Below are 127,200 nucleotides of genomic sequence, written 5' to 3'. Positions count from 1 at the left end.
AGTCTATAGCCTCCTTGCATGTGCGCATTTTATTGTTGTGTTTTCAAATTGAGAAATAATCCCAATTGAATATGACATGACACAAATGAATGTATTAATGAAACATAAATGCAAACAGAGGCAGACTGTAAAATGGGATTATCAATGTTAATTAATGTCAGTTAAGATACTACAACCTAAAAATATCTGCTATCTATCTATCTATCTATCTATCTATCTATCTATCTATCTATCTATCTATCTATCAATCAATCAATCTATCTATCTATCTATCTATCTAGATAAAAGAAGGCATGATGGCCAGTAACTACACTGATCAGTAAGTCTGTTCGTTATAGAAATTAACACGTAAGACTTATACCCTAGAGATGAGCAGAACCATCTGCCTGGTGCTGTACCACTGACCTCTACCAAAAGGACATCAATTATCCAGCTGTGCAAATGGGTAACATGTGATGCGCCGTGCTGCAGGATATGTAGGTCGGCAGAGACGTGTACCCCTAACGGTGTAATCCGTGTGTGTGCTTGGGCGCAAGAAGCCGGGGACTGGCCCCCTTTTCCACATCTCTCACCTTCTCACCCCGGCGAGCTTTCCTCTCATCGTTTCCATGGCATCGGAGGGTTTTCCCCCGGATTTTAGAGAGATAGAGAAGCAAGATGGAGTATGAGAAACATGTGCTCCAGATGAGCGCTGGCTATAAATAATCGTGAAAGGTTGGAATTACTAGCTGGACTTTCAACCTGAAAGATTAGCAGGTTGACTTATCGAAGCATTATAAACGTGTAGGTGTGGCTCCACCCGTTCTACAATGTACAGATGTTTCTGCCTATGAGTGACAGTAAGAGTATTTGGGGAACAGTTGAGCCTGACATACAGCTAAGATTAATTAGCCGTTAGCCTAACGTATACTCAATGGTCTCAGGGTCATGCCGATAGGGCACAGTGAAGCCTGCTGGCTGTATGGTTATGGAAGTCAAAGACAAACTGATGACATATAGAACTTCTCAGGCAGGCTATCGAGAATGTTTCTTCTGAAAGTCAAGGATTGTTCGTTTGATTTGTAAAATATGTACAGGGCAGTAATTACTGTGATATAGTAACCAAAAATCCGTCGGGTGTATAGGATTGGACGCAACTAAACAATCGATCAATCAAATAAATAAATAGGATGAATAAATGTATAGCCACGCCACAACAAGAGCGCGAGACCAAATACATGTGAGACACAAAGACAAGAAAGTGACCGAGAACCTTCTGCTATTGATGTACTTATTTAACCTTGGTAAACAATGACCATGTCCTGCAGCTGAGTGATTCCGCATTATTTTTTCATTATTTTACTTAAATGCTTCACTGATTTTCAGTACTAGAGGGGTAATGCGGTGGTGCAGTTGTTACTGTGTCGTCGCAACTTTGGGGCCAGAGTTTGAGTTTGTGTGGAGTTTGCATGTTCTCTCCATGTTCTCTCCATGTTATCGCAGGGTTTCCTCCTGGTTCTCCAGTTTCCCCCCACAGTACTAGAACATGATTAGATGAATTGGAGTCACCACATTGCCCATAGGTGTGAGTGAATGTAGCATGTCCTGCGATGGGTTGCCGTCCCACAGAGGTCATCAGAAATAGCATTAATGCATCATTTTGAGTTTTCAATTGTGTGTTAATACATCCATCCATCTTTCAGGGTTATGCTGAACCTAGAGCCTCAAAGTAAAGAGTTCAAGGGGCCACTTTTCATGATATGCGAGTCCATCGGTGGATACACGCTCACAGCAGGCAACTAAGAGAAATCACTGTGTCTTTCTGCATCGCAGCCGGAAGCTGGTGCACCCAGAGGAATCCTATGCAAACAAAAAAATGCATAAAGCAAAACACACAGAGAAGAATGGGCTGAGAATCAAACCCACAACCTGCCTTTTGGGCCTTTAAGTAGCGAGTATCTCACAAGTACCTAACAAGGGGCAGGATCCAGAAGGCCAGGACCAGTGAGCAGACTGGCTTTGAATCATCCTTATCGCCTTTGCAACGCCAGTTGGATCTTTATGGATGATTCAGACATCCTCCTTCCCATCCCAGAATCCCCTTTCCTTCTTACCATAATGAGATGACATAATGTAAGAATTCTGGCTTCTTACTGACCCCATATCCTGGGCATGTGCTTCATGCTGAGTGGAGCCCACCAATATGGACCCATCTCCTAAGAAGCAAGAGCTTCTCTGGGGCTTCTGGAAAACAGCAGCGGCCAGCTGCTTAATAGGAGCAAAAGTCGGCCTGGCCTTCTCTCATTCCAGAGAACTAATCATCTGCTGCTTTCCCTCCAGATCAAGGGCCTCATCTGGTTAACAAGGGTTTGTCAGATTTTAAGGGCGGCGAGCAAGTGTGTGAGATCTGACGGCAAAACCAACACCACGGAAAAAGAAAAAAAACATGAGTTGTCATCCCCCCCCCCCTTTTCGTATTGTAATCTTGCATTGTTTCAGGCCCAGAGAGAAGACAAAGAAGTGACAGATCAAAACAAATGACTATCATGCTATCAGACCACCGCCGCCCCTCTCTGATTGTCCATGCTGGCTTCGGGAAGGGGGAGCAGGGAGCGAGCAGCAGTCAGGGCCTGCCAGTTGCACATTGTTTCCAGGCCTTTTGATGGGGAAACTCAAAACCGCACATTATCAAAATGACTCTCATGGAAAGAAGGGAGGGAAGATGGAGGAAAGGCAGAAGAATAACGTGAGCAGAGGCGGATGGGAACACAGATGTGTACAGATATGCCCAAACACACGCAAAACACGCACAGATATGCACAAACACACGCAAAACACGCACAGATGTGCCCAAACACACGCGAAACACGCACAGATATGTGCAAACACACACAAAACGCACACAGATATGCGCAAACACGCACAAAACGCACACAGATATGCCCAAACACACGCAAAACGCGCACAGATATGCCCAAACACACGCAAAACGCGCACATATATGCGCAAACACACGCAAAACACGCACAGATATGCCCAAACACACGCAAAACGCACACAGATATGCGCAAACACACGCAAAACACGCACAGATATGCCCAAACACACGCAAAACGCACACAGATGTGCCCAAACACACGCAAAACGCGCACAGAAATGCACAAACACACGCAAAACACAGACAGATATGCCCAAACACACGCGAAACATGCACAGATATGCGCAAACACACACAAAACGCACACAGATATGCGCAAACACACACGAAACACGCACAGATATGCGCAAACACACACAAAACGCACACAGATATGCGCAAACACACGCAAAACGCGCACAGATATGCGCAAACACACGCAAAACGCGCACAGATATGCGCAAACACACACAAAACGCACACAGATATGCCCAAACACACGCAAAACGCGCACAGATATGCGCAAACACACGCAAAACGCACACAGATATGCCCAAACACACGCAAAACGTACACAGATATGCCCAAACACACGCAAAACGCGCACAGATATGCACAAACACACGCAAAACACGGACAGATATGCGCAAACACACGCGCCATTTTTTTTTTATCAGCGTGTAACAGATAACCTTTATTAAACCTGATCTGGAATTACACCCGTGGACTGCGAGGGCTTTGATGCAGCGACTGTTTCCCTTCCTGTTTATGCTGTGAATGCAGGTTGTGGTGCAGAGATAAAGTACTTCTGAAGGATATTAAGACTTGAAAGTCCCTTGGCTATTCACTGGCACATATTTGATGTTGTTCTTGCTCCTTTGGTAAATTAGCATATCTCTTTCAAAGGCGTCCTCTGATGAACGTAATCCGTCGCCATCGAGCCTTTGCTGAAAGTCATAAATGATAGAAGCACATTGTGCGTAAGAAGTGACACATGAAAGTGTGATAAACCAGATTAGCGATAATGAACGGAGTTTGTTTTCTTTCTCTCTGTCTTCCTCCTCTTCTTCATCATCATCTTCTTCTTCTATTGCTTCTTCTCTCTCTCTCTCTCTCTCTCTCTCTATATATATATATATATATATATATATATATATATATATATATATATATATATATATATATATATTTTTTTTTTTTTTTTTGCCCATGGTCATTAATGAGCTGCATCCTTTGGAGATAGAAGGGGCGGGGCCATGTTTGCTTGGAGGGGAGTGGTGGTGGGGGGGCATTTGCATTAACATCTTCTTCATCTTCCCTTTGAACGCAGTAAGTGTGACCGTTTCATGTTTCTATCAGATGTTTTTCTTTTTTTCTCTGGCTTCGTGCTTTTCCATCCAACCCCGGCAATCGCGGAGGTAGCCACAGGGGGGTGGGGGGGCTGGTGGCAGTGTGGGGAAGGGGAGGGGGGGTGAGCACATGCCAGCCCTACTGCCGACAAATAGCAGACGGTATTTAAGCTGTGAGGCACATCCCCTCGTACTCATCACATCAAAACAATGTCAGTAGCAGCATGATACTAATCTATTATTTAGCCTCCATATTTGATTGTTTTTGTGTCTTGCCAATGATGGCGCTGATTAACCGCACGCGCGTGCAGGGAAAACCCACTGACACAGCAGCAGCATCTCCTTTGTTTTCCACGCCGCATTCTTATTGGTTGCCGCTCCTCAGACAAGATTTTCCCCACAGGGACTCGAAAGACAAATGAAGATTGTAGTAAATGCTCAGCTGATGTCTGATGTAGGTTTGTAACTGTTTCTGAAGATCATCTGTAATTATCCAACTGATAGATCATGTTTCCCCCCCATTTGTTTTTGGCAAGATCGTTCTCCCATTACCTCGCGCACAGGAAGCAGCCTGAATGGATTCTGGTGGAGATAAATGTTCAATTCGGAGCCTCTGGAACACAGCTGAAGGCTGGCAGGAGATAGAAGACCCGTGGTCTTTGTTCCGAGAGGAGCTTGCAGGCTTTGAACCAAACCTTCAGCTGCTTTCAGACTCCAGGCCTAATTTTTGAGCCCATCTCTCCCATTATTCCGACTCGGATATGGGGGGTTAGCAGTGTTGCCTCTGGAATGTGCCACAGAGGATGCAGGGATTCTGCAACAATGGCCTGTCAAAGCATTAGCGTGCTTAAAGAATGCGAGGCCCGTTCAGGCTACAGCATGGGGAAGAAAATCATATTGAAATATATGTATTTAAGAAGTTCATGGACGCTGTTGAGAGTAGAACCTCTCATCAACTAGGGAAAGCAATAAGCGGGCATCTTATGGCAAACAAATGAGAGCGCTGGCATCATTATAAGCAGGAACGCATATTCTATGGTGCTTTGAAAAGAATCCGGCCATATGGCTGTAATTATCAAACATCCCGGCTTAAAAAAAGTCAGCATCTGATTCTCTTTATATCCAGCTTGTGTTTGTGTCGGCTCCAGGGCATCTTCCAGGAATCTTCCTTCGCTTTATGATGCGGTCCCTGGGACTGTGAGCAGAGCAATGGGTAGGTACCCCCCACCTCCCAGAGACAGCATGGGTAAAGGTCAGCTGGGGTCCAAAACAGGCGACGTCGTAAAATCTGTCATTTTGCTCTTTTTTGGAGCCGGAATCTTGTGGTGAAGCAGCTCAGGCTGTGACTGCAGTTTGAATAATCAGCAGAAGGAGACGTACTCTGAAAAAGGGGTGGGGGGGGGGGGGGGGTGTTGAGCACTTCCTCGTAATTCGGCCCTGACGCGGTTCGGTGTGCAGATGCAGGATGAGGTCGCACTCGACACTCTTTAAGCGGCTCCCCGCGTAACGGTGAAGGTCAGCATTTCAGGCTGCTGCAGATTTTTTTGAAAAGAACCCCGTCTATTAGGTGAAGAAAAATCCTTCATCTTGAAGCCGACGCGCAGAAGGCTGTAGTGTCTATCTGTTAACCCCCCCTCCCCGCACAAACAAGGTCATGCCTCCCCTTATTCAGAAACTGCCCTCCATTCCTAACCCGCCCGCCGCCCCCAGGAGATGTTCATCACGCCATCCCTTCACAGACAAACGGCTGGGGATGATAGCCTCGGGTTAGGAGCTATGAGACGAGGTGTGTGTATGGCGGAGGGGGGGGGGGGGGGGCTGCTTCTGGCCCTCTGGGATGAAAGGGACACACAGACGGCAGTGGGCAGCACTCGCCTGGGCGGGACGCGGAGAGGCTAGCCGGACGGCAGCGGGGGGGGCTTCAGAGACGCCCGCCTCCTGGCCGCCACCTGCACCCACACCCGCCGAACCTGTCGCGGGGCCCCTTCATGCATTCCAAAGTCCCCCGTCGTGGCCAGATCAAAGGTGGGGAGGGAGTCGCTCTGGCCAGAGGCTGCACAAAGGGGCTGCAGCCTCTCTGAGACCTGGCTGCCACTGAGGACCATCCACTGCTTCAGCACCCCCAGCTGGGAGACAAAGCCTGAGTTCTGATGTCGTCTGAACCGCCATCACAGCCAATGGGTGTCCGTCACACAGCTCGAGACCATCTTCATTTTTAAATATTTATTGTTTATATGTTCATTGAGAGAGGTGTGAATGTTCTGGTTATATATATTCACTTTGCTTCTTCCCAAATTGGGTGGCAGTTCCAGAAAAGCGACATTTTGTGGGAGCCAGGTACAGCACAGTACACAATTTATCCTCAAATGGTGAGATGGCAATAAAGAATCATGGCATCTTGATTTTCACTTCCCAGCCCCTCTCTGCGCCTCCGCAAGGCCCCAACGCGCTGAGGGCCAGAGGTGCGTGCAGCCACCCCGTCACATGACGTCACCCCCGTCACATGACGTCACCCCTGTCACATGACAGCACATCTGTCACATAATGGCCTGCCTCAGGTGTCCACACCCTGGCTGTATAGCCGCGTGATGCCAGACTGTGTTCTCACCACAGCGTGAGACAGCGCCGCCTAAGTGGCGTCAGGACGTCTTTGCCCCTCCCACTTTGAGTAACATGGCTCCTATTTGGCTATCTGGAGGAGGAGGTGTGGGGCTGAGATACACAGCGGCCTCCTCCCCTCCTTGTCAATCAGCAGCTAGGGGAGGTGCAGAGGAGTAAAATGCAAAGACCTGTGGAGTAGGGGGGCTGCTTAATTTCCACCACAGAGTCACTTTGCAACCTATTTATATATTTATAAACATCAGGCTATAGCAGTAGCTAAACATATATAAATATAGTGCCTCTCTTCCTTTGTCTTCTGGCGTTCTGTCCTTGCAGCTTCCCCTTTCCGTGATTTATGCACCATTTTGTATGACATAGTAATGGATTGCCACACACTGCTGTCAAGTGCCTTGGAGTGACTGTTGTGAAAGGCACTAAATAAAAACAAATTGAAGTGAATGTTATAGTGCATCATATCTCGTACCTCAGAGGTTCAGATCCCATCCCAGTGTTTGCGAAGTTCGTACCTTTAGTCTATGTCACACAGGTCAAGTGACTTGGGCTTTCTAAGTTGCCCATACATCGTGTGCCCTGCTGTGGATTGGAAACCCCTTCAGGGTGTACATTGGCACTAAACTGCTTGGGAGAAACTCCAAGCCCCCTTCCCGCTGAAACCAAGTGACAGATGGATGGATGGATGGATGGATGGATGGATGGATATATTTTTACTAGTATGTGCCATGAAAAGGTGGCAGAGTTGGGGTGGGGTGCTTACTTGTCAGGGGGTCTGTGCAGATGAAAGAAATGAGGCACCCTCCCCTCATGCCCACGCATGGCCAGACTGCTAATTAAGTATGCTAATATGCCCCCTGTGCTTTGATGCCTGCCAAACAATGGCGGGAAGGTTACCGCGAGACGGCGTAGTCCTTTATCTGCTGCGGCACGGTGACACCCAGCTGAATACCGTGACAGTGCGAATCAATCATGCCGGGGTGCACAGAGGGTTTGCGGGGCCCCCTAGTGGGTGTCCGCAACTTTAATTAGCTTGTCCCGACATTAGCCAGGCACACAAATGGCACTGGGGTACAATGGCAAGGGAAAGGAGAGAGCTGGACTGGGCTGGACAGCGATGGGGACAAGGACACACATGGGTATGCACTGCAATGTACGTGTGTGTGTGTATTTATATACATATATATACACACACACACAGAAATGAATGGACATACATATATATACTCCGGTTTCCCTCCACAGTCCAAAAACATGCTGAGGCTAATTGGAGTTACTAAATTGCCCGTAGGAGTGCATGTGTGAGTGAATGGTGTGTGAGTGTGCCCTGCGATGGGCTGCCCCCCCATCCTGGGTTTTTCCCTGCCTGGTGCCCATTGCTTCCGGGATAGGCTCCGGACCCCTCGCGACCTGACCTAGTAGGATAAGCGGTTTGGAAAATGGATATATATATATATATATATATATATATATATATATATATATATATATCAAACCATCATCAAACAGATATACAGATACTCATATACTGACAGAGATACAGGGAACACACAGATATACAGATACGCATATACAGACAGAGATACAGGAACACAAAGATATACAGATACACATATACTGACAGACCTACAGGGAACACACAGATATACAGATACACATATACTGACAGAGATACAAGGAACACACAGATATACAGATACACATATACTGACAGACCTACAGGGAACACACAGATATACAGATACACATATACTGACAGAGATACAGGAACACAAAGATATACAGATACACATATACTGACAGAGATACAAGGAACACACAGATATACAGATACACATATACTGACAGAGATACAGGGAACACACAGATATACAGTTACACATATACTGACAGACCTACAGGGAACACACAGATATACAGATACACATACACTGACAGAGATACAGGAACACAAAGACATACAGATACACATATACTGACAGAGATACAGGAACACAAAGACATACAGATACACATATACTGACAGAGATACAAGGAACACACAGATACACAGATACACATATACAGACAGAGATACAGGAACACAAAGATATACAGATACACATATACTGACAGACCTACAGGGAACACACAGATATACAGATACACATATACTGACAGAGATACAGGGAACACACAGATATACAGATACGCATATACAGACAGAGATACAGGAACACAAAGATATACAGATACACATATACTGACAGACCTACAGGGAACACACAGATATACAGATACACATATACTGACAGAGATACAAGGAACACACAGATATACAGATACACATATACTGACAGACCTACAGGGAACACACAGATATACAGATACACATATACTGACAGAGATACAGGAACACAAAGATATACAGATACACATATACTGACAGAGATACAAGGAACACACAGATATACAGATACACATATACTGACAGAGATACAGGGAACACACAGATATACAGTTACACATATACTGACAGACCTACAGGGAACACACAGATATACAGATACACATACACTGACAGAGATACAGGAACACAAAGACATACAGATACACATATACTGACAGAGATACAGGAACACAAAGACATACAGATACACATATACTGACAGAGATACAAGGAACACACAGATACACAGATACACATATACAGACAGAGATACAGGAACACAAAGATATACAGATACACATATACTGACAGACCTACAGGGAACACACAGATATACAGATACACATATACTGACAGAGATACAAGGAACACACAGATATACAGATACACATATACTGACAGACCTACAGGGAACACACAGATATACAGATACACATATACTGACAGAGATACAGGAACACAAAGATATACAGATACACATATACTGACAGAGATACAAGGAACACACAGATATACAGATACACATATACTGACAGACCTACAGGGAACACACAGATATACAGATACACATATACTGACAGAGATACAAGGAACACACAGATATACAGATACACATATACTGACAGACCTACAGGGAACACACAGATATACAGATACACATATACTGACAGAGATACAGGAACACAAAGATATACAGATACACATATACTGACAGAGATACAAGGAACACACAGATATACAGATACACATATACTGACAGAGATACAGGGAACACACAGATATACAGTTACACATATACTGACAGACCTACAGGGAACACACAGATATACAGATACACATACACTGACAGAGATACAGGAACACAAAGACATACAGATACACATATACTGACAGAGATACAGGAACACAAAGACATACAGATACACATATACTGACAGAGATACAAGGAACACACAGATACACAGATACACATATACAGACAGAGATACAGGAACACAAAGATATACAGATACACATATACTGACAGACCTACAGGGAACACACAGATATACAGATACACATATACTGACAGAGATACAAGGAACACACAGATATACAGATACACATATACTGACAGACCTACAGGGAACACACAGATATACAGATACACATATACTGACAGAGATACAGGAACACAAAGATATACAGATACACATATACTGACAGAGATACAAGGAACACACAGATATACAGATACACATATACTGACAGAGATACAGGGAACACGCAGATATACAGATACACATATACTGACAGAGATACAGGAACACACAGATATACAGATACACATATACTGACAGAGATACAGGGAACACACAGATATACAGATACACATACACTGACAGAGATACAGGAACACAAAGACATACAGATACACATATACTGACAGAGATACAGGAACACAAAGACATACAGATACACATATACTGACAGAGATACAAGGAACACACAGATATACAGATACACATATATTGACAGACCTACAGGGAACACAAAGATATACAGATACACATATATTGACAGACCTACAGGGAACACAAAGATACACATATACTGACAGAGATATAGGGAACACAGGTATATACAGATACGCATATACTGACAGAGATACAGGGAACACACAGATATACAGATACGCATATACTGACAGAGATATAGGGAACACAAGTATATACAGATACACATATACTGACAGAGATACAGGGAACACATAGATATACAGATATACACATATACTGACAGAGAGATATCGAGAACACACAGATATACAGATATACATATACTGACAGAGATACAGGGAACACACAGATATACACATATATTGACAGAGAGATATCGAGAACACACAGATATACGGATATACATATACTGACAGAGCTACAGGGAAAACAGAGCTACAGATATACAGACAGCAATACAGGGAACACATACATATACAGATATGCATAATTATACTGACAGAGATATACAGGAACACACAGATATACAGATACAGATATACTGACAGAGCTACAGGGAACACACAGATACACAGATACGCATATACTGACAGAGATACAGGGAACACATACATATACAGATATACATAATTATACTGACAGAGATACAGGAACACACAGATATACAGATACAGATATACTGACAGAGCTACAGGGAACACACAGAGCTACAGATATACTGACAGAGATACATGGAACACATATACAGATACAAATATACTGACTGAGGCATACAGAAACACAAAGATATACAGATATAGAGAATCAAATATACTGACACATATATTCAGAAATGACAGAGAGGCAGAGATTTTCAGACATGCTGATATGACATAACTAGACTTTCTTTTTTAATGCAGCTGATGGCCAAAAATGTTTTAAAATTATCCACAAAAAAAAAAACTGCAAACATAAAACTGGAGAAAGATGAAAACAGGCTTTCAGTTATTGCCTCGCTTGTCTGTTTTGCCGGCACCATCACCTGCACGTACCCATCAAAACAAACCCAGTGAACGGCCTGTCAGCGTCACTTCACTCCGTGCTGACATTCTCCTCTCTCGCCACGACATTGATGGGAATTTGTTTTTAAGGTGCGCCGAGACCCTCTGAAGTGGGCTGACGTTGCACTCACAAAGACCAGCTAATCCCCAAATGGCTGTTTCGTAGAACCATTATTATTTGTTTGGCACATTAGGGCTTTCTGGGAAAACAGGGACAAAACAACACAGCGCTCATAGCGCAACTGTGAAACACGACTCGCCAGCCAGTCCCATTCATCTTGACATTTTTGTTTATCTTCGAGATTAAAAGAAACAAAATTACAGACTGAAAACATTTCGCGGCGCAGAAAAAAATGCACCCTGTAGCCTTATAAAGCGAATTAGCTCCACGGTGATTAAAAGCGACAGGATTTAATTGTTTAGAGTTGAGCTGGTAATGACATTGTATCCATTCTTTTTCTTTGCGGTCGCAGTGAGTCAAATCTACCTTAGTTATCTTCATGCTTGCCACGGAGCTGAAAAAACAATGCTTGTTAGCAGCCTCTCATGTATTACCGTTGTATTACCTCATAATTGCCTCTGTAATTAATATGGAGCAAAATCACAGCTTCTGGCAGTGCTGGACAGTGAACCATCAGGGAATGGACGACCCGCACGATTTTCTAGCACAGCAGAATTCCTTGTCACAAGCAACGAGTGACACATCTGGGCATATGTGTATCCCTGCTGACACTTTTAAGTGTTTTATATGTACTGAAGCAAATCAGGTCAGCTCTCTTGCTCATGGTTACAGCGCAAAACGAAATCTGCGATGCACTTTGCATGCGCCTTTTAGGCCATCTTACAAGAAATATCGCACATCTTTGATGATCCTTAACCAGCAGAGTTCGAGCGAGTCCGGTTGCTCTCGGCTGATTCACACGGCGCTCGCGGCTTTGCCACGTTTACGCTCCGGCTCCGCGGCGGACGGATGGTGACGCCCGGCGCACTTAAGCGTACCCTCGCTCACGCTCGAAAGTGACTGATTTATTTATACTGCGTGACAGCTAATGTTTCAGCCATGTTGGGTCTTCATCGGATCATGTTCTCCCCACTTTCCCGCGCGAGGACAGGGTGACGTCTTTGATCCCAGAACGCGGGCTCATCTTCGAGACCGGTGTCACACCTCTGCACTTCAGTGCCGCTCTGCACACAGTTGGGATTTTCATTTAAATAAATAAATAAACCGGGCAGGAGGGAGGATAAATAAATAAATATCTATGGAAGAGAAAGAGAGAGAGAGAGTGAGAGAGAGAGAGAGAGAAAGAAAAGGAGAAGAAACTTGATAGAGCAGAACAAAACAGTGGGAAGGCTTTCAACAATCTCCGAGCTGGGGCCTTTGAGTGACTTCCCCTCAGAAATGCCGCATTCCTGCATTGTTCTATTTCGAGCCGTCATCCCCGTCACATATACGGAATTATAAAAGCCCCCCCCGCCCACTGTATGCTGGTGGGGAGCATAACCCACTTAAATTATTGTGAAAAACGGGCGCCTCCTCTGAGTAAGGCAGGTATGCATTAAAAATATATTCACAATTAGCATTGAGTGTGCTGTGCACCTGGGGGGCCTGTGGGGGGGGGGGGGGTCGTGATAAGGCACTCCTGTCTTTCTCTCCCCTCTGCCGGTGAAGACGGGGGAGATCCTAGGTGGTCCATGGGGCTCAGGGAGACTCGGGGAGACTTGTGGCCCCTTTCAATCAGAGCCCAGGACGTGAGTGGGCCTGACACCAGGAGGTGGTGGGGGGGCCCTGCCACTTGCGCTGCGCTAGATTGAGGGACCAAGCTCACAGTGGCCCTGTGCTGGCCCCCCTACAGTGCCGTTAATAGAGACGTGACAGGGATGGCACCCCCCCCTCCCCAGACGGACACGCCCAGGCTAAGCCACTCCCAGAAAAGTCTCCGAACTTGACACTGCAGTCAGATGCTTCCAGGTCACGGGGCCGGGGGCTCCTGCCGTGTCACCTAGCCAACTTTCACGTGGCACTGCTGGCATGCCATCTCCTTCCTCTGCACAGCCTCCAAACGGTGTACCCTGGGGGTGGGGGGGGGGGGTCGTTTCCGCCAGGTGTCCATGATTAGAGAGAGCTGTGGCCCTCACCCACCGCCTCAGTACCCTTTGCCACGGACACGTTGCACCAGCAGCACGTCACGAACGTCGCGCCAGAAAAAAATAATCCACATAACTCTCAGCGTATTGCACACACTTTGCTTCAGAATGAGAAGTGAACCCCCCCCACACCAAGCCCCCTCGGGGCCACCTCCACGATGGCAGCGAAGCTCAGCACAGCCCAGTCAGTCACGCGAGGAGCGCGGCGTGTTTGCCACAGCGTGGCAGAGCGTGGCGTGTAAACAGTGCGGCGAAGCCAGGGAGTGACACCCGCTGCTTTAATTGCACGCCGCCGTCTGCAGGCCTGTTTATCCGGGTGACGGCCGTGTCAGCCACAGCTCGCCGACGCTCCCCAATCCCGCCCCTGTGAGGGCAGCTTTACTGGGTTTCAGTGACGGCCCGGAACACACACCCCCCCCACCCCCGGAAACACAAGCAGTAAAGGGACATTCGGATGGCATCATTTGCATTACCTTCACGTGTGGGCTGGGGGGTTGCAGGGGGTGTGGTCCTCTGGAAAATTTGAGGGATTATGCTCGTAAATTCCGAGTTCCTAGTCACAAATGGAATGACCCCCGCAGTTGGAATTCTGACTCGCGAACTAGGAGACACAACCAGAAACCAGAAGTTCAGAATCCAAGATGGCTGCGCCCTTCATCAACAAAAGTGTAGTTTTACACTGATCATTAGCAGCCTTATTTGTGGCTCATTAAATCAGTCGTACACGTAGTACTGTTCAACAGCTATCTGTGCACGTGCTGCTGCGAGTTTTATGCGCAAAACACCACATAATGTGTTGTTATCAACTGATATTGCTAATAATGACTAACAACTGATTGGGCTAGAAGTGGATTTCTTGCTAATTTGTCGGATTTAAGGTAGTCCAGGCTAAATGTAAGTGAACAAAGATAATGGCCATTTAAACTGTGGTACCTTAAATCCAAGAAGTTATCCAGCTAAGCAAGAAATCTTGCTTTGAAACAGGTCCCTGGTTTTTTTTTTTGCTAAATGGCTTTCTGACTTGTGCTGGAATGTACTTGACTCGTGTTTAACTCAAGTTACGACCTCTGAGGAAAATAGAACAGATTAGAGTGGTGGCAAGGAAAGGTGACAGTCTGGGGACATTGTGCCAGGTGAGAGTCTGGGGACATTCTGCCAGGTGACAGTCTGGGGACATTGTGCCAGGTGACAATCTGGGGACATTCTGCCAGGTGACAGTCTGGGGACATTGTGCCAGGTGACAGTCTGGGGACATTCTGCCAGGTGACAGTCTGGGGACATTGTGCCAGGTGACAGTCTGGGGACATTCTGCCAGGTGACAATCTGGGGACATTCTGCCAGGTGACAGTCTGGGGACATTGTGCCAGGTGACAGTCTGGGGACATTGTACCAGGTGACAATCTGGAGACATTCTGCCAGGTGACAGTCTGGGGACATTCTGCCAGGTGACAGTCTGGGGACATTGTGCCAGGTGACAGTCTGGGGACATTCTGCCAGGTGACAATCTGGGGACATTCTGCCAGGTGACAGTCTGGGGACATTGTGCCAGGTGACAGTCTGGGGACATTGTACCAGGTGACAGTCTGGGGACATTGTGCCAGGTGACAGTCTGGGGACATTGTACCAGGTGACAATCTGGAGACATTCTGCCAGGTGACAGTCTGGGGACATTGTGCCAGGTGACAATCTGGGGACATTCTGCCAGGTGACAGTCTGGGGACATTGTGCCAGGTGACAGTCTGGGGACATTCTGCCAGGTGACAGTCTGGGGACATTCTGCCAGGTGACAATCTGGGGACATTCTGCCAGGTGACAGTCTGGGGACATTCTGCCATGTGACAGTCTGGGGACATTCTGCCAGGTGACAGTCTGGGGACATTCTGTGCTCCGTGCGATGCGTCTTATGCTGCCAGGAAACAAGAGCGATCTCCCACACAGACACACATGTGTGCACATACACACACACACCCACATGCCACACGTGCATGTGTACACACACACACACATGCGTTCACACACGCTAACACACACACACATGCGTGCACACACGCTAACACACACACACATGCGTGCACACACGTTAACACACACACACACATGCGTGCACACATGCTAACACACACACACACACACACACACACTTGCAATTACGCAGGCGCACACTTTTAAGGGAGTGACAAAAGCGTGAAACTTTACCCAAAGGGAGAAGGTCACATGATCGCATGAAGCCGGCCATTTCCCCGCTTCCCATTCCTTCATACCCCCCCCCCCCCCGCCCCCCCAGCCTGTTTCACAGAGGCCTTAACTTTTGTAATCTCATCCGCACCAGTGTCTCTCACCTCCATGTGCTGACTCAGGTGTCTCCTTACAGGAACTCATTGTTCCTGCATCCAGTACTGAGGGCAACTGGCACAAGAAACACACCTGCACTTGACAAAGGGGCCCTTATTCCCGACTGGGACCTTGATAATCCACTGCTAACTCACACTAAACAGGGAAACCTTCAAATCGCCCTTTTATCTTCATTGAGAAAAAACAGAAAAGTGGGTGGGGGATGAGTAGAAAAAAAAAATTATGTAAATAAAAGGCCCGGGTTGCTGCCTGTACAAGCTAGTGGCATATTTGATTACTGATGAACAGGAAATCAGGTATTTTACATCAGGGCATGGTATCCTGGCCGAATTCAGGGGGCCCAGCACCTTACAGGGTGCTTGAGTATGGAAAATTATTAATTTTATTTGGTTGTGTCCACAAGGTGACATTTTGTTTGGGACCCAGAATTGCTTGCTACGCTCCTGCAAGGACATGAAAAGCAAACAAAGGGCACTCTTTGTCTGCACTTTGCTCTTCTGATGTGTCCTCTCTGAGACTTTCTCCATATCACCTGGCCCCTTGTGCAAATTCACATCCTTTAACCGCTGGCAAGAAATTCCGGTTGTGGCAGGAAAACATTAGTAGACTGTACATCTAGGGGCATCTGCCGCATAAGACGAGACAAAATGTCCCCCGACACAGACATCGGGACAGTCCATAGGAAATCCTTCCTTAGGTCATTAGCAAAGTTGGTTGAAATGAACACAATCAAAGACTAATAATCTCCCATGTAGGAGGACCATCAAAAGGAAGCATTTCAGGACAAGGTCTCATGGTGATGACATCACAGGCACAATTGCCTCCATGTCTTCAAAGCTGCCCCAGAACATGGTTCTACTTAAGGCACCGAATCCACAAAGACCGTCTGAAAAACAAAAATTGCGGCTCCGCTCTCGAAAGTGACCATCCCACACAACCGCTCCCTCCGACCGACTGGCTTGTGAAGTCCTCACGGGAAGGCGACAGTCTTGCCGAGCCTCTTCGTGTCTGCAAGGGAGATGAAGGAGGATGCTGGTAACATAAGCATGGACGAGAGGAGGGATGGGGGAATTTATAGCATCCTGACGGATCGTCCAGGCACCAGCCATGGCTGCACATCACCCGTGTAAACATGCGGCGGACGAATGCGATCAGCTCATGAACGACGTTTACAAATAACATAGCTGTAGCTTTACCGAGGCCTATAGAAACAGGATCACGTGAATTTATCATCAGATTCCTGTATCATGGCACACTACGGAAAGAAAGAGGAATATTATCAATGAGCGTTTATCCAATGGCATGCGATGATGGATTTGGGGTTTAGGGCGGTGTGAGGTAGGGTGCACCCTGGGCAGGGGCCTGTCCATCACAGAGCGCGCACTCGCAAACTGAGGGCGAGCTGCAGACACAGATTGAAGAGCATCTCTTTGGACTGCAGCGGGAACCTGGAGCACAGAGAGGAAGCCCACGCAAACTCTATGCACACCCAGGGCTCGAGCTGTCATGGGATCCACCTGGATGCCCACCCCCTGTGGGAAAAAATGACAAAAACCATCCCCTTTGAAAACATACCACCCTCCCTCACTATCCCCCTAAATTTGGTATAATATCACTCACGCAAGGTATATCTACAGACTCTCAGGGGTACTCAACTTGCATCCTCCAGTCTGTTTCTGCACCAAAACACAATTAAATCTGAAGAAGGTGATCGCTCCGCCCCCTAAGCTCTTTCGACAAATTTACCATCGGCAACCATCAAATTTTCTTCTCAGAAATCCACCCCCACCTCCTGCTTGGCAATTTTTACCATCCTAGCCTCTATCTACCTCCCTGCCATGCCCCTTGAAACATTGTTAAAACTCAACCACTGAAGACAGCCGACCCTAATTCCGACTGAAACCGCAAACCCGGAGGTGTGAGGCTAGAGCAACTCTGAAAGCTCGCAATTCATCCGGACCGTACATATCTTAATATTTCAGCCCCTTTCTTGTTCATTTATCAGGAAAAAAAGATTAAGCCTGAGTGAGATCAGGGAGAAACCCCCAGCATGGCTGGGATGTGGACGAACCGCAGGCTTACCGCAGAGGCATTATGAAGCGTGAATGGGAAAGGGTGTCTTTCCCCTCCCCACACAATACCCCCCGAGCCCATAAATGCCAAGCTTCCACATAGCCTTTACCAGGGAGCGTCAGCAAAGTGCTTTCAAAGGGGTCAGCGCCTCTGACTGTCCATGGCTGAGCAGGTAGGTATTCAGCCATATCAATGGGCTGAAAAAAGGACCTGAGAAATGAAGCTGGGCTCAGGGGTGCACTGACTCAGAGCTTCTGCAAAATTCAGGGTGGGGGGAAATGCTCTCTTACACAAGCAGCTTGTGGAATACCCGCTGATAATCTCTGCCAATTTATGTCCAAATACAGTGCTGTGCAAAAGGGTTAGAGTGTCAAAGAAAACGATGTTTAAATGATCTTCATGTTGGTGTTAAACTGATATTATGTCTGTCAAAGTGTGTCAGCTCGGCCATTTCAAAACCTCTCATAAAATCACAACAGAATTTACGACGACCGTCCAACACACCCACGTGTTTTTGTTTGACTGGATCACCACTCCACCTCATTTAGCTAATCAGTACCTCATCGAGTTAATTACTTAATTAAGTTGATAAATTCATTGAGGTGGCGGTGAAATTTAACAAACGCGTGGAATGGCTGGGGTGCCCCTGAGGAGAGATCTGGGAACTGAAGCGGCGTTCATCTAGCCACCCAACTGGATATCAGTAACTTTTTGGAGAACAGAAGATATTTTTGTTTATTTTTTATTGTTACTGTTAATTTGCATATAGGTGAAATTGTGTTATTTTCTGAGCAATTATACATTTTCTAGCCTTATAAAAAGCCGTAAACATTTACTCTGGCTGCCTACGGCCTATGCTAAGTGCTTTATTTTCCCGTATATGATTTCCATGTATCTTATCTTGGTGTCACAGTGGTTCCAGGGCAGTGCTTGTATTCTGAAAAAAAAAATCATAAATTCATTATAACAATGTTTATAAATCTGATGAAAAAAGGAATTGGTCTTCTTTCCCTCTATGCAGTGGCGTGCACTTTGGGACAGGCCTGAGATGATCAGACGGCCTGGTGACAATACTGCATTCAGAAAATTGCATCAGGCAAAGCGAAACAAATACCAACCCCATCTCTTTTTTATTTTTTAATCTTTCCTTTTTTTCTCTCTCCTTGATCTTTCTATGGTTCATGGAGCCAAATCAGCTCCCTTTCATATGCAAAAGCCGCAGTTTCTGTCTTAACTCTTTGTACATAAAAGATACATGCAAATATCTCCTTTCATTCTGGTTAATATCTCCAGCATGCAAGGTAAATCTGAAAAATGTATTTTTTTTTTTTGCACACAAAATATTGCACAGACCCGTTATGGGGCAGTAGATACCCGCTGTGAAGATAATACGGTGAGATTGTTCCTGCTCAAGATTAAATGAAAGACAGGAATCTTTTACATGTTGTCTCCCTTTGGGTAATTTGTGTTTACCAAGCTGAAGTATTTAGCACTAATTGACAGAAATGCCACAACAGTTTTGGTCACCTATAAGACTTCAGAGATGTTTGAGGTAGGAAGAGAAACCAGGTAGGGCACACAAAGAGATTGTAATGTTAACGTTTTTCCAGATGTGGGAAAGATACAGGGGAGAGATGTACACGGGAGTGGAAATTGCATTTACCTGCGAGGAGAGGAGAGCAGAGAAGAGGAGAGCAGAGAATAGAGGGTATTTCAGTTTGAGTCATGGTAGGCCGAGGTCCTTTGAAGTCATGAATTCAAACACAAAAAAGGGTCTTATCTGATAATCGATATCACAGAACAAATATAGTCATCCGCACTGCAGTTTGTTTAATTTTATAAACATGAACCCACATCCTGAACTGAAAGCACTGTGTGTGTGTGAAAGTGTTGTGTGTGTGGGTGTGGACTGGAAGGTGCAGTTACTCTCTGCTAAGCTAACATATTAAGCATGACTTACCTCAGTCAACACTAATGCATATCAGGTTGCAATTCCACTGCCATTATGCGGCCATTATTGTTTTATATATATGTAGGTATATATATGCACACACACACATATTTGGTAAGGTTTTACATTAACTGCACCTTCATAATGCCTTTATAATGCATTCATAGAACATTCATAACCTGCATTAAGTATACTTGTTAATGTGTTTTAAGGCTGTTAAGGCATGTAAGGAATGTTAAAGCTGCTCTATGAATGCATTATGAAGGTGCAGTTCATGTAAAACATTACTATATATATATATATATATATATATATATATATATATATATATGTGTGTGTGTGTGTGCGTGTGTAGTAGTAGTAGTAGTAGTAGCAGTAGTGGTAGTAATAATAGCATTACTGAAGATTTCTATAGAAGGATTTGTTTATTTGTGGTGCGTAACTGCTGTAATGCAGACATCAAAGGTCTACGACTCCATCCACAGCTTAAGAAAAGCTGTCAAGTGGAGATTAACCACAAGTCAATGGGCCCAATGATATCAGGCACCAGCACCCAGCACCCGCAACCTAACGCAGTGTGTCCCAGTCCAGTTCTCAGGGCCCCCAGTTAGACCAAAAGCAAGCACTGGGCTGGGAAACATCGAGTTAAAAGACAATGCAAACATGTCATGAGCAGCACTGGGCCAGACAGAGACAGGCGGCTGCTATAAATAAATCGTATCTGATGTATTAGGGGCTCCCTTATCAAAGCCGCACGGCCGTCCTTGATCTTAACGACTTTTCAGCATGAACTATTTAGGGCTCTGAAACAGGAACCTCCTGCCATTTAGTACTGCGCTGGATCCTCAATATTTTTTTTCTCCTCCTTCTCAAACCACTGCACCACATATCCGGGCTCGAAGCAGATCTCAGCATCGCCCCGAAACTCCCGAAAGTCCGATGGACGGGCGCAAGGCTCACCAACCCCCCCCCACTATCCCCCCACCCCCAACGCACGTGACAGGCCTCTGTGCCACCGACATCTCCTGCCCACGAACGACTGACAGGGAAGCCCGGATCGTTCCCGGGTCTGACAACAGCACGAGCATGGATATCGTGGGGCACGGTGCACGTGGGGGCCTCGGGACCAAGCTGTTCGCAGCGGGGAGGGCTGAAGGGGGAGGGGCAAGAGGATGCCGGTGCTGTTCTGGTAACTTTGTGGGGGGTGGGGAGGGGGGGGGCAATAATAAATAAGAAGTAGCGCGGGACAGCCTCTCGGGGACGCTCTGCTGGAGGTTGCAGCTTCTTCCCAGTAACGTGAGTGGCAGGCGGGGATGCCACAAAAATAACTTCGGCACGCACAATCGGGTCCCGGTGCAGATTTTTTCACGTTTGCCGGAGATTGAGTTTCGCCCGAGCTGAAGGTGGACGGGCAGACTAGGAAAAGAAAGGTCAGGGTCAAAGGGCAGGTGCAGGGGATGCCACCGCTCTGGGTTTTGTGCCTTTGCCGGGCACATAATGTCTTAAACAAAGACATGTGTTGTTTTGTTGACCAAAGCATCAGTTGACGTAGTGTCAGTTCTGTGACTTTCCGTGCCGCTCAGCTACCACTTGGCATTTAGTGCTGGGGAGGCATAGCAGCGAGAGCATCACCGCGGCACGGCGCGGCTGCAGAAACGCCCCCGTTCGCTGCGTGACTGCACCGGTCTCGCTCCCACATGCCCACAGAAGATCATGGAGACGGCAGGGGCCACAGCGGGACGGCTGGCACAGTGACCCGAGTGACAGAGATGCTGATAGTGACGGCGGCGATGACCGGCAGGTCTCGCGGGGGTGATGGCTTCAGAACAGGCCCTGTACGCCGCACGTCATTCTGCCATTGGCTGTCCAGAGCTCACGCACCCATAGAAATCATGAAAAAAAATCACCTTTTCTGCACAGCCGCATAAATAAAAGGAAGGTGCCTCCGCTCCCTGTGTTGCCATCTCTCCCCTCCCACGGCGACTCTCTGCCTGATGATTTGTGTGATGAGGTGCTACTTGTAGCCGGTTTCTGAGACTATGGCAGCTTCCAGCAACCGTGACACCATGCGGCTGCCAGCATAGCCAATCAGGGCTAATCAACATCTCTACAGCCAATCAGTGCTCACGATACACATGGTACACTCCCGGCCACTGAAATATGTCGCTTTTCTATGGGGCTTTCTCTGCCTTTGTCGTCCACACGGAAGCCTAGGTTCAGCAATTAGGACAATGCCTTTTTACACCCATGAGTTCATACTAAGGGTCCTGACCGGGGCTCAACACTATGGCAAATTCAGATGGATTATTCTAATCTAAATGCATTCGTTTTACCATGGATATAATATTTTAAAATTGCATGCATAACTTTTTTTTTCTCAATCAAAACATTTTGCCACGGACACTTTTGTCCATGTATGGACAGATCGACGATGCCGGGTCCTGACATACAGGAGCCCTTAAATATGCCTGTTCATTTTTTTTATTTTTGACCAAGAGGCCAGGTATTAACATTAACTGCAGTCAACTTGTCAAATACCCCACCCCTTCCCCCCCCCCCCCCCCCCCCCCGTGCTGCCAGCCCAATTGACTCGGGCTATTAAAGCGTGTCCACGCTTCACCCCAGCAGACACCACACCGTCGGATGAGGTGAGTTTCTCCTTCACCAAGGAGGACTTTGAAACCCGCCGGATGAAAGGAGCTACAAAGATGCGAGTCATTAGCACCTTTTCCTCAACCTTATCGCAACAAAAAGAGAACAGGCACGGAACACAAGGCCAAGCTGTGGGATTGGAGTCAGAGTAAATTATTGCCTCCAAAAATATTCTCCCTCAGCAAAGGGAAAATAACTGAACCCACCTTTTTTCCCTCCCCTTACTGTGAGGAAAACAGGTATCTCTCACAAAAAAGGACAGAATTCAAAATTCTGATTTTTTTTTTTAACAAATTACATAAATCGCAGAGAGACGATTCTCAAAGCCGCCTCCTTGACAGACACCCAGCGAACAGACAGGGGAGGATAGCTAAAGATCTTCCTCTTTGATGAGACATAACAATATCCAAATCCCAAACCTCTTCTTATTTAAGTTACCGAGGGGGTCTAAAAAGGGAAGTTCTCCAAAGTCGCTCAGAAGCCTGCGCTTTAGGTGAAGAAAAATTGAAGATAATGTTTATGCATTAGATTTCAAAGCCGTTTTTTTTTTCTGCAAGGAAATTCGGATTCAAAGGTGTACTTCTTGCAGAAAGATCTGAGGGATTTTTCTCTGTTATTGCTTGAGTGACAAAGTCTCACTCAGTAGCTCATTTCAGTTAAAGCTTTATGCACACAACAGGTCCCAGAGTATTATATATATGTGTGTGTGTGTGTGTGTGTGTGTGTGTGTGTGTGTGTGTAGCCATATATAGACATAGCCACTCTATATGTGCCGTGGCTCTCCGTATGTCCAGTGATGTTTTGTTTTGAATTTTCCCATCGCAAGATCAGTACTAACCTACAGCTGTCACCACTAGCTGATGCACATCTTAATTTAGCTTCTGCAGGGATGTGCCTGATAGCTGGAATCTAATCAGAAAACTAGCATAACCATATCTGCTTATTTATGAACGTGGACATTACGGCTATTAGCTGGTGTTCCAAAGTAAATACTGCCGTGTTGACAGGCACTGGTGATGCAGGTTTCTTCAATCTTTCCGTTTTAGCTCCGTTTATTCTGTGCTGATAGGGAAATGCAGCTGTGGAGACGAGAATGTCGCTGTCACTGCACCCGGGCGTTAGACACAGCCAGTGAAAGCGACGCGATATTTAATGGTATTAAGACGGGTAATGCGGCACCAATAAGTGCGATTAAAAATTTAGATTAGCGCTTTTGAATCAGCGAATGGCTTTGAAGACCCATTAATGAGCTGATATCAGTTAAACGTTGAGGACTTCAGGGCTGAGCGGTGCTTTCATCCTGGTTGATTTCTGGGGGCCAGGCTGCACTTGGGATTGTGGGGGGGGGGAGGGTGGTTGGGGGGTGGTTGGGGGGGGGCCTCCCTGCTCATTTTTGTCCCCATGATCCTACACCAGCAACCGCAATGGCTCCCACCCTACCCCAGCCGCCCCCCCCACGAGCCCACCCCAAGCCTTAAAAACAGCATTGTCCGTTTCTCGTTTGTCCATGTCGTGCCGCGGCTGGCGCTCGCTGAGCGGGGCTGTAGCGCCGGTGCGGGGGCAGCAGCTGCAGAGGCGCGGCCCAGCTCTCCAAAGCAGCGGGAGTCTTGTGCCACTTTGAACTTGCTCACTATTAGAAGCCCAGCACAGTTCTGAAGGGCTCTCTTAAAAGGAACATGTACATTTATGATGTAAATTCACTTCTTCTTTTTTCCTTCTTTTGACAGCCTTTGAAATCTGTCATATTCACATCCAATTTAACGGCCGGGAGATGCGTCTCCTTTTCTCTTTTCTCTCCGTCTCCCTTGTTGCATCCCCTTTTTCTTACCCTTTCCAATATTTTCCCCACAAGTAACGATTGTTCAAACAAATGTGTGCTGAATAAGATACAAGAATGGCGATTTTCTCCGCTGCCCCTCCATAAGTGGCGAGAATCGCTGTGAGGCACGTAGTGCAGCGCAGGTATTTCTGCAGCAGTTTCAGTGTGTCGGAGCGGGTGGCCGAATGTGAGGGCGGCCCGGTGAGTCACACTTATGGTCGTGTAGCCGCCTGAGGAGTGGACTGTGTGGCCCCCTGCAGCGTGACACATCTGACCAGGGGCCCCTTGGTCCTGTGACCCCCACACAGATGAAAAACCCTACCTCGCCTGGAGGGGGGGGGGACTGTTTATTTATCCCCTGATTTATGTATTTATGCAAACCCACAGGAGTCAAAGAGCACTAGCTGGAGAGGACAAGGCTAGCGGGGGGGAGGGCAGACAGGCAGACTGGGGAGGTGGGGGGGGGCGACAGCTGGAGACCGACCCCGGTTCACTCGTCGAAAGACCTGGTGGCCACCTGTCGGAACCTTCTTCCCAACCACACCCCCACACCCCCACCATGAATAGCCCCACCACAGTGATGGCAGCAGGGGTGTCCTCAGTAGTGCCCCACCCTGTGGACAAAGACGGTAAATTCAGACATTCAGCGGCTTCTTCCAACACTCTTGTGCTCCACACATGGCACTCAGGTTTTAAGACTAAAGCTCAGAATGACGCACTAAAAATAATATAACAAAACAGTATGTAGTCCCATTTCCAGTAGGCCTGTCCTGATTGGCTGCTGTGCTGATGCAGGCCACACCCCTTTTGTTTCTCAACTGGCATGACAACAAAGAAGATGGCAACATCCAAGTCCCTCCTTAAAAACACGTGGTGTAGGTGCAGTACAGATGTGCGGGACCCACAGTGAGTATTGAGCCAATGGTAACATGGGGGTGGGTAGGGCTTTGCACACCATTGGATTGACTAATCTTGATGTCATGCAAATGTTACAAAGGACTGGGCAGTTAGAAATTAAATTCTTTCATAAATAATACAGTTGAAATTCAATCTGAATCAATCGTTTTGTGCATCCGTGGCTAGTAAAATAACGTGGGAATATTAGCGAGCCTCTGCTGACCCAGAGCTGCAGACTGGCGCTCAGCATACCTCCCTGCAAGACAAGAGACGAATGTAACTATTATTATAAAGCAGTCTGAGCCCAGCAGGCTGCAGAGGACAGCATGTCGCATGAAGGTTTAGGGCACCGGAGAACCACAAAACCCCCACCTTTTATGCCCCAAGAAGGAAGCTGCTGCAGATCGCTGGGGGCCCCCCCCACCTCACAGGATTGGCTTCAATAAAACCTCCAGCTATACAAACAGGTCAGAAGACGGAAGCCGCTATGGATGAAAGCATCAGATAAGCAACAAAATATGGCTTCTTTGATCTTCGAGAAAAAAAATAACAGCACTTTGACCTAACAAATTAGCTACTTTCAATACTGGATTCAGAACAGAAGTGAAAACTGATTGCAGTGGTGAACATGAATTTAAGTAGAACTAACCGCCCAGGTAAACATTGACGTAAAACAAGCCCCAATTGGGCCACAGGGTGGTCAGCTTATTATTTATTCATGCATTTATTATTCACAGGGGAACTTATTACCAATCACAGCATGTGTAAAACACACCAAACAGGTCTACCTCATGTAGTGCATTATTGTCTTTTCCAAGATGTCTTGGGACAAAGCATACAATGGGCCATTCTCTCGTGGCAGGTCGGATAAACTAAGACCATGTTCGTAGTGCATACAGCCGGCTGTCACCCTGTCATCACCTGCTAATGGAAGGTCTTTGGACATCACACCTGTGTTTACTTCATCCACGTTTCATTAATAATTTAACGTGGTGTTGTTCCATTCACCCAATGGAGATGCATTCGGTACGGAGAATCCCAGAAAAACATGTTTGTGCTGTAGGAGGGGGCTCCACGGGGAGATCTAATACACCCCCCCCCACCCCCCCGAACTCTCGCTATGGCTCAAACAGAAAAAGCCTGAAAAAGAGATTTAGGTGAATATAAAACATCCCCTTAATAAGGATTTAAGTGCCACCAACATCTGGCCACACATGTGGTCTGGTCGTGTTTGCAGATCTGAGATCAGCTATCAGGGGCCCTCGCATGGCACGGCTCTGGGAGACAGGAGGTCAAAGGGAAACCAAAGCCCCCCATCTTTCAGGTTCTCACATCTCCGGCGGTCACGGACTGAGACGTCACTGGTAAATGCAGGATGGGTCCCCCATGTATCTGTAGTCTTACTGTAATTAGATTATAGTCCCCGATTATTATCACATACTTCAGGGGCATTAAAATACTAGTGCTTTTAAGTCTGATCTATATTACGAGAAGTGGGTTAGCATTTCCCTCCTCGAAGATGCTTTTATACAAAGCACCTTGCAGTTTTGCTCATTTACGCAGCTGGGGCAATTTAATGGACTATATCACGTTAAAAAAGGTGCTGCATGATGGTAAGTCAGAGCTCTCGCCTGGATTTAAACAAGCAGCCTTTGGGTTTCAGGCCTCTGCACATAAACCACCGAGATACCTGCTGCAGGAACTTTATTTTTTATATATTTTTTTGATATTTCAAAGTCTGGAGTCTCAATTCTTCACAGAAGCTTCAAGCAACCTAATTCTGCACCGATGCACCAGGGGGCAGAAGAGTCAACATTTCCCTGACGAACGCCACCTTCACTTATGACGACCATAGAAAGCACTGTCAGTTCTGTGTGTCTCCTCTTAAAATATCACCGCATTGAAATATGTTTTGAATATAGCACCTGTGAAAGGGAGAGGATATTTATTTATCCGTGTTCTTCAGAGGAGTACACGTGGTGAAGTGAACATTTTCCTTATCAACCCCTGTTACATGTCAACGTGTTTGACTGGGCTATTGTTTAACAGATAATTCCATCGCGTTCACTGGCTAACGTCTAACCCGCCACGCAAGAGACATCCTTCTGACCCATGGGGTTCATCAGCTCATCGGTCCAATCCAGCTACGGTGGCCAGCTGTGAAATCGAACGTCTGATATAATCAGCACTAAATTAAGACTTCAAGTGCTAAAAACTGCTACATCCGACGATGTCCTTTTGCGATTTTTTTTTTCTGTGTGCCATCACTTTTCATCGGAAGAGCAACGGAGACTGCCACAACGAGGAAGTGGGTCATGATGAGAAAGCTTCAGCGTGTCAGCGTGGAGGGGAGTGCAGTGCGGCTTGACAGTGCGTAATCACACAACGCGGCTCTGTAGTTTTTTTTTTTGTTGTTTTTGGGGTTTTTTTTGCCTATCTATCTGTGTCTCTGTAAATATTAATCCCTGCAGTGTGTCCTGCCTCTGTTCCCCACTCCCGCTGTTTGACTGTCTAGAGTGAGCCTTAATTTGCCGTCAGAAAGCCTTCACGATGTGTCTGTTTTGGAAATGGGACAGGAACATGCCATGGTAGTGAAGCTCTGCTTCTCAGCAGATCTGTCCTTCAGAACATGCCTCAGAGATAATAAGAAGACCCTCTTTTCCTGAGACAAACATAAACAGCACTTCCTCAAGCTTTTTTTTTTTTTGAATTTTTTTTTTTCGGCTCTGTTTTTTTTTTTTTTTTTAAGTTTTGTTTTGTTGTCTAAAGCTGGTCTCCGTTATTGTCATCAATAAAGCCTCTGCAGCTCCTGGTGTCCCACCGCTGCTCTTTGATCACTCGTCGACTGAAATTCCGCCGCTGGATTAAAGCGAGGAGCGGGAAGAAGAGAGGGAGAGGAAGAGGGAGGAAGAAAGAGAGGGAGAGAGAGAGAGCGAGGGGACGGGAAACGGGGAAACTTATCTGAGAGGGAGTTATGAGTTTGCGCTTTCAGAGCACCGCTCCTTCGCCGCAATTAGAATCGACGTGGATCGTTTCATTTCTTTCGCACCCTGCCCCCCGGCGCCCCCTGCCTTCCCGCCCATGCAAATCGGCCCTGGATACAGTGGATGTTACCTTTCATCTGTGGAGCACAAATGGCCTTGTCTCCCAACGAAGCTAGACACATGCAAACAACAAAGCATCCTCCACTGCTGCCTGTGTCACAGCTGTGCTGAGAGGCGATCTGATGCTGATTCCCCCTCTCTCCCTCTCTCATCTTTACCCCCTCTCTCTCTACCACTCCCTCGCCTACTTTTACCTCTTACTTTTACCCTCTCCTTCCCTCTCTCCCCCTCACACTCCCTCCTCTTTCCCTCTCTCCCCTTTCCTTTTCTCCTCTTTCTCCCTCTCCTTTTCACCTTTACCCCCTCCTTCCTTCTCTTTCCCACTATTTACCCTCATACCTTAACTCCTCTCTCTCTTCACCCCCTTCCCTGACTCCTAGACCACATCTCTCTCTCTCTCTCTCTCTCTCCCTCCCTCTCTACACACACACCAGAACACCAGCTGTGTGTAGTTACAGTCTGGGAAGTTAATATACATTGGATTTATAACCTCTTCCCTTCAAGTCCTTTCTAGCAGTGGAAATATTGTGTAAATATTTTGCTTTGCAGATGGCAGCGTGTGAGCATCACAGCGGGCTGACCTCAGTGCTAAAGAATATCCCTGGAATGATCCTGATTGGAGAGCGTGCTGAAGACCGAGCCGGTCCTCATTACCGGCACAGCCTGATAGGAAGAACAGGGCACAATAGGACCGGCTCGCCATCGCAAATGAACGAAGGCTCATCACTGATGTGCCGACGGAGTCATTAGGGCCAGAGGCGGACTGTGGTTAATTAGCATTCATGACAGGGCGGCGTGCTTCGGTCTGAAATGTAAATGGCCGTGCTTCCCCACACAAAGGCACGCTCCATATCTCCCAGCAGACGCCGTCACTGCCCTCCCTGTTCGGGGCTTTTATGATTCGCGCGTGTGTCCACATCTGCGGCCTGCACCCTTGCTATTGGAGCGGTGGGGGTGGGGGGACTGCAGCTCCTCCCCGCCTGACCTCAGGGCAGGACAGGGAAGAAGGGGGCATCTCGCTGTTTCCGTGGTGATAACCGTCTCCGGTGCTGGGGGGGGGGGGTGGTGCATGCTGAAGACGGAGAAAGAGGGAGCAAGATTGAGCACATTAATGGGAAAAGGACTGGGAGATGAATTTTGGGAATGGATCCATATAAAAGGGTGTGGAACAGGGCCCCGTAGGGACAGGTCCGGACCAGGTGTGTGTGTGTGTGTGTGTGTGTGCGCGCACATCTGTGTGTACGTATGTGCTTGTGTGTGCATGGGTTTTCCCCATAGAAATAAATGGAGAGTCTCTATAAAGATATAATTACAAACTTGCGCGCATGTGTGTGTGTGTGTGTGTGTGTGTGTGTGTGTCTGTGCAGGACACTGAATCCAGAGAATGTGACAGAGGCCCATAATACATATTTATTTGCCCTTTTGTGAGGATGTGTTGAAGAAATGCTGTTACTCCACAAAGTGCACGGTGTCTGTACATTTCCCTGCACATCCCCTGGGGGCAGAGATGGAAATAACATCTTAGTCATCTCCCAAGCAGCTGATCAAAACGTCAGGAAGCCGCAACAACACAAATGTCAAGAGTGAGAACTTGCACTCCCTCTTTGCACGGGGTATCCATCACAGTGTGATGTCAACCGCCGCGGCGTCTCACGAGGGAGGGTGCTGGAGGGGGGAGGGGGGGCTGGAGGGGGGGAGGGGGGGCTGGAGGGGGGAGGGGGGGCAGGAGCGGGTCTCTTGAGCCGGGTCTCATTAGTCGCTCGTCCGGCGGTTCCTGCTTATCTGCAGCAAGGCAGCCCACATGCACTGTTTGCTGCAGTCAGGCGGCCCCAGTCCTCACCAGGGGCCCAGCCTTTGCCGTCGCGAAGAGTTTGAGTGTCGCACCGGTCAAGATAGAAGGTCATTATTACTTGTCCCCTGGGGCTTTTAAGTGAGGGGTAAAATTTCCAACGGTTAGCATTCCAGCCCCTTTGCAATAACCACCCAGAGCTTGTGACTTTTGCTATAACGGTCCATCTCCCGACTACAGCGCCCCCTGTGGACACAAGCTTTAATGCAGCCGGGAAGCTTCAACACCTGTGTCATTCCACAGCGGGGGGGAGAAGCCGTTCAACCGCTTAGCCTGACTGGATGAGTCTTCCGGTTCGGCGAATCGATTGAATTTTTGTTTGTTCAGCCGTCTCCACCTCAACTTGGAGCAGGATGGGATGGCCATCGTGTTTGTGTAGGAAAGCTGGATGGGGTTCGAGGACCAACAAGAAGCTGGATGCTGGGGTGGGCTGGTAATTAGGAGGCACCTGCAGGGACGTCTTGGGTGCAAAAGCCAGCCCGGGGCCATTGCAATCCTTAGGCTAAAAATGAGCCAGTCTGCCCCCCCCTTCCCCCCCAGGCTGAAGGCACCACGTGATGGAGCAGGGTGCTGAGGTTGGCATCAGATCAGAAGAGAGCCCCAAAGTGAGTTGGCGTGAGGAGCCAGAAGGCTTACCGAAACGGATGGGGGAAAGGTTCCTGCCAGCTAGCTGGCATTGCCCGCGCCGCTTGTACGGCCATCATTTCATAATTGTCATGTTGAAAGTGTCAGCGCTGCCCTGCGAAAATTCCAGGACAGCATAAAAACGCGGCCAGCATCAGGCCGCCAGTGCGGGCGACCCCTGGAGGGGGCCGGCCTGGCCGCTCTCAAAGGAACCGTCACTGCAATGGTGACACACCGCTGTCACTCGGGCAGGAATGAAGTGGCCGTTGGGGAGATGAGAGAGGCATGCGGGGGCTGCTTGGCCATGGCGGGGGGAGGGGGGGATTGCGGGCAGGATGGGGTGGGGGGGGGGGGGTCTGAGGGAGAGCGAGCGGCAGCAGCTGGGGGAATCCTCCCTGCAGCTGTTCCCACGGAGATCTCACGTGGGGGCTAGAGGGGCAGGCTAGGAGACAGGGGGAGGTTGGGGGGAGGGGGGAAACGGTCGTGTGTGAAGTCCCTTGCCCCCGGTATCAGATAAGTAAGTAGGCAAATACAGAGCGGGCTTGTGAGAGCTCGCCGGCCAAGGTTGAAACGTTCAAGAGCTCCAGGTATTAGATGACTGAGTTACACACTTTGTGTCACGCAACAAAGGGGGAGCCGGCCAGGTTTAAGCACGCCTGGATTCTCACGGGACAATGACGGCCGTCTGAAATAGCAGCGGCAAACATTCCACTCATAGCCCCCCGCTGCCCTCGTCACTATACCGAAATAATTATGGTCACACATCAGATCCCGCTTCTGCATTCAGACATTTAAGTGGGATTAGGGAACGCGGCAGAACTCCGAAACTGGCCTCTCCAAGAGCTTACTTCGTTGCTGGGGGGGGGGGGGCTAAGGGGTGACTAGCGCTTCTGGCCCTCTAATGTAGAGCAGTCATGCTGTGAACAGCTCTTTCTGCGGATTGAACTTGGGAGAGAAAAGAGTCCAAATGAAGTCCTCCAATCTCCATAGCCAGGGAAGGTAGGGGTGCTGGTGAGGTGGGGGAGGGGGGCACTAACCCAGAAGGCCCTCCAGTGGGTGTGTTTCATGGGAACTGGTATGTTGTAATCCCGCTTTGGCTGGGGACGGCTTCTCTAAACAAATCCGTTAGCTTTAAGACCCGCTGTTTCTCAAGTGGGTCCTGGCTCGCCTCGGCTGCGCCCGGACCGGCCCTGTCTCGCCTCGGCTGCGCCCGGACCGGCCCTGTCTCGCCTCGGCTGCGCCCGGACCGGCCCTGTCTCGCCTCGGCTGCGCCCGGACCGGCCCTGTCTCGCCTCGGCTGCGCCCGGACCGGCCCTGTCTCGCCTCGGCTGCGCCCGGACCGGCCCTGTCTTTCTCCTTCCCCCTCACATGCAGAATATAAAGAGAGAACCTACCAGGATGTAAATCCCCTATCTCAGTCGGCTTCATTTAGAAAATAGGAGCGAAAGAGAAAGAAATAGCCAGTGAATAAGCCGAGGCAGTGGGGGTCTGTCAGGCCCCGACTAGCCGACCTGTTGTGTAAAGCCGCCGGGATAATGGAGCTGGCAAGCTGGTAGCTCTTTGAAACGGTAACGCGGTGGATGCTGGCCCACGGGCTTTACAGGCTCAGCCAAGGGCTATCTGGGGGAGCGGGGCCGACCCCCCTGGGGTCCACTGTTTAACCTGGGAAAGAGTTCCCAATTCTCTGTGAGGCCATCGACAATAAGCCATGGGAACGGAGATGGTGTTCGGAGGCAGCCCGAGTGACAGGCAGACGGGCCAAACCCAGCGTCCGAGTGATACTGTGCACTTCACATGCAAATTTTGGTCAAAGCAAAAGCCCACCGGTTGATTTTATTGGAGGCCAGAACCAGGGCCAGAGCCGATAGTCCAATGCCGTGGTCATCCCAGGTCTTGGGTGCTGTTCAGTGGGAACTGGGCACTTGTAAACACAACCGTGCCAGCTAGCAAAAAGGTTCCGGTGTCCCTTAGGTGCAGGGACTCCGTTTGCATTGAAAAGGTGGAAAACCAAATCCGGAACGACCCCGGGTGACAGAGACACTCGCTTACTCCTTGTTAACTGCTCCGACCATTAAGTACGGAAGCAGGAGAGGGAACTCACAGAAAATTTTTCATGCAACTTCTGTAATATTCAGCCGGTACATAGTTGTCATGATGAAGGAGATGCCACTGTGTTTCAAAGCACAGATACCAGGCTCTGAATATAGCATTGATGCTCCTCTACCGTGTTCCTGCCTACATAACATCAAGTCTTAATGTATAGGGCTCAGACTACTCAACCGTTTCGAAACTTAGAGCTTTAGAACCGCCCCACCTTCACACAGAACGACAACACCCTTAATTAGCTTAACACCTCAGAATTGTCTTACCCTCGACTAACTTGTTTGGTTATAAGTATCCCACCTACATACAGCTTAGTTTACAACTTTACTCATCATCCTAAATAAATCCATAGTCAAGAACTAGTTGGTCTGTCAAATGATGCAATGCCAAAGAAGTCCTTCTACAATAAGTTTAATAGCACTGCCTCACTGACATCCCTATATAATATTGCACGTACAGCAACATTTCTGTTTTGCAAAGGCTGCAAAAGATGCGACGCCGGAGGATCATTTACATGTTCTTGGTACAAGTGAACAAAAATGCGCTGGGGACAGTTTGACAAGCTAAAGCAGGTAGACTATATGCGGATGATGTAATGTCAAGATTAGGCATGTGCGTGAGCAAGCCGGGGATATGGCAGGGGGGAGAATGGACGGGGAGGGTGATGCACAGTGCTGACGTCTATCTCCCGCCGACAAAAGGCCGAAATCTCGGAAGGGTGAGAATTCCGGCCCTGTCTGCCCGACGTCAAAGAGGCTCGCTGGCAGCTAATCAGCAGGCGGGTTTTTGTCGAGGAGTGTCACAGCATGCGTGTATCCAGTGCCGCGTGGCGTCTGCGTTTCTCAGAAGATGGCTGCCTCTCTCTCTTCTGGGCTAGCCAGCACGTCCTTAGACTCTTAGGTTGCTTTGCCCGTTCCAGATGGGACCATCTGAGTCAGCCGATCGGCTACCTCACCCACACTCCTCAAGCACACATGACTCACCACCCCAGAAACCCAAGGATGGTGTCCCGGGCCCTGCTCGGTTCAGGGGAGCTGTCCGGACGGCCCCCTCTCCTGCTTCTTTGCACCCTTCGTATCTCTGTTTCTCTCTGACGGGATCCTGATACCAGAACTGGGGCGCACGTTGTGCACTTTGAATGGACCTCGGCTCCCGTCAGCTCCTTCTGCTTTGGATGCATGGGGGTGCAGATTGGCCATGGTGTCAGACGGCTTCATAAGGCCGCCTTTGATGCCTGGACCTCGCCAAGCCTCATCTGCCCGGTTAGGAGGCATCGAGGCCGGGCCCCTCTCCACCCCCACCCAGCCATTTGGATTGCTGCGATATGAGTCCCCCATCATTGAGGCCCCTGACTGGAGACATACAGACCCCGGGACAGACCTCTGATCTGACTTCTTAGCAGCGGCTCCTATTTTGGGAACACTTATATAACATGTTATATAATGTGTCACACGCATATCTTTCACTTTATGGAGGAATTCCACCATGTATGCACATTTGCTAATTTAAATTTCGAGTTTTTATATATAGCCTTGCCAGGGTTTCCATAAGAAGCAGTGCCCTGAGATTAAAATAAAATAAATGTTCCTTATCATACAGGAAAATATGCACAATTAATTGTAAAACAGACATTTGGGTTAGACCCATTTTTTTCTAGACACTATAATAGAAAGCAGTCTGTTCTTCTCAAATGACAAGAACATTTATATGCTTCGGTATTTCAGTTTAAATTAACATATTCTTTGGAACTGGAGGAGACATACTCACAATTCAGCAAATGGCTCTCGGTTTTAATCATTCCTGAGAGTGACTAGGAAAGCCCCGTTTAATCACTTCCAGCTCACCTCATGATGGGAATTACAGCGTGTTTCTGGGTCCCTGTGAAAACGCGCAAGTCTCCTCAGCGCCACCAGGGGTCAGAGTTAAACCTTGTGGAGTCGAAACAGATTCAAAACAGATTATATGTGCCGTTTCGGGTTTAATGCGGAATGTTTCCAGCTCGCCTGCAGTTTCAGTAGTTCCACCCACTTAGAAAGGCTATCAGTCACATCACAAAAGGTATAATCCTCATTGTTCATTTAAAAAGAGAACGGTAAGTAGCATGGTAGCAGAGCGAGCAGCAGAACACAGAGTTTTAGGTGTTTTATTTCGTACACAAAGACAGATGCAAGCACATAATTATTTACGTTTATTCACATTAGAAGCCACACCTGAGAGAAAAAAAAAGAAAGTTGCTGGTTCAAATCCCAAGACAGGAGTCTTTCTTCTTGACTCTTGAGTTAGACTACTAAATGACGTATTTCAGTTATGACGATTTTTAGAATAAGTGCGCTGATATTAACCAGGGACACGCTGTGGAAGGACTGCAGCAATTTCAAACACGATACTTGTCACTATAGTACTATTGTGGCATTTTCATCTCAGCTGGATCCAGTGGCCGATCAGGCCAGTACATCATGGTTTTTAATGAAATAAAAAAAAACAAGAATAGGATAGATTCCTACCATGAAATCAGACCATTTTATGGAAAACCAATAGAGATCTTATATTGCAAGTTTTCTGGGTCGTGCAGATGGATGGAGTATGAAACGAGAAATGATTTCCATAAAGACAGGACAGATACATGCAGCCTCTAGCCTCTAGCATCCTGCTGGCTGTGGGATAATGAAAGAAACAGGATGTCTGTTTACCGCCGGGCGTGTGCTGGGTCGCCGGGTGAAATTCTCCACCTTGCTTGGCGATCCCGCTCCTCCACGCTACACGGTGACGTCACACGCGCAGCACGTCTTTTTGTAGTCGTGGGTGCTTGTCTAAATGAAGGTCTTTAGCATGGCAGCTGATCAGGGGAGGTGGGTAGAGGCTTGTGGGCCATGAGATGCAAATAGCGTGTGCCGATCTGCACCGGCATATTATACAGGAAAGCTGGGGGAATTAAAATCAGCATCAGCCCCCAATTCCACTGACATACACAGAGCACATCCCGCAGAGATTAAAAAGAATACGATGCGAATACAAAACTGGCGTTCAAACCCCGGACTCCCCAGTAGAGAAGACACCTGACAGGCATGAGGGAGGCGGGAATAAGTGAAGGCGCGCCTCAATGCCGCGTCCTGCCCGTGTCTCTAATGGAGTTTTCTTCCTTCTTTTTCGCCATTAACGGAAGTCGACACGCTGTTTGCAGGCCTTATAATTTCCCTGTGCTGTAACAAAGCTTTGATGTACCCCCCCGCACCCCGTTTGACAGAACGCTGTTCAGTTCAAAGCCAAGAACAGAGGCGATTCCCCACTTTTAAATTATTAGCTCTCTAAGTCATCTGTAATAATATAGTTTGACTGAAGTGTGCGGTTTATTAACTACATAAAGACGATATTATTAGAGCAGGGAAAGGCAATCGGCAGCTTCGTCTTTCAGCTTAGCAGCGGGAGTTTCTGCCGCTTTGATCCGAATCACTACTAAATGTCTTTGCGAGATAGCGGGAGCTGCTGAAACCAGCGCTGGGACCAGAGACACATCAATTATTAACTTTCCTCTGCCTTCCTTTCCTTCACTCTTTCGCTTTCATAAATTAAAGCATTATTCATCTCTCTTTTGATTTCTCCTTCAGCCTCTGAGCCCCCCTCCCCCAGCATTGTCCACGGTGTCCTTTTTATCTACTTAGTCGCGTGGCCTGCAAGTCACTGGCAGGAGTCTCCTCAAGGTCAAATGCAGAGGAGCCTCACCTCCAACTGAGCCCCTAAGCGTCTGTTCTCTCCCACTAATGGAGACCAAGTACAATAGCCAAGCGAAAACCAGACATAATGACATTTTCATTATACACCAGTCACTGTCTCGCTCCCTAAGCCTGACAGTGACTGTCATGCTTTCGTTTTTGATCCACCATTTTCAAAATATTATTTATATTCAGGGCAGGTAAACAGTTCATGATTATGGAGTTAACACCACTAGGTCATAGCTACTGGTGCATTAATGTGCTTCATCTTCTGTCCCTTTGAAGATCAGCCACGCAGATTCCCAGGCGTCCCCGAGAGGAACGGCGTCACAGCGACTTTCACGCAATTCTAATTTCAGCCACACGGTGGCGCTGTTTCCTTCGTGCTAAAAGACGAGTCTCTTGGGAGTGAGCTGACGGGCATAAAATCTCCCCTAAGACTGCATTTATTCTAAGTGGGAGGCACGCGCTGGGATTGATAATGAAAACCCCGGTGCTCCTGCTTCACATTTTGCAAATCCCCTAGCATAGTTTTTTTTTTTTTTCCAGAGAAAATAAATCCTCATGGAAGATCAATCACGGTCGCTTTGGGGGCTGATTGTGTGGTAAAAGGTGCCAGGTTAATCCATAAAAGGAACAGACTGAACTTATCTCTGATATGTTTTTTTTGGGGGGAAATACTGTAATGTGATCCAGAAACCTTTTAATTAAGGAAGTAACGTATCACAGATTCATAAATACTGCGTATATATGTCACTGGCTCTTGACTTGCCTCAGGATCGACATTTTTTTTTTCCCTGGTCATGAAGTCACAACCAAAAAGTTGTCGATGCTAAAATGTGTCTACCGCACACTCCACGACCTACTTACAATGGTCTCATGACCCACCCGTTGAGAAACACTGCTCAGTGTAGCTAGCGGATGTAATACCATCGCCTCGTACTGCATGGGTGTTGATAAGTTCTGACCATAGTTTCCTCAGCTTATGTAAGGCTGTGACAACATCGCATTTACATAAATACAAAATGTTATAAGACCCGTAGCAATGGAGTTGATGTGAAGTCACACATACATTTGACAAGCAGAAGCTCTAGCCAGTGTTAAGCACACTGAAAGGTAATGCTCATTTGTGTATCCGGGATATCATTTCTGTCACGCAGCAACTCTTGGAGATGCACAAATGTCACCCTCTATTCTTTACCAGAAGGTCCATTTATTCTGATACACCCTGAAGGTCCACAGTGGTCCAAGGCTGTCTTACACCAAATGACACAGTCTTTGGGGCCTTCCTGGGTTAGCGAAAGGTTGCCATTGTTTTGCAGCATAAAAGGAAAAAAAAAAGTTGAAATGAAACTATTCTTGAACTGTCTCTACTCAGTGAAAAGGAAGATCATCAGACACAAATAAGGCTCTACACAGACCACAGGTGCCAGGAGAACTTAAAATAGCACCACCGGTTGGGGAAAAGGTGGGCACGCTCTGTCGCTTCACTCCTCACACAACGGAGGGAAAATATGATGAGGCTTTGCGTCAGACAAATGACAACGGCACACTTGAAGGTCTTTTGTTGTGGGTGCCGACAGCTCCCCTCACGTTGATTCGAGGCACGCTTCTTTAACTAAACAGGAAATGGGATGTGGCACTTGAGATGCCTTATACTGTAGCACAAGAGCAGGGTGAAGGTTCAGCTAGATGTTCGCAGGATCTAAAGACAGATGAACAAAAAAATAAGGAAGACAAGTGCCTGAGGACCACGACTGGATCACGTCTGGAAAAGGTCCTGTTCACTTTGCTGCCGAAGTATGACCATCTGGTGCGAGGGATTCTCAAGCACTGAGCAGAGTGTGGTGGCTGCGTTCATGTGATTCTTGCTTCGGCTACGTCTGCGAGCAGCCAGGTAAGGGGCCTGCAAGGCTGGTGCCTCAGCATGCCTGTGATCCTGGGGGAAATCAGGGTGCTCACCAAGCCCCTGTCTGGTGTGCGTATCCTCGAGCTGCTCTTCGACTGCCTCGCCTTCAGCTTGGCCTCTTCCTTAGAGCCCCGCTCATCATTCAAGAGCTTCTGCATGTTCAGCTGGTGTTTCTTCTTCACGCTCACCTTCCTCATCCTCCTGGTGGACTTCGTTCAGTTCCAGAGCATCATCCCTGTATCCTGGAAGAACCTTCCAATCACCGTGGCATCCCTGGGGGCGCTCATGTGCATCGGCTCGTCTGCGGGCTTCCCCTTGTTCATGCAGGAGGGCAGGAAGGAGCCAAAGGCCATCGGGGCCACGGTGTGCTCCTGCCTGGCCTTTATGGCATACGTCATGGAGGTCAACCTCATCCGACACCAGGGCAGGGAACAGAGGGGCTACATGGCCAGCATGCCAGGGCTGCTGAAAGTCTTCCAGGTGTTCAGCGGCTGTGCTATGATCTTCCTGTTCAGCAGCCAATGTCAAATGCCGGACTTCGCGAAGGAGACCAGCTGGCTGTTTTGGTTCTCAGCTGCAAATAAGCTGCTCTGCTTCCTCATGTCCCTGGGCACCATACTGGTCGTGCTGGGAGACTGCGTCAGCCATTGCCCTCTGCCCTTTGACCGCTTGCTGGTGAGCTTCTGCAGCCTAGCCGTGTTGCTGTACATCATTGTCGCCGTGGAGTGCATCACTAAGATCCTGGTAATGCCGGCAGAACGAGTCGAGCTCAGTGACCCAACAAGAGCCCTGCCCTTCATCGAGACGATTACTGCCTGTCTAACCCTCTTGGCTTACACAGTGGATCTGGCGTTCTCTGTAAAACTTTTATGTGACCATGCCTAACTCAGGGGTGTTGGAGGGTCATGGATACCCTGACATATTCATGGGGTCCAGCACTTCTTGAATACGTAAAATTATGCGTGACATTTGGCGGGGGGGGGGGGGGGGGACATTTTATCAGGGGGCCCAAAATTTCCAGGTATACCCCCAGCCCCCCGCCTAACTACACGCACAAGGGAAATGCGTTATGAGCTTTTAGTTAAAACACATATTAAAGAAGCAGTAAATGATAACTGGAAGGAAAAGATGTTTTAGCCTTTAGTTGGCATACTAGCATTTTTTTTTTGTCTACAATGAAACATTGATAGGTTACAGTGTAATCAAACGTTGTTTTAACACATAAAAAGAGATGTACTTTTAGAATTATTTACGTATTTCATCTATTAAAATTGACCTTTCTTCTTAGTTCGAGTTCCGGAATTCACTCTGCAGCTTTGCTTGACCTTCTGGCCACTTGATGTTTTGTTCTGCTATATTCTGTTTGTTTAGTACTGAAAGTATTTCCAGTGTGACCAAATAACGATGGTATTATACTTTATAAAACAAATTTTGTTAAAAGACTTCTAATAGGTATTTAGTATTTAAATATCAGAATCTGCTTCTTATGGTCAAGACCACAGGAGAGAGTTTGATATTGGGGGGGGGGGGACACAACTTAATAATTTAAATGCAAAGGTCTATTTTTTGGAGGGGGGGGTGCGAATGTAGCCCAAATTAAATATTGGGGGACACACTGGTCCCTACGCCCCTGAATTTGTCGGCTGACAGACAATGAGATTAGTTTAACTTGGTTGCATTTTTTTCGTTTTGTTTTGTTTTTTTGTTAACAAAAACGTTTTTTGTAACAAAGCCTGTTAATCGGCGAGCATCACACAAAGGTTTCTGCTCACTGTGCGGAAAAAACTCCCATACGTCAGACACGCCTCAGTGAATGTCAGTGCTGCTAGCCGAGTCATTTCACACCGCGCTCTCTGCAGTCTCCCACCTGTGCATTTGTGCGCCGAGTACGATTTCCTGTGAGGGCGGCTCGAGCAAAAACGTTTTTCTATTTGCATATTGCAATAATAAAACGACTAGACTTGAGCAATGATGCATGCTTTGATGCAATTATATTGAACCCCAATGGAAGCCCACTAAGAGTGTTAACTAAAAGCCAAGTATTCATTGTTAGGATTGTTGACGCTATCGTCGTTGAAAATGATTGTCATATTTACTGGGACTATTACCTCTAGGTTCCACTAGATGGAGGTAATCTTGTTTGTGTGTTTCTGAGCAGCGCGAAAGTCTCTTTTAAATGATAAAGCGAGGCCTGTTTTTGGCAGCACTACTTATATCTTAGGTGGTGCTGTACACTTTCTGGTCAAATATGCTGTAAGGGCGGGGGTAGGTAGGATGATCCCATCTTGCCCGATTCATCATCTCTCAGTTTCTTCTATTACCATAGCCTAAACACATAGGAAAATGTGGTTATAGGGAAATTCCATTGCATTGGAAGCTAAAGTAATTTACGCCTTATGTTTTAAGGAGGAGCTTATAGCTAATGATGCTAAATAACGATAGATATATAAAGTCAATGGCCATCTGGTGTGATACATGTGGGATGTTCTGTAACTTGTTGAAAATTAAATGCCAATGATTCTTCACTCTTAATGTTTCATATATCCATCTACCAAATTACTTAAAGCTGATGAAGATATGGATAAACAGCGGAGACCTACTGGGTTTGGTCTTTCTGACTGACCGATACCCAACAAAAAGTTTCCATTTTCCATCCCACCAGCAGCCAAAGAGCCACTTGACTGGCCCAAGTGTCATTTAATTAAATAGTAATGTTTTCAGGTAGCAGTGAAGGAACTGGGGGTGAGGAGGGACAACCTACGTTGGGGCTCATCACGGCAGGGGGCCACTTGCAAAATTTACCAAGGACTCCACTATGGGCAAATTTTACAGAGTGTTCCTTTTTATAACAAACAATCACAACAATTCACAACAATTTACCAAGAACTGGCCTCTTTGTGGAATGGCAGGTTTTACTGAATGTGCCGTTTTGACATACAATTACCCATTCAACACATGGGTAAAAATGGCTGATATCAATTTTCAAAGTATCCGGCACATAACTTGGACAAATACAGGTGCTTGTCACAACAATTTACAGAGAACTTCCAGGAACAAACAAAAAGGGTACACAATAAGATTGGACGGTTATTGTTTTATTTTATTTTTGTGACTATATTTAATTTTGAAGCTAATAATACTCTGAATTATCCAATTTGTTCAATACAGCTTCGAAGAAAACAAACCTGACACTGGGTAAAAATAGTAAAATGTTTGTCTAGCATCGATTATTACGTCAAATGTAGACAAGATGATACCCACCAGTGGGTATCTCCCCATCAATAAAATAAAAAAAAAATGCTGGCTTTTTAAAGCGACACCAACGCAAAATAACGGACACACATCACTATAAAAACACAAGAATTTCTGTGCAATTTTTAAGGATGTCCAGACGCCAGTTAGCTGGAGACACTGTATTCGGTATTTGGTGGTCGACATATCCTCGTGGTGTGCATTGTGTTATTTGATGCAGAATCTTGCACAGCATCGCCAGTTTAGAACGGCTTCACTTAGCAAATAAACCCTAACTAAACTTACACCTAGATATCTAATTTCACAATCTTGGTGTGTGAACTATTTCAGCAACCTGGGTTGTCCGCGTGCGCCTTTCCAATATTCAAACTGCACCGCGGCCCAAACACCGGAGGGGGCGCTCGATTCTTGTCCCGGATAGAAAGAAGATTCGCGGAGAGATTCTCGCTTTCACAATAAAAGTCTTTTCATGAAAGCTTTGCATCAGTTGTGTTTATTGTTGGAATAGTGTTCAAATAAAGTACTATGTGGGCCAGTTATGACAAACCCCGAAGTCTGCTTTGGTGATACGCCACGTCATCTTTCATGCGTTATATTTGAATCCATAACAGGGAATGAAATTGAGAGGCGTGGGGACATTAACAACGGGCGTCTGAACGTGGGCTATTAATAATATATTATTTTCTACAAATTCATGTCAAGCTCATAATATATCCTGTAATACCGGAGTAACTTTAAATGCGTTCAGCCATTAGTCGACACCGACTTTTAAGGTTTTTTTTTGCATGTCCATTTTAAAACGAGCGGCGCAGCGGCAGAGTGGTGCAGGTGAGTCACTCGAGCTTACAGTAAGTACCGTTCGTCGGTCCGTAACATTTTAATCAATCTCCGAGCTGATGGGCAGCCATCCGTTATCACCGTGCTACTTCGATTGCTTATGCCTTGAAGGAATGAATCCCATGTTGTGGGTTTTTTTTCTTCCTCATTCAGGAACTGCTCGCCTAGCACTGGCAGCAGTCTGTCAACAGGCTGAGCAGGAGAGCGGAGGCTGCCGTAGGACGCGTCTCTACAGCGGGCGAGCCGAGCCCCAGCCCAGCCCAGCCCAGCCCAGCCGAGCCGAGCCGTGACCCCGGCCGCAGCCGGACGCCAGTTAGCTGGAGACACGGTAACGAACGCTCCGGGCTAGCCAGGTGGTGCGCTGTGTTTTCTGGGCAGCCGGTTAGCTTCAGCTGGGTGTCTTTTGCAGCCGCGTCGTAAAGCGGCTCTCCCGTCGCTTAGCTCCGAGGCTAATTGAGATGTGAGTGACATTTAACCGCGAGTGGGGCAAACATTAGCGGGCTGTCGCTGGGAAGTGCTGGAGGCTGGTTAGATTCTCAGTTTCGGTGTCCAGCTGAGGTGTTGCGGTTTAATCCCCCCCAGCCCTTTATCAATCGATAGGCAGGTCTCTGTCTGCGCTGAAGTGTACTTTAATCAGCGCAGGTTGACTGCAGCGCACAGCCCAGGCCGTCGCTGAGATACAGCTCCATCGCGTCCCCCCTACTCACCTTTTCCTCGTTTTATTTACGTTTCCACGCTGTACCCCCGCCCCTGATGTTGTCCCCCTCGTACGACACAGTACTGTTATCTCCCCCCCCACCCCTTCACTGATTTCAGATTGAATAATATACATGTAACGTAACCCCGATTGTCCGTAACGTTTGATTTACTGGGATTTATTTTGGGTCGTAGATCGGTGTCACTAACAACTCTACAGCACGTACTGTAATTAACTGATAATACGGTTTTGGTCAAGCCAGGACAGGTAATGAGCCGCTGGAAATACGTTTGAAAAGATCACACAGTAGTGGACTGTCTGATAAACGGGTTATTTCCATACAATGAATACAGCAGAAAATTATGATCTAAAAGATAAGTCAGAGTGCAAAGATAATTACATTCTTTATTGCTCCAAATTTGGAAAATCCTTTTTTTGAATTAATGGGAACCTGCTGTATAGTCTTGCTAGATAACACAGTAATAAGTAATTAGTGGTGGCAATAAGCTTGTATAATCTGTTTTGGCTTAAGTGAGATAAAATGGGTTGTTGAAACTTTCTTGGATATCTCTTTTCTTACGGATGTATTTCTTTAATGCTATTGTTATGTTTTTAGTGTTTGGATGATGATTTTGGATTAGGGAAAAAAAATCCGAATGAATACATCTGAATTCATTGTAAAATCCAAAAGAGTTTAGTTGATTTAATTTTCCTTCATCTTTCTAAGAGGAATGAATGTATTGGGAAAATGTCTCGACAAATATTTTTTCCCCTTGAAGAAAACTGAATGTAATGTTGTGAAAATGCACTATACAAATAAAATATTATATAATATAATTGAATTGAATGACTCTATTTTGAATGACTATTTTGAATTACATTAGTTTCTTGTGGGACATGCAACATGTCTGGGCACATTTGGAAATGGATCAGAAACTTATAGTTCTCTACAATCCCTCATAACTGTTAAATGATCACTGGTCCTTGGTTGATACTTGAAATAACTGTTGGTTCCTTATTTTTTTTACCCGTTTCCAAGTTATAAGTACTTTAATAAACTGAAGGCCATTTATTAGCTCACACCTCAATTTTGCAATTTTTCCACTACGTGACAGATGTCAGGAATGTGTTTCCGAGGTGATCACGTGTTTCTGGGAGGTTTGCTTCTCTCTCTTCTTTAATACCATCTCCATGTTAGTGCATGGCTTCTCGCCTTGTCTGCGTAGCTCATGTCTCTCCTGTCCCCACCAGGCAGCTAAGGATTATGATACCCGAGACTTGGTGTGACCCAGTGCAGGCAGTGAGACAGAGGACGATTGAATGGCACTGAAGATTCAAGGTAAGCTCTTTCACGAGCGAATCGGACCCATTATCGATCCCTGGGCCGTTGACCCGGCTGACCTTAGGCAGGGAGAAAGGCCCAATCCGGCCTCACCTCACCCCCCCCCCCCTTTTGCGGGAAAAGAAAGAACTGCTGAAGATCACATGGTGCGTCTTCTGGCTCCTTCCGTGAAGAGAGACTGGCGAAGTCGCGGCTGCACAGAAATGGGTGTCAGTTCGCAGCTCCTGAATGGATTCTGCCAGTAACAAAATAATGCAGAAGTAGACTAATGCGTTTGGAGGGGGGAGAAGCTGTCGACATGGTGATCGCAGCATGGTTCCCGGTGGTTCTGCGTCTGAAGTGCTGCTAGTGAAGCTCGAGGGCAGTCGGGGTCGCACTCTTGTGCTTTTTCCAAAAAGTTCTGCCAGTGCTGCCCAGTCAGTTTCGGATAATGCAGTGTATAAAGACCCTTAATCCCCAGCTGCGCCACTCAACATAGGCTTTTTTTAATTTTTTATTATTCTTTAAAAAAACTGTTTTTCCCCCCATAAATGCGGGCTCTTCAGGAGTTGCTGGCGTGAAGTTGCTCGGCTGGGAGGCAGATGGCCCTGCCAGTGCGGAATCTGCCCAGTGCCCTGTGTGTTCCAGTCTCAGCGATGTCCTATTCAGCCGGTCAGCTCAGTGATGATGGTTTGCTTCTCTCATGGTTAACAAATCTGTCATAAAGTAGGGAGGAGTGAATACTGACTTTATCTTGTTTGATATTAATTTATTTTATTATTCATTTTCTAGACGATAATCCTGATTATTTGGGCAGGGCATCTATGTGAAGTCCTAACACACTAGGTCAGAAGGTCTCGATCCACCTGTATTTGTCCAAGTTGTGTGTCAGGTACTTTGAACATTCTTATCAGCCCTTGTTATCCATGTGATGGCTTTTTGTTTTCCTTTTTTTTTGTGGCAGTCAGACATTACTATTGATCCATCCCTCCAGAATGTCTGCTTTTTATATATTTATTTGGTCCAATCCCGTCTTTTTTGCCCCGTCCACAATCAGCCCTGCTGTTTGTGCCTTTTCGTGCTGAACTTGCCCAATCCCAGAGAGGTGCTCGTGGAGTTCACCTGCTGATTCTGGTTTCTGTCAGCGTTTGCTTATGCCTTGGCTGTCTGAAAACTTGGTGCATATCTTCATATCTTCGTTTTTGGGGGGCATGATCACGGCTCAGATTTCCAGTTCAGTCTAGATCGTGATGTAATTTGATTTTTAGAGCATTTCCCCCTGCGTCCTTTGAATCGGACCACAATCTGTCCAATCAGACCAAACTATTCTGAATTTGAAGGTCCACCGTGAGCTTTGTATGTTATTGATCTCTCCGTGTTGTTGTGTAATTGCATAGTCTGTGAACCTTATGTCTCCGCTTCTCCTGGGACTAAAGCTGAGAGCTGCAATGCCTACTGCTGCTTCAGGCTGTCACTCCAGGAGCATTCCCTGACCTCCGCTCGCGAGACCCTGTAATTGCATCACTCACTCACTTCCTTTTTCATTTTTTTTTTTGATTTTCTTTGGCTGTATTTGTTAGTTGTGAAATTCCGGCGCCTTGGTGTGAATCTGACCTCGGATGTTGGTATTAACAGGCCCCTCCTGCCTGCACAGTTTCATCACTCTAGAATTTAGTGAGATTGCACCGTTTTCCTTTTTTAAACCACATGAATCACTTGCGTAGGAAGGACAGTAATGATAATTAGCTGAGCCCTGTGAAGGCCATTGGTGGTCTCCGCGGAGGAGGGGACACACAGCATGACACGTGGAAGGTCACAGACTTGCCGGACGCACAGCATTTGTGCAACACGTGTTTGTGTGTGCGTCAGAAGAGGGGAATCGGTTATGAGGTCACGCTATCTGAGATGGCAAAATGTGTGGCGAGAGGTTCCTGTTTTCTTTGCTTCTCCCCAAGGCTCCTAACGGCCACAGTAGGTGGCGTAACAGTGTGATATCGAACTCAAGCCTGAGAGCATCTCCCTGGCAAGGAGCGCTAACCGCTGACATTTAATGTAATCTGCTGTCAAATTATAACCTTAAAGGTTATTTTCTTGCTGTTATACAAGCACACATGTGTGTTTTTGTTCCTCGGATGCATCAGAAGACACCTTCAGGCAAGTAAAAAAAAAAAAACTAAAAAGGGCCCACTCTTCATTTGAGCTTCGATGCTAAATGTTTTGTAAGCAACTTGATCTAGTGCTGCTGTTCTTCCTCATCAGGTTTTTCTATTATTCTAATTTTTTTTCTTAGAATGATTTGCGTCCAACGTGGGTGGGCATGCCTGGTTGATAATTCACCTGCTCTCCTTCGGCTGGAAAGCTGCCAGGGTAATCGGCACACAAAGCGTGCCCGGTTCTTCCGTGTTCCTGGCTGAACACAGCCCAGCAGGTGCCGTCCCCCCAATCAACAGCTTGTCAATGTTTCTGTTGTGAAAGTTATCCCCCCCCAACCCGACTATATCATCAACTCTATTCTTCAAGTGAATTCAGGTGGGCTCGCTTTAGGCCTGCTTGTCAACACGCTTGCCTCGAAGTGCTATGTGTTGTTTTTAGCTACATAAGCGAATCATAACATTTGGTTGGACTTCACCACTGTTCAGTGGAATAACTGCATTACAGTCAGCGAAGCCGTGGAGGGTGTAAACTGGTACCATCTGCCAGCATGAGCTATTTTTAAGGCTATGTGTCTAATACCTTAATCAGTTAAGGCTCTAATTTGGTTGTGCACATTTTTCCTGGTTTTAGTTCAGCTTGGAAAGGGTCATGAGACTGAGAGCGTTTGTTAGTGCAGTGTGGCCTTTCCGTAGAGATTTAGCATGGAGGAGCTCTGACACTTGGTACGCTCGCGCTGTTATTAGCACCATGCTAAGTAAGTGCTAATATTCTCCAATGCAACTTTACAGGTCGCTCCTCTCCTCCCGTACCTGCCGATTCATTGTCAGTATTATGTGGGTGACTTGTTTCCAGGGTAATGCCTCGAAGAGAGTCGAATTCATGCTGTCACAATGTCACCTTATGGTGTTGAGTTTCCCGGCAATGTGGCCTCAGCGGTTGCATTTTTGTCTCTTTCCTGTTTCCTGTTCATTCCACGCATAACTTGCAAGGTGTGTCGCATTAAGTAATTGTGCATTGGTTCATTTTCGCAAGCGATGTCTAAGCGAACCTTCTGTATGACGTTTTCCCCATCACCTTCATCATCTCCTGTCTCCAGCATCCAAGCGTAATGGTGTATCCATAGATATCATGTAGCTCGCGGTCTTCTGTGGCGGATGCAGTTGTCACTGCCAGCAGCCTGTGGTGCATTTTTATGGTTTAATGTGATTCTCTGTAATGACACTGATGTTTTGGCTTCTGATCGTGGGCACTTTTCTTTTGTAGAGAACCAGGCATCTCACTCTAGTTAATTTTAAATGGAAAGTTTCTCGTTGTAAACCAAGGTGTTTTAAAGGGGACAGTGATTTTTGATTATTATATTGTTACAAGTTATCTTGCAGTTCATAGAAATGTAGCGTTTAAGTTTATGTCGCAATGAAACCCAGATGAATAAGGTAAACGCTAAGCAGCTGACTGCCACATGATCACAGCAGCTGGGCATTTATATAAATGTTCAAAGGTCATATGTAATAAAATCTGTAATGCACTGAAGCATTCGCTTATTTTATCAGCAATGAGACGATCCCATTTTCAAAAGTTACATGTTTCTTCAGTATATCCCCTTTGCTGAACCTAAAATCTGGTTTTGATTTTAGTTGAGGTGTATCTGACCAACTGACATTTAGTTCTTTTGCTTATTGTGTAATATGGGCCCTTTATTTAACGCTGCTGTTGAAGTAGTGGAACAATGGAGATTTTCAGAATCAGTGTATGATTAGTTAGACTAGAACAGTGTTTCCTGTTTGGGAGTCCCCAAGGACTAGATTGGGAAATGCAGGACTAGAGGAATCTTAGGCGCCTTGTTCTTACTCCACTCGGTTCCCCCACTGAGAAGTTCTTCTGGCGGTACCAGTGTCCTCGAGATAGGGAAGGGATCAAATATGGAAGCATCTAGAGGCTGATCTCTCCGTTTAAGGTCTTGTCCCCTTTCAGCTGGATGTAAATTTCCCTCTCTGGAGGCCTTTGAGAGGCTCAGACTTTCTCGGCAGAGCAATAGCGCACGCCCCAAGAATGCTGCGCGCCGGGAAACATCAACAGGCGGCACATGCCACAAGCAGGGGGGCAGGAGAAACAGACCCAACGAGTCGAGCTACGAGAGCTGGGAGGAGCCGCTCAATGTCCACCGGGCAGGATGAACAGGGATGCTGCGGCACGATCTGCTATCCTTTAGATAAACAGCAGAGGGGAGGGGGACAGGGGGGCGTGAGTGGTCTTTCCGCTTCGTCTGATCAGTATCACATAGTCTCAGTCAGGGCATTGTGACCCTCACAAGTACAGACCCCTTGAAGAGGAGTGGCAGAATTCCCATGATCCCGCAGTGTGCAGGTGTCTTCACTAACGATCTGGGGACATGGGGGGGGGGGGGGGGGGGGGGGGGGGGGTGTGTGTATTTAAAAGGATCATGGGCGTCTCTGATAGTCACACCCGTTTGATTCATGCAGGGCTGAATAAGGCCCTTTTATCCTTTGCCGGCCTGCATAACAGGCTCCAGAACAACAACAGCAGGTAGTGAGAGGCTCCAGTCTAGGTCACAGGCACCTTGAGCTATTAAGGCACCCGGACGAGCCGGTTTGCGGCCTGTGTTGTCGCGCCCCGGCGTCCGCTAGCGCACCTCGGGCGTATCTGCTGCTGGGGGGCCGGGCGCCGAGTGGGGTCCGTTTAAGGTGTGGTCAGCAGGGGTAGGGCGCACAATGGCAGGGATGGTGTGAGAAGTCTGTGCGGTAAAAGTCAGTGAATAATTGTAAGGGTCATGCAAGCTGAAGCAAGCCTAGCCAAAGGGTGAAATAATGGGAATTGATTATTTTTTGTTCCTTTTTCGGTTACAGATAAAGTAGCATTTTGTAGCTGGGGGAGTCTATGTGCCTAAAAATATCTGCCCCCCCCCCCCCCCCTCCACCGCCATAGTCTTTAAAAAAAGAAACGGGCGTGGGAGGCTTCTCCGGCCCGGGGGCTTGCCGTGACGCATTTCCCGTGGCCGCTGCTGGGGAGCGGCGAGGCGAGAACGGCAGCATAGTGGCGCGGCGGGATCAGGAGGGAGGAAACCTGAGCCGGGCGCGGAAGCACCGGCGGCTTGTCGGGACGCCGGCCAGACCGTGTACCTCATTCAAGCATAATGAAGCCACTTTGGCGAGGCGGCAAATCGAGGCCCGTTAATGGAGGTGAACGCGACGGCTGGGGCTCTCGTCCAGGGTCAGGCAGACAGCCGCGCGGATCTGTCAGCCAGAGATTCCGGTGTCCAGAGCAGGGGCCCTGCTACACATTTTGGGCCCCATATTATATTGGGGCCCCCAACCCAGACCGGTCCAGTTATGTTCCAGATTTTCTCCCCTTCTGAGTGTGAACCATCTAGCGCATAAAAACGGCCTGGATGCTTTCAGACTCAATAATCTTGACAGTCACCCCCCAGCCCGTATGTCATTATTGCATTACTACTACGTTTTATTCAATCTCTTTTTGCTGAGATACTGTACTGTGACCACTGAGGCTGAAACCTGAAGTGTGATGGGGACAAGCCACGGTGGATGTGAAGGACGTTGGATGGGGGGGGGGGAAGGCTGACCACTGACTCTCCCTCCCCCGCCCTTACCTAGGCACTTTGAGGTCCCATCTCTAACGGGGCCGTTGTTGCTCCTAACCCCTCTGTCTGTATCCCGCAGCTGCACTGTCTGGCCCTATTACTGAGTGAAAAATCGGCAATCCATTATGGCAGATTAAACGTCAGCACTCTCCTCACTTCTTCCTCTTCAGAAACCGCTTCCCAGTCAGCCGGCCCATTAGGATCGTGTCGCGGTCATTAAGCTGCGACCTCTAATGTGCTGTCCTCATGTAAACCCTTGAGTTGGACAGGAAGTTGGAAGTCTTGCCCTGGGTGTCTGTATGGAACCGGGGAGTATGGAATTGTTTCTGGGCTGAGGCTTTGTTAAAATACCGTGTGACTATCCTTGCAGTGTTCCGGCATCTGCTGAAGAGCCTGGAGGTACAGCCAATGCAGTACCCACTGGGTGAGCGTTGTGGACCCCTCAGTCTATCTGTCCAGTCCTCCTTCCCTTCACCTCTGGCATGTCCTGCTGAAATCCCCTCTGCCAGATGCCCTTCAACTCCAATTCCACGCTGCCTTTTAGCTCTTAATCCACATTCATCCACTTGCCTCTATCTCATGAATCAAATGTTCTGAGCTGCTTTTTTATATCTAGCTGTGATCTCTGATGGAGGGACTTTCTCCTGTTCTTGGAGGTATATGGTGTACAGTCTTGCCTCGCAAATGTTTTTTTTTTTTTTTTTGTTGAAAACACCTCATCCTGCAGATGACCTTTTGCTCACCGTTGCATCGAAAGTGACTCCTGGATCTTGGAAGTGAAATTTAGTGTTCCGGGGGGTGAGTTTTTTTCTTTTCATAGCATGGTTAAGTGTCTGCTATCTTGTGCCCAGCCTTGTAGAGCATCAAACGTTTACAGGCTCCGTCTGCTTACTTAGCACCTTTACCAAGTCTGGAGTACATTTACCGCGGCTGCTGTGAAAGGTTGCTACCTGTGAGCTGCAGCCCGCTAGATCGAGGCCGGCCGCCACATCTAGCGGGACAGGAAGCAATGCGATGCAGGCCTTGTGGTGACAGTGGTGGTACAGACTTTCATGTTTAATTGTTTTTTTTTCAGGGTTTCTCAATTCCGTTCATGATTTTCCAACAGAGAGGACCTCTTACATTCACTGGAAATAGAATTAAAATGACATTTTGGCACAAAAAAAATCACGGTAGCATTACAGTAATGGAGGGGAATGTTTAATATGCCCCGTTTGTCTTTGCATATAAAGTTTGATCAGTTGCCTGAAAGACCTCTGCGGCCAGATATACTTTAATTTAGGCCGTCGCTGAATAGCAGCTGACTTTTAGTAGTATTTTTTGGCTGGATGTTGTTTGGGGTCACCCTCACCAGGCAGGCAGTGGGCACCAAAAAGGGCGGACATCCCCACCCTGATGCCGTCTTACTCCACTCTCCTGCAGCCCTGTGCTCCCATCTTCTTTTTCTATGTTGCTATGTTTGATTTAGCTTTGTCTGCCGCTGCCTCTCACTCTCGAACCTGGAGCAGCACCACGAGTCGGCAGAGAACGTCCCTAAGCACGTCTGCAGAAGCGCCCCAGGGCTGTAACCATCACCCTTCGTCTTCCTCTTATCACTCTCCCTCTCAGCTCCTTCCCTTCTCTTTTCGACAAAGCTGTTGAGTGATTCATTGTGAAGTCACATGCTTTGTGTGTCTGTGCCTGTGTGTGTTCAGTACAGTCGTGTGTGACCGTGCATTACTGTATAGATGCATTCATGCCCAGCAGACTCCTTTCTCTCACTGGGTATGGAATACTATATCCCTCCCTCCAACGTCCAATGGCAGCGTAGCGATTCAGTGTGACATCATCCTTAGACGGTTTCTTGCACGCATGCTTTCATGTGGCCTTTTCGTTTACCCGCTGGTGAAGACTGCGGCATGATGGCTTCCGCGTCAGAGCCCCCCGTCCTGAAAATGGCAGGGAAGTGTCACCCTATTGCTTGACCGCCCACCCGGCGTACGGGTGACCTTTATTTACACAGCGCCATAGCGCTCCGAGGTGGTGCAGTGAGCGGGTTGGCTAAAGGGCAGCCGGCTCATGGCGGCCATGCCACGCTGTGTCCTGGAGAGCATGCTGACTCTGACCTCTCCAGGAGCCCCGACTCTCTCATCACCACCCCCCCACACTCACATGCTATATCAAGGAGGCATCGTGCTTTGCAGCATGGTCTCTCTCCCCTACCACCTCCAGCCCTGGACTGCTTTCCTGTTGGGTTCCGGTCCAGTCCTATTACATCACCTGCCCATTCTGGCCTAGAAATTGCTGTACTTCTATGGACAGCACATTTAGAGAACGACGGACTCTGAAGGTGATGGTCATCCTTCAGTAACTCGATGGATAGAGATCATTTGCAGGAACCAAGGAGTCGAGCAGATCAGAACCCACACAGTTGTATTGGATTCGATCACATCTCATATTGTGATGTTCCCTTTGAAGGAAGGTCTCTTTGTTTTTGTGTCTGTCTGAGCGGGACCATCTTTTCTGCTGTCAGAGAGAACAGGTACCAGACCCTGCAGATCTGGGTGTTTTTGGTGGTGTGGGCCGGCGGGTGTAATGCCCCCTTACTGATGTGAAGATGGTCCCGCTCCCCATTGTCACAGCGTACCATCAAAGGAACTTCTGTCTCGTCTTGATGCGTGTATCTGGGTCACGATGTGCCGCCTGATATGCGGCAGGAAGTGGAGCCGTTCTTGGGAATTTTACTTGAAAGGGATCTGGTGACGACATGAGGAGGTTTGATCATTTCACCTGTTCCTTATTTACAGCTGTATACGGTCTTGCTGTATTTCCATCATCACTGGGCAAAATGCAGCCAAAAAAGACTTGATGCACGCAGTCTGTCTTCATTCCGCCGATTTTTATCTGTATCATCCCTCCGTTCCTACCTGTCTGTCACGTGTTTGTTCTGTCTCGCCCTGAGACGTCTCAGGCGGTTATTAAAGCGTTACCCCGTAAGACCAAGTAAAACCTGGTTGAAGTTGTTGTCATCAGTTCTCTTAATTAACTGCTTCCAGATAAAACGCGATTTAGAGGTGGACCGTCTTCCGTCGAGCCCCCATCGTGACACCTTTGGATTAGCACAGTTAGTTGCTCTTAATATATCCCAGGTCCAGGTAAATGCAGCTAGTTTGGCAAGAATAGAGATGAGTTCCCCCCCCCCCCCAAAATATTAACTGCGAGTCGGTGGCATCGGAAAAAGCAAAAAGCCTCCATGACGTCTGCCTCAGGTGGAGGGGTGGGGGCTATCTCAGGGCCTGGGAGCTTGTTTGGATGGCCCTTCTGCTGTGTGTGACTCAGGCTCCCATCAGGGGGGTGCAGGGTGTCGAGCCGCACAGACGGACACCCCCTCGGCGGTCCAGACACGAGGACAGTCTGTTGCCTTTCACGCTTTCCTCACGCGCCTCTTCTGGGGATTTTTACAACAATCTTCTGATCAAAGAGCCCATGTCGGCTTTTTCTTTCTTTTTTCCTTTCCTACTATTTCATCACCCCTGCCCGAATCAGTCATAATTCTAATTTCTTTTTGCATGTGGTCTTCTGCGGGGGGTGTTGTGTTTGATCCATTGGTCGTTCTTGAGTTCCCGTACAGCAGAGGTGCACTGGGTATTTGTGACAGGGCACACGGAGGCCATCTAAGGTCCAGGGCTATGAGTACTTTCTGAACCTGCTGTACTGGACTGCTTTCCGTACGTATCCCTGGTCGAGTCAGCCCCGGAGGTTGGTGTTAGCGGGGAATGGTCACGACTCTTCCTGCTGTGGCCACCTGGACACATACATCTGGGAGTGGTGTGTGTGTGTCTGGGGCTTAGCAGGTTAGAGTTCTGTGCCTGTGATCGGAAGGTCACTGGTTCAGATCCCAGGGTCAGGAGAGTGATGTCACCGTTGGGCTCTTGAGCAAGGCCCTTAACCCCCAGTTGCTTTCTTGGACCAGCTGACCTTGCATTCTCAAACGTGCATAAGTTTCTGCCAAATAAATCCAGATGGATCAGTAGGGACTGTTTGGTGGTTGACGACCGGTTATCTCCTCCCCTGTCCCACCTAAGAGTACCAAGCACAGCCGGGGTCCACACGTGACAGGATCTGTTCCTGCAGCCTGATCCAGACGGGCTTGTCTGGTCTGTCTGCCGTGTGAGATCAGAGCTTCTTCCCTTCAATCCTGTACGGCTAACACTGCTGTCTGCTCTTAATTACAGTATTTTGCAGTCATCGGTAAGTGCGGCTCTTGTTCCCCTTTGCAGTGAATTAGAAGAAGCTCGTAGAATGTAAGCTCGGTGCCAGGCGGCCAAAGATTCTCTGATTTGCAGACATGAAGACAGATAATTTTATGTGAATATTAAATTTCTTATGTAAATGAGTTTACAAATATTTTTCAGTGTGTTCTGTTTTGTCTGCAATCTGTCCGCCATCTGAAACATTACAGAGAACACAAGGCTGCAGGTGAAGCTGACACTCAGTTTTGTTAAGCGGTGAGGCCTCACTGAGTTAATGAATCTGTACCCAAACAGTTTTGCTCCATCACCTTCCTGTCGAGCTCTGGAATTACCGTAGAATTATCTTGCATGCAATTGTGAGGGAGAGGGTTACCCTGGTATATGGCGCAGGACAGCATTTAAAAAAATAAATAAATAATAAATGATGTAGGCAACTGTAAATTCATCGGATTATAAAACGGGCTCAGTGTAGAAGCTGAGCACTACGGAAAGGAGGACACAACTCTTTGTTGAAGAGTTAAAAAAAATAAAAATCTACCCTTCATTTACTGACACCATTGTCACTGGCCGATCTGTGGTCACATGCGCACTAAGACTCGCATGTACTGCGCATGCTGCATCCTTTGTTTTTGTGGCCTTAATGTGTGAATGCGCATGATTGCTTGACTTTAAAAAAAAAAAAAAAAACAACAATTGTTTATTCAATTTTAGTCATTTAAAAACAGATACATTGAGTGTAGAAGCATCACTACAGATATAGCATCTAAAATGCCCTGATTTAATGAGCCCTCCTTTGGGCTAGTCTTCTATCCTTATCCAGCTGCTGTTTATGGAGGCTGTTAATCAGTAACCACTTCCTGCCCACTTGTGTTATCATCCTTCCTGATACTACATTACCCAAAAGGCACCCGGGGTAAATGAGCCCAAACTGACACGTGCCGCACGGCCCATTGGCCTGCAGCAGAACCTGTAATATATAAAGTGTTAAATCATCACTGAAGCTGATATACAGAGAATGTCTTTGGGAGTCCTTTTTGTAGGTGGCAAGATCTTGCACTGACGTGTACAGTAGAAGATTGTTTTATTTAATTTTGTGATATTGGCAGTATGGGATTTAGGTTCCGGGAGAATTCAGCGTGTCACAATGCATTTCATACATTACAAAATACATCGGCTGGTTCTTCAGTTAAATGTTTGAGGGACTGTTTCCGTCATTTCCTGCCCCAAAGCTGCCCTGGCAGGCGCCCTGCGGGAGATCACCTTTTCATGATTGCTTCATGCTGGCAGCCGTTGATTGCGTTGAGCGGCTGTAAATTATTAACGACGCCTCAAAGCAGGGGCTGTTAATCAGCGGCTGAGCAAACAGCAGAGCGGCGGTTTGGGCACCACGGTTCCTGGGCTGACTGCGCTCCAGCCAGATGGGCGTATTTGGGATAAGAATCTGACAGTAGCTGCAGTGTTAACACCAAAATGACCTGAGACTGCGTCACTGTTTCACGTCCCTGTACTTTGAAATGGACGGTGCGGATGAAGTCACCTCCCACAATATCCCACAGAGGAAGCTCCTTGCTTTCTTCTCCCCTCCTTTTTGTCCTCCTATCCACAGCTCTGTTCTTTAAGGGCTGTGCTGTGCCGGCCTATGATGTTATCGCAATGATCTGGCTAATTGGGTGAGGCTCTTCATGCCTGACTCTGCCTGCCGTCTGTTTCCTGCATTCGCTGTGGGTGGCCAGGAGCTGGAATCACATGACTTGTGTTGTTGTGAAGCCCTCACTAATCAGGGGTCCAAAGTTCGTGTCTTGGACAAATGGAGAGGTTTCTCGGAAAATTTTTTTTGTCAATATTTACCCCATTTCAGCTCTTGTACACAAACCTTTTCAGAAACCTGCTATTTTCTAAACTTTGAAAATGTAAAATTCCCTCCATGCAATGACACTGACCAAGAGAAGCAGTTTGGATGGATGGATGGATGGATATTCTGTGTGTGTGTGTGTGTGTGTGTGTGTGTGTTCTGGATAGGTTTAGCTACCTTGTGGGGACCAGTTTCAGAAACATTGTTCAGGCTCCCCACATCATGCGCACACTGACATTTCTGCTGTATTTCCTGATTTATGAATTATTGTGGCATGCAGGTTAAACGGTTTTATTCCAGAGACCTGCAGGTAAACTGTTGCAATTTTTTTGTTGTATACTGCATTTACTGTATTTGTTTAGGAAAGTAGGCTTGAAACATTGTATCTAGCTGTATTCTCCCACCGTGCTGGTTGAGTTGGTGAAATTCCCCCTTGTGTGTCTGTGTGTGTGTCTGTGTGTGTGTCTGTGTGTGTGTGTCCTGACATGACTGGCATGTCTTCGGCTCTGCACTGAATTAGCAGTTAGGAAAAATTAGGTTAATGGCTGGATGAATCATCTCTGTTTATCATTAGCACATCCAGATCGCTTGTCATTTGCCTGCTGTATGTATAACATTGTAACATTAGCCTATTATTACTTCTCTTTTTTCTAAAACCTCTGACTAAAAATGTAGGAGTCGAGTGAATCGCTTGCTTCTGTTGTTCTGAAAAAAGATAATGAAAGGCTTTGATAGCTTACAGGAAATAGTGTGAGAACAGAAATAATCATTTTCCAGTTAGTGTCAGTTTTTATGAAGCTCGTCTTGCACATCTTCTGGTGTGGCTGGAGATCGATCTCGCTGATGAGAAGATGGACCAGGTGGCGGCCAAACGATGGCTGCAGTGACTTTGTCGCAATGTGCAGTTGAGTGACAAAAGGCGGTCCGTGTGCATCGTGGTGGCCGCAGTGTGAGAGTCCTGTTCTAAGCCCCGCCCCTTCCTCCTTGTTCCCTCCCAGGTTGCCGGAGGTTCGCGGCACTGCAATGACTGCCCGGAGCAGCAGCCATGCCGGCAGACTGGGTCCCGTGTCCACACGGCCAGCCGCCGCGCCCAAGCTGCAGGTCCAGCGCTCGTTGTCGCGGGAGACCATCACCATCCACTTCTCCGCCCTCGGCAAGGAGGAAGAGGAGGAAGAGGACGAGCTCTATGGGGTCGGCACGTCCGCTTCCTCTACCGAGGGCCTGGCTTATGAATCCCACAGTGTAGTTACGGCTCTGGAGGCCAGTGAGGACCTCCAGTTTGAGGGGAGTGGCTTGGACCCCTCAGCATCTGAGAGCGAAGCGGCAGTACTGCCTGTTTCCTCCACCACGCTCCCCCCTGTCTCCGGGCCCCAGCAGTCGGCTCCCCACACCCATAGTCCCGCCCTCTCCATTTTGGCCAGCTCTTTCGACACCCCCTGCAGTTCTAGCACGGTCAGCTCCTCTTGGCCCTCGGGACAGAAGACGCCAGCCCCCCCTCCCACCCCCTCTTGTGCCTCCTCGGGCTCCTCCCCCTACAAATCGGCCTTGCCTTCCATTGAGAAGCCCCTAATGAGCCTGGTGAAGTCGCTGTCCACGGAAGCAGAGCCTCGGGAGGGCTTGGCCACGCCCCCCACCGTGCGCCACCGGCACCTGATGAAGACACTGGTGAAGTCGCTGTCCACAGACACCTCCCGGCAGGAGCCGGAAGTCGTGCATTACCGCCAGCCGGACTCGCGACTCAACCTGCACCTGTTCAAGCCGTTCGCTCAGCCGCGCGTCACCGTGGCGGGCGACTCCAAGACGGCACCATCTTCGCCTCTCACGTCGCCGGACAGTCGCTCCTTCTTCAAGGTGTCGGAGGTGGAGGCGCGCATCGAAGACACCAAGCGGCGCCTCTCCGAGGTCATGTACGAGCCCCTGCAGCTGCTCAGCAAAATCATGGGTGACGAAAGCGGGTCCTCAAGCGGTCCCAGGCATAAGGCGCTGTCCTCTAGCGCCTCCGAGCTCTGCAACCTGGCCAGCGTTAACGGGCACCTAGAGAGTAACAACAACTACAGCATCAAGGAGGAGGAATGTGACTCAGAAGGAGAGTGCCTGGCAGGCGATGAGGCCCCCCCAGCTGGGGCCCTGGGCCCTCGCACGACCACGTTTGCCCTGGAGAAGTGCTCCATGTCGGCTCTGGCCCGGCAGGAGGATGAAGAGTTCTGCGAGCTGTATAGCGAGGACTTTGAGGGGAACACCGACACAGAGACTGATGGGGATGGGCAGGAGGAAGTGGTGCCCGCCTCTCCTCCTGCCCGCCGGGTCAGCGCCACCACGGGCGCGGGCGCCAGTGGCAACGATGAAGTCGAGGATGAGGAGCCGCCGCCTGCCATCCCCAAGGCCACCCTGCTTGCCCTCACCATCGCCATCTACGGCTACTTCGTGATACCCCTGCCCGCCTACATCGGTGGGATACTGCTGGGAGTGGCTCTCGGCTTCATGCTGGCCATCGGGGTCGTGTGGCTGGCAGCCCCTGGCCGGGTGGGATCCAGGCCCCGGCACAGAAAGCTGAGGGCCGAGCAGTGGAATGTGGCACGCTTGGACATAAAGGAGCCCAGCATGTTCAAGGTGGGTGAAGACCAGGCTGCCCCCGTCGTAAACCAAAGCGGCTGGGGTGGGGCAGGGGGGTAAATCTGGCAGATGAAGGCTCGTATGACCCTTCTGCAGGTCTGTCTAGGAAGTAGGCTGTTCAGGAATTTCCTGTTCTGGTGTGTAAGTCTGATGAGAGAGAGCAGGTTTCTTTGTGTGATGGAGTTCACATGAATATCTCCATTAGCATCAATGGAGGAGCTGGTTTATGAACCATTTAGCTGCTGCCATTTTTATTGGTATTTGTCGGAGAATGTGGTTTGGGGCGAGGGGTGGGCTGTCCCAGGGGGCATTGCAGGGCACATACACACAGTCAACCCCCCAAACTTGAACCCCCCAAATGAGGAGGTCTGGGATAACATTGCTACCCAATGAGTCACCACGCCATGCACATTATTAGCTCATCAAAGCTAGTCATCAGACCTTGTTTGGTAAGTGTTATCTTTAGAACTATTATTTTCCCTTGTTGGGGAAGTCAAGTAAAGGCTATCGCTGCTATAACCCTAACCCCTTAGTGAACTAGAGCTATTTAGTTAGGGCACATCGATATTGTACCATGCATGCTTAATAATGACCAGGGTTTCGGGTGACGGCCGAAACGTTTGTCTGGACGCTTTTCGGTGCTATACAGATATTTATTTACCCCCGCAATTTGCTAAGCAGTTTGAGTAATGAGGCATTTTATGATGGCCAAAAGTTAGTAATCGGTATAAATTTGGCATATCATTATGTTTTAGTAAACGTGTCAGACTTTATACTGCAAAAAGTTCCACTGACGTCTTTTGACCTTGTTTATCCACAATAACGCCTCTTTTAAAAGATGTCATGACTACTGATCTGTTCCTTTCTTCACCACCACTTCATTGCATATCGCACTGAAGTGTAACAAACCGTAGTATACCAAAACAATATTATGTGGTGTGCCCCGCTACAGTGCATATCACACTGAAGTATACCAGAACAGTATTAGTATTATGTGGTGTGCCCCGCTACAGTACATATCACACTGAAGTATACCAGAACAGTATTAGTATTATGTGGTGTGCCCCGCTACAGTACATATCACACTGAAGTATACCAAAACAGTATTAGTATTATGTGGTGTGCCCCGCTACCGTGCATATCACACTGTAGTATACCAAAACAGTATTAGTATTATGTGGTGTGCCCCGCTACCGTGCATATCACACTGTAGTATATCAAACACTAGTATGCTCTGCTAACCAAATGTAATAAACATAAAGATACACCGAGTTTAATACAGATTACTTTTTATCACAAAGCGCATCTTATCAATATTTTAGCCGTAAAACTACTCTGCTTGTCAAATTGTGGGCGTAAATAAACTTCCGTCATCCGAAGCCCTGGTGATTATTGAACATGTGTGATATAATATCAATGTGATATCGCCCAGCCCTGTTTTAAATTGGACTGAGCAGCCTGTGAGAGAGCTGCTGTTTGAAACCACAAAAGCTGATTTACTCTTCAACACCTGGTCTTCCTATGCTATTAATCAGGAGCAAACATTGAACCCTAACTGCAAACCACAGGCAATTACTCAGTTAGATGGCACAGATGCCTAGATGACATTACTTAAAAATGCTACCTCAAAGTAATAAAAGTATTAATGTGTTGTCACTATATAAACTTCTTAGAATAAATTAAATTTAATTGGTTAACAGCGTTACCGTCTTATGACTCCATCCTATCAGGTGTGGAGCTGGTACTGAAACATCTTTATCCAGGAAATGAACATCTGTGCTTGCCTTGAACATTAATGACTGGGGAATTGTTGATGGTTTATGATAATTCTTGGTAGAAAGCCAGCTTTCCTGGAAAGTGCATCGGTTAAGTCTAATTGTCTGTTTTACTGCATTTTACATCATTGATATGTATACAGATTTACCTTTTATTATGTGTGCATTGATTTTTCTCCGAATGCTACAGCTAAACATGGAAACCTGTCAATAACTGATTGCTGCAGTATTCTCTAGTGTGAGGCCTTTGCTACATTTTTCGCTGCCTTTTTATTGTAGTCAGACTGGGTCCAAAAGGGGCTGAGGTGAGAGTTGGGGCCCCCTTGCCCCAAAGTAGGATGAACCCAGGAGTATGGTTCCATCTGAGCCTGCAGTCTGGTTACACAGCTAATCATGGGAATTATGGGAGCCTCTTGAAGGCATTTTGTGCCGCTCCACTCTTTCAGGTTTATTACAGGCCGAACAGTCATCTGATTCGCTCGCTCCGGCTTCCTGTTCATTTGCTGGGGTGGCTTTTCTAGACAGTTCTGTGTGACAAAGGGTTCTCTCGACTGAAGAAAAAAGGCAAAGACGCGGGGCCCGCCAGACTCCTGTCGGAGTGCCACGCAGCACGATATTTTTAGGGATTTAATGAGAAAGGGAAGGGGGGAAGCTTCCGTGACACGATTTTGTCTTTACGGATTTATAAATAGGCATCTTATATAAGTGCGTGGAAACAGAGGTGGATCAAAACCACAGGCAGACTGAATCTCAGAAGCCTGACCCCCCCTGGCTCTTCCTGACCATGGTCTTCCCATTATGAGAAACCAAGGACCCTCTGGAAGGCTGCAGTTCAGCCCTGTATGATGCTTCTGATAGAATTGCTCCTCACCATTAGGTATTTGAAAGAACTCCTTACTTCCTCCTTACTCCTGCCGCTACATGGGAGGGGGTTGATATCATAAATGGATTTATTGGCATTGATTTCCGTCTCCACTTCCAATTCCACGGAGATGAACAGGCCTCGTTTTCTTTGCCTGATTTACAGCCCTTTTGCCTACTGCCCCGGCCCTGTCCTTGTGGGGAGAATGTTGCTGTGGTTGCTAGATGCACACTCACCCAAAGGGGCGCCCGCGGATTTACTGTCCCTTCATTTTTGTTGTGGAACCTGCCTAAAGCGAAATCGAATCCGGCCCTTTAGAGGTTTGATATTTCTCTTGGCGCTCCTGCTTTATAGCTGATCTTTATAGGCAGCCACACGACCCCGATGGCCAGCACTACTGAAGGGAGTGATTTACTAGGTGCAAACAATTTTGCCAATTTTTTTTTGGTTTTAAATGTAAAACAATAACACTCCATGTCTTTACCTGTAGAAGAGATTGAACAGCAGCACGTGTCTTCCAAAGGTTTGCTTTTCCATTTTTGGTGACTGAATCCTTTTTTGTGAAGGCTCATGCTATAGATCTGAAGCTGTCACCCTCTGTAGCATCACTGTCAGGGTCACACTCCAGAGTTCCCCTTTGTCCAGCGTTACTTCCCTGATTCAGACACGCATGACAACATGTGCTGGGCTGGTGATGGTGGGGGTTTGTGCAAGCAGCCAGTTCAGAAGACTAGTCATACCACAGCAGATCTTCTCACATGGCAGCTTTCAAAAGGGCTCCTCCAGACCTGTCCTTTTCAAACACACGCGATGCGTCACCCACACCTGTCCAGGTGACGGTGGAGTACTGAGTCCCTTCCTGCTTGTGGGCAGAGTCACGTTCTGAACCTCTCGCTGACTGCAGTCCTTTGACGGGGGGGAGGTGATTCACAGCTGAAGACCTCATCCGCCCCAACCCACCCTGGTCTTCCTCTGAACCAGCCTTGTTGCAGAATCCTGCATGATTCGATATGGTGCCATGTATCCAATTATGTGAAAAATCATGCCCTTCCAGTTGCTACCTGCAGGTTTAGTCTTAATGCCTGGGAAACTGCTGTATTCCTCAGACAAGTGTGCCCAGCGATAGATTATCACTCTCAAGCAGGAGTCTTTCGTAACCCCCCCCCCCCCCCCCCCCAACAAAAAAAAAGTCAACCACGGTGACTGGTGGGTGTGCGTTTCTCCTCTGTCCACCGACGTGTCAGCAAGCTGATTGATTTTCACAGCCTCTACATTGAAGGAGCCCACTAGGATAATGTCCAGACTCTGTTTCTCTGTCCGTGGGACCATTTAGCTCGGTTTCCCAATGAGTTCATATCATACCCTTTCTGTCTCAGGTCATATTTGTAGTGCTAGTTACTGAGCAAATAGGAAATTCATTAATTTTGTGCATTTTAGAAGCCCTACAATGGAGTGTTTTTGCTGAAGAGATTCAGGTGAACCATCCCGCTTATGGGCGCAGCCGTAGAACCTGTTTTGTGACACAATCAGCTTTTTGGTTGCAGTTTCTTGGTCACTGTGGAACCCACTGCCCCAAATATCACCCTCACTGTTAGGATTGATCAACCCCTCAGAGCAGAAAAAGCCACCAGACGTGCTACCGCCCAACATATTCCATCCTTCGCGTCCTTCAACGCTAAACATTTATTGGCCCTAATCCGCCAGTGCTGCACGGTCTCCTGAACAGGAAACGTCTCGCTCACACTCTTAGCCGCATGCCAGGAACCTGCATGCTCCATTTGTCTTCTGTCGTGCATCTTCAGATGATGATCGTTAGGGTTCCTCTTTCAATCATATTACCTTTAACTTGAGACCCATTACCTTTTCTATATCTTATTTTTTGAAGCAAGTGGCTGGAGGTAAATGTTATCTGAGATATTCTTTTAATACGTTGGTCATTAAATATGCAAAGTCTGAAGAGATCTAGCACAGATGTCCCCTGCATGGCTTGTATTGCAGGTCTCTCTGGTCCTCCTACTATTTTTCTTTAAAATGAAGGTAGTAGCTTCTGCTGTCCCATGTGTGGAATCGTTTTTTGCAAACCTTTGAGCTGTGAGGAGCCTTCTGGACCTGCTGCCTTCTTCCTCTGAGGTGCGGAGTAGCAGCACCCCTTCTGGGATTTGAATGGGTAATGAAACAAAGTCCTCAGTCCCCATGTTAGTATACTTAGTACTCTGAGCATAACCTTGCTCTGATTACCATATCAGTTTCACTCCATAAGTGTCAGTATAGTGTCAGTATAGTACCATACCATAAACTTTAACACGCATTTTAGTCTCAGCATATGGTGCCAAAGAAGGGTGCTATTTTATTTATTTTTTTGCTTGTTTATGGAAAATAAAAAGCAGCAGTTGCTTAAGGGATGGACTTGAATAGCGGGATTTTTGTCTCGCATGGAAATAAAGCGGCATTCCAATGGGTGTAAATGACATCTATGGAATTTGGATAAACAGGTCTGTTAAAGTTCCTACGCAAAAGTGTCACAATGGTGGATCTTATTACAGTAAGCGAGCATGAGAATGTAGGACATTGTTCATGGTGTCAGCTGACTGGCCTGAGCGAGTCCTGTATACTAAACGTTGCAGATGTTCAGGATGACCTGCTTTGTCCCAGTGTAGTATTGTTTGCACCACTTCCTGGTATTAGCACTTATGGTATTCTAGGCATGCAGCTGAAGATGGTACTTAAGATCCTTATCTATTTGGACCTTAAGTACACCAAGATTTTGGGACAGTTTTTCTGCAGGCAGTTATGACCTTCAATAGCTACAGTAGCTCCTTCTGCAACTGTCATTTGTCCAGTTTCTAACTCCACTGCAATGTATTTTTTTTATTTATTTATCTATTGTTATTTTATGTCCTTGTACTATGGTATGCAGGAAATATGCCTTAAGAATTTCACTGTAGTACATGGCAATAAAGTTGCCTTAAACCTTGATACGCCCCAATCAGCCTCACATTCAGTACTGTAGTATGTCGAATGTGTTACCTTTGGCTGTTTTTGCAGAGCTTAATTTCCTGTGAAAGGCTTTGAATGCAAACACTGAGGTTATTTGTGGGTGAGACCTATTTTATGGAGCAGCGTGTGGGTGAGTCCGGTGCCCACTGTGGTAAAGTGCACCATGTGGTACGGATTTTCGTGGAACGCGGTGCCCCAGGGCCATAAATAGGGGTGGTACTGGCAGCTCGCTAACTGCTAGGAGCCGAAATGAAGGCAGCAGGGGCCTCGAAAGTGCATCTCAGCGGTAATGCCCAGGATCGACAACGCCATGGCTAATATTTAACTGAAAAAGGCAGGTTTGTTTTCACTAGCTACCAACAGTAACATGTGTTTGCCACCCCACCCCCCAAAAAACAACTAAACAAAACTATTGTTTCAGTGCCCTCCTTGATTTATCTCAAGTTTTACTCTCCAAGTCCTTTCAAGATAGAATACAGGCCTGTGTCTTGGTCTTCCTGGTGACATTTCTTGGTGAGGGATTTTAGCTTTTCTTTTAAAAGCATCTCCCTCTGTTCTGGTGTTAGTGCTTCTTCTGAAAGTGTGAAAATGCCGTGCCGTGTCGCATGCTCTCAGTCTGCACTTCTTCCCCCGTGTAACCAGGGCTGGATGAACGAGATCCACAACTACGACCCGGAGACGTACCACGCCACTCTGACCCACTCGGTGTTTGTACGCCTGGACGGCTCCACCCTCCGCCTCTCCAAGCCCAACCGCAACATCGCCCGCCGGGCCACCGTCAACGAGCCCAAGCCGGACGTCACCTACATCAGCCAGAAGATCTATGACCTGACAGACAGCAAGGTGGCCCCGCTTTTTGTCAGCTTGGGTTTGTTCAGGTGGAGGCAACATGTCATCTCATGTGTTAGTCGTCATAGTGACCCTTAGCTTGTCTGTTTCAACGCTTTCGTCTAGAGCAGCAGAAGCATGCATAGTGTATGATTTCTCCAGGGTTTGTTAGAAAGAGGTTATGTTTGCTAAGCAGTTAGAAGCTGATAGTCGCCTACACTTCTGCCTGTCTATGCTAATGCCAGTTGTGACTGTTAATTATATTAGTGATCAGTTTGGCTGAATACTGAGGTACAGTGATGTGCAGTCAGGATCCCAGACCCGATGATCTGATCTCGAATGGGCGCTGATAGGGATCTCTCATAACACCAAAGCAAGCCCATCGGCTGATTTACATCTGGCCAACTGATGATATAAGTTTGTCTACGAGCGTAATATGGGTTATGGCGATTTGCTCCTCTTTGCTCTCTGACAGCATAGGATCCCGTATACATGAAGTTTCGATGGCTAGATTTTAACATGCAACTGTGCCACAAGAAACGCCCTTCACATGCCCTTCTTTCTAGAGTATAACCTGTTGAAAATGTCATTATTGGCTTCCTAGTATCGTGGGGAGCTGAAAGCTTTCCCCTTCTCACCGAGAACCTCATTGTGAAACGCACAATTTCTCAATCAGATATATCTGGTGCCCCCAAGTCTGGCGCGTAAGAGGGTGTGGAACAAAAAGTACCCGATCTGCATAGAGCTGGGCAAGCAGGACGACTTCATGTCCAAGGCGGAAGCGGACAAAGGGGATGCCGGGGAGGAGAGAGCCACTCCCGCAGAGAAGGAGGCATGTGGGACGGGAGAGGATGCCAAGAGGCCCCCCGCAACACAGGATGGGGCGCGGGCGCCGGCCCACAAGGAGCAGACCCTCTACCTCTTCGGGAGGACAGGTAGAGAGAAGGAGGAATGGTTCCAACGAATGCTGGTGGCATCCAAACTGAAATCAGAGGCCAAGAAACCCACCAGTCTTCCTGCAAGCAAGAGTGGTAAGTATGCATGCCGCCCCTTATGCTAGCCTTCAGCTGCTCAGGCCTGGCGTTTAGACCTTGGGTCTTGGAGAGGGGGAGGAGAGTTCAAAGTCCTACACAGATCCTGTCCTCTGTTGGGTTTGACTTTTTTTTTTTTTTTTCTTTTTAAGTGGAAAAACGTGTTTAACCGGCAAGGCTTCTTAAGGAATGATGAAAGGTTGCGTTTTTCCAGCTGATCCAGTCTGCTTTACAGGGAGCAGTGGGAGAACTTTGAGGAAAGAAGCTGCATCTGTGTGTGTGTGTGTGTGTGTGTGTGTATGTATGGCCAAGCAGATGATGAAATGCAAATACTCCTAAGCTCTGAGAGCCGTGCGTCAAACTAGGCAGGGACAGGTGCTCGCCTTGAGTCGATGTTATTCAGCTAAGGCATCGTAATGCGGGGAACTGTGGCGATCACGTTTTATCGCATTGGTTGTGTAACCATAGCCTGTTGTTCTGGATGTTACACATTAGAAAGGGGTGCAACTAGTGACATGGTTTAAGTGTAGATATTTTAGGCTAGATGGCAGAGCCTGGGGGCTGCAGGCCAGCTTCTGCTGTCGCTCTGCTGCTTTCATGTGGATAAGGTTCACTCACCACTTACTTTGACCTCCGTACCAGGTCAGTTTATATCTGACGGCTTGCGCCTTGCACGCCCTCCCCGCCAGCTTTCCGCGTGACACGTTTCATGCCATTTCCCTCTACGTCCACTTCGAAATGCATGCTAACAATGGAGCCTTGTTTAAAGTCACTGAGCTGTCCTTGTGCAGCCTTGCTATCTGTTAGCACTGACCCGGAGGCACAGAGTATCTCCGTGAAACAAAAAAAGAAAACAACATATTTTATGAGTCAGTAGCTGGCTGCATATTTTTCATGCACCTTCACCTTATTTATCTCCAGTGCACACATTGTGTTGCGGTAGATTCAGCTAATGGCCAGGTAGCTGTAGTTTGACCCTAGCATTAGCCTAGACTAGGGACAAATGTCAAACAAATGAGGAAGCTGGGTGTTTTTGGCCTCTGAAGGTCACGTTCGTGTTCTGAGGAAATGAACGAGGTGTATAGCAGCACTATACTGAATAAGGCTGTCCCAGTGGAAGCAGGGCGCTCTTGCGTCGAGGTAGACAGTCCCTCTTACATTTTTCAGTCACTTGGGCTGCAGCTGTTACATTAAGGATGTTTGCCGTTGTAGGTCATGTGACATAAACCCTCAATGATTACTATGTGCTTTGGCCCCCTACAGGAATTTGGACAGGAGCATGAGCCTTTGTGGTCCTTACCCCCTACACGAGGGACACTAGGTGGCTCAATTGTGTTCCTTTCCTCTGTTTAAGAATAGGAGGGCAAATGATGTTAGTTTCCTTACCAATACCTGTAGGGTGTAGTGGTGGAAATGTCTGGAAATCTAGCAAAGGGTACACAGGGAACAATGGCCAGCCAGCCAGGGGGCCACGGTGTGCGGCACAAATGATTAATCCTTCAACATGACTGTAGCCCACTATTGGCCGTATGTACAATATGCATGAAACCACCTTCCCCAAATCACCACTGGTCTTTGTCCAGGGGTTCAGTTGTCGATTTACAAGAAAGATGGATGTTAATGCAGCTGGGAAGACTTGTGTAGGTGTTTTCGTAATGGGTAGAGGTTCTAGACTAGAGGTCTTGTGCAATGGTGATACACTGACTCAGGACAATAGGGTTTACCATTGAATAGGACTTTGTTTTGTTCCGAGGTGGGAATAAAACCCTTTTTAATCAAAGCTGTGAAATCACTGACGTAATTCTCCCCCCTATCTCTGATGTATGCTGCACCTTAATGGACCCTCCCAGCTGTCTGTCTAGGCTGAGCTCAGTCAGGATAGTGGCCTGATTATAGTCAGTTGCTCAGCAGCCCAAGCCTGGGCCTCAGTTGCCATTGAGACTGGGGCTAAGCAGTCCGCTGCCTGTCAGCCACTGTGTCTGCCGCTGGCTCACGCTGAGCATGTTCGTACCTTGAGTCGGAAGCAGAGGCCACACGAGACGTGAGAATGTTCACAGCGGCACGTTTCGTCCTGCCCTGCAGCCATGCTCACCACTCACAGCCGCAGCAGCAGCAGGGGCAGCCTGGATGAGCTGCTGGCCGGCCAGCCGCGACAGAAGGATCTCGCGGGCGGCGTGCGGCAGAAGATGCTGCTGGACTACGAGGTCTACATGGCCAAGTACATGCCCCCGCAGCCAGGCAGCCCGGCTGGCAGCCCCATCCACAGCGCCGAGAGCAGCCCTGGAGCAGGCAAGAAGGTACCGAGGGCAGAGACTCCTCACGAGGGCAGCTTGAAAGCTTGGGGCAGGCTGGGTGTGGACGTTTTGTGGGAACAGCCCAGAGCAGAATAAGCTTGTGTATTTCCAGCTGATTTTAAGCCTTTTGTTTGGTGTCACATCAGGTTAAGGCTGAGTCACGGTTTCAAATGAGCACATCAGCCATAAAGACAAAGAATGCATCCATTTTAGTGGAAAATCGAGTTAAATTTGGGAAGACTGTGCCCCCGTGGAACAGAATTAAGTGATTCACCCCACTTTTTCAGGGATCATTCATTTTTGTCAACATGACTGACTATGAAGGGGAAAACACTTCTTTTCATTGTAACGTAACCTCACATTTGCCGCCTGTGTTGCTTTCTCAGCTGCCCAGTCGCCCTGGGCCGGAGGAGGAACCCGTGGCTTGGGTGAATGCTTTGGTCGGCCGAATCTTCTGGGACTTCCTGGGGGAGAAGTACTGGGCTGACATGGTGTCCAAGAAGATTCAGATGAAGCTCAGCAAGATCAGAGTGAGTGCCTGAAGCTCGTCCGCTCAGTATAGCGTTTATGAACAGTTGCCCCATTTCTTCAGCTCCACTGCTCCCCCTGTAGTCTGAGCCAGAAGTGACGTATCTGTCGTATCTCAGAGTGAGGAATGTCAGGTTTCATGTTGCACTTGAGAAGGACCAGCATGATGGGTCACTCCAGGAAAGCACTTACCGTGAAGCTTTGGGGGGCTAGAACACAATCCCACGTTGCTATGGATACACTTCAGGGCAGGACTCGAACCTGGAAGACAACTGACGACAAGTATGGATCCGATTAGAGTAGGTGGAGTTTAAATGTCAGACAGGGGCTTTTAAATGTCACCGTGTCTGTCCTGCATGGGACATTTGGAATAATGATATTGTGCTTGTCTTCCTTCATAGTTTCACAGTGTGCCGCAGGAAACGATGTCAGGAGTTCGGTTCTTGCTTTGACCCTCCGATAAGCTGCAATTTGAATAATCCGATGTCCCTCAGTGACTCACGCTTGTTGCTCTCTTACTATTCTAAACCTGTGATGTTGTGATCTCTGCTACACCTCAGCCATCTTGAGCCCCCACTGTCTTTGAAGTGTATGGGTTTTGGGTTCTGTCTTGTAGCTGCCATACTTCATGAATGAGCTGACCTTGACCGAGCTGGATATGGGTGTGGCCGTCCCCAAGATCCTGCGTGCATCTAAGCCCTCTGTGGATCATCAAGGTAACTCCTAGCAAGCCTGAGCTGATCTGCACATATGGACATATTATGTGAGGACAGTCTGGGATAGTAAGTGTTTTTTTTTTTAGCTTTGCATCACATTAAAGGTTAATTTAGTTATGGAGGAATTGCCCAGTTTGAGCCCTTCTGAAAACAACTTAAGATAAAATAAGACGAAGCTGTGTATTTTAAAACGGAAAGATGACTAAACTGATTACTAGCATTAGACGTTTTGATCATGTCACTAGGTCTTCTGGAGGGAATGTTATGTTGAGTGATTTAGAAAGTTTGGTCTAAAACAAGGTTTACGCAAATATTTCCTGGTACTGGTATGAAAGTCTAGAGGGGAAAATCTGGGTTAAGCTGGACTTTCTACCTTAAAGATGGAGTGGGATGCTGCTGCTGGTGCTCGTCTCTCACTTCAGCCTATCGGCCATAGCAGATGGGTTCGAGTGGTACCAAGGTCTACCATTGGTTTAGTTTTGGGTACAATACTAAAAGATTCTGTTGTACAGTGAAGTAGTTAATCTAACTGTCATTAGTGACATGTCCATTAATAGGTAAACAATCCTTCTGTTTTGGAAACTGATTTGCACATAAAGACCACTTGTTGCTGCTGTTTTTGTGGTCAGTTGGCTGTTATGGTTCTCAGCGATACAGAATCAGCCGGGAGGCACAAAGCCCCCCAGTATTCCCATCTGATTAGTCACCCCGGAGGGGGGGGGTCACGAGTCATTATCCGTAAATGGAACCATGGCAACGTCAGGCACATTGCGATTACTGGGCACACGCACCCCGCCTCCTGGCTCTGCCCGAGTCCAGTCCAGTCCAGTCCGCCTCGGTGTTGACACGCCTCAGCTCCCCTGATGAGGGACAGCTCAGGACACTGTCAGATCCGATTCCAATACGCAACTGCCAGTACCGAAACAGATTTCAATGCAGCAGCTCATTTTACTTTTTATATATATATATTGTGTGTATATATATATGTGTATGTGTATATATGTGTGTGTGTATATATATATGTGTGTGCGTGTGTGTGTGTGTGTGTGTGTGTATGTATATATATATATGTGTATGTGTGTGTATATATGTGTATATATATATATATATATATATATATATATATATATATATATATATATATATATGTATGTATGTATGTATGTATGTGTGTGTGTATATATATATATATATATATATATGTATGTATGTATGTATGTATGTATGTGTGTGTGTGTATATATATATATATATATATTATATATATATATATATATATATGTATGTGTGTATATATATGTGTGTATATATATATATATATATATATATATATATATATATAATATGTGTGTGTGTGTGTATGTATATGTGTGTATATGTGTATGTATATATGTGTGTATATGTGTATACGTGTATATGTGTATATGTGTATGTATGTATATGTATGTATGTATATGTGTGTGTGCGTGTGTGTTTGTGTGTGTAAAAGCTAGTAAATACAGAATACAAAATTGTATGCCAAAAAATCTTTAATTGGGGAACTGTTAACACACACAATGCACTGTTTCACCTCATCTGTACATCTTGATTTAAGCGTTTTTGAGGCATTCACAGTTCAATCTGAATATCTTCAAAGCGAGGATACGCTTGTATCCAAATGCTTAAAATGCCCCGCAATGTTTCTCCCAAGTATAGCCCAAGCCCAAGCTAGCGACTCCCAAATCAGCCATTGCTTTTTTCATATTAGTCGTATTGTCTGGCACAATCACATACACTTTGTTTAGCGGGATTTTCCACTAAACGCTACTTCGACCTCTCAAAACTTTTTGTTTTTACACAGATTGCAAATCGCTGTGCTACTAGTTCTGTTAAAAGCATAAAATACTTCCAGATCGTCAGCCTCTTATCTGATGTTCTTGTGCTCCTCGTAACGCAAAGAGTGTGCGCATGACGTCACAGCAGGCGGAAGTCATCACACTCACACCCACTGAGTGGCAAAAAAAAAAAAAACTGAGTGGCAGTGTTAGCGTTCAGCTTGAATGCCACAAAAAAACGTATCTAAAATGGAAAAGAGCTGTCATGCGATTGATGGTACGAACGGCTCTTATTTCGTCTTTTAGAGACTGCTTAAAATTAAATTGGCAAGTATCGGGCGTGGGTCATGTATGGCCAATACTCAATCCATCAAATTGGTCTGGATTGGCACCGATACCAACCCGAATATCGGATCGGTGCATCTCTACACTGTTTAGAGTTTGCTAAGATGGCAGTAATGGGAGTGATTCTGTTACCGCGATGCTCTTCATTACGCAGTGAGCGGAACCTCGTCGCATTCTGTAGACAGGGTGTAGGCGCGCATGCAGGCGCATGGATGCTGAGTGCAGATCTGGAGAGCTGCACAATGCCACCACCTAGCTTAACGTCTTAGGGTCGCCCTGAGGGCTGGAGGACACCCGCTGCTGATCTCGCTGTCGAAGCACCAAGCATGCCAGTTCCACCTGGCCGAGGGAGGCGGGCGCTTTCGGGGTGCATTTTGTAGCCCGGGGCAAATGGAGCCCTGCTGAAGAGCCCCGTTCAGACGCCTCGCTACAGGCTGAACACTTAGCCTGGAGGCAGAAGGCCCCACGTCCTCTATAACGTACAGGGACTCCATTCTACACACAGGCAGCACAGAAAAAGAGCGACGTCTTTCTTTCAAAAGACAACAGAAACAAACAGGCAGCAGAGAGAGAGAGGGAGAGATGGAGGTATTGCGTATTTCGCTGAAGGGTTTCCGGCTGCGATCTCACTTTCTGGCATTTCCTGGCAAGAAGCAGGCAGGCCAAGATGCTTGTTGAGAATCAACAAGCAAGTCAGACGCCCCTTGCTGTCCTGCTCAACCTGTGTGAGGCTCTTCCCACGGCAATGATAATTGAGGGAGGGGTTGTGCATGTTGAAATATTGCCTCTCTTTTTAGTACAACCCACTCCCTGCATTTGTCCTCTGTGACGTGTTGAGCACTGTATGCCAGACTCGCCAATTTGACAAACATTCCAAAAATTTTCTTGATACCAAGCCAAGGATGCTGGGAAAGGGGGTGAACGGGCAGCAGATGGCACTGCAGTGACTCCCTTTAAGGCTAACTGGCACCGGCATAGCTACTGGGTCACGCCCCAGCTGCTATTTTCTCTCTGTCATCCCACGTTTCCCACCAATCGTCAGGGGAGATATGAGCACACTCTCCTAGCTCATGGGCACCACAGCGTGCTACGAATTAAGCACTGCGAGTATCACTTAATGTGTAATCGACGGAAGCTGATTTGGTCGATCTTGGCGATTATGGCCGCCGGTAAGTGAAACGATACCTTGTAGCTCCAGGGATGAGCGTATGGACTTTTGCCAGCTGTTTCCTTTCTGTAGATGTTTTTAAGAAGAGGATTATTTCTTAATATAGGACTGGGATCCTCATCCCAGGTCCTGCAGGGTCCCCTTTGGGTTTGTCTTACACCCGTAAATGTCCCCATAAATAATTAATGACGGGAGGATTAAAGATTGAGCCCACAACCCAGGTCCAGGATGGAGAGACTCCTGCAGGTTTCACAGTACATTTGAATTAGCGCTCCATTAATTCCTGCAGTACTGGGTAAATTGGTTTACTTTCCAGATAATGGTCTCAGTAAGGCAGTTAGCAGCGGTCACCAGTTGTTTCCGGAGTTGTGTACTCCTAGATTAATCTCAGCGCTAGTTCTCTAACAACTAAGCAACTCGCAGCCTTTAGGCTAAGATGGTAACTTCCTGAAAATTTGGGCTTCAGTGGAAGATATGTTAATTTTTATTTTTTTTTTACAAATTTCGTAGTCAGCGATGCATAGCATAATCATCAGTGGAGTAACTCTGTGAAGCTGATTTTTCAAAACCTCTAAAAGCATCCGAATCACGGAACGGGGAATCATACATGACCAAATGTGGGAAAAAAACGTGAAAAAGGTTAACTTTTCCCATGTGTGTAATTTTAAGCGCCGAACCGTTATCTGCCAAAAATAATTACTAGTGTAAGAGCTTCTCCATTTAGGCTGAATGCACGGCTGCTCTCTTCCTCCTCCAGAAGAAGCCTGCCGAGTTCTGAAGATCAATAAGCCCTGGGGCCATTGACCGAAATCTGAGTCATGGCTAATGCCGGGCGAGCGGCTGCCCACCAGCTGCGCAGACCTGCCGCCTTCTGACTGTGCAGCCGGCAAGCTCACTCCAATTAGGGGGAGAGTCTGCAGCCGTCATGGTGTTTGGAGTGGCCCTTTGGTTTTCTTCTGCCAGTCTTGGCCCTGGGAAGATGATTGAGGGGGTCATCAGCCCGCCCCCGGCCCCCAATCTGAGATATAAACTTTGTACTCCTCACTCTTCTAGCCTTGTTTGTCATGTGATACCTACGTATTACATCTGCTCAACAGTGGGCCTCTATCAAGTCAGCATATTGTCTAGCCAGCTTATAACCCGAAATTCACATGTTACTCAAGCTGATCTCCACAAACCTGCCAGTCATGCCAAGCAGGCACCATATCTCTTGGCTTCTCAGGCAGCTTAAGGTTGTGCTCTCCTTCCTAAGCCGAGAAAAGGGCTAATTAAGATGGCGTCAGAGACGAGTGCATCGCAGAGCATTATTCAAGAGTGAGGCAGCCCTCGTCTTTTACAGCTGTGTTACGTGGGTCAAGGTGCGAGCTTTTTTTGTCAGGAGGTATTTGTGTACTGGGGAAAAAAAACACAGAAATCTATAGTGTCCTCTAGTGGCTGGTGGATAGTATTACTCCATTCAGTATATGAAGTGGTCATAAATGGAGCTTTTTTCAGTAGGCTTATCCAGAGATTGTAAACACTAATTCTAAGAATATGGATTTTAATGTCGATCCAATAAACAAAGTTTTACTTTCTCATGCTTCTCTGCTCACATAAACGTCAGTTTCCCATGTTCACAGTTGTTTTCTTGCAGATCTTCCTCCAGTACACTGTGAAAGCATGTTGTAGATACCTTCACAGGTGTCCTGTGTAGAGGGGATAAAAATTCAGTTTCAAAGGAAAGATGTCATGGATGCAAACAAAAGAAAGAGTCTGGTTTAATGTCCCAGAGGATGTGACTGTCTTAGCAAAACCAGCATTTTGAGCAGAGGAAGACCCTGGTGGACATGTTTGCGGAAAGTGTGAGCATTAGAATATCAGGGATGGTGAATAGTGTCCTCCTGTCATAAGTGGGAAAAGACCATTCTGGGAGCAGCTGTTTCTCACTATGGAGGACACCCCCTGGCACTCCTACCCCTTCTGTCTCGTCTGAGATGAGAAGAAAAGGGCTCTGGAAGTCCCACTGTGGGATGCAGGCACGGGCCCAGATCAGACACAGAGAGAGGATGAGTTTGGGGGGGGGGGGCGGGGGCGTGGATTGTGGGAAGGGTGGGAGAACTGGGGGTGTGATGCATGGGGTCATGGGGAAGAGGGGGCCCGCCGATACCGGGCAGAAAACCCTCAGGCAGCATCCACAGAACTTCCCGTGTAAGATTCCCCCTCCGAAAAACGAGAGCAGTTAAAAACGGAGCCGGCGGCTCGTCGTGGTTCATGTTAATATTCATTTATTCGCCCCCTATTTATCCACGAAATGAGAGCAGTTCCTGCAGCAAAGCGAGCTGCCCTGGGCAGGGCGGTTTTTTTGAGTGTCCGTGTCCTGATGCCACTCTGTGTCGCCACCCACAGGCCTGTGGTTTGACCTGGAGATCTCCTACAGCGGCTCTTTCCTGATGACGCTCGAGACTAAGATGAACTTGGTGCGCCTGGGGAAGGAGGGGGACGCCGTACGCCCCGGCGAGCCGGGCAAGGACGGGTAAGGACCATAATAAATGAGTCACTAAACCGCTGGCTTTTAGCCCAATTAGCATAACCGCTCTTTGTATTACGGTATGTGTTTCATTTTTAGCTGCTATTATTTCCCACTTTTCTGTTTAGTCTCGTTTTGACTGTCTAATTTTCTGCAGGGGGAAGTACCTTTTTTGTTGATTTAGCCATTGTTTTTTTTGCCCCCAAAAAGATTAAACTACACTATGTAATGATGGACCGGTCTACCCCCTACTGTGATGTTTGTGTATATGTATGGTCGGTTGATGGCCAGTTTTTCGCTGGTACTTGTGACTAGTGACATGGTGTATTGCAACAGCAATAAAGGGTTCCTCTCATCATCATCCGAGGGGATTTTCTTTTTTCTTTCTTCATTTTTCCCCTAGTGACATTGTCAGAATGTCACAGGACAAACACTGCCGGCTGCATGCTAAACGGCAGACTGATTGCTGTGATTGGGACAGAGGTCACCAATTTGCTGTTACGCATTAACTTGTCTCTGTACGTTTGTCCCTCCCCCCACCCCCCCCCCCACCGCATTAAATCTTGTCTCTGGACGCACTCGTCTGTGGATATTTTCTACACCTGGTGAGTTGGGACTGTCTGGAGGCCTGTTTATGAAAACTAATTACTTTTAATTTTTTTAAAATAAACCCTGTGATGCTGCCTGACAAGAAACAGTTTGACTCCTGGCCCTTATTACATTTCTGGATTGGGGGGGGGGGGGTTGAACTGCTCACAGGATTTTGTGAGCTCAGTAGAGCTTGTTTACTGGGACTTCAAGCTGGACTTCACTGTAGTGCTTCACCCTGCTGAAATTAAAGTGGATTGCACCTCAAATGAGAGGGAATTTAAGGTGGTGTCACAAGGGTCTCGGGCATAGAAGTGCATCTGAGTAGATGGGCGCGTCCAAAGTCCATGCCAGCTCGTTACCCTCTGGTGGGAAACACCTTCAACACCGTCGGGAAAATCAGTGGCTCCATCACTGAGGTATAGCTGGTGAGGAGAAGGGAATTATTCTATATGCAAAACAGGAATTTGATGTTAATTTTGAATGGTACGTTTCCCTTTGTGCAAGGACGCGGCTCATGTGTTTTATACAGTTTCCTTTTATTCCTGGTATTTTCTGGACAAGCATGTGCACCATTGGCGGAATGCTGAGAGATCTAGGGGTCTAACCTATACAGCAGCAGGGGGCGTCTGAGTAAGCACTGGCTGGGGCAGAACGTCAGGCCATTAGCCAACACTAGCACTGTCGGCTCTTTCAGGACCCCAAAAAAGGGGAGGAGGCGTCCTCTGACGCCTGACTGAAAGGTGAAGGTGCATGTTTGAGTGGCTGGGTGCTGTGTAGTTGTAGAGTATTGAACTCCCCATGTCCTGCCTTGCTGTGATGGTGTATGTCTGTAGCATGAAGTGTGACGGGACGTTCTCCTTAACTATAACTAGGCCAGCCGATGATAAATGTTTTTATCTCTAAATCCAAACCTTTTCTCAAGTTTGTTTTGAAGCAAAACGACAATTTGGCTTTATTCATGAGCTACAGCACTGTTTCCCAGTCCGGTCCTCAGGGACTCTCTCAGATGGTCCCTGTTTTTGCTCCCTTCGAGCTCCCTGCCTATGGGTCCATGAGGACTGGACCGGGAAACACTGAACTACAGGAACAACCTGTCAATTCCCATGTGTCTGTCTGTGTCCGTCGTCTCAGGCACAGGCCGCGGACATACTGTCTAGCTGACAGCGACGAGGAGTCGTCCAGCGCCGGGTCGTCTGATGAGGAGGACCCCCCCGAAATTCCCCCGGACAAGAACCCGCTGCCGGGGGCAGAAGGGTGAGAGACTGGCAGCTTGTCTTGCATGGTGTATCCTCACCAAACAATACATGAAGCTTTCCTCAGCCACGGCTAGTACCCATACTACAGTCCAGGTTTTTTCAGATGGCTGGAGTGCCAATCTTGCCACCAACCCCTAAATTTCCCTGTAAGTTGGAGGACCTCCTTAGAGGGCTGGATGTACGTTAACGTCATACCCAGGACAAAAAAGTTGCAGGTTAAGGGCCTTTGCTCAAGGACCCAATGGAGTAGAATCACTCTGGGCATTCGTGGGATTTGAACCAACAACCTTCCAGTTGCTTGCACAGATCACTAGCCTCAGAGCCACCACTCCAACCCACCAGACTGAAGGAAAACATTTTTTGGAAGTTACACTTTTACAGTTACAACAAATTGCATATCGACAGTACTGTAAATTTCATGCTGGAATACAGAAGGGTTGCAGGGATCCTGACCAATCTGATAAGCTCCGACCTCTCTGCCCACAGATACGTCGGGGGACACAAACCCAGCAAGATCATGCGCTTTGTGGACAAGATCACAAAGTCTAAATACTTCCAGAAGGCCACAGAGACAGAGTTCATCAAGAAGAAGATGGAGGAGGTGTCAAACACACCACTTCTGTTGACCGTTGAGGTGCAAGAGTGCCGGGGGACGCTGGCTGTCAACATTCCCCCACCCCCCACAGACAGGATATGGTATGTTCCACTCCTAGCCGCCTTCTGTTAGTCAAGGCGACCGCGATAAGCCTCAGCAAACGAGGCACTCGTCACCCTAACTTGTGGCACTAACCTTGCGTGTGCTCAGGCATTTAAGCGAGACGTCGTGGCTGTTTGCTTAGCCTACCCTGGGCCAGTGAACGTTACCCACTCTGGGACATTGCCTAATGTTTAACAAAGTATGCCTGGAAGATCCAACTTTCACGAAGATTCAAACTTTTTTTTATTTTATTTTAAGTGTTCCTTTATTTCTGGTATGTGAATATGTGGCGTATAGAAAGTTACTCTCTCCCTAAGGAGCTTTATAAGCTACACGTGTTGATTTTTCCACATTAACACCCTTATGGTTTATTCTTAGTGGGCATGAATGCACCGTTTGCTGATTCAGGCATTTAATGCTGTATATGCATGCAGTGCAACACTCCATAATAATACAAGGGGTATATATTAAAATATGAAAATATTATAAAAAAAATACTAATTATGTATGAAACTGCAATTAGGGTAACTTTCAAATGCACAGACCGAGCCCCTGTGGGCTATACAGAGAGCCTGCAAATGAACTCTGCTGGAAATGATGAGGGACTGATGCTGTACAGAATTAATAAAATTACAGTAGCAAAACGTTAATTCTGCCGTCAATGATAACAGAATTTTTACACAGCCAGCGTCGTTAAATACACTTAAAATAGTTTGTCATCATTAAATAATATATATGAAGTCGTATGTCATTCATTGAAATTAGTGTTATGAGAGATGTTGCTAACAGGAATACACCTTTTCATCTCAGCAATACTGTGTGATACACTTTTTGCGTTTCACTGGTGCCATCTGCTGGTGACAAGTAGTAATGACACCGCACGGTGTGAAGGAATGGGACTGTGTGCTATTTTTCTGCCACGACAGGATGTCTCGGCTCAGTCTGCAACCTTGCTCTGTTTGGTAGGTACGGCTTCAGGAGCCCGCCTCACCTGGAGCTGAAAGCCCGACCCAAACTGGGAGAAAGGGAGGTCACCCTCGCACACGTAACGGATTGGATTGAAAGGAAACTGGACCAGGAGTTCCAGGTATGAGAAAAGACCCCCCCCCCGTCTGATTCTACTGAATCATAAAGCACTGTTGCTGAATTTAAACCTCGAAATGCAGCAAGGAATAAAACGCTTTCCTGTAACCATATGACAGAGGTCCGTGTTACTTAGGATGTCAGAATCCTTAATTTCCTTGCCCAAGTCAAATATCCTTACTTTTGTATACTTCTATTGCTGTCACTGTGTTGGAACCATTGTAGGAATGTGATACTAGTGAGCCATCAGATTATAAATCTGTTCTGTTGTACGCGGCCATCTCACGACCCAGATGCTATTGGAAGGCTGACATATACTAATGGGCTGGCTGTAATTTTGAATAGAAATAATTCCAGTGTCAGGACTGTGGGCTTGTGCCACTAATGCTCACGGTGCGGACTGAGCAGTGTCTCACCTTCATGTCGATCAACAGGCGCACTGGTTCATTTATGGCTGCATATCGGCCAAGAGCTTCAGAATGACCTTGCATGCCTGTGACTTTCCATTCTACTCTGTAATTAGCAGCTTACATCCTGAACAATGCTCTCCGGCATCATTTTCTCCCAGTAGTTTTTCCCATCCTAAGCCAGTGATCCTCTGGGACCCCCAGACAGTCCATGATTTTGCTTGGGAGCTGGGAGGGAGCAACAATTATGAGGTGTAGCATGTGGCTCAGTGGGCTAAGCATCTGTGCCTGCGATCGGAAGGTCATTGGTTTGAGTCCCAGCCTTGGCACGTCTGCGGGTCCTTGAGCAAGGTTCTTAACCCCCCCAGCTCCCTGGGTGCTGCTACAGGTGGCTGCCCTTCACAGCCAGCTTGCTCTCACCTACAGAGAGCAAGTTGGGGGAGGGATATAGAAATGTTCCCCACAGGGATCAATAAGGTATCTATTGTTATTAAAAATGTGAGCCGTGGGGGTCCCCAAGGACCGGTTTGAGGAACGCGACCATAAGTTGAGCTCTCCTGGCCCAACAGAACCTCATTTCTTTGCCTTTTGAGGTCTTACACATTTTGTCACATTGCACCATTACCGTGTTAAATTGGTGTGTTTCAGGGTCCAGCCTCCCAGGTAGAACAGTTCATATAATACTGCTTTTATACCCTAAAACAAGGCACTTAACTTTAATTACCTCCTGTTATTAAACTCCATTAATAGCCAGTCAAATGGTTTAAAACATTTTTGTTTTCCCTTCCTTGTCCAGAAAATCTTTGTCATGCCAAATATGGACGACGTGTGGCTCCACATCATGCACTCCGCCATGGACCCCCGCTCTGGCACCGGCCCCGTCGCTGGGGAAACGGAAGCAGCCAAGGACACGGACTCCATGGCGACAGAGCCACTGCCCACCGGTGACATGTGAAGTGTGGCTGTTTACAGTATAAGGCCATGGAGGGGCAAGTTGGGAGAACAATGGTGGCCTCCGCCCCCACCCCCCGAGCGTTACGCCCACAACCACCTGTGCCACATTCCAGGAGGTGGGGGGGGTCCCCCTCTGTCAGAACGGGAGGCCGCTTGGCTTTGACCTTTCGGTTCCCTGCTGCCCTCCTTTCGAAGGAGCCAGGTCAAGCCGGGCCAACCATGAAGTGTAAAAACAAACTTGCTGCTTGTTGTTCACCTGGACACATGAAGAAAAGACTTTGACTTAATTATAACTGTGACCTGGCTGGTTTCTGGAGGGGGGTGATTAGAAGAAATGGGATATAGTCCTTTGGAGCACCTCAGTAATGCATTCACCCATCTCCTTATGTCCCGAAGTAAGGTGTGGGACACAAAACGGCGATCAGTGTTTATTCTGTAAGGAAGGAGAATAGAGAAAATTAGAACAGGGAACTGTGATGGTTTGATCATTGGCTTTGAGCAGAGCGCCTTTCCTGTCATGTTGGATGCAATGAGGTCTTGGTGTTTAACTGTGACTTGTGGGTGTAGCAGCGCACTGGACTCTGCAGGTAGGACCACCAGCGTGGAGCGAATCGGTCAGCGTGTCCTGCTGGGGTTTTCAGCACTTAACATTTTAAGGAAAGCGAGCTGCTTGGAGTCGCAGGTGTAGATGGGTGTCTTGCACCCGTCTCCCACCTGCCCCCGAGACGTCCCTCTCGGTCGGCGAAAGAATCAAGGGGTACCGGTGTCCATGATCCATGGCAGCCAAACAGCCGGCCCTGCCATCGAAATTCCCCTTACTGGGATTCTTACAGTCAACCTTATGGGCGAGGGTGGCACATAGACACGTGTGTCTTTGATTTGCGAGTGTTGTTGGCAGGTTTCTAGGGCGGGGGTGGGGGGAGTGGGGTGACGTGCAAAGACAACTGACACCTTCGCGATCGTAGAGCTACATATATCTAAAAGATGAATGTTGTGGCCTAACACTTTTTAATGAATGTATGACGACTCGTGAGCAATTGACATTGTTCTGCGTCCAAATGCAGTTCTGCATTAACAGTGTAAGTTACTAAAGCTAGCAAACAGGATCTTCACACAACAACCTCCTCAATGAGAGGCTCAGACTATATTTTGCTTTTTTTTTTTTTTTTTTTTTATAATTTTCCCCCCTCCATGTTTTCTATGCTTGCTACTTCGTATAGATGCACAAAGGTGTACTAGACATGCCAAGCGCGACTTCACTTCTCTGAACGTATCGTGATGACGGACTTAAATGCCTCACCTAGTGACTTTGAAATAGCCATAATGAACTCCTGGTGGCCATTTTTATTTGATTATCATTAGCGGAACCATTCAGGTAATAGCATATCTTTCAAAAAGAGATTAAATACAATCATTGTGCCCCGACCAACACAAGCCACACCGTATCTCTCAGCACTGTGAGAGCGCGAGCTGATTTAAATAGTAAATAATCTCGTTAACACTAATGGTGTCATTGTCTTGCGCACACTTCTGAAATGGTTATACTTTAAAGTGTATTTATTTTTATACAGTAGTGGCTTATTTGAGAGTGATCGTTTTTGCCAAACTCGGTACATAAATTTCACACCTTTCCTTTTCGGCAGATCGCAGGCAAGCGAGATGTGAGTCGAGGTATGTGTTGGCACAAATGCACTGTGTATGTTTGTGGTGGAGGGTTTGGGGGAATTCTACAGAGGGGCAGATACTTGGTATTTCTTGCCCTTTAAAATGCCCATGCTTGTGATTTCGGCGCCTCTTGATTTGCTGATGTCAGCGTAGTTGATAAAGCCAAATGAGGTTGTTCATTCCTGAAGTTGTTTTATAGGGCAGAGCCAAGTTTGGTTGTTTTTTTGTATCAGATTACTTTTTATTTATTTACAATTATTTAATCAGACATCTTTTGATATGATGATGATTTTTTGATTGCACCTGGACAATTAAAGCTTATTTCCAAATTGAAACCTGCTATTAATTTTCTCCATTGAATTGTAGGGCGTTATTTAGAGCTGGGTTCTTGGGTGTGTGTCAGGAAATCACTACTTTTAAGCAAGAGCTGAGACAGGTTAAGATTGTGCTGGAGAATTAGACTGATGAAAGGTCTGGTTGACTGCTGTGTGTGTGTGTGTGTGTGTGTGTGTGTGTGTGTGTGTGTGTGTGTGTCAAGACCGTTCATTTGCCTCCTCATTTATGTTTTCACTATGTTGAAAGTAATTATGCCTTTTTCCTGAAGTAGTGTTACAAATGTTATTTGTTGAATGGTGCTTCTTTTGAATATGAGAACCCTATTGCCCTTGCCATTTTGCCTCCCCCCCCCCCCAAAAAAAAACAAAAAAAACGTTCATTATTGCCGTCAGGTTATGGTGTTAACAGAAAACTGCTTTTCATTACGCCATTAATTTATTTGTGATACAGTGAAGAACATTCCTGTTCACGTATTTTCGTGAACCGATGGTCAATGTTTTATGAAGGCTGCATGTCAGTTTAAAGAATGGCATTTTCGGGTGTGCAATAATATTTATTTTCTCCTTTCAGCCAGGATGAGATGCACCAGTGTATTGTCTAATGTGCCGAGTGTTGCGTCCTACCACGGTTCAGAGTTATCACTAGGATTTAGGCTTGCCGTTTTAAATAAAGTTTCTCCTTCATCCCTTCTGTATGCTTATCTGGTGTATTTGTTGACTTTCTAGCCATCATTTTATCATATCCTAATATGAGTGCATTAAAATTTAAATACAAGTAAATGATGACAAGAATAGACCCCAAAAATACTGGTGAAGAATATCTGTTCAGCCCTAAAACCTGTTGAATGTTTAAATGGAAATGATTACATTACTGAGAATTCAGTATCACCAACATTTATGATTACATATTTTACTCGTGCGATTACATTTAAATAGCGGACTCTTAACCAGAGGAACATACAATTCAGAAAGCAAAGTTAATAACAGCCTTGCTCAAGGACCCAGCGGAGGAATCATTGCCAACCGTTGGACTGTAGTAAATTATAGCACAGGATCCCACCCGCTTCAGTGCAAAAGAGCAAGGACTCTCCTTGAGAAGTTATTCCTTATTCCAGTTCTATAGCTTCCATATAAGCAGCAGGATATAAGAAGCTACACATAAAATCCAGTAGAAACTGGCATATGCAAAAACTAGCCTTTGCTGGTTGACTATGTAGAAATGAGAGTAATTGTAAAGAGTGCCTTAGGTAAGAGACAGAGAGTTCCCTTTGATACCATACTGCTTTCACTAGCATGCTACACACTTCCAGATAAAGCAAAAAAAAAATAGAGGAGTGATCACAGGCGTGTTGCATCAGCCAATTATATTGAGGGATAAAAATGGACCTGCTTGGGAAGTGTACTGGTTAAATGAACATGGTTGTTTGGTTGGAATTCAACAGGATGATCGATGCTTGGAGAACAAAGCAATTGTGACAGTTGCAGGTTTGGAAGACCTAGATGTAACTGCCAATAAAATCTGAGAGAACGTGATGGTCCAAGTGCATCTGCAGGATGTTCATGAAATGCATATTCTGTGATGTAAGACAGCGCTCAGAATTTTCTAGTCACTGTACGTCACCAGACATGCAGCCCGCCTTAGTGGTACTGCATCCTCTTCCATTCCACGCCGGCATCATTCACTGTTTTCCTCTCAGGGACTTTTACCCACTTCTAACGCTTGTCCTCCCAAGGGACTGTTGGTTCTTCTCCTGTTCACGCTAAAGATAGGAATGTTTGGGTAGGTAAAGAATATATAATTACCTGTAAATGGACAAGAAGACTAAGAAGCAGTCCTAGTAAAAAAAAAACTAAAGTAAATAGTTTAAATAGGAAGCTTTGTCTGTAACTTTGAGTGGCTAATTGACTGCTTGTCTTGTTTATTTTGAAGGGTGGGCTGTTTTTACACTGATCCCATTAAGAAAAAAAACAGTCTTTTACGAATCAACACAGTAGCTTTAGCCCCTATTAAAGACCCCATCTGTTCAAAACGATCAGATGTCCGATGTTTGGACACCTGGGTTATGACTGTGAAACATTCAAAGTGGTCATGTGACATGCCATTTTATCCATCTTCCAACCCAGACCTGGGCAACAGCTGGCCTGTGGGTAATATCCGGCCCACAGAGCTATTTTTACTGGCCTCTGCAATCATTAAAATGGAATAAATGGGTTTGGTGTTCAAGTAAATGAAGATGAAGGGATTTTTACCCACAAGTCCTTCTTTGAATTAATAATAAGTTTACTGTTTAATTTACCGAGTATATTATTGCAGTTTTCATGGGGTATGGAAAAAATCATTAAAAATGGTCCCAGCCGACTTGATGAAATAATTGTACAGGCCGGCCCTGCTTTTTCTGGTTCAACCACTTTTTCATTGCACCTTGTTTTACTGTCAGTCATGTGTTCCGTGAATTTTCGAACAACAATAACAACTAAAACAACTATAATGCAACAAAAATGTTCATCATTGTATGAGCCATTGGATGTTATTGCGATGTTGTTCTTGTGATGCCACTTCGCCTCGCCTCTTTCTTAATGGATGCAGTGATTTAAAAATATGGTGATGAGTTCAATTTCAGTCGAATAAGTTTAGAAATTCCTAAAGGGGTATTATCAACGATAATTCTGAAAAAAAAAGCCTAAAATATGGGTAATCTAGGTGGGAAAACACTGAAAATTCACATGACACATTAGTCTCTAATAAATATCCCTCGCAATGACGTAAGTCTATGAAAAATAAACGAGCAAACGGATATAACCAGATATTGCACTCCGGCCAACAGTTTGCCTTTAATTGTTTAGTTTTTTTTTGTCGGCGACTCTCCTGGCAGCCGTGCGCATGCGTCTTGAACACACAGGAAGGAGCCTCACGGAGACTAATGGAGGAGTTGGCGGTGCCCGGTGTGCCATTACCAATGTTTCTACCCATGACATCGCAGCCTTCGAGGACTCTTTGAACGTTTCTCTTTTTCGCCATTTTACGTTTCGGTCTATGGGAAGCTGAGCCGCCGCGCTGTCCGTTCGCCGGAGATGGCCCGGAGGCTCCCCAGCTGGGCCCTTGCCTGGTGTCTTCTCACGTTGCTGAACCCGCTCCAGATGGTAAGGGCTGCGCTAATCTGCTCTGTCGTTATTCCGTGAAAAACACTTTTGGTCGCCAGTTACAGTAACTGGCACAATTATCTTCACGAATGCGGAATATGCAGTAACCCGTGTACGGGTTTTAATAATAAAAACCGAGTAAACCGTAGCTGGAGAGGTCGTGCGTCGTAATAATTCCGTGTGTCGTCCGATTTAAACTCCAGCCGGCGATTAGGCGAAGCCACGCGCCTGCATGCCGAGGTGTCAGCCGTGTTATGGTCATGCACGGACATTTTTAATGGCTCCGTCTTATTTACCAGCGTGAAGGCAGCGTTGAAACTATTTCGCCTTGGCATGCTGTCTTTTCAAATAAATCATGAGAGTAACGTTTGACATGGGTAAAAGTGTGTACACAACCCGTACTTGCAAAAAAAAAAAAGTCATTGCTTTTTGTAGCTAACTCCGTATCTCATTTCATTATTGAGAAACCAAGATGTATCTAGGCAATGGGAACCCGGTGTTTGTGAGCCAGCTGTCTGCAGGCGCGGATAGATCGCATCTGTAGCATGGCTCAGAGGAGGCCATGTATGTCCATTCGTACGTGTTATTGCAATAACCGAATCCGTGCAATAGCATCCGTCACAGCCCTACGCTCGAGGCTGCTCCCGCACGTGTGTATTGCTGACCCAGAAAATGCGGGATCTGTAATTATCGGCGATGGGGGCAAAGTGCCATGCCCCAGAGTATCAGCAGTGTAAGGACGCCCTGACCGTGAAGAGGAAAAACAAACACACATGGGTGTGAAGACGTCCTTCAACTTTTAGTCGTGCTGCATGCCTACACGACAACGTGACAGTGAAATGGCTGTAATAATTGATCAGGGAAAATAAAGGCATTGATCAGTTATTCTCATTTTGTGTTGCAGCTTTTTATAATGGGGCAGAAAGGTCAAAATTAACGTTTTCGGTGTTGAGCATCATGCACACTTCTGCACCCAATTCCCAACCCTTGAGCAGCAGAAATAACTGTTGCTCTGTGTATTGGTGCATGTGTGTGTTTCTACATTAATAATTTGTCTCTATGCCTGAGTGTTCCTCACACCTTCCAGCATGAGGGTTTGAATCCCCCCTGCTTGTTCTGTAGGTTTCCTCCCACAGTCCAAAGCTATGCCGTGTTTTTAGCTGTTTAAATTGCCCGTAGTGCGCTTGGCTTTCCACGGGCCATCCTGATTGGAGTGAACCTCCTGACTTGTACCTTGTGCTGTCTCATCGGTTTGTTTCCCCGGAAGAAAAAAAGCTTGTTCACTTCTGGAAGCCTTTTGTGTCGATTCTTTAGTTGATAAAGTTTGTGGCCGAGGACTGGACCGCAATCGCAATAGACACACGAAGGATAAAGGCTGCGGCGCAACAGTGTGAGCTGTCTTCAGGTGGGGAGGGGGCAGCAGTGCAGTGTGAGCCCACTACCAGTGGACGTCAGCGTCCTAATTCTAGCTCGACCCCCAAAAAAAGACCGAGCTGTTGGCTGTGCAGCATCGACTCACTTTCAGGCCTTATGCAGAGCAAACCCTGCAGTGCGTAAGGCGTACACAGGTGCATTTTGCAAGCATGATTAAAGCATAGGCTTCAGCTGCCCGGTTTGTCCTTTTGCATTTCATTACCTGGGATGTTTCCGATGTGATGGGGGGTCTAGTTTTGCCTTGCGACAAAGCGGCGTGAGCCTGAATCTATTACAGGTACCTCTGGATTACTTGGCGTTTCTCTGAAAGGTGTGAGGCAGGCTTTCTTGGGAACTTGACGACTATAAAGTGCATCTTCAAAAACATCCTGCTTTTTTTAATCTGTGGTATCTAAAGGAAGGTAGTGGTTGCGACTTGTTTTTAAGATGAAATTTCTTAACAAATGCTGTGCAAGCTTAAACTCCTTTGTTCCATGCACATATAGGTGTTAGATTTGGATACCAAAGTTAAATATTTGAGTAGTAAAGCATAGAAATATGGATTACTAACAGTACTATCCGTTGAAGGTGAAATTGTGCATTACAGTTAATATTGCATTTTTTTTTTCTGAGTATAAATGCAATATTTTAAAATTATTTTTGGAACAATAACCTTAATGGTGGTGATGATGGGAGTGTGGGAGAATGTAAGTGTCCTGTTTAGAAGTGTGATACTGGGGTGGCTGAATGCAATATGGCCTTGTCCTGTTTCGCTTAGGTTTTCTGTGGGCCAGGTTGTTTCTGCAGCTGTGTTTCGGTAATATAAGAGAACAGTCCCCAATACCAGAGAAACGCCATTTGTTGATCAAGAATCTCCATGTGGTTCTCTAGAAACTCAACCGCTGCTGTTTTCGCAGTGGGTTAATTTTGTCATGCCTTGGGTCTCACTTGAAAAACTTGAATTTTTAAGTTCACTTGAAAAGGGAAGATACTGCATTTTGTTCTCTAAATCTTTTTATAATTTGTCTAGTTCTGAGTTTCTGGGTTTTTTTTTGTAATTATTTTTGTGGAACTGAAAGTATAATTGCGTGAACGTGATTTTGGAACTAGTGAATTTTCTATTCATCGGTTGGTCATTGACTAATGGGGCCAGTGATCACTTATTCTGGAACAGTATATATACATTTTAATCTGTAGAGTAATTCTGCAAAGTGCTTGTAAACACATTGCCACATGCTCCCTACTCATGTCCCAGCTTGGATCTAGCTGTCCTGCCCCAAATGTGACCCACAGGTGACTGCATTCACTTTTGGCGTATTCCTGTGCATTGCGTAAAACAGTAATGCGATGGCTTTGGCCGTGGCTGAAAAGCATATTACAACATCGCAGCCATGTGCGTGGATCCAGACGGAAGTTGGGAAAGTTGTTTTGTGTGGCCTCACACAAGCGGATGGGTGTTGCACCAAGCCAGCAACCCCCCTCCCCAGCTCCATGTCCATATCCTGCCCTCCACACACACCTGCAGTATGATGGGAATGATTGCAGGTGCAGGCTAATGACATGACCCCCACCCTCCCGCCAGGTGTATGTGTGCATAAGATTACTGGAGTGTAGTTTGGCAAACAAGTATAATTTCTGCTTGCTGTTTGCTTGGACATCAGGGGTGGGGTGTTGCCTAGCAAAAAACAGGGATGGTGTTGGTACAGCATACACCCTGGATGATGGGGGGGGGTGGGGGGTGGCGGGGGTCGTGTTTAGGAGGAGACTTAGAGTTCCGCTGCTTAATATTTACTGCAAAAGAAAGGAAGGAGCCATTTACTGTATTTGTAGCTATTGACCTGGGACCTTACATTTGCCTACAGTATTTCCTGAACAGGTTTATGTCATTTACTTCATTAAAACAGTGATAAAGAAGTCTGCAGCTACAGACCCCTAATTATAAACAGAAAATTGTTGAGCTCCAGATACTACTGGAGCATATCCATGTTCTTGAATGTCCTCAGTTTTTAATGGTTTGTGTTTCTGTCACGTTCCTGTTAAGGAAGGTGCTGTTGCATCCATAAGAAATGCTGTAAAGCAGACTGGTTTAACCAATTGAGTCTGGGCATGGAGATCCGTGTGTCTCCGTAGGTCACGGAGAAGCATGTGGAGGAGGTGCTCTAAATTATGTGCTGCTTTTCTGTCTACCAGTGTTGCATATGCTGATGATCCTGTTTGATTTCTTTTTTATTTTTATTTTTTTTTGCTTCCAAGCTGTCTGATACGGCCTGAGGTGGCTCCTGGTCTTAGCGTCTCGCTCACCAGCAGCATGGTGGACCCTCATGCCGCTCTCGGTGTGTATGAGGCCGCACTGTGGCCGCATGTTCACATGCCTGCACTACTTTCCTTAACTCGCCGCAGAATCAGGGTGTTGTTCGGTGCAGCCGGTGCGGGCGTGCGCTTGTGAGAGTTCCTTGTGGTTCTCCCCCAAAAAGCATCCTGTTAGCTTACTGAGTGTCACCTGGAAGAGCTCCTAGGGTCAGCAGTGGTGGTGTGACGCATGCTTTCCGAATGTGAAATTCACAGAAGACCCCTTGCCTCAAGAGAATTGTTTTTACAGTATCAAACAAAAACATAACTGAGAGGGATTTTTCTACATAATTCACGTTATTTGGGTGACTGAATTTTGTGTGTCCTGTTAATTGATGTATTTTAGCTATTTGGAAACCATGCACGAATAAGCACTAAAATTAGCTCATGATGTTACAATGCGCACAGTTACATGAGCTAATGTGCCGTTAGCGCTCGTGTCACCGTGGCAACGGTACTGTTTTTCCGTGTCTATCAGCAGCAATCGGACAGCTTCCTGACCTGAATCTGCATTTTAAGATGTGTGTTTGCCTCGCAGGTCCCATGCTGGGCTAATACTGTGTCCCTGTCTGAAAACCTCCTGTTTGTGTCCACGCTGGAAGGGAACCTGCATGCTGTCAGCAAGAGCTCAGGCTCCATCAAGTGGACCCTAAAAGAAGGTACAGGGGGCATCACTGTTGGATCCTGGGTGATCTGGCTCCTTGGGCTACTCCAGGGGGTCCTTACGGAACTTCCGTAGTTTCCCGCTACCCTGTCTGCCCAATGTTACCTGGTCTAAAATCTAACTGTTTTATTTACATTAGCTTATTATACGTATATTCAAAGGCTGTTTCTGGGTATTTATTAGATATATTTGCGCAAATTGTGCTGTATTCTGAAACTCTGAGGTCAATAATGCATCTCCGTAGGAAAATACTGATCTACCAACTTGTCATTGGATGTTAATGACAGCCAGTTGATTTTGGAGAACAGCTTAAGGCAGGGCTGTCCAACCCTGCTCCTGGAGAGCTACTATCCACATGCAGGCCTAATAAACAACATAGCTGACTCTAATACTGAGATGATACTGAAGTGCCTGATTATCAGTATTAGGTGTGTTTAATTAGGGCTGTACCTAAGCTATGCAGGGTGGAAGCTCTCCAGGAGCAGGATTGGGCAGCCCTGACTTAAGGCATCATACTGGTAGACCGGTACAAACGAAGACTCTCGTGTGAAGCAGAGTCAAAAATCAACTATCAAAATGCGGCATTTAAACATGCAAGATTCATAATGAACCACAAGAGAAGTACAAAGTCGGGAAATGAAAGTGGTAGGAGTGTAAATGGCGTCTTATTGTTTGATTACACTGGTGAGTATGGCTTGATATGAAGGGGCAGTGATAACATTCACTTTCATTAAGATATCCCGATCAGTCCAATAGCACTTGCTAACAGAATGACCTTGTAAAGTAATCTTTAGCATTAGTTGTTTTGACTGTGGTTCTCTCGCTGTGTTTTGCAGTTGAGTTATGAGGTCCTGTTTTAAAATGCAGTTGTAGCTCAGTTGTCTCAGTTTGTAGTGATTCATTATAGCCTCTAGATCCCTTTTGTAGAGATGTGGTCCTTCAAGGTATAGACCTTGGTCCACTTGTAAATTGGATATGGCTCAGCTGTAGATATGGGGAAGCAGACCTGAAGCTAGGATCTGGGCTGTAGTTTGAACTTACCTTTAGCATTCTCTCAGCTCAAATCCAGCAAGCTGACGCCACCCCCCGCCGTAGCTGAGCTGCCATTTAGCTCTGGGAAACCATCGCATCCCTCACGTTCACAAGCCATGCAATTAGTGACTGTGTCATCGCCTCCTACCGCAGTGCTTCAGTCAGAATCGTTCAGGTTCCAGAACATTCTTCCCTGATGACTGCTTGCAAATGAGGTCTGTAACTGCAGACTTCTTTATCACTGCTGTAGCCCCCATAGATCACTAACGATAAGGCATAAGGAGCCAACTGCTGTGTTTTACGGGCCTCGTGTTTTGTTGTCTTACCTTTTAATTTAGGTTTGGTGAGCTTTCCCTAGTGATCTTCAATCCTTAGCTAGATTCTACAGTGTTTTTTCTGGGAAGCCAGCTGCAGGTTGGGGCTCTGACATCGCTGCCATGAAAAAAAACACGAGTAAGATACCAGGCCCAGCCCTGAAACAGACCCCACTGTTTGCGGCCCGTTGTGCCAGAAGCAAGATTTCAATTTTAACCCCTATGTCATCTCTGTTCTCTTGTACCATTCATGTACCAGACAGGATGCCGCTGGTGAGCTGAACCCGCCCCACCAGCCGGGCTCGTTCTGTACACTCGGCATGTTTTCCTTTCACCCATTGTACTACCTCAAACAGGTTCTCCATACAAGTAGCGCACGTCATCGTCATTCGGTGTGTCCAGCCCGGCAATTACTCAAATGTGTCCGATCGTTGTTGATGTATGTTAAAAATAAAAAGTGCTGTGATCATTGTACTGTTGTTGTTGGTTTTTCTTGCAAAGATATGGATTATTAAAGTTGGATGACAATGGCATGACAAATTTTATGTATTGTCACTTGTTTGGGTAGGCTGTCTAGTGTTGAAGTGATCAAATAAAAATCATAAAGTGAAGCAACTGTAGTGTTATTGGGAGCATCAGTGGGATCTTGGGAGACCCCTGTGAGGAGCCTCCCTCGGGTCCAGGGGGATCATCTCCCTTCAGTAAAAGGGGAGGAAGCCCAGTTTATGCCACTGCCAGTGAAATAGAAGATTAGGGGCATCTGCCGGTTGGCCAGGGTTTGCACCAAAGTGACGGACAGACATTGTCCTGGCAGAGAGGCAGGGCTTGTGAAACTGAGGCTGGGTTGATTTCAATGGAATGTCAAGTTCTAAAGCCAAGCTGATAGGAGTCCAGGGAATTATCCTTAAGAAAAATAATAGGTCCAACCATTGTTCTGTTTGCCCCCAGGCATTGGAAGAAGAGAAAGGAGATATGAGGTGATGGTCCATTGTTCGGAAATGGGTTTTTAAGCAATACATGTAGGTGTCAGACTGCAGGGAGACACCCGGAGATGAGATGAGATGAGATGTGGTGTTGGCAGGGAATGATGGGAAAGTAGAGGACTGGCAGGGTAGTCAAGGGAAGTGGTAGATAAAAAAAAAATTATAAAAAATTTTAATGCTGCAGTCTTTTGCATTCTGTATGCCTTGCATGCCAGATCTGAAAGTGAAAATCTAATGTTTGTCTCCCACCCTGTTCAGATCCGGTACTTCAGGTGCCCACACACGTCACAGAGTAAGTAGCCTCCTTGCTGTACTTGCTCTTTCTTGCATGACTTTTTTTTTTTTTTTTTTTGCTTTCTTTTGCTATTTCCCTTTTCACACAATTCGTGTGATCTGTGACAGTATCCTGTGCCAAAGGCCCTATGTATGCTTGTGATATACTCTTACGTAAACACCGACATTGTGCTGAAACGAAAATATAAGGGCGGGTAGCTGACGAACGGCATGTTGCCTCGCTTCCGGTACAGGCCCGCGTTTCTGCCCGATCCGAATGATGGCAGCCTATACTCCCTGGGGGGGAAAAACAGCGAGGGACTGACGGTGAGATCCTGACACTGGGTGCACTGGTCATTATGGATACCAGCAGCCTGTGTCCAGTGCCGAACCCCATCCTGTTTTGCATAGCATATAGTAAAGGAAATTAATCTGGTTCACAGTTAGTTGAAATACTGCTGTATGGTTACAAAATATATTGTAAATGCTCATTAATTTTCCAGATGAACTGTACTGTAGCAGATGGCTTACTGACGTATGCGCAGTCAAGGTCAGTACCCAGAATTTCCTGGAACTAATTTGTCATCCTGCCGCCTCCTCCTTACAGAAACTGCCCTTCACAATCCCCGAGCTTGTTCAGGCGTCACCCTGTCGCAGCTCTGACGGGGTCCTCTACATGGGTAAGGCCGAGCGCAAAGCAGTCTGATGCTGTCCCAGTGCATGATGGTAATGATGACATAAGCACAGGAGGACCAAGCAGAGATGAAGCTGCTGATGCCGGTGGCAGCGGCTTATGTACAATTTCTGGACTCTTCAGTCATGCTTCTGACCTTGTTCCACTACCCTGAGCTTCAAATGTATGATGGACCAAAGCCCCCAGTTTGCTGAGAATGAAAAAGAACCCAAATCTTTACTTGCCTGCTTTTGTTCTGAGGATTTATTTAATGATCCAAGTGTCTCTGAAAGGGACTGTCTGACATTTGCTGCTTATAGGCTTTTATGCTTGGCAACTGTGATTCACCTTGATCTATGTGTAATTTTTTAAAAATAAAATGTTATTTAAGTTCTGTATTGCTTTCATGCCTGGTAGACACAGATTTTCAAAGGCATGTGTCTGGAAATTAAAGATGAGTAGTCCTACCTTTTTGTGATGGGAGGGGGAGCATGGCTGAATTTGTGTACTTAATAATGGTATATCTTTCATACGTAATGTAAGTGATTTGTACAATGTAGCATTGCTTAATTGGTTTTATTGTTGTCATGACTACACAAACACGCTGTTATAATTTTTTGGTCCTGGACAACCTTCGGGCCAGATATCAGTCCAAGTCAATGTCGCATTTTCCTACTGTGGGCTGTTCCTTCTGCACTTTTCTGTGACTTGCCATCACCAATATTCATGCTTGACCATTGTTGTGTTCCTGCATACCCGTTCGATGTTATCTTCCATTGTACAGTTCCAATATTCACGAACAGAAGTAGAGAGGACAGTAAGAATCCCCAGATGTCTGTCTTGCCCTGCCCCGCCCCAAATGTCAATGATGCATCAGTTGCATCCTTGCTATTGAGAACAGTGCCATGATTCATTGTGTCCCGAGTTCATTCTTAGCCGGCAATTTGGCAAGAATGTTCTTGCCAAGAACACAAGTACAATCGTTGCGTTCTTCATACTGAAACACACCTTTGGTGGATGGCACACGCTTAGGAACGCTGTGTATGCACCGGGGCCTGATGTGAGCGAGCAGCAACATGCCAGGGAGCCTGTGGTTAGTGCTTGGGATGTTCATCCCTGGGCAGTGCCAGCTGCAACTGGTCTGAAGTACAGCAGTAGAGCAGTATGTTTGGGGCTTCTTTCATGGGTACTGTGCTCCTGCCCTGCCTCACCCCGGCTGTTTAAGGTTAGCAGATTCCACCTCCAGCTTTGCCTGGCTTCTCTCCCCAGAATTCCATGCAGATGGCTCCTATTTCCATACAGCAGAAGGCTAATCTTTTAGGGACCATTTTTTTGTTCACATTTCTTCTCCTGAGTCACTTTTGTTAATTTTCTCTCAAACACACCTGAGTATCAGCGAAAATGAATATGATTGGCTGAAAGAGCCCATGCAGAGCTCGTGCCGAAGGAGCAGCGGCCATTTTTACACTGATTTTTTTTTTCTTTTAACATGCTAGATAATCCTGTAAAGGAACAGTCATTAAAATGAAGTTCTGTTCCCTATGACAGAATAAAAACGTTTTAGCCAAACTTATTGATGATCTGCCAGATCAGTCATGAGGACCCCCCACCACACCGTGAATCTTATCACCAGGATTTAGAAACACTGGAACTGTATTGCAAAATAACACTGCTTACGATATAGTGTCCGAACATTATGAAAAATTAGATGCCATCCAAGCCTAATCTCGGCCCAGCCGTGTATTGCAGTCCTTGCGATCTGGTAATTGTTTCTGCATAACATGCAATCTTTATATAACCGGAATCCTTTCTGGGGTTTCCTCAGTGCGTGACCTGCGCTTTCGGGTGTGTGAATTCCATGCATGCCACGTGACAGGAGTAATACAGTGCAAAGTAACATGAATGCAAAGCAGTGCAAATAAATCTGTTAAATGCGAGCGATCAGCATGACTTGGAGGCACAGTGTGAGAGTCTGTGAGAATGTAGCATATCGGTCTCTCTCCAGGTAAGAAGCAGGACCTGTGGTACGTGGTGGACCCGCTGACTGGGGAGAAGCAGCAGACACTGACGTCTTCCTTTGCCGAGATGCTCTGCCCCTCTTCCTCGTTGCTCTACCTGGGTCGTACAGGTACCCACCCCCTAGGGACCGTTCTTTATCGCTCCACTTGTGACCCTGTGACACCCCAACCATCTCGGGTTCTTTTTGTGTTTCCATGCTTTCATTTCCCTCATTTCCTCCAAGGGTCACATCGCAAATTACTAGTACAGTGTTACGAGTAGGGACAGATGCAGAGAGAATGGGATGAACTGTTCAGATGCTTAGTGTCGGTTTCCACGGCATTGTTGCCGCCCCCCCCCCCCAGAATACACCATCACGATGTACGACACCAAGAACCGGGAGCTGCGCTGGAACGCCACCTACTCCGACTATGCTTCCACGCTGCCCGACGACGACAACAAATACAGTAAGGGCCTGGCATACGGCTGGCTCCGCCCACAGAGGGGTGGGGACAGGGAACTCTGGGTGATGTCTGTAACACGGCCCCGCTCTCTCCCACCTGCCCAGCAGAGCTGGCCCACTTTGTGTCCAACGGCGACGGCCTGGTGGTGACCGTGGACAGCGAGTCGGGCGACGTGCACTGGGTGCAGAATTACAACTCGCCCGTGGTGGCCATGTACATCTGGCAGCGGGAGGGCCTGCGCAAGGTGCCACAAACCAACTTCGCCGTGGAGACGCTGCGTTACCTCACCTTCATGTCCGGGGAGGTGGGCCGCATCACCCAGTGGAAGTACCCTTTCCCCGAGGAGAAGAAGCCCAAGAACAAGCTGATGTACGTGCCTCCGTCTCCGTTACCGTCGGCTCAGTGCTCCGTTTACAGCCCGTTAGCATTAGCGGGAGCGCAGGACTTAAAGGGAAGCTGGTGTATAACGATGGTCAAAGATACTTTCCAGGCAAGTTCAGATGAGTTGCTGCAATATCACTGATAAAATAAGACTGCAGACTTCATCACGGCTCTTGTTTTTCTGTTAGTGAAGTCAGTTCCTTGGGTCACTGCTGTTATTCCTCCGGAATTTCCCTGGAGGTCTGGGGCTGGTTGCACAAAACACCTTAAGTTTTCCCCTTAAGTATGACACTTAAGGTTTAATTTCTCCTTAGCTAAGCGAGGAACTGACGAAATAAACATTTATCTGACGAATACAAATACAATTTAAAAAGCCGGATTTTGTCCCCACTGCATCCTTATCTGATGAAAATGTAGGCTATTCCCCCTGCTGCATTGAGTTCAATAAGACTAGGTACTTTTCGCTAAAGGACAACTTGAGTGGAGCATATAGCAGTAAATGGTTGAGCAGCAGCAGTGGTAACTAGGGAAGAGAACAGGGAAGTACTCGGGAAACAGCAGTAGTGGAGGAAAAATTGAGCAGATAAAATTATTGTTGTACCTCAGCCACATTAAATGCGTTTTTGCGCGTGTCTCCATATTTCTGCGTGGGAAAATTCATTCCATAACCGATGTACTTCTGTCTAATATTGCTGATGGCCATAATGAAACTTGCCAGCACTAATTAGTGGGATTGTTTTCTATTCTGCGAAATGGGAAGATTAGATCTGCTAGTCAGGTTTAATAATGAAGTATAAACGTCACGGTCCAAATAATTAAACCATAAAGTGAATGTCGGTCAAGTAAAATAAATTGATCGTCATTACCCGTATTCACTGGGTACTCCCAGTTGCGGAACACTCTTCCCAGGATGCGGTCATTTTCTTCATCTATCGCCGTATTGTGGTTAAGATATAGTCACAGGTACCTTAAGTTTTTTTTCCCCATTTACTTTGGTTGTTGAGGTCTTTTGTGCAACCGTTAAGGGAACTTCATGGGATTCCTTAAGTATAAGACAAAGATGAGGGGGAAAACTTAAATACTTAAGGGAACATTTTAAGGAACCGACTTTATTTTAATGAAACCTAAACTCGGACATTGAGGAAAATCTTGACTTGAAGGCATTTTGTGCAACCAGTCCCTGAATTGTGTTTTCTGTGCTCTTTTTAAAGGAAAATTCTGTCTCTAAGCAGTTGCTTTGACACATTGTTTGTTTGTTTGTGTTTTATCGCTCCTCCAGGTCCACACTTTACGTGGGAAAGTACTCCACCAGCTTATACGCGTCCCCATCCTTGGTGCACGATGGTGTCACTGTTGTGGTAAGTGACACACTAAAAGCACACCCATAATACAAGGCATAAAAAAAAACACACACGTGACTTTTGTGTTTGGTCTGGCCTTGCATAACGTAACTGTTAGGCAGTTAGGCAGTACTTTTACGTTAGTCTGCAAGCGATGAAGTGATTTCACAGGCCTTACTTCATTTGCTCTTAACATTAACGTGGGCTTGAGGATGATGTGAAGGATCTGCAGTCATCTTGAATGGAAAACTTTATTAACTAGTTCTGTAACTTGTTGATGCAGCAGCTGAAACATTTCTGGGTTCGTTTGGGCCACACCGATGGGTGGGGATTGATGGTTTAGTACAGTCTTTGCTATATTCCGTGTCTACTTCAAACTGAAGTCAAGAGGGGGAGGGGACCTCCGCTAAGCCCTCCCAAAAACCAAAAAAAAGAACAGAAACCGCAAGATCTCTCTCCATTCTTAGCCTCGCGGTAGCACCTTCCCTCTGCTTGAGGGCCCCAGCCAGTCGGAATTCACCATCCAGGATGACAAAGAATGTGTCATCACCCCCAGCATTGACGTCAAGCTCACCGACGGCCTGAAGCCTCGCAGTCGCTTCAATTTCATGAGCAACTACCTGCTTCTTATCGGTATGTGTGCCTGCTGGTGGGAGACCGCAAGAAGTACTAATGCTGCAGCGGAGCGCTGGAGGGCCTGCAGTGTACTGGATCGTGTTCTTCCCTGTATTTTTGTTTATTTTTTAGGTCACCACGAAACCCCCCCGAATGCTCACAAGAAGATTCTGGAAAGATTCCCTGGGAGCTTCCCACGGCAGCCGGGCAACGTCATCCCTCCGAGCACGGAGGAGCCAATCGAGGAGGTGATTAGCATGCACTGTCATCAAAGTCATTTTGTATTAGAGTGGCTTTTTGGTCCGGTCCCAGTAAATGGTGGTACAGTATTTGTCAGGGAAAACAGTGGCTTACAAACGACCCGTACATACCATGAAGGAGGTAAAGGGAAGGTACAAGGCACGCGGGGATGGATAAGGCCAGGTTGAGGCCGTTTGTATTCGTCTGCTGGGCTGTGTTGTACAGCAAAGTCCAGCAGGTTTGGCGAGGTGGCCGCAGCAAGGTTGGAGATGGGCGGAGGGTCTGCCATAGGTCTTAAGGATGCTATCAGAGATCAGACAGGGCCTGAGTTTCCGGGGAGTCGTGTGGTAAAGCCTGCGGCTGTGACATTGTGTACTGACCATGTCCGGGAGGGAGGGGGGAGGTAAGGCTGAAACATGAAATGGGGGGAGCAGCTGCCCGGCCCCCTGCGGGTAGGCGCTGGTGTTATTACCAGTACCGGCGAAGAATGGGCGTCTTGGATATTCAAGGGCTGTGTGTCTGTGGCCTTCATACCACAGACCACCTGGCGGTCTGCAGGGCCTCGTGCGTCACTCGACTTGTAAGGAGGGGGTAATAAACGGGGGGAGTAGGATTGGGTGTGGCCTCATTTAAGGGAGAATTTATCTTTTTTTATGGTTAGAATTGATTCATTTTGTTCTTGCATTTTGAGTAACTGTAAAAGCAAAAAAAGAAACTACTAATAAAAATAACTAATAACTTTATGGGTCTTCAGTCCTGCTTCTAGGAGCCTGCTATGAATTGTCCTAGCAGTGTACATCAAACTGCTTAATGTTACGCATTCTCACCTGAGGTCATCCTCTGATTCATGAGGCACAGCGTCCAGTTGACAGTCATCTCTGGAATCAGAAAGTCGCTTCTGCCCTCTACCTGGCTGGTTTCTGGTCGTTCCCATGTCTCCTGCTTCACCTTGCTCTGGTTTACTGCTGTCTTAGAAACGTCGAGCCTGGAAGCAGCCTGCCGCGCAGTGTAGCCTTCTGCCAGCAGAACCGGGATTAAATCAGGATTTAGAAATTCCGATTCTTAAATATAGTGGTCTCTTAATTTTTTCCAAGCTTGATATAAAGTTATCCATGTTGATAACTTTATTTTGACGAGTACCTTTAAAGTGTAAATTTTTCTGTTTTAATATTTAAAGCTGTCAGCTATTCCTTGTTAGTTTTTTTCCCCATGTCCGTGTCTCAGAAAAACACTTAAAACTCAAGTCACATGACCAGTACACAGACACATGTAATATGAGGAGTATGCAGACACACACTGTCTATGAGAAAAGAGATACATGTATAAAATGCCCAAGTCTCTAATACATCTGCATGGCCCCCTCTTGGCAGAAGGTGAACGAAAGTGACAGGGGAGACGACGCGGCTCAATCGCCAACCACCTCCATCCAGGAGAAGCCCTCCAGGCAGGTACGGGTGGAGGCCCCCGTGGACAGCATGCTCAAGGACATGGCCACCATCATCTTTAGCACCTTCCTCTTGGCTGGCTGGCTGGCCTTCGTCATCACGTACCCAAAGGTATGGGCTGTAACCTTAACTTGGATACCAAGCAGGCTTTGTTGCTGTTATGTGAACAGAGACCACCAGGTGGCAGTATATCACTCCTGTTTCTCTCTGTAAATTTAAATATATGAACAGGGGAACAAATTGACCTGGGCTCCTTTTGCGGTGCTTCCTCCCCTCCACCCATAGACCGTACACAAGCAGCAGCAGCTGCAACATCAGCAGTTCCAGAGGCAGATGGAAGAGAAGTTGGAACTCATCCAGAAGCAGCAGTTGGTTTTTCAGCCGCCCTCCGACATGCCCCTGGACGGGGACTTCCTGGATGTGGCGAGAGCACGGGCCGAGGGCTCCAACCACAGCAGTCCAAGCCTCACCCCCAGGGCCTCCAACCACTCCAACCTATCAGTGTCAGAGATCAGCGGCTCGGCCAACGAGCATGAGGAAGGAGGTACCATGATTATCGGTCCATCTTCCACGCCTAGGGCAGTACCAGACCCCGATTTATCGGGATGGTGTTGTACCTCAGCAGGTTAGGGGTCTGTATCCAGAAGGTCATGGGTTTGAATCCCATTTGGCTGTTATGCAAGGCCCATAGCCCTGACTACACCGGGGATGCTAACAGACCCCCAAGCTTCTTCAGTTAATACATCATTCTGGACAGAATTGTCCTCAAGCTAAACTATTTTTGTTTCATCTCTTCAGATGAAGATTCAAACTGTATCCGGGTTGGAAACATTACCTTCAACCCTAAAAATGTGCTGGGACATGGAGCTGAGGGAACCATTGTGTACAAGTAAGTCAGAGCAATGATGAACTTTCCTCTGCTTGTTTTATCAGGCTCAGATGAACACAGAAGTGTCTGACTGGAGATGCATCATCAGTTGTTTGTTGGTGAAACTTAACTAGTGTTATTTTGCTGTTATAGTTATTTCACCCGGGCCAGGTTAACCAGGTCTGAAATCTCGTGCGAAGTTTGAGCAGAGAATACCAGCCGAATGGCATTTATCACTTTCCCCGCTTTACAGGGGTAAGTTTGACGACCGGCCGGTGGCAGTGAAGAGGATCCTTCCGGAATGCTTCAGCTTCGCCGACCGTGAGGTTCAGCTTCTGCGCGAGTCGGACGAGCACCCCAACGTGATCCGCTACTTCTGCACCGAGAAGGAGCGGCAGTTCCACTACATCGCCATCGAGCTGTGCGCCGCCACGCTGCAGGAGGTGCACAGACCGTCCGCCCGCCCTCCCACTGAGAATTCCTGTTCTCTGATTTACCGGTTCCAGTTTCCATTCCCCTGGCATCAGACAGGTTGCCTCGGCCTCCTAGTCCTGGCCATAAATCTCAGTCTCGGTCTTAAACGCCCCAGGATATGTCTGAAGTGAACATCTCCCCATCCCCAGCAAAGCTGACCATGATCAGATCATAGTTCACCGCATGCTCTTTCCTGTTTGCCCCCCTTCAGTACGTCGAGCAGAAGGACTTTGACCGGCATGGTCTGGAACCAGTGACACTGCTGCAGCAGACCATGTCTGGCCTGGCGCATCTTCACTCGCTGAGCATCGGTAAGTGCGGGGCAGCCAGCTAGCATGTAGCACGTTTGGCCCTCGTGTTCCTGTTTGATCACTTCCATAGCTCTACCCAGTCTTATCCGCAAAGGGCTAGCGTGTGTGCAGCTTTCGGGGGTAGCCTCCAGGTGTGAGGACTGTTCAGCCAATCAGTCCTTTTAATTAGTAATCTAATTAGAAATTTGCAGTGAAAATCCACACACACACACACACACACAACAGCCCTTTCTGGATAAGACTGGCCATCCCTGCACTGAAGTGTCCCATGCTTGCAGCTGTTCCTGAACGCAATTTGGTCAGGTACATGAGCACATGGTCCTTGTGAAACTGCACCCCCAATCTCACTGGTGTCTTGACCCCGCCCCCTTCCAGTGCACAGGGACCTGAAACCCCACAACATCCTGGTGTCCATGCCCAACGCACACGGCCGGGTCAGGGCCATGATTTCTGACTTCGGCCTGTGTAAGAAGCTGGCTGTGGGCAGACACAGCTTCAGCAGGAGGTCGGGGGTGCCCGGTACGGAAGGCTGGATCGCCCCGGAGGTCCTCAGCGAGGAAAGCACGGCCAATCCCGTGAGTACCAATGGCGGCGCGTGCTGTATTGCGGTCTGCTCGGACCGGCACATCACTAGGCGTGCTCACAGTCAGGCCGGTGCTGTTCCCCCCCCACAGACGTGCACGGTTGACATCTTCTCGGCGGGCTGCGTGTTTTACTACGTCGTGTCGCAAGGCAGTCACCCCTTCGGCAAGTCCCTGCAGAGGCAAGCCAACATCTTGGCGGGGGCCTGCAGCCTGGACAGCCTCCAGCCGGACAGACACGGTCAGTGACCTGGGAGAGAGTTTCTTTTCAAACTAGCTCCTGGGACAGGTTCTGGGTCCCTGCGACAGGTTCTGGGTCCCTGCGACCCAGCTTAGGACAAACAGGTTATAGAAAAATGGATGGATGGTTCATATGTTTGTATGTCATAGAGTTGTTTATTTATGGTGGGTAGAAATATGGTGAAGAGAGGGGCTGTAGACTGAGCTGTAGGCTGTCGCGTGTCCTGTACAGATGACATAGTCGCTGCAGACCTGATCCTGCAGATGCTGAGCATGGAGCCTCAGCGAAGGCCGCCGGCGGACAGCGTCCTCAAGCACCCCTTCTTCTGGAGCCTAGAAAAGCAGCTGCAGTTTTTCCAGGTCAGCTGCCCCCCGCCCCCGCTGGCTCAGGTGCCTACAGGCACACACACACACACACACACACACACACACACACACACACACACACACACACACGTGCTCAAGCCTGAATGTCTGCACTCTGCTTTTCTCCACCGCAGGATATCAGCGACAGGATAGAGAAAGAGCCGCTAGATGGGCCAATCGTGCGGCAGCTGGAGAGGGGGGGCAGGGCGGTGGTGAAGGGGGACTGGAGGGAGCACATTACTGTGCCTCTGCAGACAGGTACACATAGTGTGCGTGTGTACGTGCGTGTGCACGAACGGGACATGAATATCGCTATGTAACTGTCCCTCCCCGCTACAAATTCTAACACTCCTCTCCTGGCAGATCTGAGGAAGTTCCGGTCATATAAGGGGGGGTCCGTCAGGGATCTCCTCCGTGCCATGAGGAATAAGGCAAGTTGATCTTTCATCTTTCTTGCAGAGAAAGCAGCAGAGAGGGAGGGAGACTGTGATGTTTCAGTGACCATTTCATTAACACAAAACTGCAGTGTCTGAAATGTGTGTTGGTGGCTAAGATGGAAAAGCAAAACATGACCAATCACCCCCCTCCCCTCCCCCAAAAAACAGAAGCATCACTACAGGGAGCTGCCTGAAGACGTACAGGAGACTCTGGGCTCCATTCCCGATGACTTTGTTTCCTACTTCACCTCCCGCTTTCCGCAACTGCTGCAGCACACCTACCAGGCTATGCGCATATGTGCGTCGGAGCGACCCTTCCTGGCCTATTACCACAGCTCAGTGGATCCTGCACAAATACGGGCCGGTGCAGAGCCCACAGAGACCATCGAGGCGCCCATGTGAGATGGCGCAAGGGAAACAGGGCATTGGGTTTTGGATTTCTTGCCTTACCGATATGCATTCCAGGACTGGCTGCCTTTTTCCCCTGCGCTGTGGAGGAGCGGGCCTGCAGTGCCTGTGACTCGACACCAGAGGGAGCATCTCCTGTTTTCAAGTGCCTGTGATTTGACGGAGGGCCTGCAGGTGGAGCTAGAGAGTCAGCACTCCTCTATGAGGAGTCAGAGCGGAGCATAATCCAGGCAGTGCCTCACACAGGCCTCTGGAAATACGAATGATGTGGGTATTATTAGTGTTAGATGCATTGAAAATAATGAACTGTCACTTCACTACCTGCAGAGCACAGTGGTTTGACCAGTACATCAGCAACTGTTTGGGGACTTTGGGAAATATGTACTGTGCAATTATGGAGTTACTCAGTTCTTTTTCCCCCTCTAGTGGGTGAATTAACTTATTTTTATAAACTGTCTTGAGTGTATGAAATACTCCCAGAGCACCTTATCTTCCTGTCACAACTTGCTTCTTTCGGCACGTGTGAGTGTCCCCAGAGTGGTTTCTTTTCCACACGGTGATGATCTTTAAACCCGCTTTTGAGTTGGTGAGACAACAGGGTAGCGGTGATGTGGGTTGCAGTCTGTAGGTCATTCTCTTTATTACAACATTATTTTAGTAAGACTGCAGGTGGTCTAAGTGAAACCATATTCCATGAGAATTTTACCAGGTGTTTCATATCTGTATGCCAAGCTTCATAAGGGACACAGTATTTGGTTTCAATAGATTCCGCATTCTTGCCAGCTATGGAAAGGGTTGGCTGACTTGGTGGCAATATAGTGAACAAACAGATATGAACTGAATCATAAAGTACCAAATGTATACTGTATAAAGAATGGGTACAAGTTTTTAAAAGAGCTACGATATAATAAATAAAGGTATACTTAATTGTATCTGCGAGCTGTGCTTGTGGAGAAAGGTAGCCTGTAGGAAGTGCTTAGAGATGGATTTTCATGCTGCCACAAGCAGGTGAAATGTTCAGCATACATGGAAGATGCTTTGCATTAATTTCAGTTCTTGTAAGATCCCCCCCCATGCACCACGTTTATTCATGTTCGTCTGCTGAAAACACACCGGCTGTTCTGTTTCTCTATATTCGGTTTGTAAATATTTTTTTATGGACTGGCAGCAAATGGGATGCTCTCCTGTTTTATTAATAAAACTGGATGGTGTCCCATTTAATTACCCAGTATTATTATCTGCATATGAAATGTCTAAAATGTAACATTTCAGCTTTTCATATCATGGAAAAAAAAAAGAACTTTTAAATCACACTGCCATCCACAAACACGTGGCTATACTTGAACTTGGGATTTCAGGAATAACTAGATTCATTTTATGGTCTTTCTTTGGAAGTGTGCCACCTAAGGGTTAATTATGCTGTAATGCAATGAAAATGTTTAAGTGGGATATGAGCATTAAATTAAGGCATAGCCTTTGTTAATGAGATCACTGTTTTATTGAATTTTTGTATTTTTTTTTTATCTCAAAAGATGAGCTTTATTTAAGATGCTCAGTTAATGTGCATTGGCTCCCATTGTGGGTTTTGTACAGTTTTGGTTAGATGGCGAATGCGTCGAGGGGAAGGAATGCTGCTTAATTAAGATACCAAATAAACATATCTTTGGATGATTCTAATATGGTCCGTGTGTGTCAGGGATGTGTGTCTCCATCACTGAGGTCGATGCGATGCACATCTCAATGCATTCCCAACGATTCAATGCATTAAAGATATATATGAAGTAACGACTCTTGTGATACGATATGATTCATTCCCCATTGCGATGCAGTGCGATTCAACATGATACGATGCGAAATATGCAATTTAATTTGGTACACACACAAATACTTCAGAGTGGCAGAATTAAATATAAAATAATTCATAGCATTTCTAAATGATGGCAAAGGGCCTCTACTAATAATTATATATTCAAAATTAAAGATGTTAGAAACGGTGCATCCCAGGTTCAGCATAAATTGTATCCGGTGCAGACTTTTAATCGGGGCAATCGCATGGTGAGCTCCTATGCTGGTGCACCAATGTGAATCAGTGAATCTTACGGTCCCTAGTGAGTGTATGTGTGATGTGACGGAGACACAGGAGTACTGCCTCTTGTAACTTGTGTATGATGTGATTTTTTTTCTTTTTACCTATTTTAAATATACAGTGGGGCGGCATGGTGGTGCAGTGGTTAGCACTGTTGCCTCACACCTCTGGGACCCGGGTTCGAGTCCCCGCCTGGGTCACATGTGTGTGGAGTTTGCATGTTCTCCCCATGTCGTCGTGGGGTTTTCTCCGGGTACTCCGGTTTCCCCCCACAGTCCAAAAACATGCTGAGGCTATTTGGAGTTGCTAAATTGCCCGTAGGTGTGCATGTATGAGTGAATGGTGTGTGTGTGTGCCCTGTGATGGGCTGGCCCCCCATCCTGGGTTGTTACCTGCCTCGTGCCCATTGCTTCCGGGATAGGCTCCGGACCCCCCGCGACCCAGTAGGATAAGCGGTTTGGAAAATGGATGGATGGATAAATGTACAGTATAAATTACAAAAAAAAAATACTCGGGAATGAGTATCTTTGAGTGTTGAGTATAATGGTAAAAGGTTAGAAGAGAGGTGTCGAGTCCAGCATCTGTACACGTGCAGCAAACAGCTTGACGTGTTTTTCAACTTCAGCACTTAGCTCTTGCTGAGAGGCACGAGGGTGTCTCCTCACATAGTCTGCCACGCTCAAAATGCACTCCCTCTGTGTGGAAAACAAGGAAAATCCACGGATTAAGAGAGGAAAATGCCATCATGCCTCAGAAACCAGTAAACCTGAACCGAGTCTGATCACTTCAAGTACGTCATCCTGCCTTGTGTTCTACGCTGCCTACTGGATCGACCAAGATTGAGGAGCTAAATCATGGGATGCTTTTCCACCGCACCAAGTGCCGTGCTTTTGGTACTTTCGCTTTTCCATTGACTTCCGGTCAAGTTCCAGTACTGAAAGTGCCAAACCAGCTGGGGTACTTCTTAGGTAATTTTGGGTGGGACCTGAAATAATTTCCTTTCTTGTCAATTGGTTATGTAAATAACCTGCCACTGAAACACAATACAAGCGCCTTAAACAGTTGTGAAAATAATGATAAAGTTTAAAACAAAAAAAAAAAAAGTGATTTGGTCGGAAGAACATATAGAACAAAAATATCCAGATGGTATGACAAGAAAAAGTATTTTGTTGAATATACTAATACAGCACACATGTTGCAATCGGTCCTAGCGGTGTGATTTTGTTGTGGTAAATATTGGAGTATTTATAAAACACAATAGCTCAAATTTCTCACAAACCCGTCTTCAAATGTTTTAAATGGCAAAGATGGAAATGATTACAATTGTCTGAGAACTCATAGAGCGCTCATGCAGAAGAGCAGAGGTAAAGCTCCAAGTACCAAAAGTACGGTACCTGATGTGAAAGAAAAGCACCCATAGATATCCAGCTGTCAGAGGAACTGTGAGCACAAGCATCACAAGAGAGCAGCTAATAAAAAGAACAGGATCGGTATGCAGTCTGCAGGTTCCTCAGAACATGAAGTAGCTTAAATGTCGTCTAAATCAATTTATAGTGTTGGATGTGGGTGACACAGTGGTTAGCAGTGTTGCCTCACACCTCTGGGACCTGAGTTCAAATCATGTGGTCAGCTTAGTGATTTCACTGCTGGTCCCGTGATTAAGGCCATTAACCCCGGAGACTCGAACCCGGGTCCCAGAGGTGTGAGGCAACAGTGCTAAACACTGCACCACCATGCTGCCCCTGAAAATAGATGAAATATGTAAAATCGATATTTACATGGAAGAATTAAGGTTACTCTTCATATAGTGTTTGGAGTCAATACCCTAAACCAACATCTTGGAGCAATAATACACCATTGATTTAATCTCTTTTTTGTGACACTGAGATCTAACCTTATAGGCATCCAGTTGACTCCGTCTTGTGAGTCGGTTGTGGACTGCATGCATCACCCGGGCTCCAGTGAGCGTAGTGAGCAGATCTTTGCTCTCCGCACTGTCTGACCGAAGCCAGCCCAGCAAGGCCACCTGTCACATACAAAATGCAGCAATACAGGAAATGGTAAATGGTGTGTGCAAAATACAACACGAAGGGGCCCCGGACTGTTTTCTACTCTGTAACAGGCAGAGCCGCCATTGGTTGGCCTTCATATAAACAAATTCTACAGTTATATCTGTAATATAAAGAAACAAAGGAAGTAGATCATTAAAATCATTTTGGTATCTGATAGATATGGCGAATTCATGATTAACAGCTATTTTAATGACAATTACTTTATACCTCCGATATATAAGCACTGTCTCACAGGGTAATTCTAACCCTCTCAAAGTTAACGTTGAAGTATTCTTATTTGGCTGTCGTCTTAATACATTTAAATTGAACAAACATGTACCAATAGAACGCTTTCCTTAGTTGCAGATAACGTTCAGATCATTTCAGCATGTCTTGGAAAAATAGGCGCAAGATGTCAATATTCCCAAGAACACATGGAAGACATCGTACGTTATATATACATTAAACTTTGTAGACTTGTAGTCCTAGTGAAGATCACCAAATCTTGCATTATGCAATAATTGTGAACTAGCTCTTCAGAGATTTTTGTTATGCAAGTGCCATATAAATTATATCTTAAATCCAGTTTATTTTGTGCTACTTAATTCTCATAGGATAGTATATTCAAGTAGAGTAGCGGTACTTGAGCCTGGACTTGGACTTGAATACCTGAGACTCAAAACACCTTCCCAAGTCCATCTCTGACCAAAGTGCAGCTTATTTCTCCTGCCTATATGCAACTGTGCTGCTTGCCTTCCATGGGATTTCCTGTTAGCTTCAACGTTGTTCACAATGTCAAATACGCAGTTAACTCACGCCCTGATCATATCTGCCAAGTCAGCAATTATCCATTTCATATACATAGCACACAGTTTCTCTGAAAGACATCCAGTAAAATTAAGCACACTTGGAATGCAAGTACTGCATATCATTCATTACTTGGCATGACTTTAAATTTCTACGGACATCTGTTAAGGAAACAAAGACGAATTTGTAATGCTAACAATGACCCTCTAGGGAACTGAATCTGAAGAGGCAATGTCCAGCTATTATTTGTTTTACATAGTAATCTAGTGACAGCTAACCAGCCAGCTAGCCAAAATATTATTATAGTTATTGGTGTTAGAAAGTCAGAAATTCTCTTTTTCACATCGTCCCCCTTGGTCTTCAGAGAGAAGACCAAGACAGGAGTGAAGTTTGGGATCAGATCACAGGGTCAGTCAGTGTTCAGCACCCCTGGAGTAGGCCAAGTTAGTTGTCTTATAGTAAAGGCCTATAGTGGTGTGACTGATTTGCTGGAAGAGGGAATCTACTAATTTTTCAGACACAGGAGTCTTAACCCCATCGTGCACCAACTACAGAATTTGTTTCAATTAGTTCTTAGCTGATTTTGCACACATTATTCTTAGAAATAGTGAAAATAGTTAAAGTGGGCTATAATCACCGCAACTTACCCGATAAATATGATGTTTTTAAATCTAGGTCTACATAAATAATTTATCTCGATATTGATAATGTTATTCCGCAATTAAACGTTGACAGTAACGTACGCTTGTGTGTATGGATCAGCGTAATACTGAACAGTTTAGCATAAATTGCTCCTACATTTGCTGTAGAACCAACACATTACGCAGTCTTAAGTCAGAGAACGTCAGTGATTATACAGTGACTACAGTCCAATGCTAGTTTTATATAGCTGGGGTCACAAGTTGGCCTACGTGTTGTCAAATTTACAGGTTTTAAAAATAAGATTAATGACCCGACGCTCCTAATGAAGGCGGTATTGTCTGTATATGACGATTTATGTTCGTAATGCGAAGTCCTGACAATTTCAACCCCGCGAGAAACAGATGAACTTATAAACAAGGCTAACTGCTGGCTAACGAACACCGGAAATCAGCTAACTCGCTTTGCAACAAATATCGGCATTACAAGAATATATAATGAAAGTACAAACCTGTTGAAATAGTTGCAAAGTGGATATGTCTCCGTCGTTTATCTTACACTCCGACACTGTAACTAATTTATAGACTGGAAACAGTATTTATATTTTGGGGTTTATATTGGTGATATATCGATTTTCTCTATTTCGTCACTTCCGCTCCTACGGGAATGCGGAAGCCGAGCGAGACTGTGCCGAACGCACGAGGGCGCTGCGACTCTGTAATACAGTATTTGCGCTATTAATACAAGAAATGGCCGTGCGTGTCGCTTTTCGGGGTGAAAGCATACTGTACTTGAGTACCCGTTGTTAATCACTGCATATAAAAACAGTATCATCAAAGATTCATCAAAGGAAAAGTGTGTTGAAAAAATAGTCCAAAATCTACTTTCATTTTATTCAAGATAACTTCAATGCACATTCGCCTGGCTTAATATACCATAACCTCCTCTAATAATAATAATTATAATAACAATTATTATTATCATTATTATTATTATTAACTTTATTTATACAGCACTTTTCAAGCCAGAGTGCACAAAGTGATGCACAAGAAAAAATATAAAAATACACATCTAATATAAAAATGATCATTATAAAACACAACACAATCATGATAGATAGATCTAGGATATTCATAGACAAATATTTTAATAAACAAGCTTTGTACATATTGCACTGTTGTGAAGTAAGCATACAAACATATGATGTATACAGATATGAGTAGCAAAACGATACTGTATTGATCCCCTTGAGGCCTCTTCACCTTCACTTTCTTGGTTCTGCTCATATTTGTCTGATCGCTATCAGTATGCCCATGTGAACAATGAATCATCCAAGGCCACAAAAGTTGAATACGGTGTCCCACAGGGATCAGTCCTGGGCCCGCTACTGTTTACCCTATACATGCTACCTCTTGGTAACATTATTAGAAATCATGGTATTGGGTATCATTGTTATGCAGATGGTACACAGCTGTACATATCTGTTAACCCTGATGATATATCACTGCTATCTCGGTTAGAAGACTGTCTATTAGATATCCAGTGCTGGATGGCAAAAAAAATTCCTTATGTTAAACACAGAAAAAACAGAAGTTCTGGTAATTGGTCCCAAGGCTGCCAGAAATAAGTTTCACCACCTCAACGTTGGTAACCTTCCTACACAACCTAACATGGTGGTTAGAAATCTTGGCGTTCTTGTCGATGCAGATCTATGCTTTGATGCTCACATAAGAAGTACTACTAGAACTGCATTTTATCATCTACGGAACATAGCCAAGCTTCGTAAGATACTCTCACTTAATGATGCAGAAAAACTAATACATGCCTTCGTAAGTTCCAAAAAATTTGATCATATTACACCGGTCTTATCCTCTCTTTATTGGCTGCCAGTTAAGTCTCGAATTGACTATAAAATACTGCTATTAACTTATAAAGCACTAAATGGCCTTGCACCAGAATACCTTAGTGATCTGCTGACCACATACAACCCTCCACGCTTGCTTCGCTCTCAAGCCATGGGATATCTGTTAGTGCCTAGGGTAGAATGAGCTACGGCAGGCTGCAGAGCTTTCTCCTATAGAGCTCCTCAGCTGTGGAATGGTCTTCCACCGGATGTGCGGGTTTCAGGTTCACTCTCAATATTCAAGTCCAGACTAAAAACACACCTGTTTAGTTTAGCGTATAGGGACACTAGTTTTAGCTCTAGCTAGCTCTTCACTCCCAGTCAGACCTGTAGTGTGAGGTGTAGAGCTGGGTGGGGATCGGTGCCATTGGCTTTGGATAAACTGGATTGTCAGTGCTGTCACTCTAGCTTCGCAATCTCTTGTGGAACTGGAGTGCTGACATTTCAGGGACTCCCCATGCCTGCATTCCCACTTGCCTCTCCCTCCTACTGATGCTGCCATAGCCATATCTGCCGGAGCTTGCAGATTGCACTTCATATTGTACTCACCTAGCTTTTAGCACTGCCAATAGGCTCCTCTACTTTGCCTAATTGTACATTTTATTTCCCCTACTCCTCCTGGGGGGTGATGCCTGGAGACCTCAATCTATCAAGATATCCAGCACACCCGGCCACATGTGACGTCGCCACCACCAGTGACGTCCCTGCATCCAGCTCGCCGTTCTGATCTTCCATGTATGACCCGCTGCCTTACCTCTGGTTGCCTGGCAATTGGAAGAAGACTCGGCATCGGCATTGGCTTGTCATCTTCCTTGCTCTCCAGTTAATTCCCAAATCTTATGATTGGGACAATGTGACTTGGCCCATCTCTGGCATTTAACCATCTCTCTATTTGACTATCCCTGCCGGCCCCTGGAGGATGGGCTCCCCCTTTGAGTCTGGTCCCTCCCAAGGTTTCTTCCTTCTACGGAGTTTTTCCTTGCCACTGTCGCCTATGGCTTACTCACTGGGGGCTTTGGGTGAGGATGCTGTAAAGCGCTTTGAGACAATGTAATGTTGTGATAATGCGCTATATAAAAATAAATTTGTTGTTGTTGTTGTTGTTCATCTATCACTGTATCACTGTAATACGACGTTGAAACTTATGTCTGTGATGTCACGCCCGGCTCGTCCGATCCTCCTGTGTGCCACGCCCCCTGATTATCCACGTGTGCCTCCCCGATCTAGCCCAGCTGTGTCTGATTATTTTCGCCCAGTCCTGTCTATTTCAGTCCATGTCTTGCCTTTGTTCCTAGTCCGTCATTGATGTTACTGATGTTTGTCAATATTCGAGCTGCTGATCTGTCCTGCCTGTCCCGACCTACCTAATAAATCCCCAGTTATTCCCCGTATTCCGCATACCTGCCTGCTTTCTGCCCATTTGCCTGCCCGTGCGTTCACCCGCTTCAACGGCGATCGTGACATGTGACATAGTTTTTTTTTTCTCGAACACTTCAGCACATTTCATGTAACATACTTAACATGCTCCCGACCAAGAGCATTTTTCAAAACAGTTTATGCACATACAGCCGCAGAAAAAATTACGAGACCACAGTACATTTTTTGTTTCACTCATTTCTTAATTTATGGTTGTGTATCTGTGTAAACTATATATTTTTGTGCTCCAACCTGGCTCTTCCCTACTTCTTATTGATGAAGAGCTTCTTCCTCGCTTTATGGGGCTTCAGTCCTGCTTCTAGGAGCCTGATATGAACTGTCCCAGCAGTGCACTTCACACCTGCACTTAATGTTTCCCATTCCTTTTGAAGGTCACTTAAGGTCATCCTCTGATTTATGACGCACTGCCAGATAAGTTGATAATCATCTCTGGCATTAGAAAGTCGCTTCTGCCCTCTACCTGAGACTGTTTTTCTTGATGCATTAAATACTTTTTAGCCCAAACCATCTGCAATGTGGTTACTGACTATTTAGACTCTTTGAAACCATATTAGTTGCCTCTTAATATCTTTGAGAAAAAGTCCTTTTCACATATGGGGTAATTTTATTTTGTTCACTTGCTGTACTCAAACACAGCATAAATCAGGTCGTACTTGACTTCTTGTCACGATCGTGGTAAGCGAGCGCGGCGATCGTGCGGAAGGAGCAGGCAAGCAAGCGGGATACGGGGAAAACGGGGGTTTATTCTCAGAAACAGGACGGGAAACAGGCATTGACTCTCACAAACATCAATGACGGACAAGGGAAACCGGGGAGACCAGGACTTAAATACACAGGACTAATCAAAGTAACTAGACAAAGCTGGAGACGATCAGGGAAATACACGTGGGTAATCAGGGGGCGTGGCACACACGAGGAGCGGACGAGCCGGGTATGACACTTCTGCCCTGTCGTGTTATGGCGGGGGGTGGGGGGCAGTAGACAGGAGTATGAAGCTGCCCAGTAAGTGGTCTGTGCAAACAATCTCTCATGTATCAAAACCTGATTATTTACATGTCAGTCCGGTCCAACAGGTTACCTTTCATTACATGGAACAAAGGTGCATTATACTTTTCCTTCCTCGTCATATAATTAAATGAAAGCTTTAAAATACTGCAGGAGGGGACTGGCGCTGTCCCAAAGTGTTATATCGACCTGAAAGACAGTATGTGGCCTGAACCGGTCAAGCTTTTCCGTATCGCAACTAGTGGGCAGGAAATTAGCCAAATTTCTCCATGTGCCCCTTGCAAATGCCCCCCTTTGTTGGCACCTCTAAACACCACTATTGCTTAGTAAAGTTTTTTTTTTTACTTCCAATAATACTGTCACATCATATCACTCGACACTTCATAGACATCAGGTATGTGGAAAAAATTGTGTGCAAATTCTCACCATGGCAGAGGCGAAATTGCACTTCACCAGGTTCAGCTGGAGATTCACCCACTGGATGGGCCTGAACAACAGGTGCAGGTTGACTGCTGTATCATCAAAGGTGTGGGCGTGGACCAGTAGATCGCCCAAGTACACGCAGCAGCTTTCTGGGATGCCCTCAAGAACCCGCTGCATCGACTTCTCGAAGGTCAGGGGGGCATAGCAGAGCCCAAAGGGGACAACCCAGAACTGCTACAGGCCGCACCCCAGGGTGAAGCCCGTCTTCTCCCAGGCCTTGGGAGTCAGTTCCACCTGCAAGCAGCTGCTACGGAGGTCCAGCAATCTGAACCCCCTCTAGCTGTCTACGGTGTCCAAGATTTCTTCAATATGTGGCAGGGGACAGGGGTTAAACTTGGTGATCGCGTAGAGCCTACAGTAGTCCAACAGAAAAAACCCCAGACCGTGACAGACGCTGGCTTTTGGACTTTCTGCTGACAACAGACTGGATCATATGCGTACAGTCTTACAGTAAACCTATGTTATTCCATTATAAACCTAAAATTTGCTATATCAAAGGTGTTGACATAGTTCACAAACCCTACAGACTATTTACCAGGTAGCCTAATAAAACTTTTACATTCATATAAATGCGTGTGCAGACTTGTCTGGAATTGAAAATCTCACGCCAGCCAGCTGACCAAAGCTGGCAACTCTGCTGTACAGCACTGGGTTTACCACCTATTCAATGAGCCACAAATAATACGTAACTGCTAATAAACGGTATAAAACTATATATTTAACATCTATTAATAAAGGGTGCGGCCATCTTGAGTTCTGAGGCAGGGGTTGTGTAGATTCCTCTACCTTTTGAGTTTCGGAATAGAAACTCCGAGTTATGAGTTAAAATGGAACGCGGAAAATTCCCGCTTAATCAAAATTACTCAGAAGGCAGTGAAAACTAAGGCACATTGTGATGTGGTATTGTACTGTAGGATTTTACATTAATATGCTGACAAATCTACAGCGACATCTTACAGGGTTTGATTTGCAAAAAGAATGATACTTATTCGCATGACTTATTGATCATTGTGTTTCACGTTGTCATGACAATCTACTGAGCAGTAATCGAAACCTAACATAGCGTCTCCGCCGAGCTAAGGGGTGTGGTAATCCGACACGGCTTCACATCTAATGTATACGTTTTTAGAGAATGATGTTTTTGAAGGAAATGGTTAAGCCTAAATATCTTACCGACTTCACATACCTGTGTCATTTATTTTCTTAAGGTACTATGTAGATTCTGATGAAGAAACGAGTGAAAAAAGAAAATGAATGCAAACTTTCAATGTGACGGTAAGTGCACTATAAAAATGTTTTACTAACATAAAGTTACAATTAGGCAACACAATGAGTAATATTATGTGGAAAAGTGGAGATTAGTAAGCCAATAATAAAAATGGCCTGTTTAATGCACTGTAACATTGAATACGTTAAGACGATAGACATTACTTCTACATTTCACTCATGCTTTGCATACTGGAATTGAACGCTGTCAGACAACCTTTGATTTTGTATAGTTGTGCAGATTTATGCCCTTATTTGTGTCTTCAATTGCCCCATACAGTCTGTTACAAAAAAATTAGACTAATAACTACAATAGCATGTAAATATATCTATTCAATTAATTTTTATCACGTCTATCACAGTTTACCGAAGGCGTTGTACACGGGTGTGTTGTAGTACATTACAACGTCATTAAGGCAGAATACTAGAGAAGCAGGGGAAAGTTCGATAGAAAGAAAAGGAATTTCTAAGTAAGGAAAAAAAAAAAAATCAATTCCAATTTCAACTGGCTGCCAAACTCGCCTGGGCATGTTAACATGATTGAAAGCATAGTGCAATATATTTTTAGCAATACCTCGTTTTGTTTCTGATTTTTTTTTTATCATAATTGTGAAGTATTTGATTTATTCTTACAGGAGTCGAGGAGGTTCTGTTCCACACCAGTTTCAGCTAGATGCGTGAATTTTTCAGGTAAGCTTGATTAAATGTTTTTGTCTATTTCAATCTTTAAAGCTTTTATCTTTTTGACTCCTGCGTTACCGTGCCTTCACACATTGAGCAGCGGGAGCGTCGAAGCGACATTCTCTATGGGAGGACGCGTAAATCTTGATAAATGCATTTATGTCTTATACTACAATAAATTTCTCCTTACTTATGTCTACGGGCCGCGTCGCCAGGCGGCATAAAAGGACGCGGTTGAAAAACCCATATAGACATGACTTTTTATGTCGTGTCAACACGGAATAAATGTACGTGTTAAAAGGTCTTTCAGTACTGAGATATACATAGGCGGATACTTTTACTCTTCAAGTGCAAATGTTTCAGTCTGTAGTGCGTTATATTGGTTGCCCTATTGTAATAGTTGGAGTTCCCATTAACATATCCATTATCTAATCTATTGAATACGTGTTTATTTTACCCTGAACACATAAATTTTACGTTTCACTGGTGTACTAAACTTTGTTTTGTTTTGTGTTGGTGGTTCTTGTGAGTTGTGATGGTTGTAGTGTGTGGGGTATATATACATATGTCCCTTTAGAGCTACCGTAGAGCGGAATAGTACTTTGCCCTTGGCTTAAAAAAAGAGAGAGGAGGGGGGAAGTATTAATAAAAAGAAAAGTGTTCAGTGACTGAGGTGGAGGTCATGTTATTATTTTCTTATTAATATAAAGCAAGGTGAACCTGGAGGCTCGGGCACACTGGCATGTTTCACCGATATCAGTAAAGAGTGTTTGTTACAGGGACAAAATAAAAAATGAGGCAAAGACCAAGATGTTTGAAATTATTGGTCATCCAGATGAGTTGGCGAAGTCATAATATATTTGTGGGAAAGAGAGATGGAAATCGCATACTATTTTGGCGCCATAAAATTTTGGTGCAAAATTGTGTGAATCAACGGTAACTTTAACATTACTTATTTATAGCAGTAGTGTTTGTATTAACTACTGGTGCTTTGATAAATTACATCCTATTGACAGTCAGTACAAAGATAAGCTACAAATTTGTTTCTTTTACGGGTAGCTTTCCTGTAACTCTATACGAGGAAAGAGCCAAGAGGGTTCGATTCACCACGGTTCACTCATATTTTTATTTTATCAGATCAATAAAATGGATTGTTTCAGCTATTTGTTTTCCTTATTATTGTACATTAATACAAACAGAGGCAAATTGACACAAATTGAAAATGTCTGTATAATCTATTCTAAGTCTTCTATGCAAGACCTGATCTATCACCAGCAAAACATGTAAAACAGCCAAATATTTCTGTCTGATCTCGTTTTGTAGGATTTGTATGAACTAAAAGAAACAAAGCAGAACTGGCTTGAACCAGTCATTTTAGATGAGGGCAGGGTAGGATTACGTGACGATAATTACTGGAGCTTGTGGTAAAGCAGGCTCTTGTGGACAGCAGTGATTGGCCAAGTTCCTGTTATACTGAACAACAAAGTCTGAGGAACTATGTCTGTTCTTGGCATAGTTGCCTGGTCCTGTAATCGCCGGCCGGCACTAAGTAATCGTGAGTAATTTAAGGAAAATTTCAAGGATCCAAATGAGCTTTGTCGAATTATTTAACAAGTAATAATGTGTTCGTTTGTTTTGTAGTCAATTTAAGGGTCTGTTCTATTAAAGTTTTATCATTTACATGGATATTTCGTGAGTTCTTTCATCCATCTTGCACTAAGTGGTTACAACGTTCTATACTTATAACGTACATGTTTTTGATATCCCGTCTTGTACGTAGTAACGAGGTTCGACTGTAATTGTGAAGTATTTGATTTATTCTTACAGGAGTCGAGGAGGTTCTGTTCCACACCAGTTTCAGCTAGATGCGTGAATTTTATCAGGTAAGCTTGATTAAATGTTTTTGTCTATTTCAATCTTTAAACCTTTTATCTTTTTGACTCCTGCATTACCGTGCCTTCACACATTGAGCAGCGGGAGCGTCGAAGCGACATTCTCTATGGGAGGGCGCGTAAATCTTGATAAATGCATTTATGTCTTGTTCTCCAATAAATTTCTCCTTACTTATGTCTACGGGCCGCGTCGCCAGGCGGCATAAAACTACGCGGTTGAAAAACCCATATAGACATGACTTTTTATGTCGTGTCAACACGGAATAAATGTACGTGTTAAAAGGTCTTTCAGTACTGAGATATCCATAGGCGGATACTTTTACTCTTCAAGTGCAAATGTTTCAGTCTGTAGTGCGTTATATTGGTTGCCCTATTGTAATAGTTGGAGTTCCCATTAACATATCCATTATCTAATCTATTGAATACGTGTTTATTTTACCCTGAACACATTAATTTTACGTTTCACTGGTGTACTAAACTTTGTTTTGTTTTGTGTTGGTGGTTCTTGTGAGTTGTGATGGTTGTAGTGTGTGGGGTATATATACATATGTCCCTTTAGAGCTACCGTAGAGCGGAATAGTACTTTGCCCTTGGCTTAAAAAAAGAGAGAGGAGGGGGGAAGTATTAATAAAAAGAAAAGTGTTCAGTGACTGAGGTGGAGGTCATGTTATTATTTTCTTATTAATATAAAGCAAGGTGAACCTGGAGGCTCGGGCACACTGGCATGTTTCACCGATATCAGTAAAGAGTGTTTGTTACAGGGACAAAATAAAAAATGAGGCAAAGACCAAGATGTTTGAAATTATTGGTCATCCAGATGAGTTGGCGAAGTCATAATATATTTGTGGGAAAGAGAGATGGAAATCGCATACTATTTTGGCGCCATAAAATTTTGGTGCAAAATTGTGTGAATCAACGGTAACTTTAACATTACTTATTTATAGCAGTAGTGTTTGTATTAACTACTGGTGCTTTGATAAATTACATCCTATTGACAGTCAGTACAAAGATAAGCTACAAATTTGTTTCTTTTACGGGTAGCTTTCCTGTAACTCTATACGAGGAAAGAGCCAAGAGGGTTCGATTCACCACGGTTCACTCATATTTTTATTTTATCAGATCAATAAAATGGATTGTTTCAGCTATTTGTTTTCCTTATTATTGTACATTAATACAAACAGAGGCAAATTGACACAAATTGAAAATGTCTGTATAATCTATTCTAAGTCTTCTATGCAAGACCTGATCTATCACCAGCAAAACATGTAAAACAGCCAAATATTTCTGTCTGATCTCGTTTTGTAGGATTTGTATGAACTAAAAGAAACAAAGCAGAACTGGCTTGAACCAGTCATTTTAGATGAGGGCAGGGTAGGATTACGTGACGATAATTACTGGAGCTTGTGGTAAAGCAGGCTCTTGTGGACAGCAGTGATTGGCCAAGTTCCTGTTATACTGAACAACAAAGCCTGAGGAACTATGTCTGTTCTCGGCATAGTTGCCTGGTCCTGTAATTCCCTCATAAATGCCATATTGTCTAAAACACCCCAAAATTAAACTGGAATAAGGTGCATCAGTAAAATAAAAGATGTGTCAATAAGAAAACGATAAATGAAAACAGTTGTAATGTAGAGCTAAGGAAGTTACACACTGACCACATGGTACACCTCGACCTGCGCGCACTGAGGTTTTCAGATTGTCTGCCTTTCGGCGGTTTCCACTTCAGCTGACGTGCCTCTGAGAACTCAGTGCTGACTGGGTTTGGGCACCTCTGAGGCACGTAGCTGTGGGACTCACTCACCGCTCCAGTGGGTACCGCAGCGGACAGTGTTGAAGGACTAAACAGGATCCAAAGGGCAACAACGACTGTGCAATAATAGTGACACATTAGCATAAGCATAGGTATATCTCATAAGTAGTATTTTACCTGGTTACACATTATTTTGTACGCTATAGGTAACTCATGTTTCCATGTCATCTTGTTGTCTTGAGCTCCATCATTATAGTAGTTTTGTCTTTAGCTCTGGTGCTGCTTACTTTGAATATTAATAAAGTTTAAATTTCAGTCAATATTAACATATTGGACCAATAACGGTATCTTAATTTTTTCAATAGATATCGGGCGATACTGATATGTTAACTGACATTTTGTTAATCTCTACTTATTTTGCAGGTAAATCTCTGCATTAAGTATCACACTCTACCCTGCGTCAGTCTGCGTGTCCCTGGTCTTCAGGCAAAAAAAAGTCCATAATGGGTAAGTTTCCCTAGTTTTGTAGAGAGTTGCCTTTTTTTAACATAATTTTAAATTGTAAAATTATGGTGTTAAAATTCTGTAATGGGTTGCCGCCCCATCCTGGGTTATTTCCTGCCTTATGCTGATAGCTTGTGGCTCCAGACCCCTGACCCTACATGAGACAGGCGGGTATAGAAAATGGATGGATGGATGATGTTGAAATTCATGTTGAATTAGCTAATTTCCTCCTAATTTAGCAGATTTATTCTACTGCTGTTTTATTTTACCTTCTATTGATCTCATGTAATAGGGTAAGCGGTTACAGAGAATGGATGGATGGATGATTTCATGGATATTTTGATATTTTAATATAAATAAGTGAATTTTAATATGACAATTGATTGGTTTGATCCCTCAAAATTACATATGTATGTGTATACACCATGACCCTGTACCTACACATAGGTTTGGAAGATTGATGGAGATGTAATTATATACCTATTTTCTGGTGGTATAATATAATGTTTTATATATTTTTTTCTTGGTGAAGCTGAGGAAAGTGAAAAACGACCAATTGAAAGCTGGACAGAATCCGATGTGAGCACCTGGTTGAGGTCCATAAAAATTGATGAGAAGTATATTCAGAAATTTCAAGAGGAAGAAGTCAATGGGGTGGTCCTCTTACAAGCAACTGAAAAATATCTGAAAAACAAGATTGGAATGAAATCTGGACCTATCCATCTTCTGATGACCAAAAGGGATGAGCTCACCAATTCTTCTCCAGCTACTAAGCCTCAAGATGCCACTGCAGGGAAAAGTGAAAATCAATCAAACCAGCAAGAGCAGTGTGTTTTAAGTGGAAATGGAAGCAAAGTAAAATCAAAAACCAAAAAAAATAAAGCTTCTCAGAGAGGGTTGTCTGCGAAAAGAGACTGCAAACCTCGGCCTTTTGGCAAAGAGGGGGTTAACTTCACATATGCAAAGCACAATGTGTTAAAGCCTGAATCGGGCGTTGTTGATATGATTTCTCCTTGTCATGAATACAAGTCATTTGAAATTGCTGCTGACTTGGACAATCAGAGGTTACAAGCCAAACTTGCCAAAGAAACTTTCAAATTCGCCTGTGGATGTATGAACATGCGAACAAATGGCACAATACACTTCGGTGTGATGGACAGTGTGAGCGACTCTGGTTATGTTCATGGTGAGATAATAGGTATTCCTATTAAAGACAAAGATGTGTATGTTGATGCATTAGACTACATGAATAAGTGCTTTAAATCTGACAGTGAGCTCGCAGCAGAGTGTATTCGCCCACCGGAGTTTATTGAAGTTTCAGACATTGACAGCACAGAAAAATATTATGTGGTAGAAATTGATATTGAACCAAAAATCATTATCGTGTCCAGCAAACTGTTCTCTGTCCATCTGCCGAATTTCAGGGAGGATTCAAATAAGGTGGAATATGAAAAGAAAACGATGTACCGTAGAAATGGTTCCAAAACTGAACCAATCAGCAATCAGGAAGAGTTTTACTCCAGTCTAAGACACCGAGATGAGCTTAGAAAAGAAGCTGAAAAGGACCACATTGTTCCAGATGTGAGTGTTGACCTTGGAAGAAAACTGGCGATGTTGATCACTGATGGAAAAGGGAAAATCGAAAAGGAAAAGTGGCACATTGTTGTTGCAAACAGATTTCAGGAAGAACATTTGAAATGCATTGACTTTTTACTGGATCTGAAAATTTTCTGTGTGTTTGACTTTGACCCCGACTCCAAAGCATCTGGATTATGCAAAAAATACATTGAGCACCATGCAGCAAATTTACATTTCTTACAAAACTACAAAATACCAGATGAAATGAGCATTAAAGACTTTGAAGGTGAATTGCGTTTGTTTGAACAGGTCAGCTGGATTTTTTGCAATGGACGAAATGATTTCCGTGGAAATGAGACTCCCTGTGATGAAATTGCATGGATTACAAATAGAAAGACATTTCTAAAGGAGGCAGTGTGTCTGATTTGTAAACAAATCTTACCAAATGGCACTTTCTCTGTGATTTTCTTTCTTACCTCTCCAGTTGAGCTACCGATCGTTCACACTTTCCATGAGTTCATTGCTGAAATGCAAGGTCATGATGATATCATTTGCATTTCAGAGTCTGAAGACAATTACAGCAAATGGGAAGGTTATGCTCAGTGGTCTTGCACTGCTGAGACTGTGCAGTCTAAGAGTATTTCAGGGATGAAAATGAGCCATGTCAATGCTACAATTCAGCAGCTTCAGCCCTCCAAAACAAGGGTCGCCAAGCACCTTTCTGTCTTCAGTAAAGGTGTTTGCCAACTTGAAAAGATTGAAGAAGAAAGAATGTCTTCTATAGAAATTCTGAGCATTGACCAGTGTGATGATACCATAACTGATTCTGAGGATGAAATCAAAGTCATTGAAGAGAATTTTTATCGCGGGGGCAAAGTGAGTTGGATCAATTTTTGGCTGTCAGAAAAGAAACATGTTGGGGAATTCATCCAGAGAGATACATATAAAGAAATTTCCAAACGTATCAGTGACCTTCCCAAGTGTAGTATCGAACAGACAGCCATTCAGGATCTTAGAATATACCACCAACCAGGTAGTGGTGGAAGCACTGTTGCACGGCAAGTGCTCTGGAATAACAGGAAAAATTTCAGATGTGCAGTGGCAAGACACTCATTCTCTGCTTCAAAAGTGGCTGAGCACGCTGTGAGGCTGCGAGAGTATGAGGAAGTCGACGCACAGAAATGTCTTCCAGTTCTTTTGCTGGTTGAAGATTTCGACACAGAATACCTTGAAGATCTAAGGAGAGAGCTTGAATCGGCTGTGAGAACTCAGAAGATCAAGCCAGGGACACTGTGTTTTCTTTTACTAAGCTGCAGACAATCACATGAACCAGAAAAAATGAGCAAGGAGTCGCCATTACAGAATTTTTCCGTGACTCATAAACTGTCAGCAGAAGAGAAGAGAGAGTTTGCACGAAAAAAGACTGAAGTTGAAAAGCAATATTCAGCCAATTACATCATAACCTTTGTTTTGATGAGTGAGGAATTTAACAAAGACTACATCATCAAATTTGTGAAAGATTTACTTGTTGGCATTAAGCATGGAGATGTTGTCACTCACCTTATTCATTATGTGGCATTACTCAATACTTATGTGCAAAACTCCTATCTCTCTCAGTCCCATTGTGAAGCTCTGCTACTACTAAGCATGCAGACAAATATTGAACCCACTGCCAACAAGCAGACCAGAAAAAAACATACAGATAGATGCAGAAGGCACTTGTTTGAATCATCATTAAACAAGCAGGCCAAAGTTCTCTTCATCCATCTGAGAGATGAGAAGACTCATATTCAAAGCATACGCATCCTTCATCCCTTGATTGCTAAAGAAGTCCTTCGCCAACTTTTGGGCAAAGACCAGCAGCAGAGTGACATAGCCATGAAACTACTGAAAGATGATGTGCTTTTTCAGAACAGTTTTGGAAAAGAGCATTACCACAGATTCCTGCGTGACCTCTGCATGAGACGCAATAAGATCATTAAAGGAGACAAATCTGACACTTCATTTTCTCCCCTCATTGAACACATTTTGGAGAAGGAAAATCCGGAAAAGGCTTTCGAGATCCTGAAAGCAGCCTACACGCGGTTTAATGAAGATCCCTTCTTTGCTCAGCAGCTTGCACGGTTGTGTTACACATATGAGAAGTTTCCAGAAGCTAAGGTCTGGGCAGATATAGCCGAGAAAAAGATGCCACACAACTCCTATATCTTGGATACAAAGGGCCAAGTATTTAAAAGATGGTTCAATGACAAATATAAAAATCTTGACGGTAACATCAGTCCTGAAAGCACTGTGGACACAATTGCAACAGCGCTAGAAGCAATTGAATGCTTCAGAACTTGCGAGGGAGCAGCTAATTTGGAACAGGACTCTATGAATAATTCAGGCTACTTCTCAGAAGTTCAAGTAGAGCGTGATCTTTTGGATCTAGTCTTGAAAGTGTTTCCACGTGGAGAAAAGGGCCGCTCTGAGTGCATGCAGTACTTAGTGACAGGTCACATTCCAGAAAGGGTGAAAAAGCCGTGGGAGTGTTTTCACAGTAAACTGAAATTCATTCACAAGAATATGCATGATGCCCTCACAAGGATTTCAGAAGATCTGAGCTATTTCCAGATGGACGTCAGTTTGGATGATGATGAACAATACAGCACTGAACTGAAAACAAGGAATCCAGTAAAATGGCTTGCAAGACAAACTGCCTGGTATGGGAATTTTTTCAAAGATGTAGAGTTGCCCTCCAAAGAACAAAATCAATTATCAACACGCATGAAACTTTGCTCTCTTGGAGGTGATAATATTACCAGCATCTTTTCTCTTTTGTCTGAAAAGAAACAGGACCAACTAGAATCCATCGTTACTGTATACGGTGGGCTGAAGAAACTTGATCAAATGGAACTGGCCAACTACATAGCATCTCAGATAGCCTTAGGGTGTGTTTCAAGTGCATCCACTTCTTCTAAACTCAAGGAGCTTCAAGCATGCAGCCATCAGTTCCCTCGGGACAGAGACAGATGTCACCCCAATGCCCTGTTCTTACTCACATTGCTTTTCTGGCCAGAGGATGGCGACACCAATCAGGAGAGAGATAACAAATATGAAATCCTTATGTCTGCTTTGGATGTTTTGAAACGAAGCTTCAAAATTAAACAGAAAAATGTGCCTCACAAAGAGCTGAGAGTTTTCACGCATTTCTACCTTGGCAAAGGAAGTGGCCTGAGTAAGATTGTCCACAAAAGTATGATACAGGCCTTCAAAACATTCACAGTGTCACAAAAAAGAATTAAGTGGTTTGATGGATATATCTGGAAAACGCCAGAGATTGTGCACATGCTGAAACGTGTTCAAGGCTGGACGGAACATGGAAATGTCTATATCAAAGGCTGTAAAGGGAAGGAGATCAAGATACGTGCCCTGAACTCTGATTCAGTACCTGATGGTAACGAGAATGTTGAATTTTATGTGGGATTTACATTTCAAGGACCTGTTGCTTGTGGCATCACTGTCTGTGATGCCGGTGAGACATAGGGACCAGGTTAGAGCCAATTGTGTAGTGCAATTGTATTAATGCCGTGTTTCATCAGTGAAATGTACAAGCCACAAGCCAATTAAATTTGTAATAATTACGTAATGTCCGTATGACACTTCACTGAATAGCTGTAAATATTTAAATATTGTTTTGCACATACACACACACAGGTTTGTAGTTATATATTTGTGGGGACTCCACATTCATTTCTATGGGGAAAACTCTAATCCTAGCATGATGACCTTAAAACAACAGCAGTTGACCAACTGGAGTGTGTGTGTGTAGATTAAGTTTATATTACATTGTGGGGACCATATTTCAGTTTCCTACAAAGATCTGTCAATGTAATCAAAAAGTAAAAATGCCACAAGTCTCGTATTTTGTTTGTTTATTTAAAGTTAAGATTAGAGCTGGTCAGGGGTTAAATATGCTCTATAAATGAAATTGATCTGACATGACTTGAATTACTGTAGATATTGTATTGCACTAGCTTTGGTGGTACTGTGACCTATCAAGACCCATTTCTTCCCGGAACACCTCTAGTAGCCTAAACCAATCTATGTTCTCTGAATGCTCTTAGTGATGCACTTTGATTTTAACAGGTTAATAGGTTCTTTTTTTTTTTAAATATATTTGTATACGTGTGTATACTTCAATTTTAATTACATTTGTAAATGGGCATCCATTGGAAGATCAGAAAAGCCACACTTATGCCCAACCAACTCCTTGACAGAAGTATGTTTGTAATGTATGTGACTTTGTACAAAAGCTTTCATAAATAAGTAAATGTCAATGCACTCTGACTGATATTTTAAACCTTGTTCTTTCTGCTGTCTGTGTGCTCCAAATTAAAAATAAAACTACCACAATGCTGAAACTTCATATGAAAGTTCCAAGATTCAGCCGTATTATTAAAGTTATTATCCACACATAAATGTAATTTACCAGAGACCCCAGAACACTCACAAATGATTGTATAAGCACTATATAAGAAAAGAGTCAAATACGTGGATTTGATGTAAGTACTCATTACCTGAGAATAATACGTATTTATCATTTATTTATTCAATAAAAGCGGTCATACAACTTTATAACACCTTTTCTTAAAAAAGGTCTCAGGCATATAAAAGCAATTTGTCATTT

The 127,200-nt window shown here is 45.9% G+C and overlaps 4 protein-coding genes, 1 long non-coding RNA gene and 1 pseudogene across 10 annotated transcripts; 5 read left to right on the top strand and 1 right to left on the bottom strand.

Moving 5' to 3' along the window:
* Positions 1-38,654: 38,654 nt before the first annotated feature.
* Positions 38,655-40,978, top strand: LOC125742164 (myeloid-associated differentiation marker-like). Its single transcript, XM_049013888.1, has one exon. The coding sequence runs from the start codon at positions 39,032-39,034 to the stop codon at positions 39,896-39,898; it is 867 nt and encodes a 288-aa protein (XP_048869845.1). The 5' UTR covers positions 38,655-39,031; the 3' UTR covers positions 39,899-40,978.
* Positions 40,979-42,759: 1,781 nt separating this feature from the next.
* LOC125742163 (testis-expressed protein 2-like) lies at positions 42,760-84,130 on the top strand. Of its 5 annotated transcripts, XM_049013883.1 has the most exons (14): positions 42,760-43,093; positions 43,256-43,430; positions 45,051-45,138; positions 57,973-59,584; positions 65,864-66,064; positions 66,726-67,080; positions 69,163-69,377; positions 69,761-69,904; positions 70,519-70,618; positions 76,331-76,457; positions 78,174-78,296; positions 78,785-78,994; positions 79,962-80,082; positions 81,282-84,130. In XM_049013883.1, the coding sequence occupies exons 4-14, from the start codon at positions 57,998-58,000 to the stop codon at positions 81,438-81,440; spliced, it is 3,342 nt and encodes a 1,113-aa protein (XP_048869840.1). In that variant the 5' UTR covers positions 42,760-43,093; positions 43,256-43,430; positions 45,051-45,138; positions 57,973-57,997; the 3' UTR covers positions 81,441-84,130. The 5 variants fall into 5 exon arrangements, with proteins under 5 accessions (XP_048869840.1, XP_048869844.1, XP_048869842.1 ...); XM_049013887.1 differs by lacking the exon at positions 42,760-43,093 and having other exon boundaries at positions 43,132-43,430; positions 78,180-78,296; XM_049013885.1 differs by lacking the exon at positions 42,760-43,093 and having other exon boundaries at positions 43,134-43,430; positions 45,055-45,138.
* Positions 84,131-86,313: 2,183 nt separating this feature from the next.
* Positions 86,314-106,234, top strand: LOC125742083 (serine/threonine-protein kinase/endoribonuclease IRE1-like). 2 transcript variants are annotated; one of them, XM_049013738.1, is made up of 22 exons: positions 86,315-86,580; positions 90,881-91,001; positions 93,594-93,627; positions 93,863-93,935; positions 94,216-94,288; positions 96,287-96,409; positions 96,645-96,746; positions 96,851-97,112; positions 98,404-98,482; positions 98,932-99,097; positions 99,212-99,327; positions 100,690-100,875; positions 101,050-101,308; positions 101,563-101,653; positions 101,886-102,075; positions 102,318-102,417; positions 102,793-102,992; positions 103,092-103,239; positions 103,471-103,598; positions 103,739-103,862; positions 103,968-104,035; positions 104,210-106,234. In XM_049013738.1, exons 1-22 carry the CDS (start codon positions 86,512-86,514, stop codon positions 104,441-104,443), a joined length of 2,946 nt encoding a protein of 981 aa, XP_048869695.1. In that variant the 5' UTR covers positions 86,315-86,511; the 3' UTR covers positions 104,444-106,234. The 2 variants fall into 2 exon arrangements, with proteins under 2 accessions (XP_048869694.1, XP_048869695.1); XM_049013737.1 differs by having other exon boundaries at positions 86,314-86,580; positions 102,793-103,239.
* Positions 106,235-107,012: 778 nt separating this feature from the next.
* On the bottom strand, positions 107,013-110,701 carry LOC125742084 (uncharacterized). Its single transcript, XR_007398005.1, has 3 exons — positions 110,544-110,701; positions 108,430-108,561; positions 107,013-107,230 (listed from the first exon to the last, which is right to left on the bottom strand). It is a non-coding gene; the product is annotated as an uncharacterized LOC125742084 (long non-coding RNA).
* A 721-nt stretch (positions 110,702-111,422) lies between these two features.
* LOC125742335 (uncharacterized) lies at positions 111,423-112,242 on the top strand (annotated as a pseudogene).
* Positions 112,243-120,404: 8,162 nt separating this feature from the next.
* LOC125742701 (sterile alpha motif domain-containing protein 9-like) lies at positions 120,405-126,946 on the top strand. The gene is made up of 2 exons (XM_049014950.1): positions 120,405-120,956; positions 121,486-126,946. The coding sequence occupies exons 1-2, from the start codon at positions 120,953-120,955 to the stop codon at positions 126,054-126,056; spliced, it is 4,575 nt and encodes a 1,524-aa protein (XP_048870907.1). The 5' UTR covers positions 120,405-120,952; the 3' UTR covers positions 126,057-126,946.
* The last annotated feature ends 254 nt before the right edge of the window (positions 126,947-127,200 follow it).

The sequence above is a fragment of the Brienomyrus brachyistius genome, chromosome 5, assembly GCF_023856365.1.
Source record: "Brienomyrus brachyistius isolate T26 chromosome 5, BBRACH_0.4, whole genome shotgun sequence".
NCBI classification, from domain to species: domain Eukaryota; kingdom Metazoa; phylum Chordata; class Actinopteri; order Osteoglossiformes; family Mormyridae; genus Brienomyrus; species Brienomyrus brachyistius.
The sequence above is the reverse complement of the archived record's forward strand: the minus strand, read 5'-3'. Positions and strand labels throughout refer to the sequence as shown.

What these genes read in the sequence shown, in the direction of transcription:
- LOC125742164 (XM_049013888.1), top strand. Translation starts at nt 39,032, where the DNA reads ATGCCTGTGATCCTGGGGGAAATCAGGGTGCTCACCAAGCCCCTGTCT.
- LOC125742163 (XM_049013883.1), top strand. Translation starts at nt 57,998, where the DNA reads ATGACTGCCCGGAGCAGCAGCCATGCCGGCAGACTGGGTCCCGTGTCC. An exon ending in TCTTCCTGCAAGCAAGAGTG is followed by an intron (nt 67,081 to 69,162) that starts GTAAGTATGCAT and finishes CCTGCCCTGCAG; the next exon opens with CCATGCTCACCACTCACAGC. An exon ending in TGAAGCTCAGCAAGATCAGA is followed by an intron (nt 69,905 to 70,518) that starts GTGAGTGCCTGA and finishes TCTGTCTTGTAG; the next exon opens with CTGCCATACTTCATGAATGA.
- LOC125742083 (XM_049013737.1), top strand. Translation starts at nt 86,512, where the DNA reads ATGGCCCGGAGGCTCCCCAGCTGGGCCCTTGCCTGGTGTCTTCTCACG. An exon ending in CAACGAGCATGAGGAAGGAG is followed by an intron (nt 101,309 to 101,562) that starts GTACCATGATTA and finishes TCATCTCTTCAG; the next exon opens with ATGAAGATTCAAACTGTATC. An exon ending in TCCGTGCCATGAGGAATAAG is followed by an intron (nt 104,036 to 104,209) that starts GCAAGTTGATCT and finishes CCCAAAAAACAG; the next exon opens with AAGCATCACTACAGGGAGCT.